General features: G+C 42.9%; 12 protein-coding genes across 24 annotated transcripts in view; 5 read left to right on the top strand and 7 right to left on the bottom strand.

Moving 5' to 3' along the window:
* The window catches only part of LOC124056798, a 5,499-nt gene extending 550 nt beyond the window's left edge, over positions 1-4,949 (top strand). For both annotated transcript variants that reach the window (XM_046384608.1, XM_046384607.1), the window contains exons 2-3: positions 1,238-2,455; positions 3,294-4,949. In XM_046384608.1, coding sequence (XP_046240564.1) covers positions 1,373-2,455; positions 3,294-3,653 — 1,443 coding nt within the window. In that variant the 5' untranslated portion in view covers positions 1,238-1,372 and the 3' untranslated portion in view covers positions 3,654-4,949. The remainder of the gene's footprint in view (positions 1-1,237; positions 2,456-3,293) is intronic.
* A 566-nt stretch (positions 4,950-5,515) lies between these two features.
* On the bottom strand, positions 5,516-15,132 carry LOC124056799 (bone morphogenetic protein 7-like). The gene is made up of 7 exons (XM_046384609.1): positions 14,306-15,132; positions 10,154-10,343; positions 6,834-6,982; positions 6,400-6,606; positions 6,222-6,295; positions 6,028-6,138; positions 5,516-5,936 (listed from the first exon to the last, which is right to left on the bottom strand). Exons 1-7 carry the CDS (start codon positions 14,700-14,702, stop codon positions 5,787-5,789), a joined length of 1,278 nt encoding a protein of 425 aa, XP_046240565.1. The 5' UTR covers positions 14,703-15,132; the 3' UTR covers positions 5,516-5,786.
* Positions 15,133-16,684: 1,552 nt separating this feature from the next.
* Positions 16,685-22,646, top strand: rae1 (ribonucleic acid export 1). Of its 3 annotated transcripts, XM_046384604.1 has the most exons (13): positions 16,685-16,841; positions 17,483-17,593; positions 18,639-18,743; positions 18,949-19,041; positions 19,136-19,222; positions 19,313-19,399; positions 19,616-19,687; positions 19,796-19,903; positions 20,113-20,219; positions 20,676-20,751; positions 21,249-21,443; positions 21,530-21,615; positions 22,246-22,646. In XM_046384604.1, coding segments are annotated over exons 2-13 (1,107 nt in total). In that variant the 5' UTR covers positions 16,685-16,841; positions 17,483-17,503; the 3' UTR covers positions 22,247-22,646. The 3 variants fall into 3 exon arrangements, with proteins under 3 accessions (XP_046240560.1, XP_046240558.1, XP_046240559.1); XM_046384602.1 differs by lacking the exon at positions 22,246-22,646 and having other exon boundaries at positions 21,530-21,619; XM_046384603.1 differs by lacking the exons at positions 16,685-16,841; positions 22,246-22,646 and adding an exon at positions 16,885-16,903 and having other exon boundaries at positions 21,530-21,619.
* Positions 22,647-24,316: 1,670 nt separating this feature from the next.
* LOC124056797 (RNA-binding protein 38-like) lies at positions 24,317-34,791 on the top strand. 2 transcript variants are annotated; one of them, XM_046384606.1, is made up of 5 exons: positions 24,317-24,438; positions 24,545-24,742; positions 26,864-26,987; positions 27,625-27,679; positions 32,922-34,791. In XM_046384606.1, exons 2-5 carry the CDS (start codon positions 24,548-24,550, stop codon positions 33,262-33,264), a joined length of 717 nt encoding a protein of 238 aa, XP_046240562.1. In that variant the 5' UTR covers positions 24,317-24,438; positions 24,545-24,547; the 3' UTR covers positions 33,265-34,791. The 2 variants fall into 2 exon arrangements, with proteins under 2 accessions (XP_046240562.1, XP_046240561.1); XM_046384605.1 differs by having other exon boundaries at positions 24,317-24,742.
* Positions 34,792-49,062: 14,271 nt separating this feature from the next.
* tada3l (transcriptional adaptor 3 (NGG1 homolog, yeast)-like) lies at positions 49,063-52,516 on the bottom strand. Of its 5 annotated transcripts, XM_046384599.1 has the most exons (10): positions 52,360-52,447; positions 52,162-52,219; positions 51,764-52,011; positions 51,362-51,603; positions 51,169-51,274; positions 50,888-51,023; positions 50,663-50,766; positions 50,471-50,577; positions 49,666-49,857; positions 49,063-49,567 (listed from the first exon to the last, which is right to left on the bottom strand). In XM_046384599.1, exons 3-10 carry the CDS (start codon positions 51,971-51,973, stop codon positions 49,375-49,377), a joined length of 1,290 nt encoding a protein of 429 aa, XP_046240555.1. In that variant the 5' UTR covers positions 51,974-52,011; positions 52,162-52,219; positions 52,360-52,447; the 3' UTR covers positions 49,063-49,374. The 5 variants fall into 5 exon arrangements, with proteins under 5 accessions (XP_046240555.1, XP_046240551.1, XP_046240552.1 ...); XM_046384595.1 differs by lacking the exon at positions 52,162-52,219 and having other exon boundaries at positions 52,360-52,516; XM_046384596.1 differs by lacking the exon at positions 52,162-52,219 and having other exon boundaries at positions 51,764-52,101; positions 52,360-52,425.
* Positions 52,517-52,831: 315 nt separating this feature from the next.
* On the top strand, positions 52,832-55,543 carry LOC124056795 (actin-related protein 2/3 complex subunit 4). Its single transcript, XM_046384600.1, has 6 exons — positions 52,832-52,987; positions 53,727-53,845; positions 54,139-54,250; positions 54,354-54,449; positions 54,730-54,900; positions 55,000-55,543. Exons 1-6 carry the CDS (start codon positions 52,985-52,987, stop codon positions 55,003-55,005), a joined length of 507 nt encoding a protein of 168 aa, XP_046240556.1. The 5' UTR covers positions 52,832-52,984; the 3' UTR covers positions 55,006-55,543.
* A 1,003-nt stretch (positions 55,544-56,546) lies between these two features.
* On the bottom strand, positions 56,547-68,521 carry pfkfb4a (6-phosphofructo-2-kinase/fructose-2,6-biphosphatase 4a). 4 transcript variants are annotated; one of them, XM_046384594.1, is made up of 14 exons: positions 68,277-68,521; positions 64,039-64,155; positions 63,772-63,868; positions 63,616-63,682; positions 63,448-63,522; positions 63,297-63,353; positions 63,092-63,213; positions 62,777-62,984; positions 61,942-62,088; positions 61,744-61,848; positions 60,879-61,008; positions 60,059-60,121; positions 59,883-59,947; positions 56,547-57,261 (listed from the first exon to the last, which is right to left on the bottom strand). In XM_046384594.1, the coding sequence occupies exons 1-14, from the start codon at positions 68,329-68,331 to the stop codon at positions 57,202-57,204; spliced, it is 1,368 nt and encodes a 455-aa protein (XP_046240550.1). In that variant the 5' UTR covers positions 68,332-68,521; the 3' UTR covers positions 56,547-57,201. The 4 variants fall into 4 exon arrangements, with proteins under 4 accessions (XP_046240550.1, XP_046240548.1, XP_046240549.1 ...); XM_046384592.1 differs by lacking the exon at positions 68,277-68,521 and adding an exon at positions 65,409-65,802; XM_046384593.1 differs by lacking the exon at positions 56,547-57,261 and adding an exon at positions 58,265-59,120.
* A 3,413-nt stretch (positions 68,522-71,934) lies between these two features.
* mapkapk3 (MAPK activated protein kinase 3) lies at positions 71,935-86,091 on the bottom strand. The gene is made up of 10 exons (XM_046384589.1): positions 85,176-86,091; positions 79,594-79,733; positions 77,100-77,164; positions 76,760-76,839; positions 76,536-76,662; positions 76,312-76,387; positions 76,084-76,208; positions 75,266-75,351; positions 74,707-74,787; positions 71,935-72,656 (listed from the first exon to the last, which is right to left on the bottom strand). The coding sequence occupies exons 1-10, from the start codon at positions 85,482-85,484 to the stop codon at positions 72,501-72,503; spliced, it is 1,245 nt and encodes a 414-aa protein (XP_046240545.1). The 5' UTR covers positions 85,485-86,091; the 3' UTR covers positions 71,935-72,500.
* Positions 86,092-86,564: 473 nt separating this feature from the next.
* On the bottom strand, positions 86,565-117,922 carry dnah1 (dynein, axonemal, heavy chain 1). The gene is made up of 79 exons (XM_046384590.1): positions 117,771-117,922; positions 117,137-117,313; positions 116,946-117,027; positions 116,641-116,815; positions 116,230-116,383; positions 115,979-116,111; positions 115,725-115,889; positions 115,373-115,628; positions 115,086-115,243; positions 114,766-114,977; positions 114,069-114,367; positions 113,710-113,860; positions 113,199-113,392; positions 112,882-113,107; positions 112,621-112,740; positions 112,442-112,524; positions 112,216-112,357; positions 111,778-111,933; positions 111,440-111,638; positions 111,073-111,326; positions 110,526-110,738; positions 110,057-110,221; positions 109,800-109,921; positions 109,571-109,676; positions 109,290-109,469; positions 109,032-109,172; positions 108,715-108,878; positions 108,513-108,626; positions 108,243-108,431; positions 108,038-108,143; positions 107,631-107,744; positions 107,392-107,541; positions 107,043-107,129; positions 106,760-106,946; positions 106,573-106,664; positions 106,296-106,450; positions 106,027-106,204; positions 105,758-105,952; positions 105,529-105,648; positions 105,266-105,424; positions 105,045-105,146; positions 104,811-104,951; positions 104,144-104,304; positions 103,904-104,061; positions 103,487-103,660; positions 103,367-103,396; positions 102,854-103,032; positions 102,390-102,620; positions 102,097-102,293; positions 101,364-101,499; positions 100,904-101,112; positions 100,605-100,776; positions 99,543-99,734; positions 99,246-99,356; positions 98,856-99,041; positions 98,564-98,755; positions 97,662-97,829; positions 97,342-97,533; positions 96,717-96,848; positions 96,228-96,353; positions 95,942-96,061; positions 95,226-95,375; positions 94,966-95,126; positions 94,640-94,865; positions 94,263-94,458; positions 93,952-94,103; positions 93,662-93,858; positions 93,407-93,551; positions 92,964-93,122; positions 91,914-92,045; positions 91,613-91,783; positions 91,302-91,481; positions 90,754-90,930; positions 89,846-90,016; positions 89,430-89,560; positions 88,481-88,625; positions 87,755-87,961; positions 87,321-87,555; positions 86,565-86,938 (listed from the first exon to the last, which is right to left on the bottom strand). The coding sequence occupies exons 2-79, from the start codon at positions 117,311-117,313 to the stop codon at positions 86,817-86,819; spliced, it is 12,639 nt and encodes a 4,212-aa protein (XP_046240546.1). The 5' UTR covers positions 117,771-117,922; the 3' UTR covers positions 86,565-86,816.
* Positions 117,923-123,976: 6,054 nt separating this feature from the next.
* Positions 123,977-129,188, top strand: si:dkey-202e22.2 (netrin-4). 2 transcript variants are annotated; one of them, XM_046384586.1, is made up of 10 exons: positions 123,977-124,299; positions 125,693-126,174; positions 126,269-126,589; positions 126,772-126,898; positions 127,214-127,402; positions 127,667-127,883; positions 128,009-128,136; positions 128,283-128,351; positions 128,491-128,661; positions 128,829-129,188. In XM_046384586.1, the coding sequence occupies exons 2-10, from the start codon at positions 125,857-125,859 to the stop codon at positions 128,963-128,965; spliced, it is 1,677 nt and encodes a 558-aa protein (XP_046240542.1). In that variant the 5' UTR covers positions 123,977-124,299; positions 125,693-125,856; the 3' UTR covers positions 128,966-129,188. The 2 variants fall into 2 exon arrangements, with proteins under 2 accessions (XP_046240542.1, XP_046240541.1); XM_046384585.1 differs by lacking the exon at positions 123,977-124,299 and adding an exon at positions 124,411-125,129.
* Positions 129,189-129,711: 523 nt separating this feature from the next.
* Positions 129,712-131,689, bottom strand: chchd4a (coiled-coil-helix-coiled-coil-helix domain containing 4a). Its single transcript, XM_046384588.1, has 3 exons — positions 131,502-131,689; positions 130,923-131,021; positions 129,712-130,807 (listed from the first exon to the last, which is right to left on the bottom strand). The coding sequence occupies exons 1-3, from the start codon at positions 131,521-131,523 to the stop codon at positions 130,431-130,433; spliced, it is 498 nt and encodes a 165-aa protein (XP_046240544.1). The 5' UTR covers positions 131,524-131,689; the 3' UTR covers positions 129,712-130,430.
* A 1,041-nt stretch (positions 131,690-132,730) lies between these two features.
* LOC124056786 (protein transport protein Sec61 subunit alpha-like 1) lies at positions 132,731-137,646 on the bottom strand. Its single transcript, XM_046384587.1, has 12 exons — positions 137,346-137,646; positions 136,392-136,459; positions 136,227-136,292; positions 136,045-136,123; positions 135,690-135,821; positions 135,398-135,507; positions 134,922-135,075; positions 134,666-134,826; positions 134,357-134,554; positions 134,004-134,195; positions 133,838-133,914; positions 132,731-133,725 (listed from the first exon to the last, which is right to left on the bottom strand). Exons 1-12 carry the CDS (start codon positions 137,350-137,352, stop codon positions 133,539-133,541), a joined length of 1,431 nt encoding a protein of 476 aa, XP_046240543.1. The 5' UTR covers positions 137,353-137,646; the 3' UTR covers positions 132,731-133,538.
* Between the last annotated feature and the right edge of the window lie 686 nt (positions 137,647-138,332).

Here is a 138,332-nt window from a genome sequence, read left to right as displayed (position 1 = left end):
CATCTCCATAGATAGAAACATCAAGCTGACTATGTGCAATATTGCCACTACTGATATGCAAATAATCCTCAGTGCAGATTATCTTTATCACGATGGAACCAAACACACTAAACACTGGCGTGTCTACATTTCATTTCCGTAGATTAGAGTCCTGTAGTGAAGTGATCGCCTCATAAGGTTAATTCAGCTGGGATGAGATGACAGTAGGCCTGATTGGGTCATGATCTATGCATACTTGTGCGTCTGTCACTGTGAGTAAGAAGCCCACACATCAGAGCAATTTGAATGAATTTACATTTACACTGCAGGCATTTAGCTGACAAATACTTATCTATTTATATCCCCCGGTATAACACTGAGTGGCCGCACAGGAATTTCAGTGTGAGGGTGTTGTCTGATCTCACGCACACAATTGTGAACCAGCTCATATCAAAGACGTGCCTGTCTGGCAGTGTGAAAGAGGTGCATTCAGCAGCGGTGCTCAGCTATGATGATGACATAATACAAAAGTCCTGCACTGGTCTTTACCTCCATTCTGTGTAAATAATGTATCTGCAGAAAAGGTAAGAAACTAAGCCAACTGACTCACTCACTCAACTCAACTCAACACATCACTGTGCACACATGTAAGGCAGTGGATCGGGTTTCATTACTTTGTGGTGTTGGTTGATCACTTCTGTCCCAAGATAAAGATGCAGCCTGGGGTTGTGTATTAAACATCCTGCATGCGTCCCTGCACACTTTCGCTTGATTCAATAGAAAAATCTCTCAATGAAAATGTGATAGCTTGATGGAAAGATGATACTAACCTTGCGATAATACTCTCACTCAACCTTTTGCTTTGCTTTGTCCTCACTATGCTCATTGTTTCAGCAGACACACTGTGCAGTACTTTGTTACCATAGTAACTTTTTCTTTTTTTTTTTTACAAAGAAGTTGTTAGATGTCCATCAAACAAACCCCATCAATGTAGCAATTGGTGGTGGGAAAACCTTCGTTTGAAGCTGATGGTGAGGTTATTGTTGTTGTGTCAAAGGACTATGTACAGGCAAGAATCTCACCAAGTGGTCCATTCAGAGGGGAGGGGAAAAGTTCTGTCAAACATCAATACATCTTTGAAGAGAGAGAAAGTGACAAGCGAAAAGTCTGAGTAAAGAATATGATGATTTTATCCAGCATGACGCCTTGTTTTCAAGGATATCAAGTGCATCAGTTATTTGCTTCTTCTACGTTTCAGATCGTGACGACCTTGCACCTAAATTTCTGCAACACTTGCCAAGAGACTGGAGTCTGCATCACGTGATCACAACACCTCCTCAGCTCCTGCAGGAGGGCATGCGGTGCTAGTGTGAGTAACGGGCAGCGTAAGCCAATGAGCTTCACACCGAACCCAACTCTAGTCCCAGACAGGGACAACCTGCCGCTCAAAAAGAGAGACCAAAGATGGAGTTCACCACCACCATCACCACAGGAGCAACGGCAGCAGCAACAGCAGCAGCGGCAGTGTGATGCTGTAACATTCAAGGCGCCCTACCCTTACAAAAACCCCAGCGAGTTTAAGACAAAACACACAGGCCCTTTCCAGCCTGTACCAAAACGGGTTCCTGCACTGTACCAGCCCTGGATGCAGACTCACACATCCACCAGACCCAAACCTCAGGTCTTCTCCGCATTCAGGGAGCATCATGGCTGGGCAGAGTGGAGAGATACCAACCCCCTGCATTTTGGATGGGACTTTTCTCACCACTATCAGCACCACAGCCACTTTTCTGGCACATCTACACTCCACCCTGTCCACCCACACCACCCCTCCAGATTTAGACCAGTCTCCCTCGTCAATGAGGGTTTCCAAAGGGTGGGTGGAGGATACGGCTGGGAGCAGCTCAAGACATCAAGGGACAAGAGTTTAAGCACAGAGCAGCAGAGCAATCGTAGGAATAAAGGACCATATGTGAGGAGCAGAGACAGAAAAGTTGAGTACATTCCCAGGGTTGAAAAAGCAAATCCTCCGTTGCTGAGTACATGCCTACCTCACTCTCCACATGAGGACCTCACATTGCAGCATGCTGCACTGCACAAATCAACCGAACTTCTGCGACATCCTGTTTCTGGACATTACTTGGTAAGAGACGGCAGGTCAAGCAACACATACACCTCCATGAAGGAGGACGCATCAAGATCTCCTGCACTCACATCTGCACAGGTTCCCTCCTCCTCTTCATCTCCCAACCATTTCCCCTGGCTACTCCCTCACTTTGTGGCTGGCTCTCTGATAGAGCTCAGAGATGGGCGGCTGAGGAGGGTGGAGCACCTGCAGACGGAGGACTTCCTGCTGGGATCACTGGCCTGTCCAGACCTGCGCCTGAGCTGTTGCACAGTACAGAGCATCTCCCCCTCAGCCTCCTCCTCCTCAATCTCACGTCTCCTCATCTTGCTTCACGATCAGCAGTCCCAGGTGAGGGGAATTCACTTTGTCCTATTCATTATTCACAGCAGGTCTTATGGCTGATGCTCTAAATACAGTCTTTGAATAATGATGGTGATTTGATAATCCATCTATAGTGAGATACATCATACGAATTCTTATTCAGAAAGTGCCTTTAGTCAGTCTTTTACTATGGCATGTGAATGGATGTGGGTGATGACAGTTTGTATTTTTCTACAGTGAATACAATGAAAACCAACAAGTTCTGTCTGTGGAGCCAAACCCTGGCATATCTTATTCCCTATGCCATAGAACCCCATTGTTGTCCAAAAGTTGTTAAAATACATAAATTAGCCAGACCGTTACACTGTGTGACTCCTTCCTTCCTTACAAAGAACATGGGCACTCCCACGTACACTGTCCCGGTGCCATAAAATACTACCATTCAAATTCTGTATTAATCCACAGCAGCAAATGACACCCAACAAATGCACCGCTCACTTCTGTTTAAGTAAAGTTCGCCAAAAACTACGTTGCTCCACTGTTGGAGGAAATAAAGGCTGTGTAGTTTATTTGTGGGGGGCGGAGCATTGCAATATTTGGTATGTAGCAAAAAAGTATATATGTTTACAGTAATCAGTAAGTGTGTTGATGTTATCTGTCCAAACAGTTGATCAGTACATGCGGGCAGATCCTGTTGAATCCATTGAATGCTTCAGATATACAAACAGATAAACAAGTTTCTCTCGGTGTGTGCTATTTGACATGACTTTCACACAAGTAGAACAATACCTCCCCCCAGTGAACAAAAGTGTGAGCTGCATTTCTGTGCCTAATCTCCTTGCACATATGTAATGCCGTCCTCCAGGAGTTGGTGGATGTCTATGTGGAGTACCCGTTCTTTGTGCGAGGACGCGGCTGGTCTTCCTGCAGCCCTCAGAGGACTGCCCGTCTCTGTGGTCTGCAGTGCCGACAGCTCTGTGTGGGGGACGTCTGCCTGGCTCTCACACCTGTCTCAGCGCCCCAGCATCCCCCGTCAGCCACCCAGGAGCCAGAAACCTGCCCCAGGAAGTCAGAAGAAGGCTGTGAGCCCCCAGAAACACCTCAATGCCAGGTCTCCCCAGGGCCAGAGCAGCCAGCATCGGGGCAGAAAAAGGAGACCGAGGTGGTCAGAAGGAGACACTATTCAGCCCCTGAGTTCAGAGGCCCACGGACTAACTGCTTGTAGTGAGGAGGGTCACAGTTTTAAGGACAGGGAGGAAGCCAGTCTCTTTTAAGCTCTGCTATATTGAAATCATACTTGCTGTCTTTCTACCTCCTGAATCATATTTCCGTGCTTGACTGTCATTTTTAATTGTATCTGAGAAGTAAAGGCTCGAGAAGAGTGATAGGATTAACTCTCAGGATCCCTCAGAGGTAAACCTGCATTAGCACATATGTAAAAGTAAGTCAGGGATCAAACGCTGATGACATGAGTTGAGTTATACATTACATTTTCTGTCAGCCTGATCAGAGTCCAACATAATGCACATTTTGGATCTTATTCATGTGAGAGAACTCAGTCAGTTTAATATATTTTTGTGAGACTGCTCAGAACCAAAGTGTATGTCTGTGTTGCCAGGGGGAGCTGCTTCAATGACAGTGAATCTGAAAAAGATCTTGTAGGTTCAAAGCATATTTTTAGCTTAGGTTTTGAAATGAATGTTCGTATTATTTCCAGCAGTTCTGACATAATTTGCCCACGTACCTTGAAAAGCACAGGAAAAAAAACCTCCCTCAGGTTCTTGGCTCGATTACGCCTAATGTATCAATTAGATGTGTGTCTGTAACAATTCTTTTTGATTATAAAAGACAGATTTCATCCCAAATGGCAGCATATCTGTAATGCCGGGGAACTTCTATGATGAAATGGTCCTCCGTTCGACAATCAACTCCACTTTTTTCAGAAAGATTTAGTTACGCCTCTACCTCTATTTTCTATTTAAGGTGACAGATTCATATGATGCGTGTTTTTAACAGTGTGGACTGTGTTGTAATATGCTATCTTGGAGGCTGTGTGAACGTCTTCATTTGCCTGGTTGTTACAGTAAGCAGCTGCTTTGCTTTTGTACTAACGCTCGTTTTTTAAATGTCTGTCCCATTGTTAAAAGTGGAGCTGTTTGTGCTATTTAAAATACTTAAAATCTGCAATCGGCATCTAGTGTCAAGTGTCTGCTCTGCAATAAGATTTCCTCCCAGGTATACACACAACACATGTGGACAAACAAAAATTTGAAATTTGGATAATGAGGACTCGACCATGATGTCACAGTCGGGGCAGACAAGGTGCTGTTGTTGCAGAAACTGGTTCTTTCACCTTTAAAACAGTTTTCTCACTGTTAAATAAATATTTCATGTGTGAAGTCTTCTGCATGTTTTTTTTCTTCAACCGCCTTGAATCACTCACAAAACTATCATTGACAAGCCAAAGGTGCTTTGAATGCAACAGTGTAAGGGACATTATTGAGGTCAAATAAGGTAAAAACAGGCATAGTTTCCATTTATTCAACTGCTTTAATGTGACAAAATGAAATTACAGCTTCCCTTTGTCTACCTGCAGCTCTGCTCTGACACCAGACAGGCAGCACCCTGATATCCGCCTCACGAAGACGAATCACTGACATCTTGCAAACAGCGTGCCTGTCACAGGCCCGGTGATATATGTTTCCACCAGGAAACTAGGCCCAACAGGCAGGCCTGTCAGTCTTTCACGCTGTTATTAACAGCATCATCTGTCATTCCTCACTGAGTTCCAGCACGCGCATGAGCTGCCAGATGTCTGACACCTGACCAGGTCCAAATGCCCCCCCCCGACCAACCAGTTAATCACCGGTGAAGTTTGTTGATTTTTTTTTCTTCTCTTTTCACTGGCATATAAGTTCATCCAGTTATTCCAAAAGACAAGGTACAGCATTTCAACAGGAAAATGGAGATTTACAGTTTTATGAGCTGTGAAATCAGTCACCAAAGGTACATTTCCACCCAGGCAATGTTGTATATTCTGATCCCTGATCGTCACCAGATAATTCATACACAGATACGTATGTGTGGCATATTAGGGAACATAGCTTTAACTTTGTGTGTTTTACTGCGTGTTTTGTTTGAGTCTCTGAGGTAAATCCACAGTTCAGTTAGTGCACTTTTTTTAGACTCAAGTAAAGGGAAACAAAAGTTTTGTTCAACCTTCCTCTGTGACTGATAGTTCTAAATGGTTTGTGGTAGTGGTTACTACTGCATGGGAGGCTCAGCTGCTGGTCACAACAACAGTTCAATACGGCCTTTCTTAAGTGTCCCTCCGGATCGCAGGAGGGGTTACTAGCGGTCAGTGGCAGCCACAGGCTCTGACCACCATGTTGCGGTACTTCTTGAGGATGACATTGGAACTGTCGTCAAAGTATAGCACAGAGATGCCGTGGAGCTGAGTGGGGGCACAGCAGGGCTTGGGAACCGTGTCCGGGTTGATAAAGTGCACCTGCGGTTAGAGGAAGCATTAATCAGTCCTCACAGAAAGTGGAGGAGGTTGTAGTGAAAGTCCCTGTCATCTGGGGCTGTTCGAGACTTACCAGAGTTTGCACAATCGCGTGATTGGTGGCATTCATGTAGGAGTTGAGAGGAAAGGCACATTCTCCCTCACAGTAGTACGCTGCATAGCCCTCAGGCGCTATGATCCAGTCCTGAAAACCACAGGCAGTTGTCAGTTAATTGTCACTTTTGGAAATAAAATAAGATCAAAATAAGATCAAGTTCTGAATTGTACCTGCCATCCCAAATCTCTGAAACTGACATAAAGCTCGTGCTTTTTACATCCCTCTTTAGAGATGCCAGGGTTATCTGGAATTAAAAACATGCAAGTGTGACTACGCAGAAGTGTGAAAGTCCAGGTATCAAAACCATGACTAGAGTTTACAATGGTGACATCTGAAGGTTTCGGGCACCTGCTGCAGCCTCCACTGCCCTTAGTGCATCTTGGACAGTCCTCTGGGGTTTGGAGCGGTTATAGTGGCGTCCCTTGTGGCCGTGGGCAGAACGGATGCTGCGAAAGCGCACCTCGTTGGCTCTGAAAAAGGCGACCATGAAGGGCTGCTTGTCCTGAGGTCTACTGCCCGTCACAAGCCCCGCCACTCGAGGGTTCGTCCTCTGACCTAAAAAGGGAGTCAAGTTGAGTAAAACTAATAAAGGTCTCAAACAATCACTGAAGATGACAACACACATTGTTTATCCTGATAAGACCACAACAGCTACAATCATAACTTAAAGCTCTACAATCATTAACCAAGGGGTTTAAAAAGCATTAAAACATTACTCCAGGCAAAGACTGTATTCTTGCAGTTGTTGCAGTTATAAATGCCTCCCCATGTTAGGGACTGACCGTGGCGGTCCTCCAGGACCAAGTGCAGGCCGAGGTTCTGCTCAGGGTTGCCCAGCCAGAGGTTGCCGGTGGCAGTCAGGTCAAAGGCCAGCCAGCCCTCCTCTGCAGCCCACACTTCTCGCTGCTCGAGCAGCAAGAGCTCTACTTCACTGAGGAAAGGACAGAATGTAATCAATTACAAGGCAGTTCAAGGCTCAAGACATGGAGTGTGGAACATGTTTTCAGCGGAGTATCCTCGTTTGGCCGCACACTGAAATACTCCAAATGTTCCTTGGACACAACATCAAAGACTTTCAGCAGTTGCTACTAGCAGATATGTTTCCACAAAATGAAAACATAAGTTTGATACAATGCTACAGTGATGAAATGTCCAGTGTGATTTGTTATCCATCTCGTGCTTTCAAGTTTCGGAAAACTGATTTTCATTCCTGAAATTAAAGGAAAGCAGTGGCTGTCTGGAGAGTATGAAAACAATCAAAAAGCAGGTGGTATGCATAGGAAAATTGTTAGCTGTCATACACATGACATAAACTGTTTAGTACTCAATAGGCTAAAGAAAAAAACCAAAACTGCATGTGTGGTCCAGCGATAGCTACAGTGCAATTAGAAAGTATTAGGACGATTTGTTTATGACCAACATTTTGGCTAAGTAGACCAACACACTAAAATCATTTTAGTGTTTAGTTTTAGTCTTGGGTTTGGAGGTGTTTGCATATAAACTCCAGCAACAGTGCGGCAATCATAAATCATTTTATCCACATCCCCAGTGCAGCAGGAAAATAATATATATAAGGCAACCAAGAGTTTTATGACCAAACGTTGGAATGCTGTTGATTAGTCAGACACCTGATCTCAGTCCAACTGAGAATGTTTTTCATTTGCTGAACACCAGACTGAAGGTAAGAAACAAGAAAAATATTTGATAAGGCTGCAGTGTTGGTGTCGGTGGTTGCAAAGGAACCAAATATAAAACACAAAGTCTGAATATAGTACAATTATGTTGTAGCCTCTCACCTAAAATTTTTCCAGTTCAGTTCATATTTAAAAAGGGGACTACAGTTCCTACATTGCTCATCAGATGTGGATATAAATGACTTCAAATTAAAGTTGAGAGGCATCTGTTTAATCTCGTAGCAGCTGTTTGTGGTTGAGTCTATACAACAGAAAATGTGTGACTGTCTGGACCATTTCTGACTGCGCTGTAAACACACAGAATGAGGATAAGTAAATGTGCAAATCAGAACAACAACCCTCATCTTTCATAGTAAGCTACTGATGAAACGACACATTGCAAATAATAAACTGTAACAATAAACTATTCAAAATCATTTTAATGAAACCTTAGACCTCCAGCATAAGTCCCTTTAATCATGAATCCACCCACAGTGAACAGTCATCATCCGTTTCTTAACATCTCAGAAGAAAACTGTGATAAGTGTCGTCTTCAGGGCAGATTTCCCAGACGATAGCTTTGTTTACAGAGTTTCAGACCCTCAGGCAGACGTCTCTCTTTAGTCCTGCCGCCTGCTCGTCTGTGTGGCGTGGCCTTTGTGTGTCTGTGAATGACAATGGTGTTGTCCTTAACACCGTCGTCAGCCCCGCTGTCACCGACGAAACACTTAAATCTACTGCCTGCACACGACTCCTCCTGCTCACTCATGTCTCCCGGGCAGGCAGAGTCAAGCGGGTTTATAACGTGGGTGGCAGACCTTTGATTTGTGAGAGGGGAGAGAGCTGTGTGTGTGTGTGAGTCTAATTATCCTATTTGAGATGTTGTTTGAAACAAGAAAACAGTGTGAGCATAACACAGAAGCTGGCGCACTGACAGACAAAACACAGACAGACAGAAACACGGATGGGATAACCACCTCTGAAAGAGAAAGAGGGAAAACTGACGTCTTGAGGGTTGAGAGTGTTACTTGCGGTGGGAGCAGTGTGTTATAAATGCAGGTCTCTTGGGGACTGTCCTCTTCTGACTGGGTGAGAGTAAACTTGCTCTGGAGAGAACCACTGTGTTTCTGTAATTGACACTAATGTCTGTGTAAACAGCATCGGTGCTGACACCAACATATGCAGAAATAACTTGTTGGGAAAATGCAGACAGACACGACCGAAGCAGACAGATCTGTGTGCACGTACGGCAGCCTAACGACCAGTTTTCACTGAAAAACACACAGCAGCATGAGGTGTTTGTTTAACCAACCAACCACACTGCTCATGCTGTGTCCCTGTCATAAGAGGATAATCATATGTAGCAATGAAACCATTTGCTATGAAGACATGGAGGATGGTTTGAAAAGTGCTTTAAATTTAAAAAGAACTAATACTAGCCATGCAGATACATTTGGATTTATTTAATGCAATATTTTAAACAGAGGCGAGTGGATTTTCATTGGCAGAGCTCACGGTACTTAAGAATCATTTGTAAAACATTCACCTGCAACTAGTTTGTATTGAAGAAACAGCTTGGGGGGATTATCCAGAGCAGTGGGAACACAGTTTCTGAGAAGTCACAGTGTTGTTGAATTTTTAGCAGAGCGGTTCCCTAGAAAGCAATATTGGTCAATCTGAAGAATGGGTGGTGCAGACCAAAATATCTCAACAACCATCGGGGCAGATTGCTGCGAAATCTTCAACGGACATTCAATGCGCCTAGACGAAGAGTCCGATGACTTCAGTGAGTCCCGGACTTTTCCTCTAGCACCACCAGGAGGCTGATTTTTTTTTTTTTTTAGCTTGTTTAGCTAGTGACTGGATTTCTCCTCTAGTGTCACCAGCAGGTCAGAGTCTTCACAGTGAAATATCTCAACATCTGATGGTTTGGCACAAACGTTTTGTTTGTTCCTGACTTTGCAGAATTCACCATGAAGGAGAAAGGTGTATTTAGTGAAATGACATCTTGATAGATTACCATGAAATTTGGTGCAGACATTAATTTCTCCTTTAACTATTACTTCTTAATCTCTTCATTTGCGCAGGATGAGGATTATGACTGAATTCCTGCAAGTCCAAGTGGACTTGTGGACATAACTGCGAGAATATGACCGTGCTTAGCATTTAGCTCTAAGCATTGCTGGGCACACTGAAGCAAAGCTTCAAAGAGCTGCTCGTGAAGCTGCATATGTGCATTAGGGTGCATTAGACATCAGACATCTAAAAAACCAGAACAAAGTGAAACAAAAACAGTTAGAGGTCAGTTTTAGTTTGGAATTTGAGTGAACCGATCCTGCTGAGGAGCATGAGCTGATGCACGTGATACATGATAAAGCAATTCAAGGGCAAGCAGCAGTTAAAGAATTTTTGTAAACTTTGAGATGTACCTGTTTGGAGACTCCTGCAGGACCTGGTAGACACTGACTATGAATGTTTCGTTGTCGTAGCTTTTCTGGATGAGATCTTTATAAATCCTAAACTCTGCTGCTGTCACAGCTTCTCCCTCTGGAATACGGGAAAGGTCGAATCGAAATTCTCTTCTGTGCTGCAGGTACAGAAGATCCTGATCCTGATCAACTATTACAAAGAAACAAAGAGAAAGAGAAGAGGAAAGAGGTGGTAAAGTATCTCGGATTTTATTGGTGCTTTGATGCAGAACCACAATGATAAATGGTTTCTTGCTGTCTGCATTAGCTCACACACGGACACACGCACAAACTCAAATAATGCTTCCAACAAAGGGAAAGTATGTACATCTGAGGGGAAGGCAAACCGCTGTGAGTAAAATCAGATGTTAAACCAGTCAGGGGCTGCATATCTGTCAAAAATGTCGCTAAATCAAACGATTCTCTGATGTGTGACACCCTGGCCACATCTCGGAGGCACAATGTCAGAAATAGGAAAAATCCTGCTTCCACGGGCAAAGTGATTGATCTAAACATCACTTGAGTCGAGTCTGCCATACATGCCAATGTGGGGGGAGAAAAAACACACTTTGGGCTCAGTATGGCTCCCTGTTTAAATTGCACACATGTGCTGACCACAAGAAAAGGCCTGTTAAGGCACTGCCCGGAAAACCGCAGCAGCCAGTGTGCTTTTATAAACACAGTCATATAAAGTATAGAGAGACACACAAATTCATGTGACTTAACTACCAGAGTCTGTACCACCCACACCTCCCTGATCATTTTGCCATGTATCGCCATACCGTGATCTCACATGAAGTAAAGCAGCAGTAGCTGGTGGCACTGTGGGGTTTCCGACCAGCCCTGAACCAGCTGAGGCTCTCCAGCACTCAGACTTTCCAGGAGAACGGTGGTCAGAAAGACCCCTAAGCTTCCTGAAGCTTTCCAGTGTCGTGTTTTTACAGCATTAGTCAATGTGTTTGTCCTTGGAAAGAACGGCGGAGGACTCTGGTGAAGGTGTGCAGAGCGGAGCAGCGATTAGCCACCTTAAACACATCCTGCCTACTGGCGTACACCATGACCTCATCGTCATGACATCACCCCGTGTTCCCTCCCGATGGTCCACTATTGTTTCAGCGCAAAGTCAAACACACACACACACACACACACATGGAGCACACGACGCAAAAACACGCTCAAGCCGTTTGTCGTTAAGAGCAGCAGTGCATTCTGAACACTGCTAGTCATTTGTTTAACCGCAATTAAATGCTGGAAGGGAACGAGGGGTGTTTTTATGAAAGCAATAATTGCTTGTAAGGACTCGGTGTGTTTACGTTAGGGGCCATTAGCTGCAGAGATCAGACCTCAGATATGCAAACTTCCCTCTGGGAGGCATTTCAACACTTTAGATTACTCCTCACACCGCAGGGCCACACAGCCATGGACCTATCATTAACTTACTGCAATTTTATAGTAGTTTTTTGTTTTACAAAACAGCATGGGTGGTAAAGATTTGTCAGAATGTCTGTACAAAAACAAAATGATGAAAAGTGATGATGAGAGCGTGAATTAACTGCCTTATTTATTATTTATGTCATTCTGTGTTGGTCGAATTTTCTATTCTGTGCTGTACACAAAACATCTACTGCATATCTGCTTTTCTTTCTTGTATGGATGTTGTACACTGCACAGACTGTCAAATTTGTGATTTGTGACATTGGGTTATACATATAAATAAAATAGACATGACATTCTATTCTATCAAGTTCAGACTTTAACTGATTAAAGTTGTAAATCTTTGACTGTCAACATTTTCTGCCCTTTCAAATTTATGAATGCCTGCATGTGCTGACAAGTTTGACAACATTGCTTAAGCTGTCTCCTTGCAGATCATTCGACATGGGTGCTTTTGCACCGATGCATAAATCTCCTTGAGAATGTAAGCACTGATAACAAAGTGAGTTTAAAATGTACTCACTTATTCTGCACAAGATTTAAAAGACAAAGATGGGCTTAAAGTGTCTCATCAGCGGATGCCGCCGTGCAACTGCACTGCAGGCTTCAGACTGGAATTATGTTGCACATGAATGTTTAAATAATGAGACAGTAAATGAGATTTTCTGGTGAGGCAAAAGAAATTCCCAGTGTGATCTCCTTATGCTTCCTACAGATCAGCTTAGCAGGATAAAAACATTTCTTCCCGCTTGTTCTCAAAAACACACAATACACTTTCTGTTCTTCAGCGACTCAGCCATTCCTCTCTGTGTTAGGAGAACATTGTGCACTCTTTCTATTCTAATGAAAGCCAGTGACATTTCTGGTCATTAAGCCTTTTCCCATGCTCTGCAGGTGTGTTGCGGTCCCATACTGAATGCATGTGTACACGTCTCCAGGCAAAGATTTCAGCAGAAGTAAACAGCCGGCCGACATGACAAGTAGCAGAACGGAGAACAGCTACAACTGATAAGACTGAGTGCAAAGTCAGGCCTCTGCACTACATTCAGTCTATTTCTTTATAAGCAGAATGTGCAGTGGGATAGCGGCTGCCTTGTGTAATGCTGCATGACAATGAGACGAATGCTGCCTGCTGGTGATTCTGATTCCACTGTGGTTTGGCATTTTAGCACAAAGAAACATATGCAGCCCTGTATGTATGTCAGCATGTGTGCAGTGATGTGGTATACGTATGTAGACTTTACATTTCGACTACACAGATGAACAAACGAAAAAGAGGGCTTGACTCACTACTGAGTGAATGATAACACTATTCTAAAGCCTGTCCATCTGCAGGACATACCCGGGTGGACCAGGAGGTGGGACAGGGGAGCTCAACAGCAGCTCCCCCTCACACTGGAAGCTGTGGTCTTTGGAAGGGAAATACCATAATCCAGTTTGATCTTAAAGCAGTCATCTTGGGACCACCAAGATAGTGTCAACTCTGGCAAAATGTGGGAGCCCCAGCTAAAAACTCCACCAATAATCAGCCCAGGAGGCCGTGGTGGGCCCGAGAGAGAGTAATAATTTTCCCTCCTTCCTCTTCATAATCAAACTCTTCAGATGTGGAACCACACAAATCTGCTACGAGTTTTCAAAAACGATCTCATTAGCTAAAGACTGTTAGTTAAAAATTCACAAATGGGGACATAAATGTTATCCTTTAGATTTTTTTCTCCAAATGCTTTGTATTAACTGCACGTAGGGCTGATCGACTCTGAACGGATCCTGACCTAAAGGCTTCAGTTCAGTCTCGGTCACATACAAGTGGACAGAGAGGTTAACAGTTTCTTGGAGACGCATCTTTTCATGACCCATAAGCACTGAGGCAGGATAGGGGCATTGAGACAAGGGTTGGTTTTGGATGCAACCACATCCGGATAAGAGCCACAGGCACCATGCCGTCTGCTGTTTCACCATAGTGATATCAGAGCCGCTGTAGGATCTCCAAAGGAAACAAAGGCAGGATTTGCCTTTTATAAATTCAATAATGTCTTGAGTGAGCCCCAGCTCCCACCTGTGACCCCTGCGATATATGCCCCCCCAAACAAACATACAAACTGCACACAAAGGCAGGAGAGGCGCCTGCAGTAAGAGAGATGACTACAGCAAACAGCATGTTTTGATGCAGTTTGTATCTTGGTCGACTTGTCTCTCACTCCCTACGGGGTTAGAAATTCCCATTTAATTCCTAGTCATGTGAAACAAAGCCATACGAAAGCTTCTCCCCCCTGGAGCTTTGAAGGGATTCTGGTGTAATCGGATACAGGCATGTTGTCATAACATTTACAGCTAGGAATGCATAATGCTGGATTTCAAGTGACCTATAAGCCACAGTGTCAGAGACACTGATTTTCACACACTTAACACACACCACACTTGAGTCTTCAGTTTATTCTATAAAGAAAACATGATCACAGCAAATCAAGTCCCTGTAGAGATATATGGTGGATACTGGTGATAAAGGAGTTGCAGATCTTGGGGAACTTTAATCTCCATCCTTAAAATATGTCCTCAAAGAAGAGTTAAATATCACGAAATCAAATGTTCCAATGTGCCGCTATACACTCAGTGTGTCTAACATACTCCGGAAAAATCACGTTACCACTCGGTGTTTGTCTTCATAAAGTGTAAACTTACCAAGATTGACAAAGCTCATCACCATGTCTGCGTCATCTAGGAAGCGGCTGTCCTGCGGGGTCACCATTGGAGACACCTGGGACGGTAAAACAGGCTTGTAGTAAGAAAATCCGGACGGCTCTGGACCGGTGGAGATGGTATTGTACAGGTCCAGCATGAACATCGGGGCAGCGTTGTGTTTGGTGTGGACGTGCGGCCGCGGACGATGCGGAAGCCCCAGGATGGAGAGGATCTCCCGCTGCATCTCCCTGCGCTCTTGGCTCCGCAGCCGCCGCTGGATGAAGCTGGAGCGCACTTCGTTGTCCACGGAGAAGTTGGAGAAGGCGACCTGCGAGGCCAGCACGCAGTAACCCCACCACAGGAGGGTCATTATGATCGCCAAGGCGCTTGACACCATTTTATCCAAGCGTTACGCGCGGCTCTAGCCAGTCGAAAGACGCGTAAAGAGTTTTCTGACTTGAGGCGGGAGTAAGATGCACTTCACGTTATTCACTACCAACTCAAAACATCATTCATTCACTCATCATCTGTAGTAGCGCGCTGCCTTGGAGTGATACGGACGTGCGCTCCCCTTCATGGCAACTTTGGAGTGGATTTTATTGAGGTGCTGTGTCAGGGGAGGGGCGGGAGTGGTTCAGAATGGGATAAACCATGTTTGGAAAGATTGGGAGAGTGGTGTGGGGGTGAGTCAGTGACAAGAAGATCAGTGTGAAGTGCACTTCTCTGTCTTGGTAATAAGACCGGTGGGGTGTAGACCTTTCAAACCCAAGTACCCCATCAGTGCAGACCTTTATGTTTGGATAAGCTTGTTTGGACACTGATGAAAGTGGAGTCTAATCGTAAATGCCTCATTAGCACATCTTACTTGATTTTGAAGTCTTGCCAGGCAGCCAGAAAGGCTGTCCGCCCACTTGTGGTCTACACCAATCTCTTGCTTCTAACATTAAAGGCCATCTTATTTTCAAATGCCATGTTCCTTACAATAGATTTGGATGTAACTTAACATTAATTCATTGTCACTTTATCTCCAGCCTGTGCACACGGATGTACTTCAACACAGCTAAAAGATCAGTCTAAATTTTAGACTCTAAAAGCAATGAAGGAAAAATCCCCTGATCTCCTCTTTGAACATCTTTGAACTCAAACAATAAACTTGTGGTGCAGGGGATTGAGTGATAAGCAGCAGTAGCAGCAGCAGCAGAGGCACATGAACACACATGCCAACGAATTACTAACAATGTGTTAAGTACTACTAGGACTACTTTAACAGGGTGTTACTGGGGGTGGGAATGGGGCAGTTAATGACAAAGAACAAATCTAACACTGAAGTACAGATTGTACTTGTGCTTTACTCAGGTCTAAGGGCAGCAGTGATTGGATCAGCACATCAAACTCAAGGAAGGAAGTTAATGTGTTATAGCCACAAACTGAAATGTCAGTTTATTGATGTTTTCAACTTCTGTCTCTGTAAATAGACCACCAAAACAACCCAGAAATCAGATAAAAGGGCACATTCAAATTTCCATGAGCAACATACATTTTCACATAAGATGACTTTTTCTCCCAGCAGAGGTCTCATTGGCTCATTGGTTCATATAAACAGCAAGGGACCTTGCTATGCACTCTAAACAATTACTAACCTCACTACCGCTGTAAGACTAACAATTTAAGGCTGTAAAAGATCTATTTTGCTTAAGAACTCTTCAGTAGAATGGATGCATGACAAAAGGTCTTCTAGCTGACAGTCTACTCAGCCACATCATCGTCCCACTCATCAGAACTGAAGGAGGTTGTACATCATGTCTCAGCAGCATCATTGTGTAGTTTCGCTGCTGCACAGTCAGACACTTTTCAGCCTCTGTGATGTACTGCATTTAATTCACGCAACATATTCTATTCAACTGCTGAATGTGCGCTAGACTGACTCAGTGCAACAATAATAATTCATTCCTACAAGTGCAATACCACAAGTGCAATATTAAGGACTACTTTCCTGGACTACCTCATACTTGCACACACTTGCACATGCATATTTATGCTGCTATATGCTAAAACCGGCTTTCTTATTGAAATGTTTAGTTTTATATTCTCTGTATATTGTATTTTTATTTAGCTTATATTTCTATTTTATTCAACTTTTTATCTCAATTTTCACCTAATTTCACCTTATTGTTGATCAACTTAAATTCAATTTTGCATTCAAGCTATGTGAATAATAGGCTTGGTTATTACCAGTATTGGAAAGCACAATGAGTAATAATGCTGTTTTAGTACTACTATTTAAGAAAAAGATATGAGTAGCCCAGTTAAAATAAATACTCCACATGCAGTTACAACAACCTTAAAATAAAGAATAATGTCAACTTCTGCCATGTACTGCCACCAAGCGTTTACTCTTGAAATTGCACGCTTTTACCAGGGCTGTGACGTCATCAAACGGTGACACATCGAGGAACAAGCGCCACATTTTTGTTGCCGCAAATTGTTTTAACATTTTCAGCGCTACAAGCTTATAGCTCAGTTTAATAAATCTGAGGTATGTATGCTCACGTACGTAGTTATGAGACGGTACCGTTGATGATACAGCGTTTAGATGTGGTGTGTGAAAATGTTTTTGCACGGGAAAGTTTTTAGTCTTGTAGCTAATGTGACCAGCTTTAGTGATGTGAGTGGTCGAGCTAACATTAGCTATCGTTGAATTATCCAACGTTTGTCACATTTATTTTCTCACTCGCACATTAGCTTATAGCAGTATATATACATATATATATGTTCAGATTTCATACGCTGCCCTTATACAGCAACGTTGTTTATCAGCTACGTGGTTATTTCCTCACTAGCAGCAGTAAGTGACACGCAGCTAGTTTATAGCCAGTTAGCGTTGACATTAGCTGTCGATCTACGTCTTGTCAAGTCTCAGGTATTTTGGATTAACTACCTCCGTTAAATTAACTTATCCAAAAAATGCACCTGCGTCATTAGTGTTAAGCTTAGCCATATGGTTATGGTCTTGTAGCCAAAGTAATTTGATGTATTTAAGTGCTCTCGCGTTAGCCACTTAGCTTTGCACGCCTTCGATATTTTAGATTTCGGCAATCCAGTTTGTTTGCGTTAGCTATTGTGCATCACTCATAATTTTGCTTTTAATAAGATTTATGCATCTGTCTTCTCTGGCAGGCGTACCTTTAGGAATGCACTATGAGTATATTTGGGACAAACGCCGGGTTCGGAACGGGAGGGACCGGTGTCTTCGGAAACACAACCACAGACAGTCATAATCCAATGAAGGTAAACCAGCCGACTTTTGACATGGTTGTCATAAACTGTCATGATATCATAAAAATGCTGACACAGGAATGTTGACTTTTACTTCAGAGCCACATTTTTTTATCAGTTCAAAAATAATCTTGTTACCCAAGTAATTTGGTTCTTCAATTTTAATTTCAAGAAAATGAGGACTGATTTATTAATCATGGGTTAATTTATCTAACAGTAACAGTTTATCCAGTCCTCTTACTTTGAAATAAAAGCAAAATGAGTACAGAGTGTAAAATGGGCACGAGGCAGTCGATTCATTGACATAACCTCTGTTCATTTTGTGTGCTCATGTATTGGTAGATGTGTCATTTTCTTTTATGCTGTGTTCAATGCTTCTATACTGTTACACACTTACATATGGTGTAAATGTGGTCTGACTGCAAGTGTTTTTTGTTGGTACATGAATGATGAGGGTTCCCGATTTACTTGCAAGTGATGATCACAAGCCTGCTACAAAAGTGAAACCATACACAAATCTATTTAAAATCAGCTCAACTTTAATTGATTGTATTAATCAAATTCTGTATTTAGCTGAACCTTGTGGTGTTCAAATGACAAATTTTGTTTTATTGTCAAATTAAATGTCGTTTTCTGTTTTCAGTAGACTTTTTCACAGTCAGTAGCTTAGTCGAGATAATTTATTTTTGCTGACCGTTTGATTTGGTCCTTTTTTTGTTGTTTACAAACTTCCATGTATTTATAAATTTTTAAAATGTAAAAATATAATAAATATATAAGGATAATATAATATTTACCCAAATGGACGATAGTGATTTTACAATAACTTGCATGTTCTCCTCTATTATAAATTTAAGAATGCATTTCATTTATCTGTTCAGTGAGTTTCATGTATTGGGTTCACCTTAAAATGTCTTGATAATTATCCAGCTAACTGTCAAAAATCCTAATAATCCTATTGTCCATAATCCTGCACAGTCTAATCTGTATATCTCAGTTCAGCTCTGTTAACTATTCGTTGTGTCCTTGCTTGTGTGTTGCCTGTCTTGTCCTCCAGGATGTTGAAGTGACTTCACCTCCAGATGACAGCATTAGCTGTCTGGCTTTCAGTCCCCCCACCATGCCAGGGAACTTCCTTATTGGCGGATCCTGGGCCAACGATGTGAGTTACTTATTCCATCGTAATAATGGACTAAAATTCTTTAGATTTAGTGAATTTAGAAGATATGGGATTCAGTTAGTAGCAGCTGAGTCCAGAGAATTCCTCCACCAGACCTGTCTTCCATTAAGGATTATTTCTGAACAGTAAGTTTGTAGTTTGCTCACAAGTAAACAAATTTCAATCGTGCTGTATCATCTGACCTTAGGTACGGTGCTGGGAGGTGCAGGACAATGGACAGACTGTTCCAAAAGCTCAACAGATGCACACAGGTCCAGTGCTGGATGTGTGCTGGAGTGATGTAGGTCTCATCATACAAAGTAACTGAAGCCTTGTAATGGATAGTGTCTGCCGGGCCACAGAATAATTTATGATGTGTTATTTTCTTCAACTAGGACGGGAGTAAAGTCTTCACTGCTTCCTGTGATAAAACAGCAAAGATGTGGGATCTTAACAGCAATCAAGCAATGCAGATTGCACAGGTTGGATGAGAGCACCCCAAATCAACTGTTTGGTCTTCAGAATGAATCAGAGTAGAATCATCTTACACCTATTACCATATGTCTTTGCAGCATGATGGTCCAATCAAAGCAATCCACTGGATAAAAGCCCCAAACTACAGCTGCATCATGACTGGCAGCTGGGACAAAACACTGAAGGTACAACAGCCATTTCAGCATCTGTCAGTGCTTGAAAAGACATTCAGTTTTTGCATTTAGAGTTACAAGAACAAATGAAATGTGAGCCAGAATGTTCATTCTGAGTCACAGATCCGTGAGTGTAAAGGCTTATGTGAGATGCCAAAACGCTGCATGCTGTGGTTTTTAATGTCGCAGTGAGAAACGGACAGCTTTTCCTTCTGTTTTTCGCTTCAGTTCTGGGACACCCGCTCTCCCAATCCCATGATGTCTCTGGCGATGCCGGAGAGATGCTACTGTGCAGATGTTGTAAGTGGTTTATGAGAAGTATGGCACAAATTTTAATGCTTGCTGAGTAGAGGATTATGTGGATTTTCTTTTTTGTGTTCCTATAACCACCCTGACTGTTACATGTAGGTATACCCTATGGCAGTGGTTGCCACGGCTGAGAGGGGTCTGATAGTGTACCAGCTGGAGAACCAGCCTTCTGAGTTTCGCAGAATAGAGTCTCCTCTCAAACATCAGGTGAATTTTCCTCCTTTGTGAACAGTTGTTATTTTTAAAATTTCTCTGTATACATAATGCTAACTCGCCCTGGTCTTTCTGTGTTCATCCAGATCCATTTCCTTTGACTTCTTAAATATAAAACCATACTTTAAAACATATGAAAAGACTGGATTTTTTATGTGTGATTATCTGTTGATTCAGTGTTCTTTTCTGTCCTTTTCCTTCAGCACCGTTGCGTTGCCATATTCAAGGACAAGCAGAACAAACCCACAGGCTTTGCACTGGGAAGCATCGAGGGTCGAGTGGCCATCCACTATATCAACCCTCCAAACCCGTGAGTGTCTACTGCTGGCCCCTCTCTAGAGGATAAGTGGGCAGATTTTGAGTTTGATTTTACCCAAGTGTAAGAGGTTTACAGACATAACCTTAATGTTACTGACTGATTGGAGTCTCTCCGATTTTGAATCATAAACATCAAACGCAATACTGATAACTAAAATCCTCCAGTGCAAAAGAAACAGTGGTCCAGTATTGAGCAGTAGCCAAGGATAGCAAGCTGACCTGGAAGGATCACTGTTTGAATGATTTTTAGTCATCTGCAGCTCATGCTACAGCCCAAGTCCTCTAATGTGCACCAGGTGTAAAATAATTTTTATACAAGTGACTGAGTTTTTGAAATCTTTGCTGTTCTTTAATCCAGTGAAGACATGTTTGATTATTTTATTTTTACATAATTTAAAAGTTGTCACTGTCAAAATGTGATGTGAATGTGTTCCCCGATTCCTGTCAGAGCCAAAGACAACTTCACCTTTAAGTGCCACAGGTCCAATGGAACCAACACAACCACTCCGCAGGACATCTACGCTGTAAGTTGTCATGAATTCCTTAAACAGTGTTGACTGTGACATTAATGTAACTATTGCACTCTTAAAGAAGACTTCTTTTGTTATATTTCTATTAAAATGAATTATATAGAATTATTAGGGTTTTTTTTTTTCCTTTTTTTTTTTTGGTCAAAGGTTTGATGCAAGCAGAAATGATGGATGTTTTGTAACTGGCTCAACTAAAAGTAGAATTATTGTAATTAGTTGCATCTGTGGTTGTTTCTGTGCTTAACAATCATTTAAAAAACAAAACCAACCAATCATAGAGAGAAGAATCATAGAAGGCAATAAACAAAATATAAATTGACAATTGGTGAACAGGGTTGAAGATTTAAGATAAAAGGTAAAAGAACAGCAAATGAAACAGAAAAATGATTGACAGTAAATAGAGGAGTTATACACCTTAAACCCAATAAGCTAAAGGGACCTGGGTTTAATGTTTCCCCATGTCCCACCTACTAATTTCCATTTTTGATCAGGTGAATGCCATCTCCTTCCATCCCGTCCACGGCACACTGGCTACTGTGGGCTCAGACGGCCGCTTCAGCTTCTGGGACAAAGACGCCCGCACTAAGTTGAAGACCTCAGAGCAGCTTGACCAGCCCATCACGGCTTGCTGCTTCAACCACAATGGCAACATCTTTGCCTATGCTTCCAGTTACGACTGGTCAAAGGTGAGGAGGTCCTGCGCTTGCATTTCTTGTTCACTGCTGTGGCGCATGCTGCTCTTCACTCACGTTTTGTAATCTGAACTTCTCAGGGGCACGAGTACTACAACCCCCAGAAGAAGAACTACATTTTCCTGAGGAACGCTGCAGAGGAACTGAAGCCTCGGAACAAGAAATGGTGAGAGAAGGGCAGCCGCTGTCTGTGAACCTGGACACTGGTCGCCGGACGGGGCTGCCCCACTTCCTCAGTGCCCTTGTGATGTACACTGGGGCCTTTAAAGGCAGCCCATGAGTCCCAGCGTACATGGATGTGGGCAGTAACAACAGATATGATTCATATTTCAGTACCGGTACTCAGTACTGCCATGCACTGCTACAAGTAGTTTTAATATGGTGTTGTACTCACCTGAGTTAAAGTCATTTTTAGGGCTTGTATGTTTCTGCCATAATAATGTAAACCAGCTGCCTTTGCATCTGTACAATCAAGTGCTTTGCAATGAAGCCTTATGGCTTTTTTTTTTTTTTTACAGCTTTTAGCCTCCAAAGACACTTTGCAGTGTATTCACCAAGTATTCAAATTATTTATTATATTATGGAGGCAACAGTGAAACAAATATTGAGCATAGACAAGCAATAATTTACACTGAAATCAGCCTCCCTCTGCAAGAGTTGACTGCTGGCTGCTGAAGAGTGATATTGTACTGTTTATTCTGTGCAAAAAGGGTCACAGTGAACGCCCTCTCAGAAATAAACAAAACAAAACCCCTGAAAATGTTCTTTGTGACTGACTGCTCCCTCCTGTCTTTAGATTCATCATGCCAAGTCGCATCTCTCGTGGGGCAATGCGGAAGACCTGCTGCATTAGTGTGTGTATATGCTCGAGACAGACTCCTTCCTTTTGGCAAACACCTGGACCAATGCCATGGTGCCGCTTACTGTGCATGGACCAATCAGAGGGCCCTACCCAGTCTGGCGTTGATGACATCTGCGTGACAATTGGTCTTTAAGAGGTCATCATAGAAGGGCAGGGCTCTATTTGTCATTCATCTTGATGTTTAATTTTTTTTTTTTTCTCAATGTGTCCAGCGCCTCTTTTTTTTTTTTTCACGGCTTTCCAAAGACTTTTCGTTCTCTTATGACTTGCTGTTACTCCATGGTTTAGCTCCATCGATGAAACTGGGCTGTAAAATAAATAAGTGCATACTGTTAGATTTGAACATGTTTATTCCAACCTGAGGGAGGAAGTATGTTAAAAAAACATAACCTATTGTGTTTGTTGTTGCGGATTCACAGAGATGTTTTATGCATGTGAGAAATTGTGAATTTGACCACTCTCTCATATTTCAGCTGTAAATCATTGAAACCTTCACAAAATCAAAATTATAAACTCTGGAGAAACTTTGCATCTTGATAGCCCCTCCTGTCTGCTTGTTCCAATGCAAGTGAACCAGCAGGTGGAGCAATTTTCCTATCATTTTGTTAACTCTGACTGTTACCTGTGGATGATTGGAGGGGCTGTGGTCTGGTCAGAGTGCTAAACAAAGTGAGATCAAAGCGGGACAGTGGGGTTCTTCATCTAGGACAAGTCTTTTTGACAGGAGTGCACAGCTGGAAAGGGGGGGGGGGTTATCAAGAGGATATGAATGAGGTAGCGTGGGCACCTACAAAGGCCATGTGTGAAAAGTGAACCAGTTCATAGAGGAGAAGGTGTGAATTAAATGCCTTTTTATTGAGGTCATTAGAGTATCACCTCACTGTTAAGCCTGACCCTTGGTACTTAGCAGTGGAACTCCAAGGTGCCGGGGGCGGGAAGATGTGCTGCCGCCACAGTTCACCGGCTCCTCTCAGCTTTCTCGGGTTGACACTGGCACCACTCATGTAGACCACTGTCTCCTGCACTGGTCAGTCAAGCTGCACCAAGTTTCTTTTAGCTAATTAAAACAGAGAGGCCTCCAGGTTGACTGCACTCGTGATTGTAAATACGGCTGACTCACCGGCTCCTTTGAGCACCAGAGGGTAATATTTATTTGGACAGACAGGCTATTAGAAATCTTTTACTGTTGCTTTGGATACGTGAGCCTGCCTTATGCTACACAGAGGTCATCACTGAGTAGCATGTAGATAGAAAGCAAAATATGGCGCTGGATATTACAAGCTTTGTGCTCACTTCACATTTGCCCTTTCTCCCAAATGTGCCAGTTATTTGTTTTTAAGGTGGTTCTGCTGAAGTTTGTTTCTAGTGTTTTCACCAATAGTTAGCTTAGTCACTTAGAGTACTGAGACCATATATTTGAGATCTTATTAAAAAGACTCGAGTACACTGGGAATATTCAGTCACTGGTATACTGTCTTTGGTGTGATTCCATTATAGGTCTATTACATGATAGAAAATGTTTAAAGGTCACAAACCCTCCATGGTGGGATTATAAACCAAGGTCTAAAAGTTTATTGTGCCGTTGGTTGAAGTGTTGTGGTTTCCATTTTCCTTTTGTTTCGGCCGCCCTATAACTTTATTAATCACGCAACCCGCATGTTTGCTTTTTGCTCAAGATGCATGTGCCATGTCACGATTATAAAGGGAACTGTATGTAAAAGACAGTAAAATAAACTAGGCTTCCAGAGGTGAATTAGGCCATAAGTCGACACAAACACTTCCTCATTACACTCGTACACCATGTGGCACAGCGGTGCTTGTACAGTACGGGTGTTTCTTTGTGTGGTAAAGGACAAAAGCAGGTGCAGCGCCGCTCCGCCGGGGAAGGCGGACCAATGGGAGGAACCGCTACCCAAGTTGGCACTCGGCAGTCGCGTTGATTGGACAACAGTTCTACATGGGCGTGGTCTCGAGCAAAGCCTATAAAGTCTCCCGGCACATATGCACACAGCAGCTTAAAGCAGCCAGTGTGAGCGAGACCGGTGGATCCCCGCAGCGTGAATCACGGTTGTCATCGGGTTGCTACAGCTTTGAGAGGAGAGCAACAGCATATCGCAGCATAGTGAGGTATTAAGTTTTTGTTTTACCGATGCTGGGACGTAGTTAAGCCCTTGTAATAACTCTTCAGCGTGCCTCTGGTCTTCTCTCCGGCTGACCAATGCTTCTGCATCAGTTCATGAACGGAGCCCTGGAAGTCATGCATCCCACGACGCTTCAGAAAGACACTACTTTTACCAAAATCTTTGTCGGCGGGCTGCCGTACCACACGAACGATGCCTCGCTGAGAAAATACTTCGAGGCCTTTGGGGACATTGACGAGGCTGTGGTGATAACGGACAGACAGACCGGGAAATCCAGAGGATACGGCTTTGTGAGTACAGACAAGGCAGCCACGCTCCATAATCTCCACCATGAGACCAACACGTAGCTCTTAGTCACAACTTTGAACACACGCCGCTGTGAGTTGCTTGATCTGCTGTAATTTCCGCCATGCAGCTTACTTTGTGCCCGTTGAGTTAGTGTCTGCATTGCTGTTGATTCATATGTTTGTACCCCTCTTCACATGGGCATTTGTAATTAAATATCTATGCCAGTTGTAATCATTGTATGTGATCGTTCACATTTATCTCTAGCCCCCCACTGAAGCTTACACGCATAATTGCACAGCCTCTCTGTGTTTTTTTCGCCTGGCTGGCTGTTATTTTAGCTTAATGAGGATGAGGGATCACACAAGTTGATGGGTAACTAAGAAGATTATATTTCAACATATGTCTGATGTCCACCCCCCCCCAAAGTGAAATCCCCCTCCCCTCCTTCCTCACCCCTGAGCAGCCCCAGCTTATGGCTTTGGCAAAGTGTATGTGTGTGTGTGTGTGTGTGAGTCTGCACCACTTGCTTGCTTTATATGGTTATACTGGAGCAGTGGGGAGCTTGACCTTGCACACCCTGCCCTCCATTGTCAAGGACCGATGCGGTTGACCGTATCATATGATTTACACATCACATCTTGGCTGCTGTGAGGTTATTTCCAACAATCAACAATTTGTCTTCCTCTTATGTTCAAATACCGTTTGATTTTTATCGTGTTGAGTCTTGTGGACAGTCCAGTCATCGAAAGTACTTTGAAGTTCCTAAAACATAAACAAAGTTGTCTAGCTTGTCTTCTGATAACAGCTCATAGGGTAAAGTGCTGTTTACCAGTTCATTAATCTCAACTTCATCCTTGGTCAGAGTCACTTTTAAGTCGGGTTAATGAAAAATATCCAAGGACCCTTGTTGTGTGCTGTCTAATTTAAATCTGCACTAATAGGTGACATATCTGGCTCCAGGCAGATACGGATAGTCATTCTCTCTTCAACACAAAGAACAGAAGCAGCACCAGAAATGCAAATATTTACCAGAACCTTGGAAAGAAGCATCAGCACTAATGTACCGCCAGACCAAAGAAGGAATGGAAACCTGTTATGTGTGCATGTTTACTTCTAAAGCCAGAATTGTAAGACAATTGCTTTCAATGTTTAGACATCAGCTCCATAACCCCTAAAACTGCCCCGAGAGACGAGCTGGTGTCGAACGGTTGTGGACTGAAGCTGGTGTTTCAGGTTAAACAGGTTGGCGCTTTCCAAGACAAAATACGTTTTGTGCAGCGTTAAGCAACTAATTCTGAGCGTTCCAAGTGGGAGAGGTAGCTGGCAGCAGGAAGGGAGGGAGGTGCCCCAAAGCTGAGCGCACCTTTTTTCTAAACACACTTCAGAGGTGGATTAGCAGGACCCCTCCACCTTCCCCATAGCAAGGCTATTCACAGTGTAAACACTGCCTCGCTGCTTCCTGTGTGTTCACAACACAGGCCCTGGAGTGGGCTTTGTTCCAGATCCTTCCACTATGAAGAGGCACACTGCTTTAAAAAAAAAAAAAAAAGTCCCCTTAAAAATGCAAGCCATGGCCTACATTCACTGCTCAGTCCACACACCGAGGTGACCGAACCCTCTGAGTTGGCAGAATGTGGCAGTCAAAACAGAAGGGCTCGTCTAATGCCAGGAGGGGGAGAGGAGGGGTTGGATAATGCCAATCTTCTTAATATTTTGTCTCTAATTGGATAAGCTCCTTGTTGCTCTTCCCAAATCCATATTTCATCAGGTCTGCCCATGGCTGAATGGCAGTCAAGTAGCTGGCTACCGCTGCTGTGGGCAGTTTTCAAAGCTTATCATTGTGCTTTGTTTGTAGTTTTCTTCTTCAGAAACACAGAATAGCCTGTAGTGGGGATTTTCTGAGAAAACCAACACACAAAACCAAGGCCAATGTTTTTTGCTTCTTTTTCTTTTATTTGTTTGTTTTTTTTTAAATGCAGCTCAGCTGTTTTGTGCAGTTTTGTTTTGCTGAAATAGTTCATGTGTCACCAGCTGGGAATACCACACAACCATCTGTGACATAAGATGAGATGAGTTTCTTTTCCTGGTGAGACTTTTTTTGACCGGTTTGGCTCTGTCACCAGGTGACAATGACAGACCGAGGAGCAGCAGAGAGAGCCTGCAAGGATCCCAACCCCATAATCGATGGCAGGAAGGCCAACGTCAACCTGGCTTACCTGGGTGCCAAACCCCGTAGCATACAGACAGGTGAGATATGCTGCATGTTTCTTCATGGGTCAAGTAAATCATCTGTAAATTCTTGCAAGTAATGGCGCTTCCATCCTAATCAACCAGAAGTGATAAAACATGGAACGTAAGATAATTAATCACATCATTAAACCATGAACTAAAAATGCAAAAACATAAAATGAAATTCCCCAGTAATTATCGAGTAAAAGCTAGAGATCCAAGCAGATACAGCATGGTTTCAGCACCCACACTCACAATTGATGGCATATTGATTTAGGGCAACCAGGAGAATGAGGACATCACTGAAACGGATTAAGTGGGTCACTTAATACGTGTTTGTTTGTGTGGTTAGACAGGCGGAGACATCTTCCTTTCAAACAGTACCATCAGGGGGTAGAACTAGCATTTCATTGTGTGCGACAGGCAATCTTAGTTCATTAAAACAATCCATACTGTGAGCCGGGTTATTTTTTTCATACTAAATCTCTTAAATATATGTGTAACTGCTTATTGTGCATTTGAAACCGTTGTTCTATGTGTGGATGGCTTGAAACAGGCACTGTCTCTGTCTCGCCATGGCTTCTGTGTATTGTTCTCTGGTCCTCCTCTGTAAATGCAAATGTGTGCGTCTAACAGCCGGCCTCCTGTCTTCCAGGCATATCCATCGGAGTGCAGCCCATTCACCCAGCGCTCATCCAGAGGCAGTATGGGTAAGTGAGCGAGAGTGGGCGCTTGTTGTATTCTCCTGTATTACTCTCTGTGGGACACCACTAGGCTACTATTTCTTTGACAAACATGGCCTCTAGAAAGTACATGTCAGTTTCTGTGTCCACATGCTACTGCAGAAGTAGTCTATTAGCATATTTGAGTTTTGTAGTCCTGAGAGGGCAGGTTCACGTATCAGTGGTAATAGAAGTGCATTCCAGAGGTGAATGTGTGACTCACTTCTTGAGCCTCTTGGCTCGCGTACCTGCCCGAGTGGGCTCTGTTACTGAGAAGGCTTCCCGGAACTCGCTGTGTTGTAGAAACATCATGGATAGCGTCTAGAAGCCATGGTCTGCTGAGCAGCTAATGAGCATTTCACTGCATTTCACCCTCCACCCCCTGCAGCTCTCAGCATTCATCCCTCACCACCAGATCTTACACAAAAAAGCCTCAAGGTTTGTCTAAAAGATGAGAATAACTCAAGAAGTCAAGTCAGGTTTATAAAGTGGTTCTCTGGACGAGTTTTCAAAAGAGCGCTTAAAGAAATACCAACTGTTAAACAGAAACATGTCAAAGTTAAGATATGACTAGTGCTGAAACAAACGGCTCATTATTAGATTAAACAACAGCAGAGTCCAATGGGAGACCAACTAAATCTAGAGGGAGGCAGTGCAGGTTTAGTCTGTCTATGTAAGACAAAAATGGCTGCTGTAAGTTGCAGAACCTGTCCGTTGTTCCTCCAAAAGTATGCTTTGTTTTTTGTTTTGTTTTTTTGTTTTTTAATAGGTGGAGAAACTGTATAAGATCTCTACATTTCAATACAATTAGTTATGCAGATACTAATGAAGCAAAAGCCACTGAATTGACATGTTGTTTGGAGAAGGGGAGTTAGACGGGAGGGTTCAAATGACAGTCCTCTGTAAATGTCTTTTTAAAAAAAAAAATAAACAGAGGTCCAACAAGGGGATATACTAGGACATGTGCAGAAGAGTGAGAAAGATTTTTTGTGAAAAGTGAAGGTGATGTACCATGTAACTGTGTGAGCCCGTGTGGAAAGCAAATATAGGATTTATGGACCCGTTCTAGAATAGACGTCCAATCATCCTTTGAGAATTCAACTACTAAGTCATTCTCCCAATGAGACCTAATTAAGTGAAGGGTGATTAATGCCTAAGAGGATGTTCTACATCAGCCACAACATCCGCCCAACACTGTGTAGGTCCCCCTCGTGCTGCCAAAACAAATCTGACCTGTTGAGGCATGGACACATTGGTTGAAATTTAGGGTATTTGGTAGGCAAGTCAACACCTTGAGTGTTCCTCATTTTTTGCAGTGTGGTGGGACATGCCGTCTGCATAAATGACATTGATCAAAACAATAATCAACAATAATCGGTAACTGTTATTTTTAAGTCGCAGCCCTATGCATATGTTGGAGCATGTTGTTGCTTAAGAGTTTCACAAGGGTGGACAGCCCACAGGACTGAGGACAGAATAAGAAACAACTAGTGGTTTTGTCATGCCCCCCTGCAACCCCCACCCCTCCTCCTCCTCCTCAAGCTCTCATTGTTCTGGATGATAACTCTCAGGGTCCACGAGGAACATGTACCATCACATTCCAAGACCTTAAGAGGACAATAGAAAGTCCCTCCAATGTCTCCTCTCCTGCCACTGTAGTGAGCATGGATGGCACCAAAATCCTTTTGGGGGGGGTGGGGGGTTGAAATGTGGAGCTTAGTGCTGCTCAGAGACATGTGCCTAACAGGTGTTGGCTCGTCTTACAGCCTTTTACACCCCCTTAATCTCCCATGACCACCACCCCAGAGGCGCACAGAGCACCTGTCCGTTTCCTCTGAGGTTTTTCTCTGTGGCGGGTGACAGACGCAGGCCTTCCTAAGATGCAGAGCGGACAAGTGGCTTTTCTTTCAGCCTCTTGTCTCTCCCCAAACCCCTTGACAACATATGGTGTGAGGACATGGTCTGAAGTAGGATTTTGAACAGCGCTCGACTTATTACATGCAGTGATGGTGTGCTGGTTCAGACTCACTGCTGTGTATGTGTGTGTATAGCTGTGGTCAGCAGATGCTGTGGACTGTGAGGGCCAGATGGGGTCACCGAGGCCAGGAACATTGTTTTGATGGGGAGGTGAGGAGTCATCTCCTCTCATGCATCACCCCCTCCACTCCGTTCGCTTCCCTGCACTTTCTCATGTCATTTATCTTCCCATTTTCTCCTTTATCTCTAGTTTTTAGTTCTCACATTGAAGTGCTGCCGCCACCAGTGTGTCAGATAGAGGCACTGAAAACTGACACCTCTGTGAGACTGAGAGGGAGAAGGAGGAGGAGGTGGGGGGTTAAGGAGAAGATTGAGGGTGTCTTTGGGGTGTGTTCTGGGACTCATGCTTAATGAGGCTGTGTGCTCCCTAGGAAACCCACCTCTACAGGTGCCAAACAAAACACCTTTTTTTTTCCGCCTCCTTCTTCTTTCAAAGAATAATCATAATCCTCTCAAACAAAGAAGGAAGGCATATCAAGTATTGTAAAGTGGTGTTTAATTCCCTCACCTTGTCCCAAGTCCTGTCTGCTTTCACACTTTGTGTTGCCAGCGAGTCATGCGCTGAAGGTCACTTGTGTTATCGTATAGAAATATTTAGCTGCCTGGTGTGATAACGCCCGGGCTTTTCACACTGGCTCTTTAAGTGGCCTTCATGATGATTACTTCAGCCTGTATTTGTAATTTTTCTGAGCATGAATTGTTTTCTGGTGAGCCCGCTCTCTGTAGTGTCTCTGCCAGCCATCCGCAGAGTGGCTCTCTGTCAAACACACACCGACTAGCCGTCAGCACAAAACCAGCTGACCCATGGTCTTCTGGCCATCATCCTCATTCCCCTGCCATTGTCCCACAATCCACTTGGCATTTACAGTCTCTGTGGCCCCTACTGCTACTGTCCCTAACTTGCACCCCCCCCCCCCCCCCCCCCCCCTTCCCTTTTTGCTCTTTTCACAGAGGCTAAAATTACAGCTAACATCTTCATCTCTGCACACACCAAAAATACAATATAGCGGTTCTTTTTCTCTCCTTAACTCGCTTTAGGCTTACATTATTCACATCACTTCATTTGTCATCATTTGTACTAGATTTTGAGACTAGATTAAGGCAGTTGGCTTGAGGTGACAAACTGCCAAGGCTGTAAAGAAGGTAGGCTCATTACATGCAATGTGAGCGAAAGCACATACACCCCACAGCATTAATCTACGGAAAGCTGTGTGTGAGAGCGACTCCCTGCTGAGCAGCACTGTGAGCGCAAAGTGTAGTTTGCGCTCATGGGTGGGAGTCACATTCATTTGCTTATGCTTACTCGCTTCATTTCACTGTTGTCTGGTTTTATGTCTACCACTATGCTCCTGTTCAGTTGCTATGTCTCACTGAGCCTCTGTCACTTGTTCCCACCACGATGTAGTTTTTTTTTTTGTTTTTATTTATAGTCATGTTGGGGGAAAATGGGGCATTTGTGCAGGTTTCTTTGCCAGAGTTCTCAGCAGCCTTGCTCTTTATATTCATATCACAGATTAGAGTGATTCAACAGTGAGATCACATGCTTCTGCACCCCAGTTTTTTATGATCACATCCCTATATTGACTTAATAATATAGTCGGACCATAATGTTACTGCTGACAATAATCACTGCCATCCTCCTATCCAACCTTCTGCCGCGGCTGCCCTTTGCTGCCAGCTGACCAGCGTACCAGCAGAGGATCAGAAGATCCCCACAGTTCAGGACTAGTCCTGAGGAGGGGGTTTGGCAGAACAAGTCTATCTGCCTCCACCCCCTTCCTCCTCCCTCCCTCAGCCAGCCTCCCTCTCTCCAAGGTGCCAGTGATGGCTTGAGAGTGCTGTGCGGTGTGCTGTGATGGATTTGAGTGGCTTGTTATCTTTTTCCCTTTTGTGTGATATGAACTTAAGAGGTTATGTTGATTGCAGTGTGACTCTTTCCCTATTATGGCATGGTTTGGGGTTTGCAGTGGTAACTGGTGTGTGGGTGGGTGGGTGGATGGAGGGGGCAGGGTATGGGGGTATCAGAGAGTGTGTGTGTGTGTGTGTGTGTGGAAGAGAGTGATGACATCCCTGTCCTTGCATGCTTCCATCTTTTGCTGTGCTGACTTCATGGCTGCCTCTCATTGCTGATCCTTTTCCCCTTGATTAAATCCGTAGGGAAAAAAAAAGATGCTATGACTGAAATTTAAATACAAATTAACACTTTAATCAGTACTGAGATGTAGCTAATTTGTTGTGACCATTTTGTCTTTGTCTCGGGGTGTTTGTCTGTGGATGTTTCAAAGCGTAGTATCGATGGTAATGGTACAAGTTGGTTACATCACCCTTAAAATGGGTGGTGGGGGTGGACGTGGGGGGGGTCTTCTCTGCTACAACCATCACTCCCTGTAGACAACACACCCAAGAGAGATACTTCAAATCCTGACTAAAAATAATCTCCTCTAAAACCATCTCCCCTCCCTGTCCTCCATGGATAAAGTGGCAAAGTAAGGCTTGAAAGAGAAGGAGAAACACTACAGTCCCCAGACACCACAGCTCTAATCAGCTACATCTGAGTGCTGGCCCATGAGGCCCGGCGGAGCCTGGCACCCAACCCTGATGAGCTCCCCCGCCACCATTACCTACCCCACCCAGCATCATCACCTGTGATCATCTGTGTGAGATTTACACACCAAGTGACAACTAGGAGAACTGCAACTTCAGCACAGCCTTTGTACACTTCCCTTTTTGTGTGTGTGTGTGTGTGTGTCTGCGTGCATTTGAGTGTGTTCAGCGAGGGAAGAGCAGCAGCTGTTAAAACACTCTGTTGATGCCTGAGCTTGAAAACCTGCCAGTAACGGCTGACTCCTTCATTCAACCCACCCTCACCCCACTCCTTCCCTCCCTGTCTACCTCAGGAGGTCCTACCTAACAGGTTTGGTAGGTTTTACTAACTGACACACACATAGGGTTGGGTCACCTTCGCCTCCTAACCTCCTCTGCCTCTTGTCTATTTAGTCTTTAATAACAGTGGATATCCGTGTGAGAACTTTTAAGTTGAGAACACCTACAGAGTGTTTATATTGCTAACACGCTCGCCTTATGGGAGTAATGTAAACAATAAAAGCCGGGCCCTGGGATTTCTCTGCTCTGGTGCTTCAGCCTGTCTGTCTAATAACACCCTGCCTGTTTGGTCTTTGTGTCTGTTTTACAGGATGGCCCAGCCATACATCTACCCACAAGCCTTTGTGCAGCCTAGCCTGGTGCTGCCCACTCAGGTTTCCACCTCCGTCAGCACCAGCCCTTACCTGGACTACAGCGCAGCCTACACCCAGTACGCCCAGGCAGCCTTTGAGCAGCAGTACCCGTATGCCGCCTCCCCAGCTGGGTTCCTGGGCTACAGCTACCCCACCAGCCCCTCAGCCACCGCTGGTCCGGCTGCCGCTGCCACAGCTCCAGCCACCGCCCACCCAACCCTCCCCTCCGCCGCCGGCCCAGCCCCGGCCTTCCTGCACTATGCTCCACAGCAACACATCCAGCCAGACCGGATGCAGTGAGCCCGATGAAGGAAGCCGAGACGAAGGAGGGGTTCAGGAGGAGGAGGAGGAGCAGGAGGAAGGCATAGTGGTCGCAGACCTTTGGACAGGATGGCAAAACACCTTATTGGGTGACTCAGCTATCGCCTGCAGGGGCTTTCAGGAAAAAGGGTGGGACTATTGCACTAAACGATCAGGATTTAACCAATGAGCTGTTTGCTCACTGGTGAAAGGGGTGGTAGGGGTTGGAGGACTGTCGAGGTTCAGGTTGGGAAGCTAAATAGCATAAAGTATGTGAATGCTTCCAAGGGCTTCCAGAAGCTGACACTTCATTTTTTTAAATCATTATTATTATTATTATTATTGTTGTTGTTATTATTATTTTTGTTGTCCTTTTATTATTGTATTAATGTCATTGTCAACTGCTTGTTTGTATGCCATTATTATCAATGTTATCATGTTGGTGGCTCAGTCAGTTCTGTGTCCATGGTCCATATTGATGACTGTTTTGAGAGCCATCTGAGACATGTAAGACACTTCTTTTCTCCCTGCTCCAGACTGTCTGGGTGGGCACTGATGCTCCAGGATGCTAGGGGACAGTCGGAGATGTGGGGGTGCAGGGTGAAGACAGGGTGGTGATTTTGGAGAGGTATCCAGCCAGCCTCTCAGCCTGTCTGTGGTCCCATCCAGGTAGAGCTCTGCCTCATGAACAAAACCTCCTCCAGCATTCAGCGTCACACAGGAGGACCACGAGATGTTTCACCTCAAGGACAAAACAGAAAGTTTCAGTATATGAGACGTTGGAAGCTCCATTGTTTTGAGACTGTGATGTCAGGATTATACTTTTTTTTTTTTAAATTTTTAATTCTTTTAATGAAAGAGGCCTTAATTTTTAAAAACAGACACTCCTTTTTCAATCTCCTGATTTTCTTTTATCCCCCCAAACACCACAGAACCAAGTGCAGAGAGCCCTTTGTAACTGGCCTTTCAGCAGTCAATAATCTGGCTTACTTGGATCTTGATGATTTCAAATGGATGTAGATAATCACATGCAGTATGTGGGAGTTTGGGACCAGGAGTGCCGTGTATTGATGTTGAAAGGTAGCTGCCACTGAGCTCAAGCACCAGAGTGTACTTTTCTTTTTCTTTTCTCTCCTTTTCTCAGTGATTGTCACAAGTAGTTGCTCTCAAGAGGACATTCATGTACAGCATTATAAAAGTTTTCAGTCATCAAGTACATTTACAATATTTATATGTAGGTATTTATATAAGTTACTAAGTTAAAATTTCTTTTTTATGACTATAGTTGTGGCACAGATGTCATTTAACCTGCAGTTCCACAGGTGTCATATTCCTTTTTTTTTTTTTTTTTCATTTTAATTGTCAGTGAATTAGCCCAGGTGCACAAGGAACTACAGTAGATGCTTGTTTGTAGATCCTGGTTGAATCAGAAATTGTCTAGATTTCTTTTTCCAAATAAAAATGTCTTTTACAGTCCCTTCAAAGAAGCCATACCAAAAAAATAAAAATAAAGACTTTGTATTTAAAGATGCCTCTTGACTTCTTTACTGGTTAAAATGAAGTGTCAAAAAGGGACCTTAATCCTGTCACCCGCAGAGTTGAGAATGTCGCCGCTTGAGTTATTTGTGTTTACAGTATTGCAGTGTCACCATTTGCAAAAAAACAGAAATGCAGATCCTGCTGTGATGATGCTGCGAAAAGCCTGCAGGGTGAAAGGGTTCAGTTATGTGTGTCTGCTTGTTATCAATGTTGTGTTTGCTGTTAAATCCCATTCGGGGGGGGGGGGAAACCTTTGGTTGGGGAGAGGGGGGGAGGTGGTCATCAGGAGGCCCAGACTTTTATCAAGCCATAACACCACCACCTGCCAGGGGTGCTGGGTGTTTCCTCCGGCCCAACCACACTCGCTTTCGTTCTTTCTCGCTGGGATTTTTTTTTTTTTCCAAGAAGAAAAGAGTTTGTCAAAAAGTGTTTTGAAGCTCCGTTACCCTGAGCTGCAAGTACTCTTCTTTTTTTTTTTTTTTTTTTCCTCATAGCGCTAAACAAGCTCAGCTAGTTCTGTTTCCCAGCAGTGTCTCTACATGTTTGTGCTTACATCAGCTACTTAAGATGTGTCATTTCTAAACCCCACTTAGGCCTGGAGAACAAAACACAGGGAATTTTGGTAGAAACAAAAGCACATCCATTATCTTTTTTGTCCTCAGCAGGGGTATAATTTATCAACCTGATTTAGAACATGGCCTCCGGGTTCAATGGATGTTTTTGAGGCTCTTTGTTTTGACTTAAATCTATTCAGACCTTATTTAATCGGGAAACTCTGCACGTAATTACAGGGACACCCTGCCCTTCTACAAGCCATTTCAGTGAGTTTCAGTTCACCTGATTGTTTGTGCTCTGATTCTTTGCAGCTCAGTTTTCTTTCAAATGTGTCCCGGATTTGTTAAAGGGGTTCTCCTGCAATTTAGTCTCAAACTTCCATTAAGTTGACAGCACGAAGGACAAGTTGTGGGTTTCGTGTCTGAGTCATGACAGAATTGATGTTGCTGTGTTTAGTGGTTGTTAGTATGGCGAGGCAGCTCTGGGCTCTCTTCTCTTCACTTTGTCAATGTTTATCTCTCACTATCTCACCTCCCCGTTCTCTGTTTGTGATTTCACTCGCACATTTATTTACTCAGCTTTCCTACTTGTCTTTGGTGTTTTGGCTCCCCCTAACATCACGTCTCGTCACATGTGGCCCTGTTTCTCCTCACACGTCGTTGTTCCCCTCTCCCTCTCTCCGTCTTTCTCTCTATCATTTTCCTCCTTCTTGCGTTCTCCTTGCGAATCACACCAGAGAGGAGCAGAAACAGAGCCTGGTGTCAGCTTGATGAACGAGGTCATACAGGCCCTGCAGACCTTGTTATGCTGAGTCACCATAAGGCCTCTCTCTCTCTCTCTCTCTCTCTCTCTCCCCCAGTCTCTCACCCCATGTCTAACCCCCTCCACTCCTTCACATGCACATGCAAAGTAGGCTTGGTTAGATCTCACTCACCACGCGCTTCTCGCTCTGCCATGTAACTCTGACGTCAAGGGATTCCTCAGAACTTTCATGAAAACAGGCCCACCTTATCAGACCTCGATACTCGCAGACAGACGACCTCCAGTTTGTTGTTGTTTGCTGGACAACTTTTAGTTCTACCCTTTAGCATCGGGTCAAAAATGTGGTTCCATCATCTAATATGTGATCAGAAATGTGAGACAAAAACAAGGCTGTGGAACAGCAAAAAGAGGTTTCTTTTTTAATTGCAGGTGATGTGACATTTTTGACCAAAATCATTTCATTATATTTGTGCCTCAGTTATGACCACAGCTTCATCATGCACTTTTTTCCCCACATCTTTCTGAAATTTTGCTTGTAAGTTAGTCTCAGAGAGCTACTGGATCAACTGTGACGTAAAGAAATACTGAAACCACGCTGACACCTGCTAATGAAACCAGAGTGAAAGTGCTGATTGATTAAATGTGGCTGGGAATGTTTGCAAAACTATATTTATAGGTTAAAAGTGAAATTTTCAAATTGAACAGTGAGTGAAAAATTTGAGCCAAATACACCATATAGACAAAATAGCCAAAAGTATTGGGGTAACTGACCATTATATCAACAGGGAATTTAATGGCATTTCACACTCCGTGTTGGACTGAGTTTTTGTAGCTGTGGCAGCTTCTGCTCTTCTGCGAAGTCTTTCTGTGGGATTTTTGTAGTGTTTCTGTGTGGGGTTTTGACCATTCATGCTGTGGGGTATTTGTTTATATAATGTGTATGACCGATAACATTTTTTTAAAAATAAAAACTGACAACTGTAGAAATATTGATTTAAAGTGGATTTTTTAACCTCAACATTATACCAGTCTTTCTGACCATATCACAGTGTCTAAGATAGTTAGTTAAGTTGATTCTCTCAGCTACAAAAACAGTTAAGTGTAAGAATCATTTGTAGTCGCCGTTAAAATGGTCCCCACTTTATATAAATATGAATCTTAAGATATAATTTTGGCAGACTATGCTACAAGTCATTTTAAAAGCACGCAAATGTGGTAAGTGGTAGGAATATATTAGATCAGTAACTCCATTCATGCAATTAGCCATTCAACATCATCCTTTTACCTTTACAAAATACATTAAAAATATTTTGTAGTACATGTACAACAAATATTGTGCCACTAAACGATATTAGCTGTCCTGTTAGATCAACAAAATCAACACTACAAAAACTACCAAAATTCTGCAGTTATCAGTGATGCTTTACATAATTACATAAATCAACTGGATGCATAAATCTGCAATAATACCTTTGTTATAAAATCCAAGCCAAGCATCTTACACCTGACTATCCCTGTCTCAAGATCCTCCTGTGTCTTTCTTGTACCTAGTTCAGTCCCATGTGGGTCTGTCGTGGCCTGGAGAGTGTTGGTGCTGTGGCGTCAGATAGGCCTCAGATACAGGCTATACTTACCTAGACTCTTAGCAGAAATGAGCAGACCCCAGAAACCCATCACATGCTCTTTCCCATAGCCTTTTCCCACGCCAATAACCCATTCAGATAACAAGGTCTGCTCTGGAGAGAGTCAGGTCTGAATGAGGAGTAGAGACGGTCAGTATGTGGCTGAAGGGGAACAGCTGCTGCAACCCTTTCTGGAAAAATAAAAGTACCTGTTAGAACATCTGGTATATGAAGAGATGGCATAACAAGAGCAACCGATGAAGACAGCCTGTGGTCCTCAGTCATGAACTTGTTTTCACTTGGTGTATTGACGTTGTTTGTCTGTTATACCCCAAGCTAACTAGGGTGAAGTATGCGTAAATGAGATTAACTGTAAGCAAGGGTAACTGAAGCTCAGAACAACAGTAGCCTCACAGTAGCCTCACCAGTGAAGACTGTGCAGCCTGACCACGATCCCAGCCTGTGATGGCGCAAGGAACGGTGCAATAGAAGCTGTTGTTTACCTTGGTGACACGCTGGAGGATTAAGGTTTACCCAAATAACTGTATGCAGAGGAGGAGGAGGAGGAGGAGGAGGAGGAGGTGGAGCAGGAATGTATCAATGAAAGAAAAATTCAAAAAATCTATGTTACTCAGAAGCTACACAGAGAGAGAAAGGTTGAAGATGAAGAGAAATGAGGAAACAAGGATTAAAAGCAGTTCAACTGGATGCAAAGCTGCCAATGGCCTCTAACAAGCTGAGCAACTTCATCACTGAGCTCTGGGGAATTAAGCTTGTTCAGCCAGTAAGACTGGACACAGTCTTAAACCAATATACTGCATCTTCTACATAAACATGTCCCTTTGTCCCCACGAAATTGTTGTTTTGACAGTAAGTGTACCGTGACTTTGTCAGGCATACAAGCTGTGCTATTTCTTCTTTCACCAGTTCGCTTTAACTGCCAGAGAGAGAACTTTTCTGGCCATCAAAAGAATGTAATTGCATTTGCACCACTTCTCACCCGTACTTAAACCTTTATAGGAAAGTCATGTGCCCTGATCTTCAGTGGAATCAGAAAGTAATGTTGTTGCTAACTTTATTACTTGTGTTGAGGAATTATCTCTGAAATAATCTGGCGACCCTAGCTTATATTAATAAAATATCATAATAACACACCTCCTTGGATATTTTAAGGTGCACAGGGAGCTTGGAGCTTGAACTTTTGTGAGTCAATAAAAATGTTACTGGAAACTAACGAAAGTGAATAACCAGAAGTGTGTGGGTGTGATAAAGATTGAGGTATTTCTGGATCAGTGTGAGTTTTCAGGGCTCTGGCAGAAACAAGTGCTTTTCCAAATGTGGACGTGCATCCTATCAGCTGCTCTGATGACCCTACATGTCACACTCACACCTCCAGCTCCTCCTGGCACTGGGGCCCGGTGATAATGAGATGAGCCAGAGGAGATAGCCACTTACAGGACTGATATTTGTGGCAAAGTTTATCAAAGTTAATGGGAGTGAAGAGGGTTTAATTAGACAGAGTAAGACAGCCTCAGCAACAGCTGGAACAGGCTTCGATGTGAGTGAAGTGATTAAGTGTATCTCAAAGAACTGGATCAGCATCTGTGAATGTGTGGGTTGCAGTTTATGTATTAATCTGTATGCATGTGTGCGTGTGTGTGCCTGTTTGTGAATTCATAAATGTGCCTACCATTAGCACGGCTGTAGTTGTCTTAACTCGGCGTCTTCCCTGTGAGCACAAGTCCCCGATTCTGTAATGTGATCTGAGTTTGTCTTACTCAAGCAGAGCCTGGGGAGATCCATCAGGGCTGTGCTGTAATCACAAGCCCCGACACCCCCTTCACACACACACACACACACACACACACACTACACCAATAGCCTCTATCCCACCCCCACAACCCCCAACTGCAAGTGGAGCTGAGGCGCCACAGACGCTTTCAGCCTCACATCCTTTCCTCATGTCCACTTCACACCACGCCACACCAGTCTGGCAGTGTCGGCATGCACACACAGAAATTATCCCCCCTGCACACGCACACACAAACACGCACTCACACCAAATTGGAGCAAGCTTTGCAGAGAGAGGGTGTTTGTTCTGTGTCATTCTGCACAAGAGCAGCTAATGTAGCATGGGTAACACCCTGCACGGGGTGAGACAGAGCAATGCGCAGAGTGTGAGAAGACAAGTATGAAAGAAACTGTAAATGCAGGGGTGAGGCAAGGTCAAAATTAATGATGATTGATGCCACGTACCACGGAATATAAATGCCTGGACATTTGGTCACAATATTTTGGACACTTCTCTGGTATATGTGTGTGTGTGTTCGTAATATGTTCAGCCCAGAGGGAGGTTTGTTGGTCTTTTGCCACATTTCCTTATCTCTGGCCAACATGCTTTTACAAACGAGCGCCTCCACCTCGACCTCAAACCCAGACAGCCGCTGTTGGGGGGCAGAAAAGAGGAGGAAGGGAGAAAATGAAACATGGAGGGGTGGTGGGGGTGCGAGGTTAACTACAATAGGATCAGCAAAGAAATAGAAGGAGAGGCCCAGCGCCTGACAGCAACTGACAGCTGAGTTTCCTCTCTCAGCGGGGCTCTCACGACCACAAACTGACACAGTCAGACACACACGGGCGCGCGCACGCACACACACACACACACAGATCGATCCACTTCAACTGCACACATAGCAACTGTGTGGTCATGCACAAATTATGCCCACTTTGTCTCCCATGCAGAGTTTGACATTGACTGTGTCAGACTGTGCTGTGAAGTTGTCTGTGTGGAAGAGGAGCTCTTATGTAATAAGTGCTGAAGTTCAGAGTGTGAGTCCCTGTGTGTGTGTGTGTGTCTGTATGTGTCTGTGTGTGATGCTATTCTGTTTTTCTGTGCTTGCCTTTGGTGTACACTCTCAACTCCACCAAACACAGTGAAACCACTTTGTGTGTGTGCTTGTGGCCACGCACACACACACACACACACACCACAGGGGGCAGTAAGCAACAGGTGTAAGAGGATTTTAAAACACACAGTGAACCTTTCTACCCCCGTTTGACTTTTGAACTTTTGCCGTCATGGCTGGCATAAGGCGACAGCTGTGAAAATGATCTCTTGTTTGCTTCACACAGAGCGCAGTAAACATATCTGTGTCTCTGTGTGAATAAGTGCACTAAAAGTGACCTGCTTCTGCGTCTCCTGTTGAAACATGTCTATCTGTGGGCTGTGCTAACCAGCACATCACCTGTTTCCACTGTAACGTATGTTGTTAGCTGGTGGTAGGGACCAGCTGCCGATGTCACAGACTACAACAGCAGAAAACAGAAGAGGGCGTCACAGATAACTGCACTTCAGACAGACAGCGGCAGTCGTAATAAATGGGAGTAAACCACGTTAGTCAGTTAGACTGATGACACAGCTGCTGGATTTGTTAATTTGTCATGAGGTCTTGAGTGAAGAGGTCACCTTTATGTTGCTCACTGAAGTCTAATTATTTAGAACTGATAAGGCCTTATCTCTTGGGAACAGCGGAGAGCTTCACCTCCGTTTGAGGCAGGACAAAGAACACATCCACTGCAAAGCTGTTTCGTTCAGCCACAAAACACAGGGTTGTACTCTGAAAACGGAACAGATGGAGTTACTTGGGACATGGTGAAATAAAGTTTGACATTTTGTCTTGTCTATACATGCCTGCACTGGAAATATAAGGCTACAGCAAGCGACTGGTTAGCAAAGCCCTGGCACAAAGACTGAAACCAAGGGAGCTTGGAGCCTAGCTTGGCTCTGTCTAAGGATAACAGAACTGCTAAAGCTTATTAACACATTATATCTTGTTCCTTTAATCCAAACAAAAATGTAATTTTGGCAGAACAAGAAGAACATGAAAACCTCCCATTACTCAAACTTGTTTTCACACAATATTCAGATATGGTTACTGGCCTTGAGTCACAGCATTTAAATAAACTAAATTAGCTACATTTGGTGTGTTATGTGTTTATACATGCAAACTGTGTATATCTCATTATATTCATTGGCAGAATTTGCTCTGCTAATGTTAATAACGACACTAAGGTTATTCACGTGTAACAGCCAGTAATGGATCCTTTTCAGAAATATAGTGAGGTATAAAAGGAGCTGCTGAAGTTGTTCTTCTGAGCAAGAGACATCGTGGCTATCAGAGATGTTTTAATTCCGATACGTCCCACTGGGAGGCTGACATGAAGACAGCAAAAGCCCCCGAACAACCATGACATGCCATTTATTAGAGAAGTAAAGGAGTCGTAAAAGGGGGCATCTTTGGATAAAAGCTTGTGTTGATATAAATTTAAATGCATAATCCATGCTTTGAGATATTTTTGGCCATAAATGTATCTGTATCTTTTTTTTCTAATCTCCTTCACCTCCCCGCATCACTCATTTCTCCCATCATTTTTTTTTTTTATTTGTTGGAGTTTCCTCAAACCTCTCCTATTTTAGTATGTTCCACCAAACATGATTTGCCCTCTGGTGTAAAGAAAAAAGTAAGCTCCCTGTCCTCTCTCTCTCTCTCTCTCTCTCTCCCTCTCTCTCTCATGAAAAAAACACAGCCCTGTGAGTGTGTGTTTGTGTGAGAGTGTGTGTTTCCGTGCACCAACAGTTATGTTCCCGGTCCTGGAGGGAGTGATCGGCTCTCAGCACAGCGAGGAAGATAGTCCAGTCAGATTCACCAGCAGCTCTTTATAAGGACAAGGGAAAAAAGGCCTTGCTGCCTCTATATTTAGATGGACTTTATTGGGCCTCTTGTCTTCGTTTTCTCCCCCCTCCCAACCCCCTTTCCTCTCATGCTGCCGCTGAAATCTCTCACCAAAGCCATGTGGGCGGCAGGCCCTCCTCTTCATCGTGGCGAAGGGAGAGTGAGCCTGATAATGATCTGGGTGATAATAACAGAGCAGAGGAAGGGCAGAGAGAGAGAGATGGGGAGAGGATGGAGGGAGGCTGACAGAGAAGTGGTGGGTGGTGAGAGAAGTGTTTTTCATTGTGTCTCCTTTGCTTCTCAATGACTATTATCCACAGTGCTGGTGATGTCCTCTCCCTGCCCCACCATCCAACCGCTCGAAGGAAGTCCCAGTAAAGAGGCATGGTTTGAAATCCAGCCCCATGGGGAGGAGACTGGCAGCTCCTTGATGTCCCACAACCACCAGCTGGGTCTCCTCCAGTCCCATTGCTCCAGTTTACCCACGAAATGGAGACAGACTAGGGTGACAGACTGTGTCAGATTGAATCTATGTGGAAATATGTGCATATACTGCATATCCATACATAGTCCTCTTATTAGGCAGGTCGCCTCTACGTATTTGTGCTATCTGGCCTTATCTCCAAAGACAAGCATATTTCTCAAGAGCTTTGACCGCTGCTGTCCACAATTTACAGCCAATGACAAACAGCACACTAACATGGTGCACTCTTATCCGCCTACCTCTCTATTTCTTATCTTACTTATTGCCTGGTCATTCTAACAAAGTATAGTGAACAGCTAATGGCACGGAGTCAGCTCCCAGGAGACTTTACTATTGACGCAGAAGTGAAAAAGAAGGGAAAAAAAAGGTCCTTGGGATTGGGGGTGGTCATGGACTGGGCATTACTTGAGTCTTTAGAAAGACAAACTTAAGACTCCTTAAAACTTTACAAGGTGCTTGAAACCTTAAGCAAACATGACATGAGAGCAGCCCTTCGCCACTCACAACTTGTATTGTATTATGTGCACAAAAATTCCTTTTTTTATGATTTATTATTTTTTTATTCTTTTCATTCAAACCTTTCATACTTTCCAAAGAGCCTAAGAACGTAGCAATGACTCCCTCTTCACTCAAACGAATGGATGAAATCATCACCACTAACACATTTTAACACATTTTCAGCTTTCAACTGCTAATGTATCCTTTCAGCTAGAAGCTCCATTCAAACTTTCAAATGTTCACTACACTTCGGACTATCTCACGCTCACACTTGTTACACAATGACAGCTTTAATTTCTCAGATTTTTACATTAGGGTGACTGAGGCAGAATGTTGAGAGCTTTGAGTAGGTGACATCAGAGTGTGGAGTAGAGCTACAAAGTCTTCTGAAAAATGTTTAAGAAATTTGCTCTCATTCCCTCAAATTCCACTCTTCATACATCATTTTAAATCAAAACAAAGGCAGATATGTGCTGGTTCAACACATGAAACTATGGAATCTAACAGCCTTACACATTTGTCACTGTAACCCTTTTTTATACGGCAGGAGTGTGTAGTGATGCCACTTAAGTTAACTCAGCAAGGAGACGGAAATCATTTTTAACCTGCTGTAATTCACACGTTTTTGACACCACACACACAAATCTTAACTTAGGCAAGAAGAGCTGTGGCAGGCAGGAGTATGAGTGCTGCATCTCCCCGAAAATCTGCAAGAAATTAATTCTCTGAGCCAGGAGTCTCCATCATCATGGCAAACTGAGATGAGCTAATTAGTGCAGTTTGGCACACACAAAACGTAAACATTTTCCTGCTTTTTCAAGCATTTTTCAAGTCTTATCTACTCATTCGTACTTTCAGCTAGAAATTCCACATTCAAGTTTTATTCAACTTTTCAGTTCGTTTCATGCAAAGTTGACCATTTCCTGCTTTTGCAGCTCTTCATACAGCTTCAGCTCCTGCTTCACACAAAGGTAAGCCAGCAAAGCAATAAGCTCCCAGCTATTGGAAAAGTTCAAGCAGTTCAGTTCTTAGCTCACACTGTAGTTTCCATTCTTCTGCTCATTCTCGCTTATCCAACCATTCATATTCCTCTCTACACTTTTTTATGCATTTTCCAACTCTTCTCTACTCATTCATGCACTCAAGACTCATGCTCATCTCCAGGCCCCAAACCTGCTCTCACCCATGTTATCAGACTGGTATCAATTTTGCTTACCGCCTATAAATACTATGAACCTAATCACTTCTCTCCTTAGTTAGTAAGACTAAGCCTAGTCTGCTCCTAGTCCTGCTCTGGTCTATTAGCTAAATGCTAATGCTAGAATGGTGACATGCTCAAATTGAAATCTCATTAATGTCTAGAAGCTGTAATTTGGTCACCAGCTACAAATTAAATTTGATGGCAATCGATTTTATAGCCTCACACAGAATTTCACATCAAAGACAAACATCACCAAAATCATGAGGTTTCATCCACTCGGAACCATGAATATCTAAACAAAATTTCACACCAACTGCTCTAATAGATGTTGAGATATTTTAGTGTGCAGAAAGCAATAGACTAACTGACAAACCAGCACTAATACAACAAAGGAGCATGGCTAACAATGCATCTCACAGACTTCACTTTTCTGCCTGAGTTCGTTGCCTCTACTGTAAGTGAATGGCTTGTCTTGTACAAAATACCCTGCAGGCATGACAGGCTCAAAAGGGGACCTAAGAATCTTTACCTCACTGATGAGCAATGCCCAGGCAGGTAGGGCTGAACGAGGTGAAACAATTTGCATGTAAGCTGCTAAATTCAGGAGACACACAAGAAAAGCTTCAACTGCCATGCAAATGAGAGGCAAATAGCATTCAAATGAGTCCAGGTTAAAGGAGACACCAAAAAGGTGAAAGCACAGCAGTGTTGTTGTGTATGTGTTGCTTGTGACTATCTCAACATGCGTCCATGCAGTTGTTTATGACTCTGACTTGCAGGCTAAAAGGTCTGTCATGTTTTACCACAAGAGCAACAGCAGTCCTCCGGGGAAGGACAAACCATGACATCAGAACAGTGGAAGCAGCCCTGAAGACAATAGTTCTCAGTGTGGGAGTAGAGCCGAGGCGTGGCCTGGACAGACAGAGGGTCTTCTCAGTGGACCGGCAGTCCTCAGCAGCTGTCTCAACCTCTGTCTGTATCTCTGTCGCATGTGCAGTTTCAATTCAGCATGAAACCTAAATAGTATTAGGACAAAGGACAGACAGATTTATGTTAAATCCCTCTACCCCTTTTCGTCTGTCTGTAGTGTGTCTGTAGTGTGTCTGTGTGTGTGTCGGCCTGTCTCTGCGAATGCTTAATGCCAGCTCAGGAACGCAGAGATGGAGGTGGAGTAGGAGGAGAACGCCGGAGAAAAAAACATAGTTCATACAAACGGGAAAAACAAAGAGCCGATGGACAGAAAGGCTCCCACCGACAGGAGATCAGGAGTGATAGTAGTACAGATGTGTGCGTGTCTGTGCGTGCTCATTTAAACACATAACACCCAACTCAGCCTGCCCACATGATAGCACTGAATTTACCCTCTTGTCTTCTCGTAATTGCCTGAGGAGACATAGAAAAAGCTTCCAGACATACAGCCGCTGCACATCTTGTGCCAGAATGCTGAAGTTCAAGTTATTTACTCAGACCCTCCAGTGGAGAGCCCTCTTCCTAAACAGCCATAAAGGTTTACAGGCCATGACAGAGAGGAGTGAAGAAGCTCATCATGTAGCTGAATTTCGCAGGCGGAGACGAGAGCGAACTACGTGACCAAGTGGATCCGAGGTCGAAGTTAGAGCCACACCACCTGGATTGTTAAAAGGCACCCAGTCTTTAAAAAACAGTTCAATTCATGATGTGCAAACAGTGGACGGGCATCATTGAGCGTGTATGAGCGTTGTATCAACAAAACCCACCTGCCCTTCAGTTTAGGTCTAATGACAACAAATGCAACAAAAGCAGCGTGTGATACACCCAGCCTTGAGGGGCCGCCACAACTATCTATTCAGCCTCTCTTTCACCTGTGAGGAGGATTCAATGGCTGTGCATGTTATTAAAAGCTTTCATACACGCAGGCTTCTGGCATTATGAATTTGCGTAGAGGACACCAGCCCAAACTGAGGGGCGGTTTTGCACAATGATTGGGCCATTGTTGCAGCCTCCAGGCTGGCTGGAAGCGCTGCACTGTGCTCAATGGCAAAGAACATGAGCTCTTATTTTAAACCCAGTCTTCTTTTGACGGTTTAGCCACATTAATGTGGATTTGCACAGGGCGTCTCACCGTTACAGCATATTCTATATACAGATCTGTATGTACACATGTATGAAGAAGAAGAAGAAGAAGTAGAAGAAGAAGAAGAATCAGCTTTATTGACAGTATATATATTTTTACATACACACAGTGAATTCGTCTTCTGCATTTGATCCATCCTTAGTTGAACACAGACATGCAACAAGGAAGTCATACCTATGCATACCAAAGGTTAGTTGTATCATATGCTACATTATGTTATATTTAAAAGAAATGTATTTTCTCTAAACATATGTTGGACAGGAAGTAGCATCCTGGTAGCACCCGTCCTCTACCCATTTGTAATGCCAAAGCCTGGTGACCTCATGTGATAGTGATTTATTGTGCAAGGGCGGTGAAACAATGAGGAGAAAAAAAACAGCTACTATAGAAAATATTTACTAACTCACAGTGGAGCACATATTTCCTCCTCAGCTCTCGGTATGAACTGATATTCTGAATCCAGTGGTGTACAGGTCGTGATCATGTGGTAGTTGGTGTGTCTGAATGTGGTGTTGGGAACTGAGTGACCCTCACACACAGCTGCACACTGTGAGACACGACGTCTCCTGCTTTATCTCAGGATCAATACCAGCGAGGATATCTCCAAGTGAAGGCTTGGACACACACCACAATGACACACTCTGCTTTGGGCTGATGTCAACCACAGGCCCTTAGCTGTGTAAATTCTGTGCACTTAGTCAGTCAAAAGACAATGACTGCCATCTAGTGGCGACTCAGTAAAGAGGAAGAGCGCAGTACCATGAACCACTTTTCTCAGAAAGGAAAAAACGTATGGTGGCAAATAGAGCTGAATGCACTATAAATAAAACATCTTCATCACTTTGTCAGCACATACGCAGCATTTTGAAACGAGCTGTAAATACACACAACTTAACACTATGGAAGGCCAGGCATATCAAAACTGTGTTGTTTTTTTTAACACATTAAAGTGACAAATATTTTTCTTTAATGAATCATTCTGAAATAAATATTGATTGCACAATATAATGTTGTAGAACAATGACACCACCTGCATCTTTTTAACCTCTGTTTATTTCCGAAACTCTCACAGCACTGACAGCACTGACAGCAATGCTCTCGCTCTCTCTTGCAGGAACACCCCGATCACATTCACACACTTATACAGAACATTCACACCTGGAAACTGCCGGTTCAACCACCGTTTGATCTGCTGGCCACTGAGCAGCTCCACTGATGCAGTTGGGGTTGCAGCCCTGGTTCAAGGGCACCTTGGTGGGTGGTAGTAATGAGGGAGCGGAAAGCTGCGTTATCACAGTTCCCAGCCAGATTTATCCTGTTGGTCCTGGGAATCAAACGGACCACCTTCTGCTTTAGACTGGTTCCTTATAAACCTTGCTTTTTCAATTCTGTCTGCCACCACAGAAAATGAAGACTGGTTGGTGATGCAGTCAGGCTGGCAGCCTCAGACTCAGCGGTGAATAAACTCAACATTTCTGTCCTACGTTTTTGGTGGATGTCACTCCAAGGAAAACCAAAAGCAATTCAGTTATCTTTGTGACAGCACTGCTGTCAACAGAATAATACCGCTTTGAAATGTTTGCTTTTTTGCAAATGTTACAGAAATAACCAAGAATTTCCTAACAGAGAAGTAGTAACTGCTTTCACTAACTATCAGCTCACCTTTTCAGACCAGGAGACGCTTCCCTCTATCGGCTCTATATCCACGGCAACACTGACACCTGCTGGCAATTTCAGATACAGCAAACCAGAATACATTCATGATTGGCATCTACCATAAATAACACAGCTAAAAGTTAGCAGTGACACTCTTTCAGGAATCTAATGGAAAAGATACATAAAGCTTTCTACATCTTACACTTAGAGATAAATTTAGTTCAAAATAAAGCACTTGAGCAACAGAAAATGGGATTTGGCTTACTGATAGATGGATGACTTCTGTTAATTCAGCTTTTCTCGTAATTAATACTTAATTAACGTTGCTTTTGATGTAACTCTAATTACATCCCCATGTGTGTTTTATCATTACAGCTGAAAAAGTGAAAACAAAGGGGAAGGGACCCTTGGTTTCAAAGGTTAGCCACATCCTACTGTCTGTGAATGTGCTGTGATGAAAACAGCAAACAAAGCAACAGAAAACATATTAATCCACCCAGTGATGTTTAACCACTGAACCAGTTGCAGCAGTGGGCATTTCAGACCTTCAGTTTCTAATGCTGCTAACCATCTGGGCTCCAAGAGGAATCACAATCTGCACTGAAGAAAAGACTAATTCTGTATTTCCTCTGAAATGTCTTTAGACGATACCAATTTATTCAAACATTCATGTGTGTTGTTTCCATAACATTACAATGGTAAACAAAGTAAAAAGCAACATAAAAATTCCAATTACAAAGACGGAAAAATTCAAACGAACTTTCAGCTGTGCATGATGTAAAAACTACTACAGAAACATCCCTAGTGAAGTTACGCAGACTTGCAGTCAACTGCTTCGTACACCATCACAGACCATGTAACAGCTGTCACAGCTGTTCTAATCGGTGTCACTTTCCTTTCTTCCGAGGTTTCTCCGGATAAAAACCAGACGCAAACTGTTTCTTTCTCTATCCATCCAGTAGCTTGAGGATGCTTTCCCTCTCCTTCAGTGCTTTCCAGGCCTGGTCCTTCTCCTTCTTGGTCGGGGTACGTTTCTTCTGCCTGGCTGCCATGATTCGTCGAAATCCCTCCATGACCTCATTGTCAGACACCCTGACTCTCTGCCTCAGCTCCTGTTTGTGCATCTCCTCTTTCGCCAACCTGCGAAGTGGCAGTAAATATAAAGTTAATGTTCTGAATGTTTGTGATGTAAAGCTTATGTCATGGTACACATATCCACAGCTGTTCTGTGTCCTCACCGGAGCAGCTCCTGCTTACGGGCTCGGTTGTGAGCAATCAGGGCTTTGAGCTCTGCTTGTCTCTTCTGCAGCTCTGCCAGGACCTCATCCTCAGAGTCTCCTCCTGGACCAGGTCGCTCCTCAGAGTCCAGCAGCCCCTGAGCCACCAGTTCCTCTTTGATCCGAGCCTCCAGAGAACGTGTGTGAGGAACACTGGAGGGATGATAGAACAGAACATATAAAGATATATGTGAAAAAGTTCAGGATGGCAGCTTGTTAACCTTATGAAACTTTATCGTACCAACACATGTCAGAGTACTCTGAAAGACACACAATATATTAAAGCAACACTATGATTGAGTCGTTTTTCCAGGTGGTCAAGTAACGTCTAACGTCTTGACTGAGCCAGAATCATTTAAATTACATAGAGTTGCTTTAAAGAACCAAGCTCACAATCAATATAACATTGTGGCCTGTGCACTGTGTAGAGATGTCACCAGCACCAGGACTGTAACCAACTACCCAAACCAGAAACCCTGGCTGAACGCAGAGGTCCGGTCTCTGCTGAAAGCCAGGGATGCTGCGTTTAGGTCAGGTGACAGATTGGCACTCAGGATGGCGAGAAGAGAGCTGACAGAAGTGAAGAGGGCCAAGGCCACATATACCCAAAGGATCCAGGGACATTTGGCATGTATGCATGGCATGAACTGTATGAATGTGTGCATAATGTGTGAAAATGGCAGCCAAAATGCCAAATTATCTCATTTGCAGAACTGATCTTGGTGCTTTTGATATCTCATACATTCATCAGGCGTTGCCCAAATACCTAAAAGCTTTTCCTTGGCTTCGAGGAGAAGTCCCAGCGCCATCATTAGCATCTTTCCCTGATATGTCAGGTATAGGAGAATCCTCCATGGGGGATATAATGTTCTCCTGGAAGAAAACAAAATGCAGTCTCATCAACTGTCAAGTTTCAGTGCTTCCAGAATATTTACATCTGAGTATTTCACATACTGACCTCTACAAGGGCCTGGAGCAGGCGCTGTGTGAGAGGACCGAAGGGACATCCATCTTCTGGAGACTCATGCTGAGACTCTGACTTTTTCAACAGAGAGTCCACGTCTACAGTAATTGGAAATGGAGATGAGTGTTAACGTGGCTTGTGCAGTCTGACATGGGAATGCCAAAGAGAAAATTAGCCCATGTGAGCTCATTTCAGGCACAGGCTGCAGTCGTCCCTCACCTTTGGCATCCAGTTCAGACAGCGGCCCTCCCATGAGATTCTTTTTCTTGTCGTTGGCTCGCGCTCCTTCCCTCTGCTCCTCCAGCAGATCCTCCTGAGCCCAACGTTGAGAGTAGTGTTTCCCAAGTGCTGGAGTCTACAGTTAACACAGACAGCATGAAGGTTCAACACTTATGTAAAATTAAATTTTTAATTTAGAGTAAAAACACCCATAAATGTGGCTGAACCATTAGTGAATTTAGGTATATAACACAACAGGTGCGTGATTTTTGATGTCATACTTTGAAATACTCTGCTTCATCCTCCGGGGGTTTCAGAAGTTCTTCCAGCAGTCGAATCTCTTCATTCGTGATATCAGCACAATATGGCTCGACTGATGCCCAAAATCTGAAGAAAAACAAAACAAAGCACTGAGGCAAACCAATTACAGTGTAACACATGTGAGCCATATTATGACAAGCCGTTGTTGCTGACCTGTTGGGAGCATCATTTTTCGGAGTGCGGGGAATGTCTTGTGGATCATCTGTAAATTCATACTCTTTCGGCTGCAAATTTTTAGATTTGGGTCTACCAGGACCTGGACCTGGCCCATGACCGCCTTTGCTGTCCAACTTTTGCTTCTTTGGTTTGTGGCGAGAGGGGGCAGCAGGGTCTGGGTCTTTTCCCAGCTTCAGAAAGCGTTTATCTCCCTTCTTGTCCTGCCAGTCTGTGAGGATCTGTGAGGCAGCACATCAGGGAAGTTACAAACAGCAGCCAACAAGAATGGAGTATGTGTTTTCATTTGAGATTAAGTCACAGACAACTGACTTGGAAAGAAAGTCTAATTTCATACAGACAAGTTAGATGAATGGGAGGAGGTTCCCATGTTCCCCCTACCTGTCTCTGCTCCTCCAGGGCTCGGAGGCGGCGGCTGGCTGAAGAGAGGAGCGTCTCCAGCTCCAGCTGCAAAGTGTCCAGCTCCTCAATACCGATGCCATCGTCCTCTGAGCGGCCGAGCACAGCGGTGTAGCGGGGACACACCTTCACATGCTCGACGGGCTTGAAATCGTAGTATTTCAGTGGGGGACAGTCCTTTAACTCACTCATGATGCTGTGTGGCAAAGAGCTGGCAGTGTCTGAATGACCTGAGACGTGAGGATGGACGGCGTAGATAATGAAAGACGATTAGACGGAGGGGTGTCCAGCTGTTGTTGTTACTCTCAGTTTTTGTCTCTCTATCAGATACATACATTAAACACACAGTCAAGTAAGCACGCACGCACGCACGCACGAACCCAAATAAACGTCGGTCCGCCTCACAGCATGCAAGCAGCTGGGCCCACACTGCACAAACTGTGAGAATGGTTGCTATGATTTCACCATTTTGCACACGAACGTTTCACACGAAAGACTTATAAGATTACAAAAGTTGAAAGGTACAAGACTAAAGCACAGATAAAAATATTAGAATGTTTAACAGAAACGAATTTTACCGTCAGTGTATGGCATCCATGATGGAAAAAACCATTGTATTTGGAGGGGGGGGTTAAATATATTCCAACAGTATTACGGTCTACTTTCGACAGCGTAGGAAATTTTACATAACATACTAGTTAGATTACATTGCAAAATTGATGGTAGATTATCAAACATTACTATCCATCAAAACGGACTTGAAGAATTGTAAATGTGTTATGCTAACTAGTGCTAGAGTGGTATGATCGGAACAAACCATATTCTGTCATGGAGCATAAAAACGATTACCGCTAAATTCCTAATTCATTCATTTAACTAGGTCTTATGTGGATTATGATCTTATAGTTTGTCATTTTTTATTCGAAAACAGGTAGCAAAACTTGAAAATGGCTCCTGGACACAGTGTCTCTGAACGAAATGTCTCCTGTTCACCGAACAGAATGGACGCATCGTAGGGTATGTTCGTTTTATAGCAAAGATGCTCCAGTGAGGCGTTGTAATACGAACAAAGCATCGCATTTCTTCTGTGTGGGGAAATCGCTATATAAATCTAGCGCACCCCATCTGTGCTCGACTATGTATGATTTACGGAAGAGGAGTCCCAGGCGTGGCTGAGGAACTTCCGTCTTTTACGGCACAAAAATGGTAAGTTGCTTGCACTGAAACTATCTTTATATTATATTATTTAGCCATTTACCTGATTGAACTATGGCTACATTCGAGGCGAGATTAGCTAGCCAGCTCCGTGTTTCTCACAGACGGGGTTTCTGGTTGGTTGCGGTGAAACGAGAAGGGGCATCCTTGATACGCTTTGCAGAAAACTAAAGTGATTGAGCTGAACTGTCTTTTCCTCTCTCCCCCCCTTTTCCTCGTTACTATGACTCGTAGCTCTGTTATTAGACGATGCGAAAGCTGCTTATACCTTCGGCATTACACACAATAATGTAGATGGGTGTAATTTCATGGATGGGCTGCAGTTTGGATAACCCGTAAGCATGCTATTTAGTACCGTTAATACAAACAAAAACCCCCCAAACCCTCGTTTCGAAGAGGACCCTCACCTTTATATACAGAAAACTTGCATTAGGGTCATGCTGATCGTTGTTTTTCTTTCTAAAATAACTGTTCATGGTTATGTCTGTAAAATATAAAGATGGGGAAACTGTAAGTGGATTGTAACTGACCCGTAACTACTGCATTCAGCTCATTTTGCTTCCTGACCAAACATAAACCGACCCTGCTAACTGAGTCACCCACAAGGTGCAGGGAGGTCCAGTTCGCCCTGACCTCAATAACAAGTGCATGCATCATCCAACAAGATCTTTTCTCCAGGGGGACCCACCCAGATATCTTATCATCAGATCTTAATGCATTTCTCCTTTAGACAGCGACTCTGCGCCCCTACTTGAACGCTGTGAGGGCCACCTTGCAGGCCGCCCTCTGCCTGGAGAACTTCTCCTCTCAAGTGGTGGAGCGTCACAACAAGCCAGAGGTGGAAGTCAGGTATGTTGCCGTGTATTTGCTGCCTCCTGTTTCTCCAGCCCTTAAGCTGTTTGCAGATCATCTCCAGCTGTCACACAAGTGTGGGCTTGTGCAAAATTGCGCTAGAAAATGTTGGAGAGGGGGAAAAAAATTACATAAGCATCAGGAAGGCTGTAAAATTGGCCAGCGGGGACTTGCTGCAACCTGTGTGCAGGTGTGCTGCCAATGCAATGTGGAGTTTGAATTTTCCAACAAGTTATTTTAAGGGTCTGCGCAGGGTCATTTGTAACAGGTGGATTTCATTGTGGTTACAGGAGCAGCAAGGAGCTGCTACTTCAGCCGGTGGTGATTAGCCGTAATGACAAGGAGAAGGTTCTCATCGAGGGATCCATCAACTCTGTCAGAGTCAGCATCGCTGTCAAACAGGTGATTTTTAAATCCGCAGCTCTCACATGGTTTTTGGTGAACTGTTCACGTTTCCTAATTTTGTTCCACCGTTCTGATGTGCATTAAAAATGATTCGCCGCAGGCCGATGAGATTGAGAAGATCCTTTGCCACAAGTTCATGCGCTTTATGATGATGAGAGCAGAGAACTTCTTCATTCTGAGGAGGAAACCAGTAGAGGTAAGTGTGGTGGAGGGGCAATCTGGGTTGTGTTTAATAGAATTTTAAAGAGAGAGCAACAATAAAGGGACACTGTACATACACTAGATTTTTCTGTATGTTGACAGAAAAATACGAACGAAAACTGAGAAAAAGTGTGAACTGACTGTGAGCAAATGTCATACTCAGATGATCTAGAAACTGTATACAAACCTGAAAGTACCTCAGTATTTATAATGTGTATTCCCATGAATACTATTTAATTAACGGGCTTTCTTGTGCTCTTATGCTGTGATTTCAGGGATATGATATTAGCTTCTTGATCACTAACTTCCACACGGAGCAGATGTACAAACACAAGCTGGTGGACTTTGTCATCCACTTCATGGAGGAGATTGACAAGGAGATCAGTGAGATGAAACTGTCCGTTAATGCCAGGGCCCGTATTGTTGCCGAGGAATTCCTCAAGAACGTAAGAAATTTATTCTCTGCTCTTATGGCTCAAATTTCTGTACTTGTAAAAGAGAGATGTGCTTAAATGGAAAAAAAATTTGACTTCTCCTGTCCACAGTTCTGATGACAGTGTTGTCCCCGGTCCCACACAAACTGGGAAGACGCTGCAAGGGCCAACCAGCACAAGAGTAAAGGAGTAAACAGCCAATCAGCGAGGACACGAGAGGAACACGACCAATCTGACGATGACACCCTTTGCACCCATCTCGAGTATTTCCCAGTACTCATGAATATCAATGACTGTATATAATGAAATATTTACCAGTTTCATTTTCAGCCACTTAGAACAAATCCCCAAACAAAGGCGGGTCCTTAAAGTATTAATCCAGTTGATATCCATGAATACAGGGGCACTGAGAACGTGTTGTTGCGAAGCAAACTCCCAGGTTTTTTGTATTTTGTGTATGTGAGTCCGTATGTTCTGTCACTGTTGTTTCAAATTTGTCTCCAAAATTTCTCTGTTCAGGAAATCCACATTTGAGGAAAGTAGCCCGTGTGGTGTTTAATCGTGGACATGGAGCAAGAGCTGTCTGTAAAGAAGCCACCAAAGCCCATGTATGAGAATACTGAAAAATAATAAAACTCTGTTGTTTATACTTAAACGTGTCCATCATTCTGTGTCATTCACAGTGAGCATGTTGTGCTGCTGCTGTGCCTATAAAAGGCCCTGTTGCGCTTTTTGAGGAAGTTGTTTTTTAGTCAGCACTTAGGCCACATTATGCACAGTTTCTGTTATTTCAGCTGTGAGGAAGAGGAAGTAATACCTTAGTGATGCAGACAGTGTGTGTGTGTGTGTGTGTGTGAAACCCTGTACAGTTTGTTCACATTTATTACTTAATTCAAATGATGTGACTATGGATTATAGTCCACTGAGGGAAAAAGGAGCATTTTTAAAACAAGCAAATGCTTTATAAATTCACTTTCATTTCCTCAGGTGTATTTGGACTCACAGTGCCTTCTCATAGCTACTCATCTGCTACACAGGGTTTGTACTACACCTGTTGCCTTGTTTGAGTGCACTGATGTAGTAATGGCTGATGAAAGGTTGAAGTGCTTGAAAGGAAGGCAACTGGATATCTTTATGTTGTTGAAGACGTTTCGCCTCTCATCCAAAAGGTGGTGAAACGTCTTCAACAACCTGAAGATATCCGGTTGCCTTCGCTTCTGGCATTTCAACTACCAGGACCCGGATGACCGAGAACCTACATCGACAGGTTGATGAAAGGTTTTCATTTGAGTCACTGTGGGAACTCAGAGGAGGAGCTTTAAACGCTGAGACAGATAAGATATCTCCTGAACACACCCTGCTCATGATCACATGCTTTCAGTTCCTGTGAGTACCAAAGCTTTGTCTTAATTTCTGTCACTCGCTCACTGCTGTGTGGTCGCCAACTAACTTCAGGCAGCATCTGGCACCTTCTGATTTTGTTGCTGGATTCATTTTGAATTTAGTAAGACAAAATGTGATGGTTGAATATGTCACTTGGGCTCTGGGAAAATGTGAGGACCATTTTTTCCCTTTATTGTCAGACATTTTATGGATTCAAAATAGTGAGGCCTAATAAATAACGAAAACCTACAATGATGGAGATGATGACAAGATGGTTTATAAAAATAACACATCTTTATTATAGTGGAGCTGGGACGCACATATTTAAGTCAATATTTCATTTTCACATTTCCACTAGCTGTGTGTGCAGATGTGTTCTTCACAAAACATGATTAAGGATGTGTTTTTCATTTCGCTGAAGGTCTGTGTGGAATCATCAGCTGAAGGAAACCATCAGCACGAAGTCTAAGTGCCTTGTTTATCATAGAAAACCTAATTATACCGACTCAGTATCCAAGTAGGTTCGTAATGTTCAAATTGCACGTTATCATTGAAGACACCTTCACATAAAACGATTGCACATTACAGTAACATGTCAAACATGTTCCAGAAAGTCACGTGATCATTTGATGAAACCACATGGTTAATACTTATAAATATATACATACATATACCGCATACCCGAACGCAGAACACGTCCAGGCTGAGCTCCTTCAGTTCCCTTAAAAAGACAATACATACATGTCACAGAGAGGTGTGTGTGTGTGTGTGTGTGTGTGGGGGGGGGGGGGGGGTATTGGAGGAGGCGCATCACCAGACGATCACCACGGTGAGCAGGCTGTGCGGATCGGAAAACTGAAATAACCTCATGAGTCCATCAGAAGGGAGCGAGAGGACGAGACAGCAGCCTCGGCGGGTGCCAGCAGGCGGTCAGAGGTGAGGAGGGACGGTCCTCAGGGCGTCTTCAGGTGGACGATGGATGTTCACATTCTGCAAAGAGGGAACGCATCAGTGTCAGATGCCTTCTCAAAGAATATTGCACGTATTTGCAGGAAGTCTGTATGATTTATGATTTAGTTTCCTGAACACTTTGGGAAAGAAGTGGCAGACCATGAAATCTTTCACAGACCACTTAAAATCTTATGTTGGCAACTAAAAGCCCAGGGAGGGTGAAGCGAGGAGAATTATTATGAAAAACACACACTATTGATTTACTGTAAATCATAAGTGTGTAACCACTGAGGGCACCGCAGCAGGAAAATTCTGTTTGCACTCGCAATAGCTGCTCCTTACAGTCAATGTTTTTGTTTTGATGACCGCAGTCTGCATATGCCATGTCATGGTTTTCAAGACGTATCAGGAAAAGTTAGTTTTCTTTTTAACGATGCGCCCACAGATGATCTGACCTCTTTGAAACTGTGAAGGTCACTTCGGGTTCCTTTTGATGATCAGCTTATCAGACCCATCTCATGACTGATAAGATGCTGTCATCAACACAAGTTGACGAGAAATCGTAGCAGCACGCTGTTTACCTCTTGGTTTTTCATGTCTTTATTTCATTTACAAGGAAAGCTGTCTTTGTGGAAAGCACTACTGGCTGCGAATAAGAAGTCTACACTTTCTTATCACTTTAAAGCTGAATGTAAAGAAATGTGCGCGGCACAGTGAGTGGTTTGTTCAGGCTGATGAATGGCACCCCAGTGGAGTCTTTGCATATGAATGAAAGGGGGGAAAAGACTCAGCCTTCAGTTTGCACAGCAGAGAAAGCAGGAAGGGACTGCGCCGAGCATCTGATATGTAGATAGTAAGAGTAGGAAGGAAGCAGTCTGCATCTTTTCATCTCCAAATCGCACGAGAAAGAAATATCCTGCTTTATCTTGAGATGTGCATTCAAAGTAAAGCTTATAACCTCAGATCCTAACTTCTAGATATTAAAGGAGGAACACAGCTGTCATGTCAAACTTTCTAAAATGAAGCACAAAGAAGAGTGTGGTAAGGATACATGAAATTGTTGGGTGTCGTTTATTTTGAAACATTAAACAGAAATAGCTTCTGATCAGTGAATATACCAGAATAACCTTCACATAACTGAACAACAACAACAACAAAAAAAAACAAAACAAAGTACGACTGTTTCAGGATCTTCATTAGACAGTGTTAAACGACCTAAAACTGGAGACAAACTGCAATCAAAGACATTTAATGAGGTGATAAACACAGAGTTGATTTTTATGTGCAAAATATTAAAAAAAACAAAAAAACAAAACCTAAGTTGTGCAATGCTGAAAAAACCAAGCTCAGTGTCCTGGATTTTACCAACAGAAATATAAAGTGATGAGACACTGGTAAAAAGTTAAAACTCAGTTCAACAGGTAAGATCAATGAGAAAATCAACTGCACGTAATCACGGCTTCAACATGAAAAGGTGCTGGAGATTCACTGCTTCACAGTTCAGACTGCAGCATCAGCTCAAAAAGAAGAAGAAGAAGAAGGGAAAAAAAAAACCTTCATCATCTTTTCATTTATTCTCCAAAAATGGGAGAACATGCACGGCACGAAATCCGTGTCAGAAGATTAATAATCAAAATTAGAAACTGGATTCCAGTCAATTTCCATCATCATCACATATTAAAATATAATTGGAGGAAAAACAGAAGATAAGGAGAGTGAAGAGTAATTTAATCGAAGGAAGGTGGTGAAGAAAGTCTACAAGAAGATGCTGAGCTTGGCAGGTGTATTGAGCATTTGAAGGGTACAGTGTGCATGTAAGAAAGGTGAGGAGCACTGCCTCATTGGTGAGCTGGCACTGTTTGCAAAGCCTCCTCTGATATCCGCGTCACTTCTACGTTCTGTTTGATTGAAAACAAACAAAGAAAAAAAAACACACACACACACAAAGAGGGGGGTTGGATCAAGACACACATGAAGATATGAAATCCACTGTACATACACGGGGAGAAGACGTTTTTAAAAGGTACGGTTTTCACACGCTCGAGGTTTTAATTATCGTCTTTGTCGGTTACGTGTCAGCAGTGAATGTGGGGAAGAAATTAAACCGCTCATCTCGTGCTATTTCTTAAAAAAATATAATAAATAATAAAAAAATATGAAAAACTTAAATCCCACAAAAATGGGTAAAAAATAAAAATAAAAATCTAAAAAGCTCCCAAAGTTCACCCGTAAATGTAAATAAAAGATCCTCGCTGTATTTCTAAGCCTCACATTACTCACATACAGTACTTATATATCAGGTGCATTTCACTGTTGACTCTTCAAATATAACCGTGTGATTACATTGAGCAGAACCCTGTGAGAGACTATAACATCAGGTGTCAGGTGTTTACCTTAAGGGTGTGAAAGACAACAGGAGCGCTTGTTTCTGTTGTGTTTCTGATGACATAATCCAACACAATAAAAACCTGCTCTGAGCTCACAAATATTTCATACTGCAGCTCATAAGAACAGAGTCATCGGAACGAACTGATGATGACAACATCAGGTGACACTCTGATGTTGAGCAACCTGTCTGTGAACCGTCCTAACCTGCAAAAACCTGTGTGTGTGTGTGTGTGTGTGTGTGTGTGTGCTTGTTTGCATGTTGTTAAACCCACCTCTGGTCTTTCTCGGTGTGTGTTTACTGCTTCCACATTTAAGCTGATGGACTCCACCTTACAGCCTGAGCATGCACACAGAAGTTTGGTTTCATCAGTTCGGGCAACAGAAGATTTTATTACCACTCAATAAAATTACATTTATTAAGAGGATTAGCGATTTAGACCAGTCCTACCGTAGGCCACCGGCGTTAGCTTCAGTACAGTGTGCAGCGGGCACTTCAGGTACGGCAGTTCCTCTGTGGGAACACACAAAAAAACACAGAACAGACAGTCAATGAAACTATCTGAACAGAGAAGGACCTCAAATTCATTTATCTTCAAGTGTAATTCTTCTAGAAAGGACAAGAGCTCAGTTTATTGGGTCTTATTGACACATTTAACATTCAGTCAGCACTGACAAATTATGCAAACTGTCAGAAGACCCAAATCAAGATCAAAATCAAGACAATGCTATGCTTCCAGCTTTGTGGCAGCAGTTTGTTAAAGGCCCTTGTCTATTCCAGCATGACTGTGCCCCAGTGCATAAAGCAAAGCTCCATAAAGACATGGTTGGGTGAGTTTGGCCGAGGAAGAACTTGACTGGACCACACTGAGACCTGACCTCAACCCTGCCGAACACCTTTGGGATGAACTGGAACGGAGACTGTTAGACAGTCCAACATCAGTTCTGATCTCACAAATGCTCTACTCCAAAATCTCGTGGAAAGCCTCCCCAGAAGAGTGGAAGCTGTTAATGCTGCAAAGTTGTCTATGTATTTAGAATACAGTGTCATTAAAGTCCTTAAAGTGCTGCTGCAATGGTCTGGTGTCCCAATACTTTTGTCTATATAGTTCTGCTTGGTGAATTGAGTAACTTCCAACATTTCCCACAGCCTGTCTCGAACATCTGAAGAGCTCACTTAAAACAGGATTTGGGTTTAGTTGTGGAAGTGCCTTATTTAAGACACCTGCCTGAGGCCCACAGGCTCGTCGAGGCTCAGTTAAAAGACTGACCTGCCGTCTTGTCCAAGAAATAGGCCAACAAGCATCGCATGACCGCCTGGTGACAGATGACCAGTACATTCTCCTGCCGCTCCAGCTCCATGATGACCGGCTCCAACCGCTGCACCAGGTCTTCATAGGACTGAGTCAGAGGAGACACAGAGAGAGGCAAATCAGACTAGCAGAAAGCACACACTGCCCTATTGGAAATGAATAAATAATAACTAAACAAAGCTGAGAAAGAGCTGCGAGTCTGTAACTTGAAACTCATAGACGATACACTCTCTTCACACATTCCGGGCGTAAACACATTGACATTTTATCAGGTGGAGAAATCCATCAAGCTGTCTAGACCAGCACTTGCTTTCAAGATTCCCCAAAGCCCCACATCAGTGCTGTCTGCCTGGGCAGCCAGCTAATGACCATATTCATCACCCCATGTTGGATTAATGGAGAGGTAATGGGATGAACTTAAGGTGTGAACAGACCAGCAGCCATTCAGGCCTGCAGTAAAAAAAAAAAACTGACCCCACATTTTTGGCACATACTCACAATGTGAACTAATGTGGAGTCTTTGTTAGCCGTCATCTGGTGTTCAGCCAAATCTGTCTGAGATTGGCTGCTCATCCGAGCTGAGGCTCATTAGCAGAGAGTAAGTGGCCAGTAGCCATCTGGATACAGATTAATTGTGTTTGTGGTTACGTGAGTGTCCTTATAATCACAAAAGAGGACCATCTTTGTGTTGGGAATTTCCAAAATTCAAACAGAGACACGCTGTGAAGAAGCACGCTACCTCACCGTTAACATACAAAACACACTTTTTTTAACAGTTACATAAGCACATCGCATCATTAGACAAAACATTTTAGCCACTCACCTCTCCTTTCGGGTACCGATAGCGGTATTTGTCCTGGTCTCTCAGAGCAAACTCTAAAGGATAATGGTCCTGGATCTCCTCGTACATCATCTCCTCACACACACCCTGAAGAGACATCGCACCCAGATTAAAACTGCGCCAACGCCACACACATGTCGGCAAACAGCTGCGCTTAGGAGTGGAGAACCTAATACCCACTGCATCGATCTCGTTCAGGACCTTCCACTGTTCGTAGGGCACGTCGAGGGCCTCAGCGGTCTGGATGGTTCGCTTCATCTGACTGGTCCACACCTTCAGGTCGCTGATGTCCTGCGCCTCGATGAAATGACTCAGCTTCTTTGCAAACTACATGGAGAAGAGAGGGGCAAATTTTATCTTTCACCAACTCATCTATTACAGTGTGCGTGCGCGTGTGTGTATACTTACTTGGAAAATACTATTTTCCATGAATTGATTTGTAATTTAATAACGGAAAAGGCAATGCAGCACCGGAATGACACTAGAGTTAGGCGATCTTTTGATTCATCTTCACAAATTTGCATGCATGCTTTATTTATTAACTACATAATTACATTTACAGGACAGACATGAAGTAGATTGTGAACACTTTCTATGCCATCACACACACACTGATGGAGCGAAGCCCGTTACTGCAGACGGAGTCCTGCAGTAACAAACTAGACCAGCAGACCAACACACACTGCAGCACTTAACAACTCAAACCAACTGTGTGGTGAAGAAAGTAACTCTGTTCTGTTTCACCTCAAAAAACCCTGCACCTGCAGCGTCTTGGACAGCAATGCAGCAAACGACACAGCAGCGAGTCTGCTCTCCATTGCTGGAGACACAGTGATAATAACAACAACACAGCAGAGCTCTTCACCTTCCCTCACTTTGTTCTTCCCATACAGGCATGACTGTAACATTCCTTCAAACTAATCTTCTGATTAACAATCCAGCCCACAACCCACTCCTGTCAGCTAGTCAGGTAAAAAGAAAAAGTCCTTTCTCCTGTTGAAGAAGTTTGCTATACCTCTTTGCCTCTGGGAGTGAGGCCCGAGTCTCCTCCAATTCGACCCTTGACGTTGAGCTCACTCTCGCCATGGCGGCACAGGTAGATGGAGCGCGGAGTGATGTGAATGTTCATGAGGTAGTAGACGATACGGCTCTGGATGTGGTCCAGCACCCTGTTGACTAAAAACCGCTGACCCACGTCCATGATTTTGATGTAGGAGAGATCACTGAGGGGAGACCACGGACGCTTTAAGCCTTCTGTTCAACACAGCTGAAACCACTAATTTAGTTTATTAGGACATCTTTACACACACCACACCAGCCTCCACCTCACCTGTCCAGGACTTCATCCAGTGTCTCGTACGAGTTTTCATAGCACTTGATCCTCTTCATGAAATCTTCCACCGCCTCCTCTGTGTTGCAGTTGGTGTAGTCGGGGCTACCCAGCTTCACTTGCTAAACAGAGAAAACGGTGGAAGAGTGACTACAACGCAGCAGCTGGGACAAAGTAAACATGATGATGAACTAAAGACACTCACCACTATGTTCTCCTTTATGACATCTGGGTCTTCACACACAGACTCCACAAAGAACACCTGAGAGAACAGGGGAAGGAGAAACAAATCAAGCTCAGCGCTGAATGTCAACTAATGCAGCGTCGCCTAACAAAACCGCCACGCGACAAGTTACCTTAAAGCCATTCTGCTCCGCAAACTGGATGATGGTTTCTCTCCTTTCTCTGGTGGTGTTTGTTGCATCAAAAACCTGTTCAACGTGGACAGAACAAAGATGGCTTAGCTTCCCGACGTTGCACACCGTATTTAAGTGGCCTGAAACACCATTTAACATTCGACCCACCGCCACTTGGCCTCCCTCTTCTGTGAGATACTGTCGCACATCGTTCAAGGCTGCTGAAGCACACTGCCTGCAGAGATCACACGGAAATAAATGTCGAATGGTTGGTGGTTAAATTAACTGTCCTCACGGCTGTCAGATGCCAGTTGCTGCTCTTACTTTCTGATCTTCAACCCCTCCTCGTTGTCTGGACGGAAGAACTCGAAGGACTTGTAGATCTTCACACACTCTCTCCTGTACTGTCCCACATTAAACTCTGTGGGGAAGACCAAGGCAAGAACATTTCCTGTTAGGCGTGAAACTCATGATGCACATATTGAATCAATTCCCTTTACGCTCTAGAACTGACGTTTCTAAAACTGCTTTGTTTCATTCTAGTTTCTTAGACTCTAACCACTGGAGCTGACTTGTCCTGAGAAGTCGTACCTCTGGTGGGCACTCCGATCCAGTTAAGATAGCGGGTCAGCTTCTTGGAGATGTAGGTCTTCCCCCTGGCAGGAAGGCCGACTGTCACAATCAGGGTGGGACAGTTGGTCATACATACTGGAATGAAAGAGACAAAAAGAGAAAGGGAGCTTGAGTCATGTGCTGATCACACATGAAAGAAGTAAAACTGCATAAACTGTGCATCACCTCAGTGAAAGCATATCTACTCAACCCAAAGTTGAGTAGTCAAAACCCACCCTTAAGATTAGCCGTGAACCAATATGCTCCCTGGGCGCTTGATGCTGCCCACTGCTGTGTGTTTCACTGCATGTAATTTGCCGGGTGTTGCACGTGTGTGCTCAACTAAGGATGGGTCAAATGCAGAAGACGAATTCAATGTGTGTATGTAAAAATATATATACTGTCAAGAAAGCTGATTCTTCTTCTTATTATTATTATTAACATTAGACTGCCCTCATTGGCATGTGCAACATGCCATACATAGACAAAACCACATCACACCAGCGCGGAGCAGACGTCTCTGAGGACTTGTGAAACACTGTACTGTAACCGCGTGAGACATCTGGACAGAGCCAGACTGGGCTGCAGTGTGTGCACAGATGACTGGGCCAAAGAGCATGATGTTTAGTGCAACTTCACCATATGCACCTTCTCATAAGACAATGTTGATGGTTTTTGAGGCATTAAGCATTTAGAGAGAATCTTTTACAACCACATCTCTGATATGTCAAGTTTATATTTATGCTGTTTTACTGAAGGAAAAAAAGACCAATTCTCCCATCATAAGCTCACGATTTCGTTTGCATTTTAAGGTCTGTTTTGACTCAAAAAATCCTTTCTCAGCCAGGCCACAGTGAGGACACACTGACCAGTGTGAGCACGGATAAAACGCAACAGCACATCCACAGGGCAAACCACTCACATGACTGCAGGGACACAATTCCTGTTTACCAACAGCTGGTGATGGACTTGGCATACGGTAACAACGAAATGCACATCCCTGATGCCAGTCCTTTCTCCTCGATGCGCGTAACCTTCGTCTGCGTGAATACAGTGAATCCTTACATAACGGAGCAGCCGAAAGACATCTGAACTCTGCGAGCTGTGGTCGCGGAGCTTATAACCATAGTAACATTAGCTAGCACAACAAAGCAGACTGTGGTTTACGTGTAACGGGACGGATTAGCATTAATTATTTCAGTTACCACGGTGGGTCTGGCTGCGTGTTAGCATGTGCGAACATGCCTCAAACGAATCAGATGAGGGATATCTGTAAGTGCGCATCACTACACGGGTGAAATGGCTATTCACGGCGATGCTAACAATTGCCGCCACGTTGTCATACGCACCCTTTCTTTGAGAAATGTGTCTTTCAGGAAGGCCATTTTTACACGGCATCCAGATCTTCTTGAGCGGGTTTTGGGTGAGTTCCCGCGGATTTGACGGTGTTTTGTCCTCCATTCCGTCCTGCTGTGAGGTGGCGGCAGCCGCGGGGAGAACACGGGATCGCTTCCCGTGATGCTGCTCTGAAGGTGAAGGTGACCGGTGTTTCATCCGCGCGGATATGCGGGGATGGAGATAGCCGGGTGGTCTGTCTTTCTCCCTCTCTCTATCTCTCTGTGAGTGCTGTCACGTGCTCCGATCTGGCCACAGATGAAAACCAACGGTCGGCCGTAATGACCGCAGAATGGACGCAGCAAATTTCATACCGTAAGTGCTGAAAAGGCGCAAGCATATTTTAAACAAGCTTTAGAGGCGTAAAAAAGACATGAGCTGCACGGTTTATTTGTCACCGTAAAAAGAGTCGAGATGTTTCATCACGAAGCTGTGGCTCTAAATTGACAGGTATGGTTTTATCCCTCTGTTTTGTGCTCGAAGCTGGAGGCGTTATACGAGTTTAACAGGGGTCCTATTTGCAAAAGACATTTTCGCCTTTCGCCGTGGAAACCGCACAGTTGTAACTAACTAGCTGCGCGAAACTGCACTTGAGTAATTATTTTGCGGATCTGTCACAATGAGCAACCCCTCTCACGTTACAACATGCCATTTGTTCCAGTTTTTATAGAAAAATATTGAATAGTGCAGTGGAGAAGTTGTTTGGATTTGGCTCGCTGGACTGTGCGTCTGTGCACCTGTGGTGGTCTCAATAGGCTGTACTCTTAAGAAGCGATCAAAAGTGAATTCAACATGACACATGTAACCATTTAGTTTAGGAGGGTCAAAGGGGGGTCACGATTGGCCTTTTAAAATGTGCATCAGTGCACTGACATGATCGTCCTTTGAAAACAACACCACTGTCACAGCAAATGAAGAGACTTTTGAGACAAAAGAAAAGCTGCTTTAAAAGGCCCCACACACTCATGGTCCACACAATCGCAGCCTCTTTTTCTTATTTTCCCTGATTTTAACAAGTTGCAACTCTGTGCCTCTCTTGCTCCTGCACGTTTTCACAGGTAAAATCATCAGTCACTACACGACAGATATTTTCTCTGAGGATATTGTGGGTTTTTTTTTTTAATACAACATTATCATCATCACACAACTTGAATTTTCCTTACAAACACACAGAGCCCAGCACTTTCCACACGAGTTGTCCATGAGATGGCAGCATTTCCCTCCCCTACTCACTGAATGTGAACTGACCACAGGCTTGTAATCTACAAGAATGTTAACACCTGTAATGCAGTTCAGCTCTAACAGTCCTGTCCTGGATTCTGTATTTCCTATCGATGTAGTGCTTTTAATATAAAGGGTTTTTTATGTAGATGTTTCTTATATATAGGGCCTTTCAAATTAATACTGTTGAGTAATACTGGGAAAATTACCTTGGAGATAAATCCGTGTCACACTAGGACAGTGTCAACCAAAACTGAACATTAAAAGCTTTATAAATATGGGACTTCTTGAAGAAAGTGCTGTATTGCCTGGTGGGACGTCACTGTACATTTTGAGGGTTAGTAGGCCTGTCAGTTCATCTGTTTATGTGTTCCTTATGGACTCTGAATCCAATGCACCCATTATATTAAACTTTAGAGTGGGCCTTGGTGGCGGAGGAACAGGGCATGTGACCTAAATATGGTGAGATGGCGAGTTTCTAATTAAAATAGCTCCTTCTCTCTAAAATTCCCTGACTGCTAGTAGACTGTATAATATATGTCAGGTTCATCAGGTCCACAAATAAATGGCACACAAACTCATGCAAGGGATGTATACAGTATTTTATAGCTTTCTTTATATAACTGGAGTGCAGAGTGTTGAAGAAACCCATACAAACTGTGGCACATGGTGTAAAAGGTGACAAGGCAACACTGATGTGCTATTTAGGGTAGCTTATCTTATCCGCATAAAGCTTGGCTGGCCTGTGTGAAAGCAGCAGCAGGCACAGAAGTCACTCTTAAGGACAGCTTTGCATGAAATATCTCAAATTAACAGTCTTGCATGCTTTAGCCACACAGGGGCACGAACAGGAAACAGATCATTGTGCTGCTCCTCCTCCTTCCTCCCTCTGAGCAGCTGCCAGGCTCTGATTGCAGCTAACTGCCTTTAGCCTGTAATATACCGGACAAGTCATTTCCCAATATAGTACGTTAACATCACACTGGGCGGTAAAGCAGCCTTCAGCAGGCTGAGAGAGCAGAGCTTCAGCTCCTGAGCCAGCATTCAGTGTTTGCAACATTTAGCTGAAATATAATACATTGCATCGCAGCAGCACAGTGTCATCATCATCATCATCATCACCAGCAGCAGCAGCAGCAATAACAACAACCATAAACACAACAAACAGCCAGAACACCTTAACACCCTTAACCTCTGCAACGGCATCTGCATCACGATCAGTGTGTGGATAATTAAAACGAAAGCAGGGAGGTCAGCTTCAGTCTACACGAAGCGGTTTGATTTTTTTTGTTAATTTCTTTTTCTTTTCTTTTTTTATTTCGGCAGCAGCCCAAAAACACATCCGCTTGGCTCTCCATCCTCCGTGGCACATCACAACCGCTGCTGTTACAAACCAGACCGGTTGCCATAAAAGAAAGCCAAAGATTGTCGCCTGTAGTTGCTATGTAGGGTAAAGGTCTCGGTGACAGCGCCGCTCTTGTTTACGTCGACGGGCTGCTCGACCTGCCCCTCGCTTCCCGACTCTCTCTGTCCTCCCGTTAAAGATGCACAATTTCAACTCCCGCAAGTCTCCCAAAGCCTGTCAAAGCGACGCCTCTTACCCGCTCTGTCCTGGCTCTGTGTGAGCTTGGATCGGCTGGAGCAGCCTCTCATCATGGACGTCCGTCTTGGTGGAGCACAGCGGCTGGCTGGCTGGCTGGCTGACTGACTGGCTGGCTGGCTGGCGGTGTGTGTACGTGCGTCCCGAGCTGAACGCTTACACTGATGTTCGCCGTATGTGTGAGTGCGCACACACCCACTGTGGTGTGTGGTGTGTGGGACCTCAGGTCAGGAGGAAGGCTTTTTCCAAAGCTGGATGCTGTGAGGTAACAGCCTACCTGCCCCCTGCACCCTCCCACACCCCACCCACCCGTTTGACAGCTGGGAGATGTCACCACCGGTGCTGACAGCACGCGAGTCCTGACTTTCTTTTATAATGACATGCATTTCCAAGAAACACTGCAGCATACAGTCATGCAGTTTAACTTACCCACTTGCACTGTACTCCACCCTGCACTACCTCACTTTTGGACTACCTCCAGAAAAATATTTATTTCACTTATTTTATTTTGTGTTACCTTATTCTATTTTATTTTCATTTTTATTTTATTCTTCAATTATATGTTACTGTTACGTTCTGTGTATGCACCAATCACCAAGACAAATTCCTAGTAATGTGAAACCTCTTCACTTACATGGCAATAAAGTCTTTTCTGATTTCTGATTTCTGATTTCTACAGCAGCCTCTCACACACACACGTCTGTGGTCTTGGCATTCACTGACGCTCAACATTTTCATTTCACATCTCGTATGAATAATCTGTATTTCGTCACACAAAAAGAAATAACATGCCATGTCAACAACGCCGCACCGTGTTGCCATTAAATGTTCTGGTCTGTACAGGAACATAAAAGGAAGAGTTCAGACATTTTTCCAGAAACAGTCTAACTTGCAGAACTTGTTTCTCGTCATAGAAGCATTAATCCTACTTCGGACTCAGCATATTTAGCTGCCTGACAACTTAGTATTACTACAGATCCATTCAGGCTTTCTTGGTTACCTCAGTGAGTCATGGTGTGAAGTGGAAGCTCATTGTATGCCCTGCTTTGTACTGCATGAGTAACAGATACTGAAGTGTGGGTAAGGAGAAATATTTCCCTTTATCTGTCACCATTATAGTGATGAGTGCTTGATTTATTTGGCTTATGTAACATGAAAAGGTTTGCCGTTCGTCAAACTGATGTGAAGCAGATGATTAAGCCTCACTGCTGTGACACACCTAATAGATTTCCGGCGCAGCGTATTGTTGATTCAAGTTGTTTGTCTGTTGACGTGTTGTAATCGAACATTCCAAGTAAACTGATGAATGAAAGTGACTTTAAATCAGAGCTGCTTTTGGTTATAAGAGAAAGAGTCTGTCTGGAGGGATGTGGACAGATGTGGACGCCTGCATGAATGAATTAAAAGTTTTCATAGCTCCAATCTACGCACCCAATTTAGATCAATTTGTCAAACTTAATCCATTGCTCCAAAGTTGCAAAAACTAAAGATATATGAAAACCGAAGGTGGATGCAAGCTGATACTTCCATCCGTCCACTACAGGCAAGAGGCGGGGTACAACCTGGACTGGTTGCCAGTCAATCACAGGGCTGACACACAAAGACAGACAACCACACACTCACACCTGGGACAATGTAGAGTAGCCAAATGTGCATGTGTGCATGACCTAATGTGCATGTTTTTGGTATTGTGGGAGAAAGCCAGAGTACCCAGAGAAAACCCACACAGGCACAAGGAGAACATGCAAACTCCACATAGAAGGGCCCAGACCGGGATTCAAACCTGGAACCCTCTTGCTATGAGGCAACAGTGCTAACCACTGCACCACCGTGCCGCCCAAGCTGATACTTTTTCCAGTATTTCATTTACGTTGTAAGTATCACAGATTTCAGCTGATTTGCTCAGCTGTTTTACCCTGAGAGTACAATCCTATGAAGTTATGTAAATCTGGTGGCCAAGAGAAGCAACAGGCTGTTTCAGTGACAGTAATGATACCCTTATCAGCCGCCTGTGGCAATGATCACACTAATCATCAGGCACAAGGCTTGTAATGGCACATCTGTGGATTAAGGAGACAGTCACATACACATACGAGGTAGCGAAAAGAAAAACGTCGGGGAATTGCTGACTCTAACGCACCATAAAGAGCATTAAAACATACAGAAGCTCGGAAGGCTTCAGACAATGTAGACAGAGAGGAGAAGAAACAGTTGGATCAGATGACTTGCAACTGACCTTAAAAACATTCCTCCCTAAAGGGCAGGGTGATCAGGCCTCAAGCAGCACGTCCCGCACATACTCGCTGTGTTACATACTCGTCGGACCTGACTTACTCAGGGCGCAGCAGGCGATAACACTTAATGAACAGCTCTGTGAGGCAGCAAGCTTCTTTCGGTGTGAGCTAGTAGCCAACACGACCTTTATTTGGCCCCTCGTTGTGGAATTTCACTTTGTTTACCATAAATACAACAATCAGCAGCAAACGGCCTCATCTGACTGTGTAATGATCAACATTGAAACTGCTATTATCATCGCACAGCAGTTAGAGATATGAATGAGTACCAGACTATTCCACAGGCTGGGACTTGCACTGAAGCTTGACAGACAAGAGCAGAGGAGTTTTACAAATCAATCAAACTCCCAAGAGAGTAATAAAAATAACAAATAACAGTATAGTAAGCACGTATTTATATCCTCGTGCCAACAATGCTGAAAAAAGTGACTGGTGACGGCTGATGTCAATGTCTGTGCTGTTTGTAAACCACTGGAAGGGGAAGATCAGCGGCTTCGACCGAATGACACAAGTAGGAATCGTACCAGACACTGTTATGTCAACATCATTTCGAGGTAACTGATACATGCCGCAATTACATCTGTTTTCATGCAGAAAATGGCTGACTAACTCGAGACAAATGCTCATCAGTGCCACCCTATGAGGAAGTATGTCATTTGCAACATACTGTAAAATTCCACTCACAAAATGCACTAAAAACTCTTATTGTGTACTGATTACAGGTTTTACACTTTCTTTCTACAAATACACAGAGCACCAAACAACAGCTGAGAGGTCACGGTCTATTTGGGCCACATCAAAGTATGGCTGACATCCCATATTTACAGCAGGGGAGCCAAGTGCTTCTTATGATTAGCTTCCCCTAACCCGTCCCCCAAATACTGCACAGGAACCATGTGATCCAAGTGGGGGAAAGGTACATACCATCTAATCTAAACATAATAATGGTGACCTTATTCAGCCAGACACCAAGTGTGATGGCTTGCTTCCTAAATAACTACTCCACTGCTGCTATTTATAGTAGCTTCACTAAGCCTGAAAGGCTCTTTCACAAAAACAATAGTTTCAAAGTCAATCCTGCACACAAACACTACTTTTTAAAGTTTTATTTACCATAGGGACAAATGCAATCAGTACTCAATCACCGATGAGATACACAGCTTTTCTTATGATTTAATATGAAGTGAAACTGTGGCCTGTATTTACTGGAAGCATTTTACTCAAGCCCCATTAACACACACACCACACACACACAGAGGACCTTTCTCAACATGAAAATGACGCAACTCATCCATGTACTACAAACAGCCATTGCCCCACTACTACACTGTTGCTTCAGTGAAAAATACTCACATTTTATTGACAAGTCGGTATCACACTTTGCTTTAATTGCCAAAAGCAACAGACAACATTAAGACAACACAGCTAATAGTGAGTGTTCCAGTTTCACAGTCTGTCCACAGTTGGTTTGTCTGTCTTCGTGTGTGATCTTTGTGCACGCTAGTGCATAGTTACAAAGGAGACCTCAAATAGGCAACCAAGCATTCAAATACACAAAACCTGATCACTACAAATCCTTCATGTCCACACACAGACACTTTTACAAACAGGAGAGATCTAAAAAAAAAAAAAGACATACAAACATAAAGATAACTAAAAACAGATGAGGCCTACAGTCAGCAGAGCTGTTGATTTCGAAACAGGCGATATATCTTGATATGTCTTAGAAATGTCCACTTCTGACCCTGCTGTTGTTCCTATGCAGTCCCTTTTGTTTCAGAAAACATTTCCTCAACAATCAGTTTTTCAAGAGTCCCAGGCAGGTCTCTAAATGATCCTCTCTTGCACAAATCAACTCTCCCTCCCCTCTTCTGAGCTGCTTTTCTTCATTGCTGCAGTTCAGCCTGGATTTCCATCAACAGTCCAGTGTCTCACTGACTTTGGCAGACCGTGGACCCACTTTTGGCCCCTGCAGCCGCCTTTTTGCGTCTCTTGTTGAGTAGCGGATTGCTGGAGGTGTCGAGGTCTTTGATCTTCACCTGGTCGTAGTCCACGCGCATGGTCGCTAAAGCGCTGGTCATCTCCTCCTGTAGAAGGCAGGGCAGAGGCTCAGCGTTATGTACTCCAAATGGAGGAGATTATACCATAAAGGACACGTCTGTCTTTTTAAATGGCAAATGATTAAAAGTTGTGTTTTAGGAGTTTTTAATGGCTAAATGATTGCTGCTTTTACTCCTCTACGTCCGGTAGAATTTAACTAACCATTGGATACATATTCAAAGAAACAGTTTGATATTTTTGCAAATGCACTTATTTGTTACAGCCAGGTAGCTTAGCTTAGCATAAAGACAGATGGTTGAAACAGATGGTTGCCCCTGTGCCACGGATATTGACCCCCCCGCCCCGATAACAAAGGTCAAATCTCCCAAAGGTCATTTTGCAGTTGACCTTGTTCGGTAGGTTTGCTTGTTGGCCACCCTTGTAACAGTAGCCTCTGACATGTTGGATACAAGAGGGGCTTGGAACATGGCTTATCTCTGGGTGAAAAAAAGGTCTACATGCTTCAATAAGGTGCACGTAGGTGGATTTTATAGTCTTTGGACAGAGTTAGACTTGCCATTGCCAGTTTTTATGCCAAAAATAACCAACTGCTAGTTTTAGCCTTATATTTAAGATACAGACATGAGAGGAGAAAATAAAATGTCATTTTTTTTGTCATTTTCCTTTAAAGGCTGTTCTACAGTGATTCACTAAATGATTCGTAGTGCAGAGAAAAGTAAACAAATTTGAATAGAGTAGAGAAAAAAAAACTGTACGGGGACATTCTTTTCAAAAAGCACACATTATGCTTTTAGAGAAGTGGTTGTTCAGGGGAGCAGTCGGAGACATTTTTACGCAATGCAGCATTGCTCACTGCAGAACCGAACAGTGGCTTATTGTGTGTCTATCATTTCTGGAAAAAGGTTCTTTTCAGACCTTATCAATTCAAACTTGCTCTTTCAGCTGTTGTGAAGCAATGTGTAATTCTTCTCATGATTTTTGCTCACATACAGTCATTGAAAAAAAAAATATGCAGTTGCACCATTGAGATTTTGTACGGTTAACCCCACAGTGACTTGATGAGCGTAAACAGCGCTGTTGTCCTTGAAGCACATTTCTTTGTGTAAATCATAGAAAAAGAGCCAGAAATAAAGTCACAGGGTTTTGTGTGTGTGTGTGTGTGTTAAATGTTAAACTGTGTGTATTAAATGTTGCACTGAACTAACTCAGTACAGACTGGATTGTGACCTCTGCTTCCCCCTAGTGTCCATCAGGGGACCATCAAGTTGGAGATTCACAAAACAAATATTCGAAAAATAAATAGGAATTATTTACACCTACTTCTAGACAAAAACAACCAAATTTTATTTTAGTTTTTGCAAATATAGTACCAATTATATATCAGAACTGAAACGAAAAAAACTACTAATGACCGTTGGTTTTTCTTACAAGGAAGACAGTTTTGCCCATGAAGTGCTAGCGTTCTACTAATGTATGCTGATTGATTAGTTAAGGATTTATGATTAGCAATGATACATTACGATAAGCTAACTTCAATTATCATTACATGAACATAACCACAATAATACTGTTTCGGGTTTTGTGTATAACCAACTACAGATACAGCAGAGGTCAAAAGTGTGGCTAAAACAAAAGAACTGATATGTGATGTGAGTTTTTCACTCCAAACAAAGCTGCAAAAACCTAATCTAATGGAACTATATTTTCATTCATTCTGGACTACCTCGCGAGCGCCCCTACATAACCGGAGGTTCTGAGAGTGGGAGTTCTCCTATTAGAAACTCTCTGTTAGAAACTCCAGATTATAACAGAAAGCCTTACAAATGGAGGGAGGGTAGAAAGTGCTCTTGAGTGGCATTATGGGAAACATACTGAAGATGCCAAGATTTTTTGCTTGTGCTTCACTAATTTGTTTGACAATTTTTATCTGTCTATACATTTTTATCAGTGTTCAAAACTTAATTGCTGGAGCACCCCTGTACCAGTGGAGCTAATCAAAACTTTTGACAGCTCAGCAGTCACAGGTTGTAATGTAAATGAGTGACCAGATGGGGGCAGTGCTGTCATGCTTCTGACCTTCACATCCTCCCACATCTCCCTGTCTTCAGTCAGAACTCGAGTGGTGTGAAGCGGAGTGGAGGGGACAACCATGGACTGCTGCAGAGTTCAAACACACACAGAGACACGAAGACGAGGATATGAGTAAACAGAGGCACAGAGAAACAAAAATCAGCAAAGGACATTTTCCATCTGTATTTGACACACAGGGCGGCATGGTGAAATAGCAAGAGGGTTCCAGGTTCGAATCCCGGCCTGGGCCCTTCTGTGTGGAGTTTGTATGTTCTCCCTGTGCCTGCGTGGGTTTTCTCCGGGTACTCCGGCTTACTCCCATAATACCAAAAACATGCACATTAGGTTAACTGGCTACTCTACATTGCCCCTAGGTGTGAGTGTGAGAGTGTGTGGTTGTCTGTCTTTGTGTGTTGGCCCTGCGATTGACTGCCGACCAGTCCAGGGTGTACCCTGCCTCTCGCCCGTAGTCGGCTGGGATAGGCTCCAGCTCCCCCGCGACCCTGACGGATAAGCGGTATAGAAAATGGATGGATGGATGGATATTTGACACACAGATACTTACATTTATCCACGGGTGGTTCATAAATTGAGTGATGGTCATTCTCTCATTAGGGTCTGTCTTCAGCAACTGGTGGATCAAATCTTTTGCTGAAGGAGCCAAGGCAATGCAAAAATGATCACATTATTAACAGAAATGTGCATATTGAAGCTTTTCCTGTTCTCATAGACAGACTGACAAGCTGGCCTACTTACCCAGCAAATAGGATTACATGAGAACATAGACTTACAGAAAAGAGTGAGACCGAGGGAAAGAACAGATAAAACTACGCACAGAGTCACGCTCAGTCACAAGTCATCTGTAACATAAGGGATCTTATCTGTGACGAGTTATCTGTAACATGCTAATTTGTTGTCAGCGTTCAGAAGTGTCAAACTGCAGGAAAGCACCAAGAAATGTCAGTATGAGTGGCAAATGAACTGGAGTGACCTTCAGAGCAACACCACACAAGAAAGGCAATGGAGACCATAAACCAAACCACAACGTGTTGTCTGTTTGCCGAGAATGCACTTAAGTAAAGACACATGAAGCTGTTTTAAACTCTGACTCATATAACATATTTTGTGTTGAATACGGCTGAAAAGATAATGCCCATGTCATTAGCATTTCTTTCTATTTGTGCTCTTACTCAGCTGCATGACGATTTAACAGCTATGGAATATGACACTTGTCACAGATGCGTAGTTGAACGTACGAGGTCAAATATCCCACAGAGAGTAGGAGGTGTGACATGTTCAGAACTGAAAAACGGAGAGGAAAGGCAAGTACTTCCAGGTGTGTGAGGATCAGTGTGGACAACACCTGTGTGGGGGTTTTCTCACCTTGCTGTGACACCTCAGCCCACTCTGGGTTGGGGAATTCATACTGGCCCATTCTGATCCTCCTCTTCATCCCTGGAGAGATGGCCTGGCCCGTGTTGGAGTAAAATGGAGGGAAGCCACACAATCTGCAGAGACACGAGTAACGTTAAAACCTTGAAAAGATTCACACGGAATGTATTATAAAACAACATTTGTGACATCGACACTGCCCCCACACCCAGCACTCACAGGATGTACATGATGACACCCAGAGACCACATGTCACACGACTTGTCATATTTCTCTGGGCCCAACACCTCAGGAGCTTTTCATTGACAAAACACGCACAAAAAGACATTAAAAATATATAAATGGAGAGATCAGTGGCAAAAATGACACACGGCAAATATATCCTCTTTCAAAAAGCCAGTTAACAGTTTATCTGTCAGGAAGATAACATAAAAGCAACTTACCCACATAGTACGGTGTATAACAGGGGGTCTGCAGGGAGTTATGTACTGTTGTCTCTTTAGCAAAGCCAAAGTCCGTTAATTTGAGGACTGTGTTTCTTTCTTTGGAGGTGTACAGCAGGTTCTCCGGCTAGTAAGGAGGCAGAAGAAGACATTTGAACTTTAACGACCCTGAGCTGATCACATTCTGCACGATTTGGGGTGGGTGATCGTCATCTTTTCTGCACCTTGATGTCTCTGTGCGCGATGTTCACGTTGTGGAGAAATTCGATGGCTGTGCCGATGTCCTTCATAATCTCAGAAGCCTCTGGGAGGAAAAGAGGCAAACACACTTTCTCAAACCAGAAGCAACTGCGACGTCACACAATGAGAGACACAAATAAAAACAGAGATCGTGTAAAATTGAGCAACAAACACGCCTACTCTTTCTTGTTCTGTACTTTCCTGTCTGACATTACTCAAGATGTCTGCCTTATGTCACTCTTTCCTGAGAATAATGGGTCATTCTTTCTCTCTCATATCCTGCAGTGTGTTTATAATTCAGTCCATTCATCTGTCAGTCCTCACCTTTCTCAGTGAAAGCCTGGTCTCCTCTAGCCTGGATCCGACTGAACAGCTCTCCTCCCTCCATACTGGACACACACACACACACACACACAATTTACAAACTGCACAAATGACACTCCATGTTATAATGTTACATACAGCAAGTGTAAATAAAGTTAATCCACTGCAATACTCAAAAACATGAGCATTTGTCCTCTGCATTTTTTTGCCGTAATAACAGTAGCAGTTATAATGATGATAACACCATTTTAGTCAAACTAATAAATACATCTGTTTTTTAGGCATCACAGTTACAGTAAAACTCAGATAAACACAACAGGTGTCAAGTAGTCTGCAAGAGAAAGGAAAGCTATAAGCTGATATAACCATGGACATGACAAAATACTGTACATGCAAAGTGACAGCTGACATCAATAAATCACCACTATAAGATTGACGAACCAGAGTATTTACCGTTTCCTGTCTGCTCTCTATTTCACGCTGAGTCACTGGGTTGAATTTCAGTGGAAAGGTATCGAGACATTTTGACATGCCAGATCACTGAGATTTTTCAAGCCTGAAGCTTTCGGTTTCTTGCGAGGAGAAGTGTAAGTGAAATTGAACTTCGACTAAAATGTTGAGTGAAAGTCTACATCAGTAAAACGGAGACTAAAAACCAGATCAAAGAGGGAAGAAGCGAAAAGCACCAAAATCTTCTGGCTGAAAAGAACTGACAGCGTTTATGTGAAATGAGCCTGCATTTTATTCTTACAACAAACACAAACGCTGACCTGAGACCTTTGACCTGATTCTTCAAAATTTCAGACAGTCTCACTACCAAAAAGCTTTCCAGAAGCAGCTGCCCACCCACCCACCCACCCGACACATCGAGCTGCTGCCGCCGATGCCTGAGACTCTTCCCCTTCTGGTGCTCAGAAAACAAACAAACAAAAAAAACCAAGACGGTTTGAGGTCATCTGTGACGTGCATGTGCATTAAAGTGGATCAAGTAAGAGTGTACTTTTTGTGGTTTGTGAGCACGCAGATGAACAGATAGCTGACAGATTAATGTGTGTTGAACTGGCTGCAATTTGTGCCGCTGTCCTCCTCGTTCATACAGGAAGCAGCTTGCAGCAGTGTGAGTGCGTGCACACACACACACACACACACACAAGGTCAACAATAAACAGTACTGCAAAAAGGCAATAAATGTGACTAAGACAAGTGTTGAAATTTCACCGTTGAAATGGTTTCTCTGCTGTCACACTCTCCAGTTTCCTCTGAATTCCATTTGATTATTGTTTCTTTCCACTTGTAAGTGGCACAGAGAGCAATAAAAAGAGGTGAGCTGTAGAAAGCTCACCTACGTGTGTGCACATCAACGCGCACACACTCAAATGTTTTATCACTGACGCTGGAGGCACTCGGGGTGTTAGGAGGGACAGGAGGGACAGTTTGTTATGACGAGCGAAGCCCACATGGAATCCTGCTCGTCAATCAGCACCGACATCTTCAGCGTCAGGTCTTATGACCGACCTTTAACACGTCTGCCCTCAGTGGCACAAAGCTTAAGCTCTGACAGCGCGTGCTCACACACACACACACACACACACACACAAGGCTCTGGTTATTAGATATGTGTATTAGATATAATGAAAAAACTGACTTCCTACATCCTTTTCAGGCGAAACGGCTTCAGCTGACTCCTCTCATACGAGCTGTGGCCTTCTCAACATAATGGGAAAAATAAATGCTACTCGTTGATCCCGTGTTGAGTTGAGAAGATGACACAATCTCGAAGGAGATATGTGGTGATTCAAGTCTCTTTCTTTCACTACTTCTGCATTATTCACAAATCATTCACATTCACTGTTCCTTTTCTGGGCTGACTGCCGCCATGAGTTCAACAGAGACTCGTTAGATAAATCAACACCATAATTTTCAAGTCCCTGCTCCTACGCAGAGCTGTGACTTGTGGGATTTAAGATTTATGAACTCATCACGGTCCACTGCCAACCTGTTGATTATAGATAATCAACAGGTTGGCATGACCTAAGGTAGAAGGACTCAATTTTAGAAAACTTTGCACTTTATCTTTCAGCATCGTCCTTTAATCCTGCCCCGTAGCATACAGATCCCTTCCTTGTAGAAAGCCACATCTTGGACCTGCACAGGGTGGCCCACAGCTGCGATAACATCATCATCACTGTCAAAATGGCGAATACTGATGTTCTTCTCGATCTCGGGGAAGAGGCAGTAATCTCAGGCTGCCATCCTCCCCCAGTGTTCCTGCCATGTCCTTAATAGGCCTCTTTGAGCGATAAGCCCTTGAGACGGAGGTAACGAATGACTGCAAGGAGGATGTCGTCCATTTTCTCACACAGCGCTGACTTAACTTTTGAAATACCACAGAAACTATTAAGGCTGGAAATTAAGGCTTATCAAGGAAATGTGGTCAGAAAGGTCAGAGTGGGTGTAAACTGCACAGAGCGCAGTGGCGAAATGTGAGTCCTACCACTCCATAACGATGAGCAGGCACTTCTTCCCGTGATGCATGTTCTCATACAGGCTGAGGATGCGAACAATATACGGTCCTCCCGATACTCGCCAGTGGAGCTCCACCTCTCGCCTTGCTTTGGGGCAGTCGTAGAGAATCTGGGAGACAGAGTGAGAGAAAGACGAATAGAAAATCAATTTGTGGTTTACAGAGAATAAAATTCCAGAGTGTGACAGGACTGTGAACTAAACACATTAATAATTTGTTGGATATTGTGTTTAAATTTGAGTGGATTCACATTTTGTTTATGTCAAGCTGTAATTAACCAGTAACAAAATTAGTTTAGATTTGGCTTTATATGTGCAAAGCTTTTGGTCTCATGTAATGAATAATAGGAACTTGTGACTTTGAGAATCCATTAGTAACTGACTGACTCATTCGAGTGTCTCTGGTTCCAACTTCTCAACTTAGAAGATTAGAAGATTAGAGGATTTGCTTAGATTCAATATATCTTTTAGACAGAACTAACAATAGGAAGACATCAGCCTCTGGGGAACTGTGATGGATATTTTAAAAATATTTCATAGCATAAACGACAGACAAATTAATTGAGAAAACAACAAGTAGGTTAACTGATCGTGTAAATGATGGTTAGCTGCGGCATTAAATAATCCAAATTCACACTGTAATAATGATGTTGACTGTATGGTATGGTCAGCCTCAAAAATCCCTCAAACCTGCAGCATCATGTCAGATCTTATACTCATTAGGCCAACAGCAAAACACGTTTACCTATTTCTGTTACTTATCTTGTTACCCATATGGATAAATAATAATAATTTTCTAATTTAGTGGGTGAACAGACACCTGTCATGAACGCAGACTCGGTAAAAGATTAAAATATATCAAACATCACTACACTAAAAACAATAATGCAATTATTGATTTTGTCTTCGCTGATCTACTACGAGTCAGCTGAGGACACACATGTAGTCCCTGAGGCCAGTGCTGGCTGATAAACGGTGATCAGGACGTGTGATAAACGAAATGCAAAAAGACCATCTGTAAGGCAGTGAAGTAGAAAACATTATTGCATCTACACGACACCCTGCATTCCCTTCCTTTAGGCGGAAGTCTCGGATACCTGGGACATATAGATGAAGACCCAGCTAGCTGTCACACTGGCTGAGAAAAAGAGAACTAATACGGGCAGTTGAATATTTGTTTATTTATCGCGAGTAATGACATGCCATAGATCTTCCTCGTACTGTGCAGGACTACTTAAAGCAGCCTAGTCACATGACAGGGTGTGTTTCTGATATAAGCAAATGCGTGGGCAGACACACACACACACACACACACACACACACACGTACACAGCAGGTGGTGGACCTTGACATAACACACATCTTCAGTCAGTGTGTATTTTTGGATATGACAGTGATGGGGTGAACTCCTGCTGTTCACAAGGCCTGTCTGGTCACAGGCCGAATCTGGAGTACACAGCACACAGAAAGGCTGACTCATTGACGTATGACAGACACACACACACACACACACACTCACACACTAAATCTATGTTCTTTAACAGGCGAGCCTTCTCATAATACCAAAGAAATAAAGGAATAAAACTTCATATTCAACTGGTGAAAATTCGAATAATTTCACATTTCTTGGAAACTCCAATGTCGAGCCGCTCACAGTGTTGTGTGTTAGCTTGCTAACATCAAAGAGGAAGTGAGGGCCGAGGGTTTCGAGCACCAGGGTGTTGAAAGTAGAAGCTGAGGGTTTCCGTTGACTTATTTGTCATGTGTCCTACTTTGTAAAGCAAAGCAGTGGGCAGGTGTTTTTCTGCGATGTCCTTAATAGTTTTATGACTTCAATCAGAGCAGACAGGCATGTGAGCCGGTCGCTTTAATTTCCTGCAATGAAACAGAATTGGTTGCAATAAAAGAAGACTGTGTGGATTAAACACACATATAAAACACTATGGGGGAGACAGAGGGATGACTGAGAGAATGAAACCGACTTTATCTTCTTATGCGAGGCGACATCACAGAGACCAACCGCACTCTTGTGCCTGATCCTACTCTTAGCCAATCAACCACATCCTTCCAGTCCTCTCTAAACCAATCTCCGTCCACCACTGTAACACACACACACCCACACACCTCTACCTGATAATGCCCACTCTATCAAACATTAGTGGATGTCAGGGCATTGGCCTGTATATCTAGATAATAAGGTGGTTTATTTTTACAAGTTCTAGTAATAAAGCAGTGCTCATAAAGTCTAGTGGTATGGGAAGTGGTATACAGTTCATCAATACGTATTTATATACATGATTGTCTGATGATACATGATGACTGTCACAGTTTAATAGTAACACTTACATTGCTGCTGCTTCTCTGGTTGTTCATGCTAGCAGCTCTGTGGGGCGACACTTGAGCTAACTGCTAACACGAGCAGGCTACCAGCTCACTGTGAAAATGCTAACAAGTTGATGTTTAGCTAGTATGCTTATCATGCTTGCTAGCTTACTTTAGCATGTTCGTACACTAGCATTTGCTAATAAGCGCTGAACTCTAAGTACAGCTGAGCTTAGGCTGATGGGGATCTTTAATCTGGCGGCTTTTTGGTCATAAAACAAAGTGCTGGATAAATAAAAAAAAAAAATCATTAGGAGTCATCCTCCATGATGTTCTCAACTAAATTTCATGCCTATGCATCTAAATGAGATTTTTCAGCCTGGATTGAAAGAGCGATGTAGGCCTATTGAACAACATAGCAGCCACATTGCTAGCTTGGATAAAATAATAAGAAACAGGCATTCCTTTTCTAGTTTTTGTGTAGTATTATAAAGCAATGTGGAAAAACTTTGAGTAAAAATAACAACATCAGAAAATCATACAACATAGACTCACTGCATTAACTTTCCACTAAAAACACTAAAACAATTTTGCATGTTTCTCCATGACATGAGAGGTAAACTGCTGTGGACTTTACACAAAACCTTGTGAGTAAAATCCCCACTGGGCAACAAAAACTTGCAGGAATGACTGACACTGACACTTCCAGCTCTTTCCAATACTACGAAGACCCTCCACGATAAAAGATCTCCTGTTGAATCCATTCATGTTTCCTCCGCGGTACAGTCAAAGCAGATAATGAGCTTAAATTGCACAACAAGCAGTTGAAGTTTGATAGTCAGTGGGGACTTAGAAGCCCAGACCTCTAAGACCGATCAGCTCGTTTAAAAGCACCTGCTGCCTGGAGCGAGTCTGCATAAACTGCATTAGCGCATTTCTCAGCAGTTTCTGACCAAACCACTGATGATCTTTTTTATTTATGACAGTTCGGTCTCTGTGGGTCCCAAAGGAAACCGAGATGTGTATGTGTGAGCATGTAATAGGTTTGAATACAGAGGTGAACACACACACACACACACAAAAAGATTTTGACTATGAATGGAAGCTTGTACACAGACCTTCAGCCTGTACAGCTTTCCAGATGCTAAGCTGGAAGGCACTTCAGATGCTAAAAGGGAACAATCGCCAGCTCGCTATGCACTTCAAATGGTATTAACAGTTAATGGTGGTGCTCAGGAGGTCTGCCATACACCACAGGGACCACCGAGGTCCCTCTCCTCCCAGGGGTCACACAAATCCAAATTAAAAGCAACCTGATGACTGTAACTGAATTACATTAAAAGGATGGCTCCCCTCCAGCTGCAAAGTGGATTAAACCTATACCCATCCATTATGTTTACCGCTCAGAGCAACACTTAATTAAAAAGCCAGTGAGCTAGTCAATCCCTCCTCAGCCCCCTCCCCATCAAACACTCTCCATTATTTCCTTTTTTCCTTCTCTTTGCTTTGAGATTAAAACAATATGGGGAAAGTCATAAATTAAGAAGGACAATAAAAATTCATATTGAGTACACTCTTAGTTCAGTGCAGGTCAGTAAGAAGGTCAGCACAGGTGCCAGAAAGAACTGTGAGGCAAATTATAAAGTCATGAGTGTTTTGTTTGTTAGTGCTGAAACCTTTTAACACAGTCTTCACAGGGCAAAAAGACCCTTTAGTCACTGAGAGAGGTGGTTTTGTGGCACGTTCTCTAAGCCGAGGTCATCCTGACCTGCTGTTAGTTTTCCCTGCTGGAAGCTCCAGTCTGCCAACCACCAGGTGATGCAGTTATGGATGCGGTCAGCAGTCGCATGACTGCAAAGAAATGTATTTTTGCACTACAATACAACAGTTTCTTAATATCCAATTAAAAGTTTCTTTCTTCTCTTCTCTTGTGCTGCGGTACCACGTAAACGCTGGGCGTTTTCTTGTAAATTCTGCTCCTTTTAAAAAAGCCTCAGCGAGTAGCCTGAAGATTTTCTTTTTATCGTTTATCTTTGCTTTCTTTCTTTGATTTCTGCAATGGAGTATTTGTGCTCTTTTCCCTTCCAGTCTGCTATCAAGCATCCTATCCCTCTTGGCCTTCCGTCCTGTGTTTGCGACTTCCTATTTTCTGCTTTTTCACTTTATCTTTCCTTCTCATCCGCTGTCTCTCTTTCTATCCCAGAGCTGCTCGTGACACTGCTGCCTAGTTTGGCTGCTCAGATCCAGATGGATTACTGTAAGCCAGTAAATCTCTCTGAGTCTCTGGCCCAGTGGTGACAGGTGACAGCCTGATGACCCGTGCTCGTGTGTGTTTACGTGTGCACGAAGACGTGCCAAAGTTTCCAATGCAGCCCAGAATAAGGTGTCACTGTCAAAATCCATGCAGCTCTATGAAGCAGCGTAATATATCACAGCATATGGCCGAGCCCTTAACTTCTATCTGATCCGGAGATTGGCTGAGACTTGACACAACGCAGCTCCATGATCACATTCAGCACGTGCCCATCTGGTTGCATGTGAACTCGGGGGGCAGCATGTACAGTGTATGGGAGCAGCTGGTACACACACATGCAAAAGCATTGCTTAGACATGCATCTACAGCAGTCCTTTCCACAAGCTTCACTGCTAGTCTGAGTCTTGTATGTCGGTGACAGGAATCTGAAATCAATAAAGGTCCATGTTTTTGAATCTTGGCTACAGACTTACCAGTGAACCCACTTACAACTCTTAGATCTTAAAGACACAGTAAAAGTGTCCATGTTCAGATGTATCAAGATGGCATTAATGACACAGTGAACAAAAATCAATTACGCTTCCAGTTACTGACATTTCACCCTGCTTTATAACAACTGTGTGTATTTAAAGGATCAATTCACAGTCTAAATCTGAATAGATGTGTATATTCACTCCCACAGTCAGAAAAATAAACTGTTGAACTGGTTAACAGGTTTGGACACAAAAATGTCTTATATCAAACTTATACTTCTAAACACACACTCAAGTAAAAAACAATCTAGCCTTCAGTTATGATCATTATGGAAACACAAAAAACGCTGCTAAGTCTATGTCTATAACTTTTATAGATAAAATTGAGGCTAATTGAGGTTTGACTGAGGTTTACTTCTGAGGTGTGTAAGCTGAGCTGGGGGGTGCGGGGGGGGGGGTCTCTCTAACACAGGCCTACTCATAAGTGTCAGGTGACTTTAGTACCTTCAGTGCGCACTTCTGTCCAGTCTTCTTGTTGAAGCACTGAAGGACTTTGCCATTGATCCCCAAGCCCAGAACCTGACCCGAGATCTTATAATCGTCCGTCACTGCGTTGCGCTTTATCTCCAATTTGGGATAAACGGGAAGGGGGAAGCGTGTGGACTCGCTGCCCGCGTCCTCCCCGTCCGCAGCGAAGGGAGCGGGCTGTTGCTGCTGCTGCTGCTGGTTCGGGGTGTCAGTCGGGGAGTCCGGCTCCGGCTCAGCCTTTGGCGCCTGCGGCGGTTTCTCCTTCTCGTTTCCATTCTGTAGCATGTTTATACCAGCCAGTGGTACGCGGAAGAGTAAGGAGGAGGAAAAGAAAGCGCCAAAAAATTCACCAAAAGTAAAGCGATGCTTCCTGACGTCCTTCCCGTACAGCTGAGGGGGATCCTCGAGCACCACTGGCGCGTCCGGTCGTCCTGGGCACCGCAGCCCTGATTCGGGACCCCACAGTAATCCCACTGTAGCCTAGGATCTTATAAATCTTCTTTCATTTGCTTAAACTACGCAAAAATTCACTGAAATGAAAAATCTGTCTCTTCAGAGAAATCCAACTATTTTAGGACATCTAAATATACATATATATAAAAATTAAATCCCAGTCAAGAAGTCGTTAACGTAACAGAGGCGCCGGTATTCTACCGATCCCGGAGATCTCGGCTTCCCGTTGATCTGAAGTCCCTGAGCTCACATGGACAGTCACTGTCACCGTTTGTTTAAGCGCCACCCTCCCACAGTTAACTCATATTTCTCAACCTGCCTTGTGCTACCGCCTTAAAGGAGCAGGACGTGTAATCAGTTCAGTATGCAGCGCAGTGGTGGAAGAAGTGCCACATTGCTGAAATACTCCACTACAAGTAAATGGATTTTAAATTCGTACCAAAGTATTATCAGCAAAATGTACTTAAAGTATGATAAGTACAAGTGCTCACTGTGCGGTAAAATGTTCCCTGTCTGTGTTTTATTATTATATAGTGTATGTGGTGTTTTGGGATTAATATTACTGCAGTATTAATGTGTATTGTCCATTTTACTGCTGCAGATGTGCAATGTTGAGCTAATATTAATTACTTGTGTTGGGGGGTTAATCTGCAGCAACGCATCATCGTATGAATCTCTAAAACGTCAACTTTTTGAGCTCTGATAAACAGTCCTGTTCTCAGCTTTGTGGCCCTGCATTTTCCAGCTTATGCAAGAGTGTTTTTAAATAGTTCATTTAACTTAAGAAGTTGAATTTTCTCAACCCTTAAAGGAACATTTAATCATCCAGGCTATCTGAAACATTCAAGATCAACACATAAAGTAAAACATTTGCCTCTAGATTGAAGTGGAGTAGAAGTACGAAGCATGAACTGAAACAGGAGCAGGATCTCTAATCTCAATAATCTTACATAACAATATTACACTAACATGGCACGGAGAAAAACTGTTTATTGCACAGACTAAAGGAGGCTTTCATTGAGATCATTTATGTCAGTGTCTGTGTTTGATTCTGTCTCAGCGACCACAGCAACTGCAGTCATCATCGTTGTGGGCTGTGAAACAAACATACTGCACAAACAGGTGTTTTCTGTCTTGTCTATGAAAAAGCGTGTGCGACAGTAGTTAGTAGTCCAGCGCACAGATGAGGGCGACTCCTCGTTTGATCCAGTGTCTCTGACTGTGATCTGTGGGCAGCTCCACAGCAATCACATAGTTGGTGGAATGACCGGTTGTAGACAGAGTCCCTACAGAAGCACACAAACGCAGTTAAGTGACATGAAGGCATTTGTTTGTATTTTTCCATCACTGCACTGAGTGATTCTGAGCAGTCGAATGTGCTAGCACAAGGTGTCGGTCGTGTGGGTGTGGGTGGAAAATACAGAGCTGCACTTTCAGACATAGTGTGAAACAGGACACTAACTGGAATCTATTTTGGGTGAGTAATAAAACCACCAAAAGGAGACGCACACAAACACTAGAGTGAGCAGTCTGACACTGAGTCACACAGAAAAACAAGGTTAATACACTGAGCTGAAGTTTTAGTTAACTAACAAAGAATTTCATTAGTCTCTAAATGAACAAACATTGTAAAATAGATGAACCCAGTCAGACGCGGTGTGTACTAACCAGCACGTGTGAGGGTCTTGTAGATGGGGCAGACATAGACACCAGAGGTTGGAGGTTTTCGGTTGGGTTTGGGGATCAGCCAGATGACAGCCATTTCTGTGTAGAGCTCCTTGGGCCTGGACTCTGTGAGCTGACCTGCCTCGGTATCCCATCGAGCCCCTTCCAGGAATAGACCATGAATGTAGCAGCCCGCGTTTGGTTTCTCTGTTATCTCCGACACTGACTTCACTATTACCTGAAGGGGATTACAAAAGAGATGAAGAAGAAACAGGATGATCATCAGTATTATCCGTTACTTACATTACATAACTTGACACTATATGTTTCATATACAGTGGGACTAGTGTGGTAAATGTGTAGTGCTACGTCTGGCAAAGAAAAAACCTGAACGTCTTTCGCCAGAATGACACAGACCATCAGGTTTACTGTCTGACCTCAAAGTCCAGTCCAATTGTGTCGATGGAGGTGCCGGAGCGACGGGCGTAATTCTGGAGGGTGCCAGTGAGAAAAGCCTGGGGGAAAAAGAAGCCGCTAATCCAGAACACGGGTGGAATTCCATTAGAGATCCATCTCTGCAGAAAATTGATCCTCTGAAGCAGGTCTGACACCCAGGAGGCCAGGGGCTTCAGAGACGGGTAGGCCTGGGGAGAGAGACGCACGGCCAATCACAGCGACGTATTCTTAGAAAGCATAGCCTGGGATTGTAAGAACAGCACAGAAATGCTACTAAAAGTTCATCTGATGTCCTGTAAAATGAAATCACTCCCAAATGTCAGATGTCTGAGTCTCATCCCCAAGTCCATATGATAACACGCACAGACAGATGTCATAATATTAGTTCAGTTCAAATCTCAAAGCCGTATTCTGTATTTTGACATTTCTCACTAACTTAAAACAATCCTCTAAAATATGGTGGATGGTGTGTTTATTGTGTGGCTTAATGTGTGTGGGTCAAAGCTTCTCTTTAAGTTGATCCAGGCTCAGCCATCCTGCCTACAAAACTGTTTAAATGTATAAAGAATGAGAAGGTGATCACTTCAAAATTGCTATTCTCAATGAGAATCTTTGTTTTACAGCAGGTGTTAACTTGACATCTGACCAATGGTCACTGGTAAGCAGAAGGGAATCAGAAGGAGAATAACTTGCTGTGTGAGTCTTGCCTTGGCTTTCCACATATCAGGCACCACGTTGTTGAACAGACTGTTGGCCATAAGCTCCAGTTCTGATGACATCACCACTAGACCCTTCAGAGCCTTCACAATATCACAGAGACTCTGAGAGATGACCACCAGCAACGTGTTATATCTGAAAGACACACAACACAAGGCCCAGTTACTCAAAAATGAATAATTTAAACTGGCAATACCTCACTGAGCGCTGCTCAGATTACAGTCATTACATTCACGTGTCCTTCTATTAACCTACTATTAAACAAAAACCAAGAACATGTGCATCAGCAAGACAAATGCAACAACAAAAGCAACAATAATTATGCATATATATATATAGTAATTCAATAGTAATAATGTGTGAATCACTAAAAAGTAACTAATAGTCCAAGATTCTTAGATGGCATTTATAAAACTGTACACAAGAATTATGTTTCACAGATATAAAACAGATAAAACTATCAAAAGTTGGCCACAACAAACCTTTGTGGTGTGAGGACAACAGCACATTGAAAAACGAGAAAAGCTTTTTTCCAAACCATACTACAAAAAGAAAATAATACATTTGTGAGAGGCTGATAGGACAACAAATTCAGTGTCAGAGGTTCAGAGATTTCTGACTTCAAGTCTGCTGGCATCCCAAGCTACAGCAGTTCACACTCCACCAAATGAAAAAGGTGTTGTTATTAGAGTATGAGTACAAAGCCTTATAATTATGGTTACTGGCTATGATTCTTGAAGGGTGCAATTTTAGCTGCTTGTCTCAAATAGTCATATTATATTACTGGTTACACCGTTAATTATAATTTTTACCTTGAAAGTGAGCTGAGCTAAATGTTGTCAGAGATACTTTCAGTGCAGCACAGATGGCTTCTTTCTCTGATGAAGAACCTGCGGTGTGGTTTGTGATGTTATCTTATGGTACAGCCTGTTATGTTACCTGATGGCCTCCTGGATGAGCACTGTGTTCATGGACTCTTCGTAGAGGACTGGGAACTTTTCCATCAGCTCCTGAACACAGAAAGGCTGAGGAATCTTTTCGACGATGCCTGCCACTATCTCCTCTACTATCTACAGTATAGGAAGAGGAACAACATAAAGATATTAACATATTATAACACGTCTCACCACCCATTTAGAAAAAGCATTGAATCTACCTCTTTACGCATCACAACCAAATTCCCGACAGGCTACTCAACATGGCACAGTTAGAGTGTCAGACTAAAAACACGAGTGTTAAAGGATGACAGTGATTTCCGTTGTCCTGCACCTCAAGTACACACACTATAATAAGATGCAAGTAGTAGTAAAACAAGGAAAAGTAAAGAAAATAATAATATTAAATAATATTTGTACCTCCTCCAGACTTTTTCCCCCAGCAGATGCAGCTCGAGGCTGCAGACGAGCCACGGCTCCCAGCAGGGCGAAGGTCTCATTCTGGGCAAAGCTGATGTTAGCGTTGTCATGGAGACCAAAGATCTCAGGTGTATCATTGATGGGCAAACCACGTATGTATGCCAAGTAACCCTAGGGTTAGAATTGCCATGGCAACAGGTCACTCGATGACACCAACTGTGATCAATTAGTTTGATAGTCTGCAAGTCAGAAGTTGAAGTGTTTTGCTTTATGTGTGGCACTTTGCACACTATAAGCATATGAATGTCAGTCATTTAAGAGGAGTTAATAAAATAAGTACCCTGGGTTCTTGCACGTGCAATTAAATTAAATTCATTGGAAAAATGCTGCATGACAAAACCACAGTATTTCTAATTTGGAATTTAACTGACCTAACTGCATTTGAGACCTTTGATAATAAAAATCAGATTTTTGACCTTTACTGCAGACATTCTGACTCAACATGTGCAAGCTTTACACCTGCGTAACTGCAGATATATATAGATTTTGTAAAATGACAAGTGCTCACAGTCTCTTCTTCTTATGTTTCCTTGTTTATAAAAGGAAGAAAGAACAATATCTATCCTTTTTCTTGTTTGAATTGAACCATTAATACAAAGAATAAATATTGAAAATGACAATTAATATCATAATAAAAAAATATCATTTTAGTATTATATTGTTTAGATATATGTTGACAGGCTTCATAGATAAATATTTTGCAGTGTCTCATCGGAGACATGCCTCTATACATACTAAGTTATACTGATTTCCAAGCCCAGAAAGCATACAGACTGATGCAGACAAAGGCTAAGTCTAATGCACTATTCTTATCACTGTCCTTCTAAATGCTCCTGCGTTTATCTAACCTTGATATCCAGATTTGTGTCTATCTGCCGGTAGACTCCAGACGAAGAGTAGACATGATCATCAATAAGCACAGCGGGACAGTAGAAGTCCTCCAGCACACTGAGCAGACATCGTCTGTCCCAATCATCTGTCACACGGCCGCCATAATTAATCTCCCCTGCAGTGTATCTGAGCACCTGGACAGGTGGAGGACACAAAAGGGAGATAGACAGATGAATATGCTCAAACACACACTCTCTCTCTCTCTCCCTCTCTCTCTCCTCAAGCAAGAAATTTCTGCTGTTTCTTGCTGAAGAGCTTGTGTTCCTGTAAGATTATACTTAAACTATCTGTCCACAGTGAGAGGATACATTTCACAACAGCAATTAAATGAGAGCAGTGGTCATATGCTTAGGAAGACTAAGAGGACAGGATCAAACTGATGATAGAAAAACAGAAAAAGAACAAAATGACACCAAAAGAAAAACAAAACAAAAGCGAAAAAATGTTGTGGCTTTGGTAGTGGTCTTAACAGGTAGTTAAATATATACAGGATAGTTTCACCCACCTTGTAGGGGATCTGCTGGTACTCGTCCAGGAACATTTTGAGTTGGCTGATACAGATGTTCAGGTCTCCGTCGGTGAACTCGTAGGGAATGTTAAAGCCCAGTGGGCCAAACTTCCTTCGCTCCAGAGCAATTCCATGGAAGAGACACAGAGACAGGAGCAAAGACTTGAAGTGTGTCATCTGAGGAGGGGAGAAGAGAGGAATATGTTAAGAATATATATAGGAACTGTTTTCAAAAACAGAAATGGTGCAAAAAGGTAAGTTCTATGATTAGAAGTATGAGAAGGTAAATGTAAGGCTAAATACAAGACCTTGGTGGAAGAGGAGATAAAATCATTGGTGAGTCTCAGGTAGGTTTTCTGTAGATTGGCCTTGATTCCCCTGGGGGGCTCAATGGTCATCTTTGACCCATTCTGAAGAATGGAAACTGGGAACCTGTTGCTGGGAAGACTTGTGAGCCACAGGCGAAAGTCCCTGTGCACCTGTTTGGGGGATGCATAACATGTGGTGCCAGTAGGCAAAAAAGAAAGAAATTAACACAGTCAAAATATATGAACGTTTGTCTAAAACGTTACTATGGTGTACAGCAAAGATATTTACTTATCTAAATACCTTTGCTGGGTCGATGTTCTCAATAAGTCTCTCCAGGGCAGGCATCCAGCTGGGCGCCAGGTGACAGTTCTGGAAGAAGACCCAATGACCTCTTTCCATGGCAGAGTGCATCATGGTCTCAGCCCAGGGGCCCTGAATCACACAAACAACATGTGTAGACAATAACAGGCGATGTGCCAAAAACAAAATGGCAGTAAGCTGAACCAGTGGTGTAGTGGCGCCTGAAAAACTGGTCAGACTCTTTATGCCTTTTATGCCTCAATTCTTTTTAAAGTGGCTCCTGCAGCAAAGGTTGACTTCATCCTGACACCAGCATGGTAGTGGTAGGCTAGTTAATGTATCAAAAGTAAAAGTAGGTACTTGGTATGCAGAATGGCATATTAAAAATTAGAATTTATCGCCCCAAAGATCCTTTGTCTTTTAGGCAGAAGAGTGCCTGTCTGGACTATCTGTAACCTGTTTCTGTCCTCCCAAACTGGACACAATATTTTTTTTTTGTTTGATCCATATTTAAGGAAAGGTCAACATAAGGAATACTTTGGCATACAGCAATCTCCCCAACATAACACACATCCCCTGACATTCTAGGGGTTTTTCAGGAAGGCTTAAGTGCCTCAGTTCAATGTAAACAGAAACTCAGGACAAGGTGATAAAGCAATGCAAGCAAGTAATGTGACAAATGCACGCTAACACTCACTGAACAGCTACAGGGCCAGTGTGTTGCTGGGAGAAATGTTTGGCTGACAACTTTAGGTTTGTGGAGGTTGAGTCTGCATTTTTCATAAAACCTGTGCCTGATGTTAATATAATTATTTTCTTAGCTCATCTATGGTGTCCTGGAATCTAGCAACTGTCAAAGTGACACATTACATTGCCCTGGCCTATGGTCAGAAATAGAGAAAACAATTAGCACAGAGGTGGCCCTTCTTAACAAGCCAAATGAGAATGGCCTGGTTCTTGTGAGGAAGTCATTTACAGTGGCTTTTCTCCAGAGTCAGATAGGAAGAGAGACAGGGAGAGAGAATTCCCAAGCATCCCCCAAGCCCTGACCTGGCCTTGGCCCAAAGAGATGGCACTCATTTTCTTTGAAAACTGCATGACGTCAGCAAACTTGTAGAGGTCAGCAGCAGGGTCAGTGCCAGGGGACAGGACAAAGATGAGGGGAGTGGAGAGGGACGACTCCTTGAAGACGACAGACAGGTCTGACGTCTGGAAGAGAGATGGAGAAAGGAGTAACAAGCTATAAACATGTACTGCAAACAACGAGAAATCATTTTCAGTTGAAGTTAGCATAGTTCGTTCTGTACTAAATATAAAATGATGTTTGCACTGAACAAACCACACAACCAAAACATAAAGAGCCATTATTGCCATGTTGACTTTACCATACTTCTAAGTCACAGTCACAGATACAGTATAAGAATACCTACTGAGTCAAAACATACATATTGATGTTGACATCAACATTAGATTAAAGAGGACATGGACTCTACCTGAGGTTCTATGAAGCGCTGTCCCAGCTGAGCTGAGACAAAGTCCTGCAGGCCTTGAACGAGACAGTCAGCCCTCAGACAGCGCAGGACCAACAGCTTCTGGAATGAGTCCAGCTTTGTGTCCCACTCTCCTGGGAGAGGCTCCCTACAGGCAGACAAACACAATTGCACAAGGTATGATATTGACATCTATTGCACAGCACAAATGAAGGAAACAAACGTGCATTTGTTGGCATAATAGTAATCCATGCATGCCTGTGAGGCTGGTTGCTATCAAAAATTGCTTTGAAACCATGCAGATGTTCAGTGAAGCTCTCCGCCAGGTTGCTGAAATTGTCCAGAGCGCTGAGGCCCAGGATGTCCTGCCAGGCACGCTCAGACAGCCAGCTGACTGCTGGGTTGATCAGCTCTTGGACAGGCATCCCTCCAGATAGAAGGTAGCGCCACTCAGCCTGTCACAAAAAGACAATGCAGATTTCATCAAATGTACGACTTGACTTCCTACAGGAAATTAAAGAGGTAAAGCAAACTCTGCTTTTGCTCACCATATCAATTTTGGTGTCATTCATCATGATGCGTGCGCATAGGAGGAAGGCAAACATGAGCTTGTGCTTCTCAAACAAGCTGCGGCACACGTTGCTGTACAGGCTGAAGGTGAAATATTCATTGATGTTGGCGATTCTCTTTTCCACTGTGTCTGTGAGGCAAATGTCAAAAATGAGTGGAAGCAGAAAAATATTTTTTGCATCTTGTTGTTATTGTCTTGTTACATCTTGTATTTTTACATACTTGTTTCAAAATCAGAAACCACTCCTAATGATTTTTCAGTAAAATTTTCTGTGGAATGTCTTTCTACCTGCTCTCTCAGAGTTAGCAATGCCAGCCATGAAGATGCCAAGGAACCACTCCAGTGAGTACTGGTACATGGGGTCAACACCGGACAGATCAGATACACAGAAGAAGAGGATTTGTGTGCGTACAGCCACAGGCACGTACTCCAAACGGGTGGCGTCAATGTCCTGCTCTGTCTGCTCTGCCGCCATCACTTTGACCTTTCAGGAAAACCAGTTTGCATTAGTGGAAAACCCAACAATAGCAGCTTATGAGTTTGATAGCTATAGTATCATATGTGATGTTCTGGAGCAGGTTGTATATGAGAAAGAAAACACTTCCATGACAGACATTTCAGAATTTCATGTTAGGCTATATATATATCATTTCCCACCATCTGACCTTAATCTCTCCAGCCTTTATTTTGGAAGCCTCCAGCACTTGGATAAGTTCTTCGTTGTCCACAGGGTTTCCCTCTGTAGAACTGAGTCGAAACAGAATCTCATCCTCAATTTCTTTTAGGTCCTGTTTCATCTTGGCGTTGCTGATGATCAGCTGGTTCTTCGCCTCCTCCAGGTCTGGACGTTCCTCAGCCACCACCTGACCGAGCAACTGGTCCTCCAGACCACTGGGAACACACAGAATGTACATTTAGACAAACAGTAAGACTAAAACATAATTCTCAGAAGTTAATGCCCTAAATCGATTTGATTGAATCGATATGTTACCTGGGCGAAAGGGTGAAGTTTATAAGTGTGACGTTGGTGGAGACCTCTGGAGAGTAGTGTGGATTAGGCAGCTTGGTGGTGATGTACATTCTGAAGGCTTCATGGTAAGGGATGACTGAATCTCCCAGTTTCAGCATTGTGCTGCCTTGCTGCTTAAATGTCTAAAGGCCAAAATATAGCAGAACAGGGTAAACATGCGTTTGACACTGCCTTACTCTACAAGTGACATTTGTTGGTAATAGATGTCCATATTTTTTCACCTGTTGCAACAAGACAGGTTCTAGGGCAGGATCCAACTCCTCTCCTACATTCTCCAAGAGGCAGGGTTTACCAAAGCGAATGGCATTCTCAAGGCTGCGCAGAAAGTCCCGGTCACTTAGCTTCATGGCCTCCAATCCATTGTCCCGTTCCTGCGTGACAACAGGAAGCAAGTGTGACTGAGCACTGGATTATATACAACCACAGGACATCCAAATGGAATCAAGATGTCCAAACTCGCTCTAGCAGACTTATAGATTCATAGACTCGCAGACTTTTCGTGTTGATGGCTGTCCATATCCACATTTTATTCAGTGCACAAGGGTCCTCAAGCAGACTTTTTGCAGACTTCTACAGAGTACAGAGTACTGACTTCACCAGACTTGATTGATATAATTACCCACAATTCAGTACAATATGGATGTCAAGTTGTAGTTTTTCATTGACGACTAAAAAGGCAAAAAAAGTCTGGAGGGTGGATATTTAGATTCACCCAGACACCAAGAAGATTACCAGAGGAGCAGGTACCTGTTTATGTACTGAACCTAGTTTAGCAACATACTGAATAACGCGATACTCTGCTATGACAGCTCTTGATACTAGCAATTAAAGTCGAATTACAAGCAATATATGCGATATGAAGAGACAATTGAAAAATACTGATATGGCTAATTTTCACTGAGACCCTCTGCAGTTACAGTCATATCAGCACTCTCACCATGTTTTTGATCCAAGTGTTGGCTTGTCCCTGAGGATCAATGAAGAGAGGCCAGCGCAAAGAGTACTGGGCAATCACACCATTCTCCACCGAAAGGTTATCCTTGGGTAAACCTGATATCTGCGCAAATGACAATGTATGATGACAAAGAAGATACTTCAATCAAAGCCTAAGTGTAAAAACATTCAAAAAACTAAGTCAGTCTGCTGGTATGGCTATTAACAATTAAGATCTCTGTTTTGAGGCTTAGATCCTGAAGGTAAGCTGCTGACAGGTTGGCTCTGACCTGCCAGGAGCGGATCTTGACTGGATCTCCAAGGGTGTTGATCAGGTTTGGTTCGTCAGTATGTGGAACATTTAGCTCTTTGAAACAATGCAGCCACTCCCGTGCCATGGCTGCTCTGTATTCCCCCTAAACAAAAACAAAAAATAGACATGCAATAGTGCTGATCAGCACAAATATAACAAATTACGGAACAAACAGAAACAGTGACACACTGTGGCTATCCTACTGAATTCTCATACGTGATACATCTGATAAGTTTTCTACTGGACTTAACAATTAAGTTCGAAATTCACAACTGTAATAAGTCTGATTTTTAGTTGAGTGAACTGGAGCAACAAATGCTCAATGCAAAGTTTTTTGATGTTTTGATGTTGATGTTGTCATCATCATGTTATTAAATGCAGTTTATTGTAATGTGAATGATGTATATGATGTATATATAGTATATTTTGTGTAATGCAACTTTTAATGCACAAACAATCCACTTACAGTGAAGGGTCCCAGGTACGCAATGTAAGCTGCAGACAGAAGCACATCACCTGCCACATTATTGACCATGTAATCCAAATGCTGCACTGTTTCTTTCCAACGCACCTTCTCATCCGCCAGTCCACCTATGAGCTGGTGAAGATAAATGCATCACGGCATAACTATCAATCAAGTTAATCATCTTGAAAAAATTGTATTCTCCTTTGACTGTATTATATTGCCATTTATAGTATACTGCATTTAAAATGTATACATGAACATGTTTATCAAATATTGTTATTCAGTTCACATGAACTGTTCATGTTATATTTATATATTTTTAGGTGCACTTGTTGTGTAATTGACATATTCCAAATATGCTGTACCTACTATGTCACTTTTGCTTTGGTTTTGCATAAATATTACATTTACACACTGATTTAGGGTGAAATGCTGTTTATAACAAGATTTAATTTCTTCTTCTTCTTCTTCATTTCTAACATTAATTTGTTATCCATATGTTTTGTTTTTTTTCTGTTGTCTTCATATCTGTATCCCATTGTTTATAACCCATCTGGTCTGTTTCCTGTGCCGCTGAAATGCTAAATTTCAGTGAAGAGTTGATTATCCTATCCCTCCTTCTGACCTTGTCTGCTCGGACAAGGCGGGTCTCACACAGCTGATACTTCTTGTCCAGCTCCTCTTTCTTAGCCAGACAGTCCTGATACTTGGCCTGCAAAGAGGCGATGCCGGCCTCAACTGCTGCCAGTTTTTCTTTGGCATCATCCAGGATGCGCTGGGTCACCGCTAAGTCTTCCCGGGCCTCCTGGAGAGCTTGCTATACAAATGTTTACATTTTTAATGTTTAGATGACTCTTTCATTTCTCTCATCAAAAAGATGTAAGCACAGTACTGTCGTACACTGACAACCAATACAGTTCCTCAAGAGTGCTTTTCAATTTTTACCCTTTTAGGGGCCACGGCCTTGGCCACAAAGTGATACACGTGCATAGCTCGCACCCACTGGCAAATGGAGGTACAGGCTTTGGAAACCTTGGCAATGGAGGCTGGCTGGAACTCCTCGTTATCTATGTAGGGCTGGACTAAACTGATCACACTGTCTGGGATATTGTCCTGCAAAAATGACGAGTGGAAGAAAAAGTGGAAAGAAAGACTTCTCAAAGACAGGAAATGACCACTTCAGCATCAAACACTGAAACTTATAAAACTTTACATCTTAAGATTAAATCTTAACCCTCAGGAGTCGACAGACGTGCCGGCGCGTCCTTATCACAAGACCACTTTAAGACGACGTAGCTGCAAGACGCAGCCTCGCTGAATCTCAGTTTTTTTGTGTCGAAAGTGGGCACCTCAAACTATATACCAGTTTTAAAATTTTGTTAATATGTCAAGTAAAACCCGAGTTATGATAAAAAATATACGCACTGTTTTTTTCATGACCATTGCCATCACGTTTGGTGCGCGTTTGGGGCGCGCATTTTATGCAAGAAGACGCAGTAAACACCAGCGCATTGAGCGCACTTCATTCAGTGCACTTCAGCGCATTTTCCCCAGTCGGGTTTTAGAGTTTTGTGTGATTTTAGGTCCAGTGTGTCAATACAGTATGTCAAAATGAAAAAAATAACAGTAAATCACACTTGTGAGGTTGTGCTGATCAAAAATGATTCCAAAATGGCAAGATAAAAAAAATTTGAAAAGTTGAAATATAAAATTAGAATCAAAAATAGTCAACAACTGACAATTATGCCTGACTTCAGAGGGTTAATGAAAAAATAACCATGTTCTGGAGAGAAAAGGACAACATACATTATAGACAAAATGACATGGCAATAAGGGATGTGCTCTACCTTATCATACTTGAAGAGGCTCTCAAGAAACTTGCCAGGGTCTTGTAGCAGACCCTTACCAGGTTCCCAGTAGTCATCTATCTTGGTACCAGGCTTCTCACCAGGTACCTTTTTGGGCTTGATGCCCTTCATAATACAGACTGCCTCCATAACCATTTTCACCCCTGGGGGAGGTCGCTGCATGCCTCGCACCTGTAGAATAAAATTTTCAGAAAGTTATATTCTAAATATAAACTACCAGTGCAGTAGCATTTGAAGGATATCTTTCCCAGCCATCATTAAGGTCCCTGACCTCAGTGACATCATTCTTGTTGAGTGACTTGAGGCTGGCGAGGGCAGCATCCAGGGCAGGCAGAGCCTCATCCAAGTCTCTCTGGGCATCTGCTGCAATGGCGCCTGCAAAACGGGCTTTCTCTGAAGCTTTGGCCTCCTCTTCCTGCACAGACTTCCGGGTCTCCTCTGCTACCATTGTGTCTTTCTGGCAACATAGATGATAAATCACACTCGAGGTTCATGGGATATTAGCTGGTAAGTTTTCCAGAAAAACAGCTCATGGGCATATAAGGAACAAACACTATACAGAAAAAAATGTGCAATTCATATCAGTGACTAGTGAATTGAAGGACTATACAAAGATGCGTGTACGGCTCAAACATTTCTACCTCTGTTTATTTTCTCTTACTTTGATGGTCTCCATAGTGACTTCAGTGTCCTTAGTAGCCTCCTCTAGAAGAGGTCTCATTGTCTCAAGCTCCTCTTGCATCTTACTCACATCCTCTGCTGTGCTAAGAAGCTACAGGATCAAAGATGAACAGGTGGTCACTTTAGATTGCTAATTAAGCAATCCTATTAAATTTATATTGTCATTAATTAAATTTATATTAATTAAACGGTAAGCGGTATAGCAAATAGATGGATGGATGGATGGATGGATAATTAAATCTACATTGTCATTACTTAGTCGAGTCCAGCTCCTTACCTTGTCCAGGCCAGTCTTCATGCGCTGACGAGCACTGCAAAGTTCTTGCTTCTTGCATCCAGTGAGATTTGAGAAAATTTTGAGCAATTCGAGGTAACTCTTCGGTGTGACATAGTTGTGTCGAGAAAGCTCAGCCAGGTACTGTTCACACTTTATGGCTACCATCTGGTGGATCTTCACACACATCATTGTCTGGAAAGGGGAAGAAATTAAGGAGGGATTGTGCTTAACAAAAATTATTTTAGTATTGTTGATTGTAGTTTTCCTTTTTCCTTTCCTTTTTAGGCAGTAGGTAGGTATTGTTATACCTTATACCCAAGGTATAACAATAAATTTGCAAAGAAGTTTCTTGCGTATGGTGAACATGCAGTAGTTGTTTTTGGGTTTGTTATGTCCTTTCCAAATAATTTATTTCCTTTTCTTATGTCTGAACCTTTTTCTCTATGTTTACTAAAAAATGATCAGTTTGTTTTCTCTTGGCCACTCTTAAGTATAAATTCACAAACAAGTATATAAGCACACTACATTTTCTCATTATCGTATATATCACTGATTCAATGGGTAAGAATACATTGTCTCACCTAGATTAATAAAACTGCACATTTTTTGAGACTTGTGGAGTGGCAGTAAATCTGAAACATTATGTTGGTCACGTCTAGTTGTACTGCATCACTGCATATATATTGTAACAAGTTCATGATGATTGTGTCTGAGAGTCTCTCTCAAGCACGTTTCAAGTCATTATGACCAACATTCACATATCTTGTGGCTTTCCCACCTTATGTCTAGTCTCTTATCATAAGAGATAAGACAAACTCAGTGTGGGCTCAGTGTGACAGCCATAAATATATGTAAGATACTGTACACTGTACAGAGATTCTATAGTATGCAACAATTAGCTTGTTGATACATTTTGTTTGTTGGTGAGGTCAAGTTTCTTTCTACTTAGGGATATTTAAATCACAGATATTATTTGATGTACAGTCCATCCTTGATGTGCCAATGTTATTTTTAAACCTTCATACCAATAAAGCTCACACACACGCAAACACCAGTCCTCACCAGTCCCTTTATGGCTGTGGGGCTGGCTTCCAGCTCAGGCAGCTCATTAAGAAATGAAGTAGCCACGGCCTGCAGAGCCTCTTCTGGCCAGGCATTGAACCAGTCTATGGTACAACATGTGACCAGCGAGGGAAACTGTCTCAACCGTGCACGAAACACCTCACCGATAGGACTGTAGAAGAGGAAGTGAAGAGGAGGAAGGGTATATGGAGAACAAAAATGGATGGAGAAACTTTATCTACTTCTTTTAATTTGCTTTGCTTTTGATCAAGTAAACAAAACCTTGTACAACTACTAACCTCATGCAGAGTACAGTGTGGATGTTGCTGCGGACCCTCCTGATGTAGGCAGCCATAAGATTGGTTTTAGTTGGCTGCTGGCCCAGGTCTTGCACCACTGGCTTCATAGCTGTCATGATGCGCTCCTGCTCATCTGTTGCATACAGGTTGGGAACATCTCCGGAGTTCAAAATGTTGTTGATATCCTCCAGGAAGGACTCACTCTTAATCTGGGGGATTAACATGAAGGTACTAATGAGGAAAATGCTTCCTTGTCTTCTGGAATAGATACATGACTTTATACATTGTATGCTTTAGATCACTTAGATTATACACATAGATCTACATTTTGCATTTTGTTTATGCTCTCCTGAAAAGACTAAAAATAAGGGCCAGCAGCAAAACGATATCCCACTGATTCTAGTAATCTACAACACATTGAGTATTTTGAAGTAGGTGATAAAAGAGTGACATCATTTACCTGTGTGTCTACAAAGAGGAAGGTGATTTGCTGGTTCTGAAGACCTGCCTTGAGCATGATGCTTTTAATATCTTCTCTCCACTCTGTCTGACCATAGTTCTTAGCCAGCTCAATCTGGAAACACTCATAATCTGACCTGAAGATGGACAAATGGATTAACAGGAACAGGAAATTGTGTACACTTTATGGTTTAACAACCTTACAAGGAAATTCAAATTCAGCTCCTGTGTGTGCAAGAATCATCACTGAAAGGTCAACAGCAACATTACAGTATAGAAAACATACGAAAGCCAGCAGTGTAGGGTTGGGCATCGGTTCACATATCTTTAAGGTACCGACCAAAATAACCCAGCAGCATTGAACTTCCCCAGGAAAACAGTACTTACATTTGATTCTTTTTATACCAAGATCTAAAAAGAAAAAAATACTCATGTGGTTTTGCTTACAGACACAAGCTGTGTCACTAGTGTCCTGTGTGTTTGATGGAGCTGGCAGTTCAATGGTGGCATTTTAAGCAAGTAAACGCTTTCATTCACATGATGGGTATCGACTGAAGCACTCAATGTCGGTATCACTTTAGGAACACTGGTATTGTTACTGGTATGATAATTTTGAGATCCAGCCTTGAATGTGATCCATTAAAAGCAGATATTTGGAGAAAAAACCCTTCTGTTTCATGAAAATTATGTTCAGTCTGCTGGCATTTGAGTTGTGTAAAATGTGGGAATCTCACATATACGAGGCCAGCTTAGTGAGTGACTGGCGACCGCTTCCCCCCACTCCGAGCAGCAGAGCGTTGCCCAGGGGCTGGCGCAGGATGCGGCTGATGCGACACACATGCTCAATGGCATCCATGAAGAGCACCAGCTTCATCTTGGCGGTACTGATCTGGTTGTAGTCTTCCATGTATTCCTCCATGACTTTAACCAACTAGTTAGCATAATATAGGGGTATAAATACAACCATTTTGCTGAAGAGTACAGTTACCCTCTTAAAGTATATCCAACACTGGTTAGCATCACTCACCTTTTCCTTGTCTTGTATGGTTGTGTAGACTTTGTGGTCAGCTCCAGGAATCATAAAATCTCCATATAAAACAGGTTGGCAGGGGACAACTTCTTCAAAGGTGCAGTCAAACTCCTGGATGCAGTCCTTCAGGAGCCTGTTGAACCAGTCCCTGTCCTCAGCACACACCAGGCGGTCTTGGAAAACCCGGCAGTTTTCATGGTACCACAGCTGCAGCAGCTGCAATTTGTCCTAAAATCACCACAGTAATGAGAAACACACCTTTTACATTGGTAATTTCTAAATGCACCTTTCAATAGGTGTGAACGTCTTCATAGATGATTATTCCAGGACACCAATAATATGTCTACAGTTATGCTATAGCAGCACAAATTGTAACCTCATAGATCAAATGATTTTCTACTTCACTTCTACTTCAATAAAAATTTGATTATGTGAAATTTGACTCTGTTGTATCTGACTACCTCAATCATTCCAGCCTCAGCCATGAGAATGCCCTGGAAGACTTTGGATAGGTCTCTGAGGTTGAAGGTATAATGGGACTTGGTTGGTGTTGGGAGGAGCTGAGAGGTAATGGTAGAATAGACTCGGATAGTAGCGTCTACAAGAGACTCATTCATTGGCTGGATAGCTGGCACAGGTCCTGATGACAAACAGCAGGATAGAAGAAAGAAGTGATAACATTAAAATAAGAAACGTATGTAAAAATCTTTTTATTGTAGGATTTTGAGACAATGATTTTTCAGAAAACACTTTCACAAGCTTTGGAGAACCACTGATTTTTTTTTTTTTTACTTTATTTCAAAAAAGTTCTATAATATGTGCTAAATGAATAAAATGACTTAAACTGACAATTACTCATATATGTTTTGTATGTTTTTATATCATAGGTATACAAACTTATGCTTATGTTATTAAAGATGTTTCATACACTTTTCACTCTCTGTCTACTTTGTTTCTATGTGTCCCTGACTCACTGCCTGGCTCCTTTTTACTCATATTTCCATCTGAAACAGAACAAACATAGTCAGAAATTGTTATTACTTTGTTTTCACAAGCTAATGTAAGTTCAAAGACAGATTAGCAGCCCAACTCACCCATCCAACTGCCCAGAATGGTGGAAAAAATCTTTTTCTTGCTGGTATCCTCCATTTCAGTGAAGGACAAGAAGTTGAAGTGGCGTGTGAAGCGCTGGGTGATGGGGTTCCGACCTCCACCCGGGGGTCCCATGGCACAAGCAAAATTGATGTCCACTATGTGCTTGAATGTACCTGTGGAGAACGGACAGGAAAATGAGATGAGAAGGGAAAAGAGAGGCTTAATATAATGAGATATCTAGCATTTCTGAGTGAAAACAACAAAACCCAAATCTGTGTATCACAACATTTAAAATTCACAAACTAATCCCCCCCGGAGATCAATAAAGTTTAATTGAATTGAACTGAAGGCATAAAGAAACACTACCACAGCAATGAACTACTAGTGAGCTAACTCTAAAACTGCAGCATTCTCACCTATCTGTTTCCTGTCGTACCAGCCTCCATGGTCCATCCACTGCCTCAGCAGCTCAATAGGAGGCTGAGCACCATAGGTCTCCAACATTGGCATGTTTAGATCATCAATGAAGAAGATGAAATGCTTCCCAATTGGAGGTCCAAACACACCTTTCCGCCTGACACATGCATCATTGAAATGGTGAGTCACAAACATGCTGTTGCACTGTAAATAATGTGTAGCTAGTAGAGCATGCATACCTTTTATCTAGTTTACTGTCAACGTAATCTTGAGTCTGGTTGGCTGAAGTGCGAGCAGAGAACATGAGGAAGTGTGTGATGTACTCAGCAGGCATGTTCTTCAGCAGCTTGTCTGACATGGTCAGGGTCTTTCCTGTCCCAGTTGGCCCAATGCAGAGCACCTAAACCACAGAATGTAAATCTACTGTAATCATTCCTTTTTCGAACAAAAGCATTTTAATGTGAAGCATGATTGGATTTTGAATAAGTGCTTCAGCATAAAATGTTCACAGTTTATACTAACAAGTTAATACATCACATGCTTTTTTTAACTTTCATTCCAAACAAAAGTATTTGTAGTAGCAAGAATACATTGATATCTTGATCTCTCTACATCTGATGACTTACGTAAACAAATAAATGTAGTAAAATGTAGTAAAAAGCACAATGTTTGCCTCCAAAAGTAGCAGCATGGTAGTAAAAAATAGTAAACTGCAACTCACCCCGAATTGCAGTTATGCACAGTAATTCAGTTAGTTACATTCCATCACTGGTTATGTGCGTCACATTCAAAAAATGAGTTGTCTCCTTGATTACTACTAATCGGTACCCAAACTGAAAAACCACTTCAGTCTTTCTCTAATTTTTAGACAGAAGTGTGAAGTTCCACTACAATCAAAGCACTCACAGGCTTTTTATTGGTCAAAAGCAGATCCATGAGGAAGGACATTCTCACTGTGTCAGCAGTGGGAACAATGATGTCAGCATAATTTGTCTCTGGGGTGATCACAACGCTCTGTGCAGAATTCATCCAGCTGACCCACTGGACCTGAAGTACAAGCAAAACAAGCATCAGAAAAGCAAAAACGCATGTGATGGTCTTGGCTGCATGAAAAATCTGTATGATCTTGCATCTATTTACTTTTCTTTCCTCGTCTTCATCGTCATCCTCCAAATTACTAATCCCTGCATCATCAAGCCTGTAGTCATATACGAGGGCCTCCTCTGGAAAGCATAACTGAATCTGAAAGACAAAAATATTATTAATTAAAATATACCTCTGTCAAGGGATAATCCAACTATCAATACAAATTACATAAGAAATAATTGGTATTTGAAACTCAAACAGAGATGGTGATTGACCTTTTCTTCTGCCATTTTGTTCTTGAGCCAAACACTGAAGAGCTTACGACTGGCTGCTTCTCCTGTGCCACCTACACTCCATACCAGAGAGAAAAAGAACCAGGGCTCAATCAGCTCACTCAGACGGTCCAGTTTCTTTTGAGACGGTGGCTTCTCACCCTACAAGACAACAAGGAATTGGTCAGGGGATCACAATCATCAACAAAATTCACATACACAAAAGAGCAGTTTCATCTATTCTGGTACAGAGAAGTTGTACACACCTCTTTAACATCAAATGGATTGAAGAAGCAGTCCATAAGTTTAAGCAGACTGCAGGAGAGGTTGCTGTCCAGGGATGCAATGACCTCCTTTACTGATGTGCGGACAAATGTGATGGAGTCCTGGGCAAAAGAACAGAAAAATAAAAACAAAAGCAGTACATTGTTCATACCGTTACAAGCTACTAAAGATTCCCTGCTATTCTCTCTAAGTCATGTTCTCCACTTTCACCTGTAGGAATCTGGCAAACAGCGACTCAAGCTGCTTCGTGTACGGTTTCAGGGCTTCAGGGATGCGCTTCAGCCAACACTCTGTGAAAGGGACGAGGCCCAGAATACTGGGCTCCAGGTATACCATACCGCAGCGAGACACTGTGGCCGGAGATGCCACAGCCAAGTCTTGGACCTCAAACATCATGGTCATGACCTGCAAGAGGAAGAAGAAGACCAAAGAGTCTCAAGAGGGACAGAAGACAGCAGTCTGTGAAAATGAAACCTTACATCGGTGAGCTTGATGATTTCCCCAGAGCTCAGGCACAGTTTCTTGTTGTCATCCAGCACAGTGTTCATGTTCTCAATCCATACAGCATCCACTGGCCCATCAAACATGTACCACTTTTTCTCTTTGTCCATGGATGCTGCACCTCCGCGGATAAGAGATGAGAGGATACCATCTGTCCTATAAGTTAGAAAAAAGGCAAAATGTGTGTGTGTGTGTTTATACAGTATGAGTCTGATTTTTTGTTCTGTAGTTTGTGTAGATCACTTACCACTCATGTGTGAGCAAGTCATACTCCCCGTAGAGCTGTCCCATGGTGATAGACTTGGGGTTGAGGACATATATCTGAACCGCTTCATACACACCACCACTCACAGAGGGCTGACCCTTCAGAGCAGTTATTGCTGCACCTAGAACCTCGTAACACTAAAAACATACCACAGTAACTCGTACATATAGGACACCACAATGCAAACCAACCAACGCTGTCAATTTCGAAGGGCTGTGAACAAAACTGCCAACAATTCACTGACAAGTAAAAAACTCACCTTGGTTTTGCCCGATCCAGAGGGTCCCACCAACATCAGGCCATGTCGCACCACAGTGGTCTCATAGAGCTGAACACACTTACTAATATACCCTGCAAAGCACCACAATATTGACATGTACTCATTCTAGAAAAAAAACAGGTAACTGCACATTTGAAAACATGTCTGTGCTTTGAGAAACACTAACCATCCACATCTTTGAGGTTCTTTTCAGCACAAACATTACGCATGGACTCTTCAAGTGCACCATAGTTGATTGGCTCCTGCTTTGTCTTAGGGAAAAGATCAGAGACAATACCATTGAAGAGCTTCAGGTCATCTTGTAAAAACTTTGGCACATTGACATCTAGAATGGCCCGTAGGCAGATCAGCTCCTGGGAAAAAAACATAAGGATAACATATTAATTGGACAGGTAGGTTTTCTTATACTTTGTTCGCAGTATAAACAAAAAAAAAAAAACATTTCTCACCTCATTCATGTCAGGATTTTCTCTCTTCAGGTTTCCAGCAGCTGAGATCACAGTCTTCACAGCTCTCATGCCAAAATCATAATGATCCTTCATATAAACAAGAACAAATGTCAGCATATGTTTATATTATTGTTATTCATATATACATACACATACACACACTTCTTTCCCTCCTCTCCAGAATATGTCAGTCCTGTGTATTTGTATGCCTGTTAAAATATAAAGAGATAAGGCTAACTTGCTTTTTCAATGTCACATACATCCTGGACAAATCCTTTCTTGGCAGGCAGAAATGTTTGTGAAGATTAAACTGATGCTAGCACTGATCTTCTCTGAATCCATACAGTACCTGAGAGCTAAGCTGTTCAGAGGAGAGCTTGAACGTGGTGGTGATCTTCTTGGAGAGGACTTTCGCATCACTGAAGCCAAATGAATACAATGAGATCTCAGCTATCATCGCATAGTCAGGAACCATCATGGCCACAGGACGAAACAAGGCCTGTAGAAGATAATAATCTCCTTTGTTAAGCCCCATCTGTTTATCCTCAGTGTCATTCAGTTATTTAAAACTCAATTATCCTTTCAAACCTTGAGATTGTCAGGCAGTTCGGTGCGTCCAGCGTAACCAGGATTCATCGTGATGAATACGGCACAAGAAGGAACAAGAGGAATCTCTGTCCCCTCAAACACAAACCGCTCTGCCTAAAAACCCAGCATACACACAAATATTTTAGAGATACACAAGATGAGAGGAATGTAGTGCTAGTTTAAATAAAGTTTTATACTTGTAAAACAACAATACCAACATGTATATTTTAAAACTTCATAATAGAAAAGTACGTTATTAAATGTAAAAATTTATTTCGAATTTTACTTTACTTTAAAAGACAGGTCACTTTCTCAATTCGCACATACTGTACAAGTACTTACAGAGCTTATAAAACTCAAGTACAATAGGTACCAGCATGTGAATTTCTAGTGGCTCAGCTTCTCACCCTCTGCTGTTGGGCCTTTTGTATAGTGGTGATCTGTTGTGCCACCACAGACAAAACTTCCACATCAATACGATTAAACTCATCAAAACATGCCCAGGCCCCAGAGCTGGAATGGAAGACAGAAAAAACTGTAACATGAATATGACCGGTGGAGGATTTGTAATATTTAACAGCAAAACTAATATTTTATCACAATGGCCCTCACCTGGCAAGTCCTTTCAGAAACTTGCCCATAGCTATGAAGTCCAGTTGATCAGAGCAGTTAAAAACAACTGTCTGGATAGCCAGAGCCTTTCCCAGATCTTTCGTGGTTTCTGTCTTTCCTGTTCCTGCTGGACCTGCAGGAGCACCTCCAAACTTAAGGTGCAAAGCACCTGTTAGGGTCAGGTAGCATCTGAAAGAGGGGGAAAGTGGTGTATTCAAAAGACTATATGACATTCAGAAAATAACAAGGTGAACAACATTAGATAACTACCTGTCAGTGAGCGGGGTGATGACCAGACGTCCGGAATTACCAAGGTACTCATATCCATACAAAAACTCTGCGTTCACTGCTCGGATGTACAAGTCATCCTTTGCCCAGTAATATCTACAAACATTATCAGATTATCAGATTAGTAGACCCCAATACCCAACATCCAAAAAAAAAGAAAAACAGAATAAAACAAACAGTTAACCTGAGCTGGCTGATCCACTCAAAGTCATTAATGCTTGACACCTCCTGCTCCACCAGATTGGCTACAACATCTTTAGCATGGACCTCTATGACAATAAGGGCTGACAACACAGCTCGCTGCATCTTAGACAGACGTCCTCTCACCAGCTGCACCAAGTCACCCAGCTTCAGACACAACAAGGAAGAAGGTCAGTATACCGTATCTTGCAGTGTGTACGATGTTCAGTGCCAACGTGAGCAGAATGTGTGTATTTTTAGCAAAATATGGACGTTTGTTATGTAGTCTGAATATTGCCCAGTCTTATACCAAGTGCTTACCTGTGTCTGTAGTTGGGGATAAAGGCGGTTGGCCAAATCTCCCTGCTCCAAAGCCTCAGACACCTCAGCAGTCCAGAAGACCTGACAGCCAGCTATCACCACTTGACCAGGCCACGATAGCACCCACTCTACCCGAGGTTGCTGTGGGGTAAAGAGGGCAAACTTAAATACTGTATATCTCATCCTGAAAAAGCAATGAGTAATGCAAGATTAGAAAATACATCAAAAAACACCAAAGCCATAGTCAGGGCTGCAGACCTCAGGATAGACTTTGAGTGAGCGGTCAATGTTATCCCTCAGAGTGGCCTTCATGGATTCCTCCACATCCCTGAGCCAGTCCTCCACATTTCCTGTAGGCCACACCGGCAGGAACAGCTTCACCTCCTCCCCCTCTCCAGAGTACATGTGTGTGATCTGTAGATCTGACTGGAATTGCAGCTGAAAACCAAAAGAAGTCTCAACTGCATGTGGTATGGATGTCAAACTACCAGCTACATATGAGTAAAGTAATTGTAAAGAGGCAACTAAACGGAACAAACCTGTGCAATGTTCTCAAAGCATTTGCGCAAGTGTGGTTGTACAGCAGTAGGATCTTTGGTCTGGGACAGAATCTCAAGAAGCTCATCATCTGACAAGAAGTAAAACCTACAAACAAATATTCACTGTAAAGTGCATTGTACTAAGTATGTGTAATCAACAGCAGGTCATATTTAAGCATGGAAACTGAGAGAAAGAGGACACTTTCGGGACACTTATAATGATGCTTACCTGGGGAAGGATCCTCGTTTTGTCTCCAAGTAGTCACTGAGACCCTTCTGCACCTGCTCCAAGAGTGCATTGCATTCTTTCAGTTTGTTTAGTAGACGAGCATCTGAACACAGCTCAATCACCTATAGATAAATGCAAAATTATACAGTTACAGTTTACACCAAACAAATGAGCATCACCATCATCTGGTCAAACACATCTCTGTATTAAAACAAAAACTTTTGTCATTTAATACAAAGTGTTGTGGGGGCTCTGACCTTTCTATTATTAAAGGCACTTTTCATGACTCTCCTCCATGTTTGCTCCATTTGCTGGTATCTTTTTCCTTCCACAGGCAGCTGCTGGTTGATATCATCAGAGCTAAAGATGGGCTCCAAGTAGAGCCAGGAGCGCTGGCACATCAACCACTCCTCCAGCACATCCTGCAAGCACCAGAAGAGGGCAGTAGCACAACATAAGCACACAGCATGATAGTGATACAAGCCACAAGACCCTAAGTGATTAAGTGCGTGCGTGTGTGTGGACACACCTTCCTGTAATTGTGGGGCCTTATTTAGGACCTCACAATATAAATCATTAAATATTAGGGTGAAGACTTGCTCTAAGGTTAGGCTGAGGTTAGGTTTAGGTTAAGGTAAGGTCTATGTAATGTCACCAGAAGTGATGGAAACACGACTGTGTGTGTGTGTGTGTGTGTATGTGTGTGTATGTATTGTGTGTTTGTACTTGAGTCATTTTGAGCTTGCTCTCCCATGCGTTGATGCGGCCCTCAAAGGTTTTTTTGAAGGGAGAGAAGGACATGCTCTGCGTCATGACAATGTGGTCGTCCAGCAACTGGGTCGCTTCATCTGGGCTCTTCAAGATGTAGGTGCCTGTCTCCTTGTAAGGCAACACATCAAACACTACTGCGGACCACTCTTGCTCCATCTTTTCCAGGGCCTAAGTGAGAAGGTGTGAAAAATGTAACAGCCAACAACTGTGCTTTTTTCAACTGCTAATGCAAACAGTGAAAAAAGAAAAGGGGGCAGAATCGATTTAAAGTGAAGCAACACGAGTCACTTAGTCTGTTTTCTGCCAACATTTTACACTTTTAACTAAACTGCCTTTTAACTGATTCAATTTTAAGTATTATATTCACGCAGACAATGAAAATAAGCTTCTCAAATCATGTCCAAAGTCTGCACTTCCACAGTGACAATGAATTCATCACATATCCTACAAAACACGACATTTCATACACTGTAATTAGAGTACAACTTCCAATCAAAGGTACCTGTTCAATGGTGTACTCTTTCCCAGCCACCTCAGCCACACGAGCTATGTCATTCACATGATTCTGTAGGCCAAGCTCCAGGCAGCGTGAGAAGGTCAGGTTGGCTTTGGGTTTTACTTTCATCTGAATGCGTTCTGAGAGCATGTCCCAGTGGCGACTCCTCATCCCTGGGTTCCTCAAGCCCTGAATCAGAGGAATGTAAGAGCGGAAGTCTTCAATCTTGCTGCGGATGACAGTTGCCACCACCTGGCAATCTAGTGTTGTAAAAGACAAAGAAAGCGGAGCAAGAAAAAAAAAAACATGTTAAACATATTAACAGTCACATGTCAGTGTGTCAGGTTTTAATGGTGATACATGCATCACCTACCAGGAATGTCCTGGAACTGTTTAACACATTTGTGCATGGTCTTGTGGGCATCTGCAACATTGCGCTCAAGCTGCTCAGGGTCAATACAGGACAGTGGGTCATTGAGCCAGCTCTCATGCCAACATAGCCAATCAGAAGTGGTGGTCCATAGGTCTTTAAAAGGCTGGAAGTCTTTTATCAGCTTCTGCAGACGATTATACTGTAACACATGTTTACATTTTATGTCAGAAAAACACATAACAAGTGCATATTCTTTTCAACAATTCTTTGTTCAACAGTTCCGGACAAGAGGGAACAATATCACATCTGGAATGAGCTTGATGGACTGTTTCACTTACATTAGTGACAGGAATACCAAACAGACGCTCTCTGGTGTTGTAGGTTTGAGCCATTATCTGGCACTCCTTAAGGTGCTCAGTTGTATGCCGGACCTCACTGGCCACTTCATGGGCATGATCAATGTCTGCATGGCCCGCAAACCCCGCAACCAGAATCTACAAACAGTGCAAATATAGAACCTAATAACACATGCTTACCTTGCTGAACTTGAAAAATAGAATTTCTAACATTATAATGTAACACACTAAAGCCTGTCTCAAGTGGATGATTCTGGAGATTGCTAACAGAAGCTAAGGGAGGACATCTCACTTAAAGACCTCTGAAAAAAATACAAATTATAATGGGAGTGTACTTTCAGACATTTCCAAATAGCTCCTCTGAAAATCATCTCTAACTCTGCTGCTGATGAGTAAAAAAATCTAGTTGGCTCAAATGACCTGTAGAGAGTCAATCTGATCCTCAAAGTTGTTCTGGTTGACCAGCTGAATCTTACGGAAGCACTCCTCTTCCTCCACATGCTGAACAGCTACTGCCTCCATCTGACTTATTATCCTATGAGGCCATCCAATAGCTATCCACCTGCACAGATAAGTAATGATAGCAATCACTTTCACTATATATCCATCAGCTTTCACATAAATAGCAGGATGACAGTTCACTCACTTTTTATTCATATCCTCATCTGATAGACAGTAGCAAAATTCTTCTATTAGCTCATAGTCTGCCAGCATCTTGCCAAGAACTTCCTGCTGGGGACAGATTGAAAAAGGGATCAGATTTATTGTCCAAGTAATGCTTCAAATGACATGCAACAGAAATAACAAGTTCATTCTTTCAGTGACCTTGTAACTCTTGATCTGGTCAGGGATTTGCTTCATCCAGTCCTTCTTTTCGGTCAGTTCCTCAATGCTTTTTGACTTCTCACCCAGCTTTCTACTTATTATGTTCCACTCTTCACATGCCTGCATACATACATATACATACAGATAAAATCTGAATGAAAGTTAAAAAGGCAGGAAAAGACACTTACATACCCATATTGTGTGATACTGTATTACCGGTAAGTACTTAAGTGTTTTTTGGCCTCCTAACAAACGACTTACATCATCAATTTGCTTGCGTAGCTTCAGAGTGAGATGGTACAGCGTTGCTTTGGCTAAAGCCTTTCGTTTGTTAGAGAGAGCCTGACGAACAGCCTCCACACGAACCATAAATGGACCAATGACAATGGAGGATGGCAGGGAGCTTTCAAGCCTTTCTTTTTCTTTGAGATGTTGTTCCACCTCCTTCTTCACCTCTTGGGATGTCTGTTCTGCATGTGTACGAGATCTGGCAGAGAAAATATAAAGCATGCTGATTGAGCCATAAACATCTTTAAACTAGTGTGAAAACTTGCGCATGTAATTTTAAGTCAGCTTACTTGAGAATAGTTTCTACGTCCGAGTTCTGTAACTCCAAGAATTTTTCATATTCAGCAGCATAGGATCTGAGAGGTATGGCAGCTTGTATCAGAGCAATGCGGATCTTCTCTCTCAGCTCGCGTACTTCCGGTTCCCACAAATTCACTGATTCGAGGAAGTGATCACCACCGATAAAAAGCTTCTGCATCACTAACTAACAAGGACAAGAGAGGAACAAATGAATCATTGTCACTTAGGATATGCTTGTCATCATCCATGGATAGAGGAGCCCATCACAAACAAGATTTATAGTCTTGCATTTCCATTTTTAATTTAACTAATTAATTCATTTTCATTCAAATCTTTATTTGAATAGGAAAGGGTCATTGAGAGCAAGTCCTCTTTTTCAAGATTGTCCTGAATCAAATACATTTACAACACACACATAGCATATGTGTATACAACATAACATGTACATACAATAATGCTCTAATGCTCTGTGACTTACGGTGATTACAGATTTTATTTTACCTTTTCAAGCTGTGGTACGTGGTATGTGGCCATAATGCCCCTATCAAACAGATTAATGATAGATGTCTCAAAATCCTCCAGAGGAGTGCTGTAATGTACCCCGGTCTGATCCAGAACCAAGTACACCAGGAACAGAGGGTTCCCCTTTGGCCTAATTATAGAGATGAAGTAATGTTGCCAACACAGTAATAAATATTTAGTATACTAGTAACTTATACTGCACATCAAACAATTATTAAAACAGAACCGATTATATTACATATAACTGGTAAGATTAACAAAATGTGAGGATGTTTATGTAAACATGAATGTGTGTCCATGCATGCTCATACTATATGTGCAAGTGCGTGTCAACTTACTTGTAGGGGCTAGTGAGGAGGTTGTTTCCCCAGACCATATCCTGACGACATGTCATCACACTGTGGCAGGCGTCCAACAGCAGCTGAGTCAGACTGGCCAGTGAATCCTGCACGAGGAAGCGCAGGGAGTCCTGCAGGTTGAAGCGCACCACAGCCATCAGTTTGTACAGCTTGGAAATCTTGTAAATGTCCCAGCGAGATTCATTCACATTGTACCAGCCCGGCCCACTATGCTCCAGGTTGGAACGGATGATGTTGCTCAATGAGGCTGCCCATGCCTCTCTAAGAAACAAGTTTATCTGGAGAAGGGGGGAAAAAAATTGATGTTTCATTATTCATGTGAAATATGGGTGTCCTCTTCATCTGCAAGGTTTGTCTTTCTAGTACTTCCCAGGTAACACAGCCACAAAGTTTATCCATAGTTAACGTCAAATGAATGATACTTATTTATGACTCTTTACACCAGTACCAAAGTAATTCAGGATAAGTTAAAAAAAAAAACAAAAACAAAACATGTTGCAGTTAATCTTTGGGAACTGTTTGAACATGAACAGTGGTTAAATATATGTGCTACAAGTGCAGTGATTAACAGACAATCAAACTATGCATTCAAATTCTTACTTAAGAGAAAAGAACACTATTTTGAAGTCAAAGCTAAGTTATTAGCAGAAGAAAAACTACCCCCGTACTACAATACCTGGGTATGTAATTGAGACTGGCTGTCCTCAAACTCGTCCAGTCTCAGTGGTTTACTCAAGGTGACACTGAATAGTCTCATGGTTGCTACTTTGTTGCACTCAGACCATATTTCAGATAACACACAGATAACTTCTGGTTTTCTTAGGAGGGAACGGGAGACGAAAGCAGCTTGGTTCTCATCGTAAGAAAAGTGAAGAATGGGAACACATCCTATACACAGATAAAACAAACAGGTGTTTAGATTGTGAGGGTAAACGGCAGGTATTCGAAAGTAGTACATTTCTACAACATAAATGTATACAGGGATAAAAATCTTACCTTTTTCTGGCACGTACTCAGGTTCCTTTTGTGGCAGGGTGATGTGTGAAAACTCCTCTGGGTGGCTCATCACTACTTTGTCAAAGCTCATGCGGTTCATAGTACGGTCATATTCAAGTTTGACCTCCTTTTCCAGGTCCCCTATACACTTCTCCAGACTGCACATAGAATATTCCATTTATTCACCCTATTGCTTAGCTTAACGTAAGCTCAACTTTTCAGCTCAGAGGGACCTAAAAAGAACAAGGAGAAGATGACAGCAGTGACATGACACTAGCTTTACTCACATTTTCTGCCTGAGCCCACAGGCTGAAAGGGCACGTCTTTTGATGCGCTGGAGACTGTGGATATCAAGAGATGGTGTTCCCATCCAGATTGGCATGCAATCCACAGACAAATGATACAGCAGCAGAGCTTCTGTTTTGTCTCTCCAGTGCAGGGCAAACTGGATCCTTTCAACAAAGACACGTGGATCCTCAGCACAGAATAACAATCTGATTCTCGGTACCCAGTACTTAGTGCCTGCTAGCACAGTGTTCACTCCTGTACAACGAATGAAAATTGTCAGCATACTAAGATGCTCAACATGACAAAGAAAGACTATATTGTGTCATTAACGTGCAAAGACATAAAACCAACCAGGACTTTTCTTCTTTTTGTGTTCTTTGGTTTGATTTCCCTTTTCATCTATCAGTTTCGTGTTTTGTTGGACCTTCTGGACCAGGTACTGACATTTTTCCTTACAATAATCGAGAACCCCAACAAAATGCCAGCTGTACTCCATGGAGGAACTTTCAGAGTCCTCTTCAAAAGGGAGAGAATACAATAACTATCAAAGACAAAATAACATCTGTTTACTATTTACACTGTATATTTCTGAGGACATTTTGTACCAGGAGGAATTTTATCATCTGCAGGCAGCAGCGCTTTTGCAGGAATAGGTTTTCGAACATGTGATTGTTCCTCATAGCCCAGGGCAAGCCAGTCCCCTGGCGTCCGGCAATCATACTCCTCATTGTCAAATATCTAAGGAAGAAACACAGGAATGATTGCTGAGAGGTAGTGCTATGCCCCAAAATATTAAATAAAATGGTAAATGTGAACCCAAATCCCAGAGAAAATACTGCAGTAGTAACAGACTCACCTCGAGGGGGAGGTAGGGTGACACAGGATTGTCTGGTGCAGTAATTGCATGCTCATCACTACTGCACTGATGTCTTGGCATCAGGAGATTAGAATTTATGTTTTTTTCTAAGAGGAGCTGTTCAAAGTCTAGCTTCAAGTATTCCCTTCGACATCTATAAAAAAAACAAAATAAAACAAGTTTTAACAATGCTCAGGTAAAAGAAATCCCTTTCTGGATCGCATAAATCAGCCAACTACATATGTTCTGTATGACAGAAGCTCAATGTCTCACTCACTCACTCACATGTGACCAGAAAATCAGGCCTTACAGTACACAGAATATAATCACTACAGGAAATACAAAGAAAGGAAAGTTCCACAGCACTAAATGATGTGCCCTCTTCAGCGACTGCACACAAACAGTACATACCTTTCTACTGCTAACTTGTGAGGGATCTGGCCAGGAATGGTTTGGAAAGGCACCTGGACCTTTGGTATATCTCCACGCCGGCAGAAGTAAGAAGTCTCTGAGTACCATGGGGTGGGTGCAGGACTATTCTTTTCAACAAGATAGCACTGGTCAGATGGAATCCTGAAGGCTGAAGCTTGGAAAACAGAAAGACAAAGATTTAAATGTTTTTAGAGGAGCACAACATACTCCTCTTATAAACATGTAGTTGGTCTATCAGAAATAATGACTTTTAATTCCCAAAGATGCCATGTAGTACTTCTCACCTTTTCTTGGGTTGGCATCACTGACCTCAATGTGGGATCGGCCCTGTGACCCTCCTTGCATATCAGGTCCCGCTGTGCAAGACTAATGAATAAACAGTTACTCTTGGTTTTGTTCAGGGCATAACAGAAGCTCAGTAATACTAAAATGTCTGTCATAACTTGAAGATCTGCATAAGGTCATGTGCTTTTACCTGGAACTTGAATGTAGTGATGATATCTGAGTAGATGCCCTTCTGTTCATTCAGAGAGCGTCTTCTGATTGAAGGGAGTTTGCACCTGTGAGTCAGAGCTGGAGGCTTGGGATCTGGAGGTTTGTTGGGAGGATGAGGCACCAGCATACCAAAACCAGGCAAATATTTCCTTTCCATCTTCTCCATAAGCAGAACAAAATAATTATTGTGTCAGCAATGGAGACTTGATTTCATCCTGCTTCTAAAACAACTTGTAATGTATACATTATTGCTCCAATATATGCTTTAGCAAAATCTAAAATGTTTATGAAAACTACAAGTTATTATAGTTTTTATAGTTTGTTTCTGACCTAGGAGTACCTCATGTTATTTTGAAAGGAAGAATGGGAAATTAACAACGAACACGGCCAAAAAAACTACTAAAACAGCAAAATAACCATAGAAAAACCGTAACTTTAGGTTAAGAAAATTAGCTAGCGTTAGCTGTACTAAGAGCATTGACTGAACGTTACGTTCCGATTCGAGCGTTTGCATTCGCCAACTCACTTCCCTGAAAGAGTAGTAAGAAAGTAAAAGTAACTAAGCTGAGCTAATTTCGTGTTATAAACTACAGAACACAACTATGTTGACGTACCTTATTATAAATGTAATTATTAACTTATGGCGTTTCTAACGTAAAATACTGCCGAGCGCTCCTCTTGAAATCTCAGTTCCCAAGTAGAAGTTAGCGTCAACTACCGATATGAAGTTAACTGTTGTACGGTTGTCATGGAGATAAAGATGTGTGGCTACGCCAACGGCAGACATAACCAGAGTAACACGGCTAACGCAAGAAAGAAAAGACAAGAAAAAAGGATAGAAGAAGGGAAGAAGGTGGTTTGGTGTGACATGTGAATACTGTATTTAACGTTAAGGACAATTTTAAGCTAGTGGTACTTGAGTATAACTATGCTTAAACTAAAGATGTTTTTACATTCTAGTTTTACTTCTTCCTCTTAAGTAGGAGATCTGCAGTACTACCAGTAACACTAAGAAATTCAGGAGTAAACTAAGAACCTTTGTCTGGAGAAAATCATTGTTTTCTCGAAATGTTTTTCATTGAGAAATCCCAGAATCCTCTAATTCAAACATACGAGTAACGTTTAGGCAAAAGCAGTATGAATCTGAAAACAATAGTAGAAGTAAAATATACAGTCTTATATACATTATCAATATATAGCTTAGACAGTTTGAGGCTCTGGGAGATTGGTATTCAAAACTATGAATAAATTTACATAACCACCCTAAAAGAATTCACAGGACACTGTTCTCCACGGCACCAGAACACTCACATCCCATGCTGCCTCTAATGAATATAGTGATGGTAATGGCAGTAATGATAAGCGAATGGAATTTGATTGGAATGCACACTTTTCTGTGTGCAAATTTCCTCCATCTATTCCCTCCACACTCATGACAGCTTGAATGTGTCCACAAGGGGGGAAACCCCATTGACCCATGCGATCCCCACACTCCTGGGTCACAAGGGCATCATAACCTCGTCTGTTTCCCATGGCAGATCACAGGCATCATGCACTGCGGCCCCTGCTCCTGCCCCTGGCCTCTTCAGTTGAAACCCATCAGAGCAGCCTGAGATTGGGAAGCCAAGCACAAATGAATAGTCTCATGTGTCTGAACCCTCACGTGTCACTTGCAAAGGACATGCTGCCACGCAGATATGGATAAATTAAGGTCGAGAGGAGAGCAGCGAGTAGCTGAAGAGGTGCAGTCTGTGTGAAAAGCAGTCTGGGGCTGGGATCATGAGGACAAGGGGGTCAGAGATGACAGTATATCACTGTACTCAGCTGTGTGAGACGGTCCTGAACACAATGGTTTACAGTGGAGCCAAAGCACACAGGTCAAGTACGCAGCGTTACTTGGTATGGATGCTATGGATATTCCATCAGCGCAGACAGGCCATTTGAAATGTTTAGTAAGAGGCCTTCCGCTTCACTGGCTTCCTCTCAATCAAGCTCAGTCTCAAAGCAATGACCTCAGCCAACCAGGATGCCTAAACCAAATGAAAGACTTCCCCCGGGGGTCTAAATAACCCACATCTAATAATGACGTTATCATATCAGAGTGGCCTCGGCACTCACAGCATCCTAACCACAGCAGGCTATTAATCATTAACACATGTCTAATGGTATTGATTAAATGAGTGAGGAAATCTCTTTGGAACTTCTCTAGGCCAGAGTGGTTCCAAAAAAAAACCTCATGAGAACCACAAGTCTCTGAAAAGGCGGTGGTCCTCAAAACATGGTCACCTACCAATGTTTGGTTGGCAGCATTGTAGCCATCTCTGGAGCCAGGAGCCCACCATGGTGATGGAACTTGATTGGACAGATGTGGCCAGCACCTCTGGGTGAGTGGAACCGATTAAACCCTAACGAGCTTTTCGTTACAGCTTTGATCCACCCTGTACTCGTCTATTTCCCACTTCTCACTCAAACAGTCCAGCAGCAGATACATACTGAGATGAAAGATTTGGCTCAACATCAATATTAGTCACTTACATAATAAGCCAGATGCATAATCCATCCTCTCATCTCCTCGTCCTAAATTCCTCATATTATTCATCTTTTCCTCCCTCTCTCCTGTTTTTACAGTATTTGTTGTGAGGGTCATACCCATTTTACACTAATGACATCGGCATGTGCAGCTAACTTTAGCTCCTCCTGAGGGCCAGATGTTGGCTGACAGGATCAAACACTGACTATACCCCTCTTATTGTCACATTGTAGGGCAGGCCAGGAGGGCTTAGCATTCGCACATATTTCCACATACCTCTTTTCTCCTGCAGAAAGCCACAATTCAACCGCAAATGTGGGCACACCCTTAAGTTCCAGGGCGATTTTATTTTTGCATATGCATGCAGAAGTAGAGACATACAACAGCATGCAGTGGTTTCCAGTAAAGTCTCATGATTTACACATTGACACTATGGAGCTATAGGAACAAACAGAATTCCTGGACATGTAAGAATCATTTACACCTACCACTTACAGTCTAATACGTATTACTGCCCTCCATTTTCAAAGTACTTTCTCTCTTTTAAAGGACATCTGATCTGAGCAACAACACCATCGTGGATGAAACAAAACCACCACAAGGGCAGCAAATGTCATATCAACATCACAGTGGTTTGTGGTGGTGCATTTACAAGATACCAGCAACATACATGTGAGGCTGTCTCCATGCAGATTTGATTTTTGACTGTCTCCGGTCATATGAGGCACTGAGGTTTAACGATGACCCTTGTGCTTGGCTGTACATTGAAGTTGCCCTCATGGCTTGTGTGACTCACAGGTGGACTCTTGGCATGCCAATAAAGACTTTTTTAATGAGTTGAGAAGGGCATGAAAGCAGCGAAGTGGACACACATGAGAGACAGAGTGAAACCCCCAACCTGTGACCCAGGACCTTGAACAGCTGCATTTGATTTTTCCTCTCGTTTGCTCCATTTCTCAGTGTGACTTTTAGGAGGGGAACCAAAATCAGACCATAAAAATATGCAACATAGTGGAAGAATCTCAGCGACGAAGAACTAAAACTGTTTGCATTTCTGTGAGCATAAACATTACGTTTGTGTCTCCCTTCATCTAACTGAACTCCCCTGTCACACTTGAAACTGCTTAGCTTTGTTCAGCTAGTTTACCATTTTATATATGCCACTTTATAAAGTGCCAAACTGCAGTTCCTCTGAATCCATTCAAGATCTTTGTCTTGGCAGGCTTTATCTAAGTGGGTGTGCGAATATGAGCTGGATGAATAAGAAAGCAGTGAATCTGGAACACATGTCTTTGTGTGTTGTTGTGGTGTAAAACCAGTGTGTGTGCTGGCATTCCAGTTTGCTTATGTGGGTGGGCGATGGAAAGCCAGGAATGAGCTATCAAGAAGCTGTGTCTGTGCATGTGTTTGTCCGTCAGAGTGACAACGTGTTTATGTGAGTGAGTTGGTGACACAGAAAAGTAAATCTTAAACATGTTAGTTGATGACATCATAAACAAATGTTAAAAAGTCAGACAGGGACACGAGACTGAATGGACCATCGTATCAGAAGTGATAGTGTTTTCAAATGTGGGAGGTTAATTTGTTGTCCGGTTTTAACAGGATTTTCAGTTTGTTCCAGTCCACCTTCTCGTCACTTGCATTTGTGTAAGAGTATATGGCCACAACTCTTCCATGAACAAACACCCACACATCCACACACACAAGCTCACAGATGCACACGCGTTGGTTTGGCAAGTTGCCCGAGTGCTTCGCAGATGCCTTGATTTGTCATCCTGCCTCATCTGGCCTTTATCGCTTTCTGCTCTGACAGTTTAATCTGTGTCATTCATCCTCTCACATCAAAGAGATAAGATGCATTATAAACCTATCATGCCGACACATAAGTGCACTCATACATGATGTAGATGTGCACAGGCATATGATGACAGAATAACTTAAATTTTTTTCTCTGAGGATTATTTAAAAAAAACCCTCTGACATGAGGATCATAGAAAGCATCAGCAGTTAGGAGACTTTCTTTATAAGCTGTCCACGGTGATTATCACGCTCACAGTAATAATAAATTCAAGCAACAGAGCAACTCAAACTATCCTAAACAAATGCAGTTCTCTTGGTTTTATTGGACTTGAACTGTAAACCTTTGCATTTGACCTGTCACCTTGACCTTTTCACTTCAAACTCTGAAAGCTTCAGGGTAAAGTCTTATTTGTTGCATGAGTGCAGCTGCCTTTCTTCGATATCTGACATCAGTACTTTATAGTTTAGATTGTAAAAGCCAGTCTTTCTTCAAATATTCAACAGGTCCATCAACTCCATCAACCTCAGTGCTTAACTCAAGCACACTCCATTAACCACAGCACCTACTGGTTGCTCTAGTGGCCCGAGGATAAAGTCATATGAGAGTTGCTGTATGTTGCTATAATATCCGTAAGAAAAATGCCAGAACAATGTGAGACACATTTAAATTAGACAGCCATAAACCTGATCGTTTCAAAATCCACTTACACCAACTGAATGGACTACTATTGCTATGTGGAAGATCAGTCCAAGGTCTGTTCACATTGGCCTGTGAGGCTTAAATGCAGAGAAGTCATGTAAGGAAGCAGCTTAATCCTCTTCATTCCTAAAGGAACATCTGAGCCAACATGCAGAATGCAAAGACCAAGAGGAGGCATGGAGGAATAAGAAGAAGAAGAAGAAGAAGGAGACGTCAAAGTGTGGAGTGACACCGTGTGCTCTCGATACGCACAGCAACCTGGACAAACATTGAGGATTATGACAACAAGAAGGGGCCAGGGACTGGGGGGTTGTGCTCATCTGACCCCAGCTCCCTAACCCCCGGCCCCCATTAGGCCCTGTAAATAAGAGAAAGAGGAGCAATTAGGGAAGCTGTCATGGGGCAGGTAGGAGATCCCTGTGACCTTTCTTGACTGGTATTTGACCTCTCACAGCTGGAGGCTGTGATGAAGATATATGCTGAACATTGATGTATTCTCTGAAAACAACTAGAAGAAAACAAAAGTGTACATTTTTCTTTCAGCGCTGAGAATGTAACACATATTTGGGACTGTGGTGTACTGTTGTTTATCCACTCTGTTATGCTCTAAACAAGTATTTTATTGGATGTGGGCAGCTCTGCATTCCTATATCACTGAAAAGTACCCTTAATTACAATTGAGTCAATTAAGAAGTCAATGTGTTTTGCATTTTGAAGCCAAAATGAGCAACAAAACATAGTGAAACAGCTGCTCTTAAATTGGTTTATGGCTCTGCTGCAAAACGTGACCTCAAACCTCAGTGACTTTCATTTACTGAAACCTGCAGTTTTGCAGAAATCAATCACAAAGAGTATGAAATTCCCCCAGAACCACCTTAATTAGGTAAATAAAGGCAACCACAGCTGGGCCACTATGATAATTTGTTTTAAGGAGGAATCCTTAAATTAACAGGTCTTCCCAACCAGCAAGCTGTGAAAAAATGTGAATCTCATTTGTCCCACTGAGACAGAACTGACTCTAAATCAGTCAAAAGCAGTCAGAAACTATCTCTGTATGCCACTGACATTATCACAGCTAATCCCTCATAAACAGTATTACCCTAATCTCCTATAAAGCTATTCTTAGCATATACTGCGCCACTGCAGGGAGACGAAAGGAGAAACTGTGAGATGAGAGAAGATGGAGAGCCAATGAGGTTTCATTGTGTGGAGGCCTGCCAGACTCTATAGATGGTGTCAAAGAGTGGAAAGCAGGAGGACAGAGAGATGAAAGGAAAGACCAGTGAGGGGTGAACAAAGGCAAATGTATAGCAGATATAGATGGAGTTATGAGTTGAGAGACTGTGGAAAAGGGGTATAAACTTTAATAGTAAGATACAGTTACAATGTAAAGTCAATGCAGATGGACGAATGTCAGATTAATAAAGACCCATGACTGGGGCACAATGATGTGAGTAACCATCATTTTTTTTCTGCCAGTACAAACAAAAGACACACACTGGCTTCATATGTCATTCCATGGTGATTCTGTTTTGGGGCCAAAGTTCTGGGGAAAGCGAGCAGGCATGTCTGTAAACAATGTGCTTGTGCTTAAAGACATTTACAGAAACTAATCCAATTTTGTGTGTCTTCTCCAATTTTCTGAGCCTCCTGTATTTTGAAACTGAGTCGTAAAATTGAAGCGACATGGTGTTTATTCTTCCAAGGGCGGGTATACATCAGGCTCATAAAGGGACCTGACGTGTGTGATTACAAAGAATTTAAAAAAGAAGGACTGCCATGTGTCAGACCATGTGTTTATTATCCAGTGTTATAATGAAGAAAGGCACAGGGATATATCCATGCAGTCAGGCAGACAGGTTTTTGTCCAAGTCCTTTACATGAAACTCCAAGCTGTCAGTTTCTTTCGGTGTCACATAATGCGCCATCAAGCTGCAAATAACCGCACTGGGGACTATTTTTGTCGCCCTTCTCAGGTTTCTTCCTGCTCGACTTCAAAGAGACCTGTAACATGGAATTACTGCAGCTGAAAAACAGGGGTGCAGAAGCAGATAAACTAATTTCCTCGCCTTATTACGAGGCCCTGGTTAATGGAGGGACCTGGTTTAAGCTGGTATGTGTGGTGCGCCTGGTTCACATTAACTGCGGGGACGAGCCCGTGCGACTCGCAAATCTGTCCTCCCCCCTGCGCACGATCTGTTGCAGAATGAAAATGTGGAGACAAATGCTCCACGTCAATCCAGGGAAGTTCTGCTCCAGTGTTGTTGTTTCGGTACGACGTCCTCACGATGCGTGTGTGTGCGTATTTATGTGGAAGGGGAGGACCGTGGATAAATAGAGCTCACAGTCATCTCCTGTGCGTAAACGCGTAGAGCGCTGGACCTGGCTGCGACACGAAGCCTTCGGGTTGGCTGTGAATTAATGGAAACATTTACATGAATTAATTAGCATAGAAAAAAAAAGATCATTTTTCATTTTCATCGTTTAGGCTAAAACACCGAGATAGTTTTCATTGCGCAAAATGGATGAAGATAAACGGCTATTAAATGGAAATAAGTGACATTTGTCAAATGTGGACGTTCATTCTTGGACTAACGGAAGATTCATATTTTGCTGTACAGTCTGTCAGAGAGATGCCTTAGCTGTTTCTGAGGATGCTTTGAACTTTATCAAGGATTTTTCTTTTAAAGTGTTCCGTGGAGGACATCAGAAAAACACTCCTCGAGCTTTGCGCATTGCGTAGTCGTCAAAGAAATGCGCTTGTCCGCTGGATAGGCTCCGCATAATGTCGGGACTAATCTCTACTGGAAAGTGTCTATCGCACCATGAATGTTATAAACACAACAGAAACAAGGAGAGTGCTTAGCATGCCCGGGAAACGTCGACATGAAATGCTGGTGGCGCTCTGTGGGCTGTTTTGGGTTGTGGCGAGGAGCGGAGCAGGTGAGGTGCACCATCATCTCCGCTACTGTTGCTGCTGCTTCTCTGAATCAGTTGCGTCATTGTGGTTAAACATGCCTTCTCGTTTTTCCCCTCGTGGACGGGCTATGTTTATGATTGGGCAGACAGTTATGGTAACTCAGTTGCGTTATACGTCCGTGAAATTGAAGACTTAATGATGTCTTGCATATTCGTTTGCAGATGACGTTTTATTTGATTGTATTTTGCTGTCCTGAAAGTAAAGGCGATACCCTTTGCTGATACATTTACAAGGGTTGCTGCCACTGTTCCTTTTCATTAAATGTAACCTGAGAATAAAAATGCTGTTCAAAGGGAAAGGAGTGGGATTGTATGTCACATCAGACTGAGCAGCACAGTGGCACAATGGTCAGGCAAATAAAATATTCATAGAAAACCCAGTGAGGAGGGCTTTGGTTTTGTCCAGTGCTGGAAAGTGCTTGATGTTTTCTTTGTAGGCTTTTCTGTCACTAGATGAAAATCTAAAAGCACTGATATTATCTTAAAACACAAGGCTCTAACTGACTCTCCATCGCCCTCTGTGTCAGTTTCCAGATGTGTGGACCATGCCTGTAGTCCACCCATTGGGAACCTGGCTAGTGGCAGGACCCTCCTCACCCTCTCGAGCTGCTGTGGGAGCAGCTCCGGCCCCTGCCTCCATCCTCCTGTGGCTCCCGACCTCTGCCCAGAGGACACCCACCCATATGCTCACATGACTGATGACCCCTTTTTGCATCCTGATACCTGGTGGGCATCAGGTGCAGGCACTGCAATTCAAGAGCAGGAGGATGAGATCTGGTTGGACCTGGAAACACAGTTCTGTCTGTCCCATGTGGTTCTGGTGTTTAGGTCACCTCGACCTGCTGCCATGGCCATCGAACGCTCAGCTGACTTTGGAAAGACCTGGGAAGTTCTTAAGCTCTTTTCAAAAAATTGCAGCTTGGAGTTTGGTTTGCCTGATGAATTTAATCAGCCAGGCTCTTTGTGCACATCCCGTTACACCAGTGCTACACCCTGCACTGGAGGGGAGGTAAGAGATTATGTTTAAAAATACAACTTATTATATTTTAGCAGATTCACAATGTTTGATTCAACGTTGATTAATGCTCTGCTGCTCCTCCAAGGTGATATTACGGACACTAGACCCCAGCAGTGCCAAAAAACTGGACCTTTACAGTCCGGAGGCCCTCGCTCGCCTCACCCTCACCAACCTCAGGATCAGACTGCTAAAAGCTCAGACCTGTCCGACACCTTTAAATCCCCCTGCAGAACAATCAAGCCCCACAGCGTCGGTTCTGACCTCCACATCCACCTCAGAAAGCCCTGCCTCAGCTCCTTATGCTATTTATACATTACTGGCCAGAGGGACCTGCCTGTGCCATGGACACGCTGAGCATTGCGTAACACACAACAGCAGCCGGAACACAAGACAGGACAGTGACATGGTGAGTGGCTTTTCCTGTCATTGCTAATCAGACCATCAGAGACAGAGTGTCTGTCAGTTTTTTGCTTGGGCTTGTAAATAGCTTGATTTGCTCTTTACACCACTTGCCTGGATCTACACAGCAGGGTCTTTAATGGTTGCTAATGTAGCTGAAGTAACTGAGCAGCCCCAGATGTCTTCCAGGTGTCTGGCAGGTGTCTGTGTACCCACCACACAACAGGAGATCACTGTGAGAAGTGTGCTCCGCTCTACAACGATCGTCCCTGGAGACCTGCCAACAGCAGCAGTGGGGAATCCAACCCATGCCAGAGTAAGGGACCGGCAGGAGGACTTCATGACTGTTAGATCAGTCCAAACTTCATGTTGCCAATAAAAAATACTGTAGATGAGAGCTTTCAAATGTGCAGGGATTGGCAGAGGAGATATATTGATATATATTGACCACACTACACATGGAGATTTTGTAGACTGAACAAAAATCTAAGATTCTGTAAGATTCTGTAAGATTCCATTCTCTAAGATTCGTAAGATTCTGTAGTCACCCAAGTTCCTACCTTCATGTCCTCACTTTGCCTCTTTCTCGTCTCTCTGGTTGCGATGGCATCACACACCTCTGTGACCTCAGAGTGCCAGTGCCACGGTCATGCAGATAGCTGTCACTTCTCTCAGCGGGCATGGCTCGCCTCCGGTGGCACCAGTGGTGGCGTTTGTGATGACTGCAGACACAACACCGTCGGGCGCAGGTGCCAGCGCTGTCGCCACGGGTACCACCGGCACCCATCCCAGCCACTCACCTCTCCCCACGTCTGCACACGTGAGAGACACAGAATGTGGAAGGGGGAGGTGTGGGACTAGTTTATGTGTTTTTAACCAAACAGAAAAGCTAAATAAAGAAGCATTCATGACTGATTGGATTTTATGGAGGCTTGTGAATAAAGTTAAGCAGTGCCATTATGTCATACGTCATGTCATATCTACTGGTACACGTTTGTAAAGTTACAATTTGACAATTAATGAAGAGGTAAAACTTGAAGGTTTCTGCAACGTACAGAAATTGATCTGTGTCTCTGTTTCTCAGGCTGCTGGTGTGATCCACGGGGCTCTTTGCCCCCGCGTCCTGGAGAGGAAGGACCCTGGTGCCACCCTAGAAGCGGGCAGTGCCACTGCAAACCTGGTGCAGGGGGCATAGGCTGTAGCCACTGCCTGCCCGGCTACTGGGGTTTTGGAGAGGAGGGCTGTAAATCATGTGCCTGCCCCCACAGCTGTGATCCAACCACGGGGCAGTGTTTGGACAGGTTGGCCACATGAATAAGTCGCAGCCAAGTTCTTTAGACATACACATGGAAGCTAAAACTGAACTCAGTGTGCATAATTGTTAAGAATGATCCTTGACCTGATGGATTCACATCTACTTTTGCAGCCACTCAAATAATCAGGTGTTCAATGTGCCCATTGGTGGAAAGATTCCTGATCTGGATCACATGTTCACAATTGAAGAAGAGGCACAGTGGTCGAAGGAGCTTGCAGTCTCTGCTCTGCATTACACAGGTGAGTGATTGAACAACTTTGAATTAGTGCTGTGTTGCCCATTTACTGTGACGTCCAACTGCATTACAAGGCTTTAAACTTAGATTCTTACACTGTAATTATGTTGCCTAAAGTGGACTGGACATTAACTAAGTGCCTGTACACAGGAAAGTGTAGCTGTAAGGAGAAAAAGCTGAGAAGTGTGTCTGACTTCTGTAAGACCAAACATGACTACGGTAAGAAAAAAAAGCTGCAATTTCCAGTTGTTAAAAAATTGATTGACAAATTGAAATGATTATTTAAAGTATAGACTACTTTGGCAGGTGTTTCTGATTGCCTTCAGAGTCTGTGGTCTTTCTGTGTTTCCCATGACAGTAATCAAGGCCAGTGTGCTGTCTGCTCATGACAAAGGCAGCCACGCAGAAGTGCAGGTCAAAGTTCGCAAGGTCCTTCAATCAGGCCGAGTGGCGCTCTCCTTGGGGACCATCAGCATCTATCCCCTGTCCTGGACCAGCCGTGGCTGCACATGTCCTATTCTAAACCCAGGCAAGTTCAAAACATGAGATTAAAAAATTTGAATATGATTGTTTTCTGGAAGAGGTTTTTAGTGTTAAATGATGAATACTCAAGCTGACCAAACGGTGACACAAAAGCTAAAAAGCATCACTTTGAGATTCAAAATTAGGTTTAAAATGTTTGACCTTTTTCACCAGGTATGGAGTACCTGCTAGCAGGCCCCGAGGAGGCTGGGACAGGCCGTCTGCTGGTCACCATGCAGAGTGTGGTGGTCCCATGGACACCAAGGCTAGGTCTAGTTATATCAGAGGGCCTGAGGAATGGATGCCCATGAACTACACTTCAGAGGATTTCACAAGGAAATTTATGAGACAGTGGACAATTCAGAAAGGGGACTGAAAGCCACTGGACAACCCGCTGCGTCATGCGTGGGGAAATTATACGAGAGTCATACTCATTATTGGTAAAGGCACGCACAATAAGTGGGTGTGCAAGCATAAAATAAAGACTGAGATGAATGATTGTGTAGTCACATTGAATAAACTGTGCCTTTCATAGAGGCTTTATACAAGATTTATTTTTCACCACAATGAATGCTGACGACCAGTTTGATTTTGGATCCAGTTAAAGCTGGTAAAAAAAAACAAAAAAAAAAAATCTGAGAGCTGACTTTGAGTTTTAGTTCTTGCATTTCAGACTTGGTATAAATGTTAAATATAATACATTTTGAAAATTAATCCTCTATGATTTGGATCCAGTAAAATGTTATGAAACTCTAAAGTCTGTAAAATATGACAGTGTGGTTCCGTCTTATACACTCACATTTTCCTCAACTTGAATGTAAGCAATTTCATTTTTTAATTTAATTTTCTCACATAAAACTCGTCAAATTTTCAATGTGCAAAAAAAAAAAAAAAACGTGTTTTGACTTGAAGACAACATAAAGAAAATGTGAATGTGAGACTGTTTAACAATCATTTTAATATGGACAGTTTTTTGAGAAAAAACCCATCAAGTCTTTCAAGGCCTGAATGACACTGAAAAGTGTCCACAGCATTAAACCAGAGACTGCAGGCAGTGTTAGGACAACAAGACATTTATGCAGCGACAGTTAAATGTGACAATACTTTGTTCAGACAGAGCCAACTAACAAAAGTGATGACCTTTCTTCATACAGCATCAGATAAAGATGGAGATCAGTTTCTCTGCAGTTTCTCCAAGATGTCAACAAACAGTGAAAAATGTGTTACCATCAATGTATTGTTCACTGAACAGAAGCACTAACAATAGTGTTGTTTATTTCTAAACAATAATCTGTGTTTTGGTCTTTCAAATGATGGAAAGAAAAAAGATTTAATAGTTAAAGAGCTAAAACTGAGTCAAGATTTCTATTTTTTTGTCAAAATTTCTAAGATTCTGTCCAATGTAAATGATGAAACATAAAAGAGATAAGTTCAGGGCTAAGTGATATTCCTGACCAGCTGACATAAACATTACAACACACATGATTGCCAACAAAAAGCTCTCCGGTTTGACATGAGAACACACAAATTCCTACTGCATGTAAAGTGAGTCTTACAGCTAACGTCTCTGCAGCAGATAACTTGGCCCGTTGTCATTAAATTATATTAAGCCTATACTTTTGTATTACATTTCTCTGTATTCACAAAGTCCTTGCCCATGAGAGTGAGAGCTATGTCAGTAAAGCCTTTATGCAGGCTTTGACAGCTCCTCATGGATTCACTTATACTGGTCAGTGTTGCACTCAGAGAACCAGAGCCTGGACGGCATGACTGAGCTTAGCTGGCAGTCTGGTTGCCTGTAGGTGACGTGCTGTCAGATGAGACTGTGGTCTCAGGGGTCGAAGTGGCTGGGATAGAGTCAGTTTCAGGGGGCAAGGCAGAGCCCTCAGTCGGGGCGGCGGAGACAGAACCAGAGTCAGAATCTGCTTGGGAGGAGATCTCGTTATCTTCCTCCTGAGGATACAGCTCAGGGTACCTCTGCATGCACTCCTGCATGTTACGGAAGTGGTCGATGCACTCGGAGCCCTTCACCTCCTCTTTACTGTAGTGGAAACAGGAAAAAGCCTCTTTAAATTGAGAGCCACATGGTCCACTGGCCATCCCGCCCAGGCATGGGCAGTTCCAGTTGATGTCTCCATTTGGCAGGATCAAACCTGAAGAAAGGGAAAACCAGACCCGACAGAAGCAGGTCAACAGAGCTCCTTCGAGAGGTAAAGAATGTTTGAAAGTTGGGTCTACCTTTTCCCCCACAAAGACTTAGTGACTAACCCTGTTCCTCATAAGGATCGTCTGGGTCCTCTGCAATGAGCTCAGCGTTGCTGGGTGTCTCATGGTCCTCCTTCGTCACAAATATAATGCGATCTTTACCTTAAATTACAAAAAAAAAACAAAGGAGAAAAACGTGAATTACACTAAAATCTCGATGAGAAAATCTGGTTCTGGTTAATATGTATAACACTAATTTACTCCCATTGCTGCTTGTAACGTGCAGCTGTACTCTCTGCTTGGCAGTGACCCCTGGGGGCGCACTGTATGAGCCGACCTGCTCTGACGTAAAGTAGCACTGACAGCGTCTCCACAGCTAACATTAGCCGATTGACCGCGCTACCAATTTTTGACTTAATAAAGGTGTCGAAAATGCTGCAGCTACCACTATATTCAGTCACCATCATGCCATACGCTATTATATACCTTTACTTACTATTGCTGGAGCACCTAGTCGCGTAGGTAACCTAAAAGTAATCTGCGCAAGTTAACGCAGTTTCTACAAAGTTAGCATAGCATGGTGGCCACTGCGGTGACATTGATCTGCCATGGAGAGAAAATGAATGAAAGGTCGGAAATTACCCTCCTGCCTGCAGTAAGACATGTCTGCCGGTGTTTTTGTCCGTTGACCTTTGTCCGCTGTGGTAAAAGATGACCAGCGTGAGAGAAATTACTCAATAACGGCAAGGATTTCATTTGACAAGCTACCCGGCGTCCAATAGTCTGTCAGCCCCTCTAATCGGTCCACATGGGGGCGCATGGTAATGACGTCACTCCTTTCTTTTCTTTTTTTTCTTCCAGAATCAGAATAAGAATCAGTTTTACTGGGATGTATGTTTACATACACACCGTATTTGTATTGGCATAAGGTGCAAATATAAAATATGAATATAGAATCAGAATTTTATATAAACAATAAAAAAATAAATCAAGATGAATATCATAACAGCTTTGAAAATGGAACTTTTCAGTTTAACTTGAGTAGAAGTTACACATTTATACATATATCTAAGTTTACAAACTGATCATATAAATAAACAGTAATTTCCTGTTTTAATTTTGATTTGCCTTCCACCCATTCACCAGTTCAGGAGATGTGGGGTTTTTCTTTGTCTTTTGGGAGGTGATTCATTTCTGTGGCGCTAGTGGGCACAACAAACTACAGGTGATAAACACTGACTGTAATTGTCAGTGGTGATAATTAAAGAAAAGAATTTTCACTTCACAAGTCTAACTTCTGGGCACAAAATGTTGGCTTCAGGTTCTACACAGTGAAGCTCAAACATTCATCTGTAGGAACATGAAGGAAAAACACTTTTGACTGGAGGGGAACTTTAAAAATTGTATGTATTGTACGTACGTACTGTATCCATAAAGACACCATCTCATAACTTGCTGACTTGGAGACTTACACTTTCAGAGGATAGGTAACTGGACTTGTGATTGGTCTTGAAGACATTTCTTGTGCCGTATTTATTTCACTTTTCGTTGTCAAATGAAAGTCCTTTAAATCAATATTTCTACATACAGACTGACTGTAACGTGAGAAGGCTGGTGGTAGCCGTGTTTTGTGAAGTCTCCCCTGACAGATTTGTACTAGTTAATACAAGTTAATCTTAAACCTGAGATACAGTGACCTCTACTGGAAGTTAAGTGATCAGCACAAGTGAAAGCAACTAAACTGAACCTTAGCTAAGACAAGTAATGTCTTAGCTGTGTCTGTGGTTATTTGATCCCCAAATCCTGCCTATCTAGACTATCCTGTATCCACCACCGAACAGACAAGGACAAAACACAACAAAACAAGTCTGTTGGAAAAAAAATCCTGTGTTTTTAATAACACAATTATGTCTCTTACATAAAGTAAAAACCAAAATGAAACCATTTTTGTCCCTATCAAACCCACCCTCATCCCGACCATCTCGGCAGTATTGTGCAGCAGATCAGTCTTGGAATAAAAGACAACACACACAAAGTTTCCTTTGAGGACACAGAGACAGAGGACAAACACTGTGCCCCACATAAGACCAGAGTGAACATAAACATAATCCATCATTTAAAACATCAAAATAAAATGTAAATAAAAACCACCAACAGCTTGTCTGAGATTATCAGAAATCTTGTCAGGAGTACAAGCGTATTTTATTTATACTCCACTTTGACATCCTATGATAGGCCACTGCAAACCTCAAGCATGACCGCTACCTGTGATGAACATGACATGGCTTTCTTTCAACTCCCTCTAAATGTCCAGGCACTGTGCTTTCAGCTTGAAATGAGCACTAACATGTTGTCGCTGTCTTCGTGTTCCTTGAACAATGCTGCAATGAACAATGCCTGAGGTAAGCCAAAGACAGCACCTCACACTTGTGTGCTTTTAGGTATTCTTTGGCTGATAAGACAGTCATTGGGGACTTAGGCAGCCTGCAAAGAGATGGGTGATAGCTACTGGTGTAAAAGGACTGAAGAGACACAATACTATGCGCAACCCTGGGAGTAACTCAAAACAGTTTTCTCAGCATTGACGTGCTAGAGATGTCTGGTGGAAAACAAAGGTGGTAACAAAATGATTAGAGGTGGATATTCTGTGTCTGATGTGTGTCAGAAGGTTGGTATTTTCTAGAAGAGCAGTGCTCCCATGCTGCCCACTTCGCTCTGCTCCTTCACAAAGATTTCAAAGTACTGGTAGATGATGGTCACAGCCAAGAGGATTCCTGTACCCGAACCAATGGCACCCAGGAAGTCAGCCATGACTGACAGCCCTCCTATACAGAGGCCACCAAAGGCAGCAGCTGTGGGGATGTACCTGCGAATGGTAAATCTATTGTAAGTACACAGATATTCCGGGAGACAAAATCCCTTATGCTGCAAGTAAGCAACATGAAAACTGAGAATCGGCTTGCAAGGTTTCTTTGTACCTGTTGAGCTCATGCACCATAGAGGTCTCTCTGTGTCCCCTCATTACCATCTGCTGCTCCTTCAGCTGCTTCGCCACCTGAGGCAGACAAGGTGGGATATGCAAGATGCTTTCATGTGTGACCGAGAAAAAGCAAGTTGCAAATTTGAGTATGAAAGGGAACTTACATCTTTGGCAGAGGATCCTGACACCTCAATCCAGGTCTTGGAGAAGAAGGCGCAGGAGCCGAGCATGAAGACAATGTAGATAACAGCATGAACCGGGTCATCCAGAACAGAACCAAATGACTCCGGAGGAGAAAGGTAGTAGCACAGACCACCCACAGGATAGGCCCGAGCAGGTCCGCCACTTGTGGTGTCCTAAACAAAAAAGATATTTTAGAAAGATGCAGCATCTCTACTGACAGAACTTCTTTACCAAAATAACAAAAGGACCCCCTAATATAATCTCCTGGTCTTTAAACAAGTGACAAAATTGAAACCCGATGTGCTGGAGGTAAGGCACCCGACATATTACTTACAGACCAGGTTCCCAAGAGGTTGACAAGGAAGTTGCCGCTGAAACGTGTTGAGAGCATCTGAGAAATGACGTACAGATTGGAGACCAGGGCAGACTGCAGGATGATGGGAATGTTGGATGTGTAGAACAGTTTGATGGGGTAGGTGTTGTACTGTCCACGGTAGCGCGCCGACTTGATGGGAAGGTCTACCCTGAAGCCCTGGTGAGGTAGCAAATATCAGTAAGCTGATAGTTGTTTCAAAACATGTAGTCCAAATCCATCAAAGCAGGGAAGAAACTGGACCGTATGTAGATGACGTTACCAGCTCACCTGGAAGTATATGACCACTGCAAACACAAAGACGGTGGCGATGAGGTTCATGAGGTTAGGCAGGTTTTGTCTGTAGAAGGCCTCTCTCAGGGCTCGCACCTTGTCTGTGCGGGTGGCCAGGAGATGAAACAGAGCAATGATGGCTCCCTCAAACTCAGTACCTGTGATAAATAACAGGAGTCACTAGGTTAGCCATAATAATTCAGATAGCGATTCCTAATTTGCTTTAAAATGTGCTTGTTCCCAGTACCCATACCTCTGCCAGTGTTGACAGTGGTGGGGCTGAAGGCCTTCCAGACGATTGTCTCACAGATGTTGGTTGCGATGAAGAGAGAGATACCCGAGCCCAGACCATAGCCCTTCTGGAGCAGCTCATCCAGCAGCAAGACAATCAGACCTGCAACAAACAGCTGAAAAAACAGGCAGGACGTTTGTGTTGAGCCGAATCAGGCAGACCAGTTGTCCCAAACAGCTACGTATGACAAAACATTATGACAATCACAACAACCCAGTGAGGGTATGGATTTTCTGATATCTACTACTGATTTCATGAAGGGAGATTACTTTTGATTTGATCTGCTTACCATAAAAAAAGAAACAAATGTAATGGAAAACATATATTGCGGACGAGCTAGTGTGTGTTTCATGCAATACATGACTGAAGACACTGTTTCCAAATACACACATTTCCATAGTTTAGGCTACAAAAAAGCAGTGGGAGTTTTCATTAACCTGGATGATGATGAGCAAGCATATCCCAGCACCCATCTCTGAAGGGTCTCCATACATGCCAGTCATAACATATACAATGGCCTGTCCAATAGTGATGATCATTCCAAACACTGCAAAAGACAGAAAAAAATGATGTAATTGGCAGTCTTGCAGAGGCAGTGACAACTGCTGTAACTGAAAACTGAACAATGTGCTGTGTCGGAAATCTTAAAATAAAAAAAAAAATCTTCACAGTATTTAAAGGTACGTGACAACATCTAAAAATAGCAAATGCAGTGAGTAGAAGACCTACATTTCTGAGCTCCATTGAAGAGGGCTCTGTCCTTTGGAGTGTCTCCCACTTCAATGATCTTGGCACCAGCCAGCAGCTGCATGATAAGGCCTGAGGTGACAATGGGTGAGATGCCCAGCTCCATCAGAGTACCTGGAGGGCAAAAAAGGGAGTAGTGTTAGTGTTACTATTAGCATCAGTTTGCACAAGTACCTGAAACAGTGCATAAGGTCCTAAGACTGCTGACCTTTGACTTATCACCTGTGATAATGAGATTATGTCATAACTGATAACAACGGAATTACACTGTTTTTCCTTGTTTGAGCTACACAAGGCATAAATGATTAGGTCCATGTAACATGCACATTTCAAGCACCTCTGTTGGAAGCCAGGATTACTCTCATCCAGTAGAAGGGATCTGCGGAATCTGACGACATGATGCCAAAGAGAGGAATCTGAATTCGAAAGAGAGAAAAAACAGTGTCACTAACTGCTGTCACCAAAAACAGAACCTGTAGGTTGGCTGTCATGGAGGTTTCCTCATCAACAGATACTAACCTGGCAGCACACCAGAAAGATGAACAGTGTGATGGCAGTCCATAGTACTTTTTCTCTAAACTGAATCTGTGAAACAATGCAGCAGATGTCATTCATATCCATTCATACATGCACAGTAAAGAAATTAACCAGCTTAATAATATGTGTTCAAAGACCCAAACGTACCTTTCTTTCTGGTTTCTGAATTTCAGGTAAGACCGCACAGAACGGCTTGATGACCTCTAAAAATTTAACTGCAGAAAAGAGATCATCAGGTTAAAAGACATAATAATAACAATAATAATAACATTGCATTTGCATCACACCTAACATCAGCAGTTCTCCTGAGTAATATCTTAAGCTCCTGGGTTTTTTAAAGCAGGTTAGCTTAGATGCTACGTCATCACTAACCACCAGCTGAACAGCTGCCAGCGGCGAACCGGCCAAGGCAGCAACAAGCAGAGTACTTTTCTAACAACATAAGGATTTAACATATAATAAAGAGAAGTAAGGCTGAAATTAACTACTCTCCGGTGTGTATTTTTATACCGCTCGTAGCCTCTTTCAGTGCTTAGTCTTGTGTTGGGGAACTGTGTCAATCACCGAGATTGACTTTGACAGCAAGCGGTACATACAGACTCCTGAATTATTTCCTGGTATTAATCGCCCAGTCAATTTGGCGAAATGCAAACCTATTAAAATCAATCACACGCAGAACGCAAAAAGAAACCCCTTTTGATTTTGTCTTTAAAGTGAAACTATCCTAGATGAACAGTTCATACAGCTACCGTCAACTACCATTAGCGCCATGCTAACTAGCGCTGAATCACACAACGAGTGAGCAATCACTCCAAAACGGGAAGCTTTGACGCCTGCATGAAAGACACAGCCGAGATGTTAGAAAGGATCTCTAATTGTGAGACAAATCCGAGTAGCGTCCCCAGCGACACCAATTTTCATAAGAATATGAACTACAAATCAGCTCCCTTCATAAGCTAGCTACAACTTGCCACCTAACCAAGGTTAGCTAATCAGCTTGCCGAGCGAACGCTTTACGCCCATTATTGTTCTACATCAAAACGACAGCGGGTGTTTAAGATCACCGTCAATGCGTTAAAACAAGAGAAAAGTGTCACGTACTCCCCATGGTGTCCTTAGGCCGAGTCCTGCCGTGTTACTGGTACCAGTTTGAGTGCTCAGTGGAGTCAGTGAGGCTCCATCCAGCCTCTCCGTAAGAAAAGAAAGAGCAATAGAGACACGTCACCAGACTAACCGCTAACACACGTCACTTTTCTGAGACACACTCACACGCACACGCGAGACCCGTCATACAGTCTACGGTCACACTGCACAATGCAGGCCGCACACAGTCGTGTCCATCAAGACTCTTTCTTTAACCTGCTTAACACGTCTTGTCAACTCGACAAAACGCACATCAACAACATTTCCTTTAATTGAAACCGTCTGCAGCACAGAGCTCTCCTATCCTCCAGAGGGCGCCACACTCCAGACTCATCGGTAGCTCTCATCTGCATGCAACACACTCTTCCTCTTCCTCCTCCTCCTCCCAGAGAAAGACCTATAAATAAGAGCCATGGATGTATTTCTGTAATATGCCTCAATGCATCAAAAAAACGAGAGACAAGTTTATGCAGAAGACCAGCAGTCTTCTGAAGAGATTTAGTAATCTCATTATACATGTGTTTTAATTATTCTAATGAGTTGTTCTATTTCTCCACTTTTTTTTCCCACCACAGCAGTTTTATTTCAGCTCTCAGACTGTGGGTGCTGCAGCAGTGATAAAACATTTAGATTTGTTCTGGCAGCTATTGAGGAATAATGCAGCTGCACGATCACACCGTCAGCATTCGGTCAATGTCCTAATTTATAACTACTGCTAAGTAATACACCTCCCTCTTCCACTCAGCAGCACCCGCTACTTTTTACTTCTTCCTCGTGATATCTCAGAAGTGAAAGTGTCTTTTGTACTGCACCACATTTCTTTGACATCTATCCAGTATATGTTAAGCTGATGGTATATCTTAACTTGATTTTCACAAGCAAGAAAGCCGCTCAGCAAACCCACACTGTCAGATGTCACCACATGTCAGCGTAAACAGCACACAA

Source organism: Scatophagus argus, chromosome 3 (genome assembly GCF_020382885.2).
Source record: "Scatophagus argus isolate fScaArg1 chromosome 3, fScaArg1.pri, whole genome shotgun sequence".
In the NCBI taxonomy this organism is placed as follows: Eukaryota; Metazoa; Chordata; class Actinopteri; family Scatophagidae; genus Scatophagus; species Scatophagus argus.
The sequence above is the reverse complement of the archived record's forward strand: the minus strand, read 5'-3'. Positions and strand labels throughout refer to the sequence as shown.

Coding starts and splice junctions, on each gene's coding strand:
- mapkapk3 (XM_046384589.1), bottom strand. CDS start 85,484: ATGCTACAGAATGGAAACGAGAAGGAGAAACCGCCGCAGGCGCCAAAG. Junction 76,209..76,311: donor GGTGTCATCATGTACATCCT/GTGAGTGCTGGG, acceptor GTGTCTCTGCAG/ATTGTGTGGCTTCCCTCCAT. Junction 72,657..74,706: donor AGATGTGGGAGGATGTGAAG/GTCAGAAGCATG, acceptor TGCCTTCTACAG/GAGGAGATGACCAGCGCTTT.
- LOC124056799 (XM_046384609.1), bottom strand. CDS start 14,702: ATGGTGTCAAGCGCCTTGGCGATCATAATGACCCTCCTGTGGTGGGGT. Junction 6,607..6,833: donor GGTCCTGGAGGACCGCCACG/GTCAGTCCCTAA, acceptor CTCCCTTTTTAG/GTCAGAGGACGAACCCTCGA. Junction 5,937..6,027: donor ACGCGATTGTGCAAACTCTG/GTAAGTCTCGAA, acceptor CTCTAACCGCAG/GTGCACTTTATCAACCCGGA.
- LOC124056795 (XM_046384600.1), top strand. Junction 53,846..54,138: donor AAGCCAGAGGTGGAAGTCAG/GTATGTTGCCGT, acceptor TTGTGGTTACAG/GAGCAGCAAGGAGCTGCTAC. Junction 54,251..54,353: donor TCAGCATCGCTGTCAAACAG/GTGATTTTTAAA, acceptor GATTCGCCGCAG/GCCGATGAGATTGAGAAGAT.
- pfkfb4a (XM_046384592.1), bottom strand. CDS start 65,613: ATGAAACACCGGTCACCTTCACCTTCAGAGCAGCATCACGGGAAGCGA. Junction 63,683..63,771: donor GAGGGGTTGAAGATCAGAAA/GTAAGAGCAGCA, acceptor TGATCTCTGCAG/GCAGTGTGCTTCAGCAGCCT. Junction 61,009..61,743: donor ATCGGTACCCGAAAGGAGAG/GTGAGTGGCTAA, acceptor CCTCTGACTCAG/TCCTATGAAGACCTGGTGCA.
- LOC124056797 (XM_046384605.1), top strand. CDS start 24,530: ATGCTTCTGCATCAGTTCATGAACGGAGCCCTGGAAGTCATGCATCCC. Junction 24,743..26,863: donor AATCCAGAGGATACGGCTTT/GTGAGTACAGAC, acceptor CTCTGTCACCAG/GTGACAATGACAGACCGAGG. Junction 26,988..27,624: donor ACCCCGTAGCATACAGACAG/GTGAGATATGCT, acceptor CCTGTCTTCCAG/GCATATCCATCGGAGTGCAG.
- rae1 (XM_046384602.1), top strand. CDS start 17,504: ATGAGTATATTTGGGACAAACGCCGGGTTCGGAACGGGAGGGACCGGT. Junction 19,904..20,112: donor AGTCTCCTCTCAAACATCAG/GTGAATTTTCCT, acceptor CTTTTCCTTCAG/CACCGTTGCGTTGCCATATT. Junction 20,220..20,675: donor TATATCAACCCTCCAAACCC/GTGAGTGTCTAC, acceptor GATTCCTGTCAG/AGCCAAAGACAACTTCACCT.
- si:dkey-202e22.2 (XM_046384585.1), top strand. CDS start 125,012: ATGAATGTTATAAACACAACAGAAACAAGGAGAGTGCTTAGCATGCCC. Junction 127,403..127,666: donor CTCTCCCCACGTCTGCACAC/GTGAGAGACACA, acceptor TCTGTTTCTCAG/GCTGCTGGTGTGATCCACGG. Junction 128,662..128,828: donor ATGTCCTATTCTAAACCCAG/GCAAGTTCAAAA, acceptor CTTTTTCACCAG/GTATGGAGTACCTGCTAGCA.
- tada3l (XM_046384595.1), bottom strand. Junction 51,604..51,763: donor CCCTGGAGGAGCAGAGACAG/GTAGGGGGAACA, acceptor GCTGCCTCACAG/ATCCTCACAGACTGGCAGGA. Junction 50,767..50,887: donor GTCTGAACTGGATGCCAAAG/GTGAGGGACGAC, acceptor CAATTACTGTAG/ACGTGGACTCTCTGTTGAAA.
- chchd4a (XM_046384588.1), bottom strand. CDS start 131,523: ATGTCTTACTGCAGGCAGGAGG. Junction 131,022..131,501: donor GTCTTACTGCAGGCAGGAGG/GTAATTTCCGAC, acceptor TTGTAATTTAAG/GTAAAGATCGCATTATATTT. Junction 130,808..130,922: donor CGATCCTTATGAGGAACAGG/GTTAGTCACTAA, acceptor CCCTTTCTTCAG/GTTTGATCCTGCCAAATGGA.
- LOC124056786 (XM_046384587.1), bottom strand. Junction 135,076..135,397: donor GCTTGCTCATCATCATCCAG/GTTAATGAAAAC, acceptor CTGTTTTTTCAG/CTGTTTGTTGCAGGTCTGAT. Junction 134,827..134,921: donor CACTGTCAACACTGGCAGAG/GTATGGGTACTG, acceptor TATTTATCACAG/GTACTGAGTTTGAGGGAGCC.
- dnah1 (XM_046384590.1), bottom strand. CDS start 117,313: ATGGAAAGGAAATATTTGCCTGGTTTTGGTATGCTGGTGCCTCATCCT. Junction 106,665..106,759: donor GAACCTCAAAGATGTGGATG/GTTAGTGTTTCT, acceptor GGTGCTTTGCAG/GGTATATTAGTAAGTGTGTT. Junction 97,534..97,661: donor AGGCCGTGGCCCCTAAAAGG/GTAAAAATTGAA, acceptor ACATTTGTATAG/CAAGCTCTCCAGGAGGCCCG.